The 144,179-nt window shown below is 37.2% G+C and overlaps 2 protein-coding genes across 2 annotated transcripts; one reads left to right on the top strand and one right to left on the bottom strand.

The window, feature by feature from the left end:
• Positions 1-4,483: 4,483 nt before the first annotated feature.
• Positions 4,484-4,879, bottom strand: LOC140235860 (uncharacterized). The gene has a single exon (XM_072315858.1). It carries the CDS (start codon positions 4,877-4,879, stop codon positions 4,484-4,486), a length of 396 nt encoding a protein of 131 aa, XP_072171959.1.
• Positions 4,880-28,520: 23,641 nt separating this feature from the next.
• On the top strand, positions 28,521-71,115 carry LOC140235859 (uncharacterized). Its single transcript, XM_072315857.1, is given in 11 exon segments — positions 28,521-28,653; positions 39,676-39,987; positions 41,654-41,995; positions 43,108-43,239; positions 43,745-44,014; positions 46,366-47,945; positions 48,810-48,971; positions 64,810-64,992; positions 67,009-67,197; positions 69,489-69,557; positions 71,008-71,115. Coding segments are annotated over 11 exon segments (3,480 nt in total).
• The last annotated feature ends 73,064 nt before the right edge of the window (positions 71,116-144,179 follow it).

Here is a 144,179-nt window from a genome sequence, read left to right as displayed (position 1 = left end):
TATTCATGGATATTATTGATTTTGAGGAACATAAAACAACAAGTAAATGGAAGAAAATTTTGATATACTTGTACATAAATTACCCTAAGTTGTGTAAAAACAAATTCTTAATTCTAAGAGCTTGAAAGAGGAAAACAATGTATTTGTACTAGAACGTAGAGGGGAATGACAGACGCGGAGAGCTTTCTTTTGCAAGAGGGACCGTGTTTCAAGTAAATTCTGATGCATGTTGCCCCAAACTGAAACTCCATAATTCGAATGAGGCAATATTAACGACGAATATAACATAAGTAATGATTTTTGTGGAGTATGAAATTTCCATCTATTTATAACGCCTATATTACGCGGTATTATGTTACAAACATTATCAACATGTGATTTCCAGGAAAGTTTATCATCCACAATGACCCCAAAGAATTTGATATTTGATACTCTTTGTAGATGGAATCATCTAAAAATATATTTGTGTTTAACCTATCAACATTATTACTAAAAATCAGATATTTCGGGGTTTTTCTAGCATTGAGTGATAACTTATTTGCTCTGACCCAGTTTGGCACTTTATTCAATTCAATATTGATCTTGTGAACGAGAAAATCAATATCATTATGGGTAAGAAATACATTTGTATCATCTGCAAAATGAATAAAAGAGAGGTCATCAGATACGCGACAAAAATCATTTGTATAAATAATGAACAATAACGGCCCTAAAAGCCACATTTAACTTCTCTGATAACTGACTAATTGTTTTTAATTGTAACAATTTTTTTTTCTATCTTCTAATGTAAATAACTTTTGAACCATTCCAAGGCCTTTCCATGTATTTCGTAATGCGATAACTTATGATGTAAAATGCTATGATTGACGGTGTCGAAGGCCTTGGAGAAGTTCAAGAAAATACTAACAAAATGCGAGTGATTATCAGTTGCATGAACTACTGTATCAACGAAATGTAAAAGAGCATGCAAAGTACTATGCTTCTCATTTTCATGCCAATGTTTATAAAATGATAGACTTGTGATGGCCCTATAAAAGCATCGGTTTGATACCTAACATTGTCATACTAAAAATCGTTGTCTCATCTCCATAACAAAATTAATGTGAGGATAAGCCAAATCTCCTTTAAAGGCTGTCCAGACAGTATTCGAACTAGGACATGTCATCAATATTGAGCACAAATCATTTCCTTTAAATAACAACGTTCAATACACTACATTACAATGTTCCCAGCGAGATTTTTTTCATAAAAACAATGAAAATTATACTAATCAAATGATTGAGAACAGCCAGAACAAGGGATATCTCCACATTTTCTACTGTTATGCGAGTGAGGTTAAACCGAAATTAACTTTAATTGGTAGATGATAACTAAATGCAATTGGTACTTTAAAAAAAATCATACCAAAGTGTCATCAGTACGTCATTTACTTATCAACAAAAACGCTACACATTTTTAAGGCAATAAATATTTCTGCTTACACCTGCACATACTCTAGGATGGAACTCGAACTTACGACCTCCTGGTCGCTAGAAAGGCGTCATATTCCATGCGTGGATAGTTTTGATGTGTGTTTTGGCTTAGAAAAAAAGGATGACATAGCCAAGTTACACTATCTATTTTGACTACTTTACTTCAATAAAAGGTGCATTTTAAAAGGCTTCATATTCGGTTTGTTTAAACAATAATGAATAAAAGGAAATCAGTAATATGATGAAAATTTCAGCAGTGTGTCGTTATTAAAGCGTCATCTGTGAAACAGAGATTAAAGAGTTGTGAGGTAAATGTTTTCATGAGAAGCAGACAGTCATGTTTAGCTACAACCTGGCATTATATACCGTGAAAATATATTTAGCCATTTCAATATCTATTCCAGCAGATTCTATTAGTTTGTGATAACTACCAATGACTGGTGTTTCCTATTCGATTAATCTTCCATGTTCGGATTACTTTCGTGGTTTGTTCACATCGCTGAATTCGTAAAGGGCGGTGACGACCACTTAGTCATCCTCGGCAAAGAAGTCGTAATCGTACAGGTGAAGATCGATGTCATCAAACTTTTTATCCTCATCTCCAAATGAAGAGTTTGTTCACAAAAACCGATAAGTTCATTTTTGCCAAACGGAGATATTTGCGATTAAAGGTCAAGAAAAATAAAGAGAATAATAAGAAAAAAAAATTGCTTCTTTCGACCATAACTTTAAAAATGTACCTTTATAATTATATAGTGACCAATATATCCTTTGAAAGTTATTATTTTGTACTTTATGACAGAGACCGTACTTGAAAATCTTCAAAAATGGACTTATCGGTTTTTTGTGAACAAACTCTTCAAATAATGTTTCCTTTGATTGATCTGGGATTGCCTCGTAGACCTGAGGGTGCTGCAGAGATGTACGATTCTCTGAGCAATCTGGGCGCGCAGCTGCTCCGGTTGAATGAGCAGAGATCGTTTGGTAGACGTCGTGAGAATACTGAAGAGATTTCCCCTTCCCTGCGTCATTCCGGAGTGCTGCTCCTGGTGAATGACCGGCGACCGTTTCGTAGAAGTGACCTTGCTGAAGAGATCCACTCGTCGCTCCACCACACTGTGAATCAGCTGAATCCCGCTGATTCCTTTCACGTTTCGTTTTGCAAGTGCGTTTTGGATCACTTATTTTCAGTCCTCACGCAAAATCAGTGTGTGCCACTTTTTGTTCATTAACGTTTTGTGATGCACGGTCATATATATATATAGATATATATATATATTTATATGTAATACTTTATCATTTCACATTATATTATATTATAATACCATATGATATGATATGATATTATATTATATTATATTTTATTATATCGTATTATATTATATTATATTATATTATATTATATTATATTATATTATATTACATAGTGTGTATTATAGTAAGTTGAAGCGAAAATATCATGAAAAATAATATAATTATATATACCAGTACATGTACATCGTCTTACAACAATGCCAAGTGATCTTCAATATTAAACAGGTAGCATGTTGGTAGTGTTGGAAGCGAGAAAATGCAAATGATTACTGGTGTCATTTCCATACAATACGTTTCCAAACAACTGTTCCTTGAGTACTTCAGGCTACCATATCCGAGGAATTCATTACCTAAATGTCCCTTCGTTGACAACACCGCTTAAAGCCCCCTCACACCTGAGCGAATGTAGGGGGACGAAGGGGGACGAATGGGCAAAACGCACGAAATGCGCGCGAATTCAACGATTTCAAATGAAATTGCCTTCAAATCATCCGATTATAAGCTAAAGTCAAATATGATTAACGAACGGTAAGCGAAGGATAAATATGACATGCGAAGGATAGCGATTTTTCGGTTCACTTCTTTGAGTAAATTGCGGCCGAAGGCGAGCGAAGGGTTGATATGACCCGATAACACGAACGAACAATGAGCAATGGTTTGATATGGCGTGCGATTGGAAACGAAGACAAAAGAATATAGATCAGGCGTTCTCGTACGTGTGTGTGCGCTCCTCGGGGAGTATAAAAGCGACCAGGTCAGTCCAGATTTCAGTGCGGCCAGAGAAATCATCTACGCAACATTTACATTTAAAGGACGTCAAAGATAAACAGTAAAATCAGCCGGAAGATTCCAGTATTTTTGGCATTGTAAACATTAATGTTTGTTTTTTTTTTCCGCAAAAGTTGTGCGAGTACGTGGAAGGTGATATTTATCACGATGACGAGTTGGGTAGATATGAAAAGAGTTATTTGTTATGAACATAAGTGGAAAAATATCAGGAAGCTCATCAATTGAAAATTTATACATAAAAATACCAACATTATAATGAAAAAATTTACATAGTTTTTGTATTTTTTTGCAAGAGATTTAAAAAAGTACAGATATGAATATCTTATGATAATCAGTGGCACATAAATCTGTAACGCTGGATGCATCTGGAAGGGATATAGGTTAGGGCGGTCCGCGGACTACAGTTATTTAGTTAACTTGCCCAACGCCTGGCAGCCCTGTCAGGTGCATTCAGTGTTACGGTATTTTTGTGTTATTGTATTGATTGATTGTTTTGAGCTTTTTAATTGATTATATATTACATGTTTTCTGCCAAATAAAATAATAATAATAATAATAATAATAATAATAATAATAATAAAATCAATCAATCAGTTTCAGATTTTTGCTTCTACACAAAAGATCATTTGTGTGAAATAAACATCCAATGTTATTAATTATTCTTAAAGCACGTTTTTGAAGAAGAAAAAGGGTATCAAGCAAAAACTGAAATGAATTGCCCCAATTGCTATCATTTTAGCAAAAAAAAATAGATAAATATTGAAACAGTAACAATGGAGGTGAGGTGATAACAAATCTGACGTACCCCTAAATTGACTCGACCTACCCCCTTTCCCCTATTGTATCATACCTACCACCAACATCGCACCAGATAAATTTGTAGTCACTGTCCACTATAGCCAACAGGATTATACTAAAAAGCCCTTGTAGTTGCAGCATAGCGAGCCGGACAGAGGAGGCTTTCTGATGGTCACATGCTTGCCATCAATAGCTGCCACACAGTGAGGAAAATTCCACCGCTTGTAGAATCCACCTCCAGCAAGTTGTTTCCATCCATCAGGGGTTGAAGGGGCTGTCATGACTTCATCTGCATACTCGTCACATATGGCCTGACACGCTTCCCTGGCCACTACAGATAGGGCGTTTTCAGGCACCCTCCACCCATACTGCATGTCGGAGTACTTGGTGCCAGACACAAGATGACGTAGATCGAGTAGCTGCCAACTTGAGACCTTCTTCCAGCGGCTCCCTGTACCAGGTGTACTGCCTCCTGATTCTTCCTCTGACCGTCTCCAGGATTTCATCGTAGAGTTCAGGGGGCATGCAGAGAAATTTCTTGAAAGTCGAAGGGTCTTCTCTTCTGAGCTCAACCAACAGCTGGTCGTAGATTCCAAAAGCCCTTCTTCTGGCAGGGTTCAGCCACGTCCTTCTCCAGATACGACGTCGTCTGAAGCCTCGTCTCCATCTGAAGCGGCCTCTGATGAACTGGTGTAGGTTCAGCTGCTGATGTATAATATCATTCTGAGCCATTGCCAGTAAATAATGGACTCTGAGGCGGGCTGCATCTTCCATTTTTCTGAAGATACTTTGAAACTTTCAGGTGGAATGTTTATAAAAATATATGAGTTGCGTGGTGAGTGGCTGGTCACATAGAGCAGCTCAGCATTCGCCAATTTTTTTTTCGTCAGGTCATTCGCTCGTATTCGTATCACTTCGCAATCCATAGTTTGCCATAGTATCTCTTCGACTTGCCTTCGTGTATGCATCGCCTTTCAAATTTAGTAAAAGTCAATCTTAGTTTCCCTTCGCATGGAAGATGGCAAGCGAAAATACGTTTGTCATAGTATCTTCGTTTCTATGCGCAAGTCATATTTAGTCATCGTGTTGCTTCGTTTAGAGTTCTTTCGAGATCGGTCCACCTTGGCAAAAGCGCGATGAGGGACTATGCGTGACAATAGCACACGAACGATCAACGAACGATTACCGCAGACTAAATAAGACATGCGAATGACAGACGATTTTTCAATTCGTCGGGAAATTTTAAACATGTTCAAAAATCCCGTGCGAATTTGAATAATCGCAACTGTTAGTTCAGAAGGTGTACGAACCCAAACACGAAGGGTAAATATGACTTACTATCAATTACCATTGAAAACGATTTTTCCAAAAATGCCTTTCGCAAGCCATCGCAAGTCATATTTCAGGCAATTCGCTCAGGTGTGAGGGGGCCTTACGTTAGCCACCGACGATAAAAGTCATGGTTATAGAAATGTCTGCAAGATCATGCGTTTACCTGTTTTCATCTTTATTATGCTTAAATTTCCCTCCCCCCCCCCCCAAAAAAAAAAAAAAAGAAGAAGAAATGAAATAAAATAAAAAATACCTGATACCTGGTGAGCTTGATGACATTGACATTCAAACAATACTAAAAATCGTACTTCCAGATTCATCTCGTTACCATGACAACAAAAACTGTAAGGATACTCTCTGCTTTCAACGCTTTCCAAATTTTATTCTAACTTAGACTTTAGTCATCAATATTGATCACAAACGAATTTGCTTGTATTTCAACGAAATAGATGTATACATACATAAAAACAAAATCAAAGAATAGCCAGAGTAGTGAAATCTGAACATTTTTTATGGTTATGCCAACGAATTAAAACTCAAATTTACTGTAATTAGTAGATGACAACTGATACATGTACATCGAAGTCCTCTCCAGGTACCAAAATTTCATTGCAAGTCATATCCAGGTACCAAAACTCCATCACTCATTTACTTTAAAACAAACTAAATATTTTTAAGGGTACGAACAATTATGCTGTCATCTGTACATATTAGGATGGGATTCGAACCCAGCATCTCCTGAATGCTAGAAAGTCCTTATAAGTCCACCAGATGGCCCGTCCATGCCTAGCTTTGATGGATTTGGTGAGTTGAGAATTTTGAAGATGGCACTCATGTGGCCCGATTACAATTAGTGTATTATTTTGACTATATACTTCATTTCAATAAAGGGCATACTCAGCATACTCTATACATCCTATGTTTCTTCACCAATTAGTACAATTGAGTAAAGAGTACTTATCTTAGCAGCATGTCACAGGATTTCTGCGTTGCCAACTTTGGGAGGGAAATTCGCTAGTAGTGAGTTTGAACGCTTTCCCTAAAATCGTACAAGCATGTTGGCCTATAACCGGCCTTTATGTCAGACTAAGGACAATCATTACATTTCGCCAATTTAAACAAGTTCTCGCGGATTCCCATATATCGTGTACATGCGTTGTGACGTTTGTATAATACTTTCAATGCGATTTATCTTCCTCATTGGCATCATTCCAATGGTTTGTTACATCGCTGAATTTATAGAGTTTGTTGACCACCACTTCGTCGTCCTCGGCGAAAAAAAAAAGAAATCGTAATGGTGTAGATGAAGATCGTTGTCATCCGGCTTTTTATTCCCGTCCCCAAATGCTGTTTCCATCTATTGATCAGGAGTAGTTTTAATAGACGTAACGATTCTGCACTGATGTACCTTTCCCTCCGTCATCTTCAACTCTTGTTCCTGCGGTGAATGATCAGAATTCATTTCAAAGACGTTGCCTTCCTGAAGGCCACCCCACCACCGACCGAATCCCGCTGATTTCAATCACGTTTGATTAGGCAAACGTGTTTCATTTCCTTGCGCCTGCTAATCAAGCAAACGAGAATCACTATAAAGATGTCGATCACGATCACGATACCGATGACGGCTACAGTTGAGATTTGTCCACCACTCCTCGGAAATACACAACGGATTGCAGTGGTATTCGAAAAGTGTTCAAGTGTAATGTCCAATGAGCGCTTTGTCACCAATTCACGTTTTGAAGGAAAGGTAAATGAGCCACCAGACAAATTCACCTTGAATTCTTGATGCAGGTTACGAGATCTAACTGTCCAGTCATACTCTATGCTACGAAGCCCCGTGATGTTACAGATTACGATGTTGACTTCCCCGTGTGTGTGGCTAGAGCTTACATCAAAGGAACAAGTGCATTCAAACACACGAACATGCAACGCTGTCGTCTTTGAATACCCAGTACCAATCCCTGATACTGAACATGTATAGATGCCTGAGTCGCTGTAAGAGATATTAGTGAAAGACAGGTACAGGGAACCAATTCCGTTAACATCTTCTACATATGTGCTGATGGTGTGGTCATTTATGATTTCACGTCTTTGAATGTTTTCATCTAATTTCGAGTAAAAGGCGAAGTAGTCGTCGTCCCTGGTACTATTTGTCAGGTAGCTTGCTTTGGAGAATCGAAAACTGTCAGTGCCTTCATAGCCATTGCATTCCAAAGTCAAATTATCACCTTCGTTGAGAGGTATATGAGGAAAGTCCTTTCCGTTATTAACACTCAGCATGCAGACGTGCAAGAACACCACAGTAAAGGGGATGAAAAAGCAAATATTCCATTGTAAATTGCAAATGACATAAAGAGTCCTCATCATGCCGCAACTGCTTTCTACGATTTATGCAAGCACGGTCACTTAAGATGTTAATTCATGTCGCGGTAAAGCTTGATCGTACAATCATTGCTAAAGAGACGCAAGTTTACCCCATTTCAACGGTCTCGCCAAATGATTAAACAGAGCTTTTTCCTTTCATTTCTGTCTGTGGCGAAATTTCGGAGAAACCACAAAATGAAGAATTTGATGTTCGATGAAGCTTGAGATAGGATGACAGCCTTCTTGATCGCGTCTTTTCAGAACTGCTTTGCGCAATGAATGGTTTGTTTGCTGAGAAACATGAGAAAAATAATAAGAAGAAACAGTCTTCTGTCTTGTACAGGACGTGTAGACTCTACTGTTATGTCTATAAAAATGTCTGTCTGCCAGGGGAATATCAAAGAAACTTTGCAACAAAATCAGTTAACGTGAAGTTTGAGATAAGATGTCGGCGAGTCTTGATCCTGATCACAGAAGTCCTTTCTTTCTCACTGCCGGTACTTAAAAATGATTTGTTCACAGAAAGAGGAAGCGACATTCTTCTGTGGCGAGTTGACAAATACTGTAAAATTACTCGCCTATGTGTAAGCCTGCGAATCATCGCCAACAATATGCGCGCAAAGAGAGGCAGTACAAGTCGTCAAGCCCTAGTTTCATGTCTTTCACGAATTTTGGTTGTATACTTCTATGATAGAAAGGCGGCTGAAGAGAATGTAAAAGGAATTATCTCCAGGTCCAGCCTTCTTGAACATGAGTGTCTTCCATAATGTTTGCGAGGACATATCAGTCGGTTTGGATATTGATGTTGTGTCTTACTTTTCAGTGTACGCCATGATATAAGTGGTGCTTGAAGTGGATGTAAAAAGGGATATTACCTTTGCATGTAGAGGATGCAACAAACGATACGCATATCCCCCTAAAGATTGTTGAAGGGACTTGCTCCCAACTGGGGTGCCGCAATAAGTGCTTCTATCGTCAATCAAAATACAATCATGAAGAAAAAACATGCAAAACAGTCGTGTGATACTTCGATAATAACATATATGTGTAGCATATTAATTGATAGTGTAGACAGATTCCTATAACCAACGGCAAAAATAACGCGAATGATTATGAATGAACTTTGATCTGAGTTTGATATTACAGCGGTCTCAACAAGATGTATATTAAATTTGCCTGTCGATGGCACGTACTGCGTACATGTTGATCAGCTTTGCCCGAAACCTGACATAACACTTATTGTTTCTTATTACTCAAAACACCCTTACCAGACAGGTTGTGTACTATTCCCCTTCATATTTCTCATCTATTGCAGCCTACATCTTTCACTGTCATATCGAGGGGTAGTGACATATTAGTTGAATTACCAAGACATTTGATATATTCTAATGTGGTACAGTGATATCAAATGTAATGTTCTTATATTTTCCCTTGTTTGTTTTTTTCTTAATAAAGAAAAAATTCCTCTGGTCACTTACACCACATGACGGAAACTAAGCGCTTGCATTCTAGTTTCATACAAGATGTTATGAATTGTTTATGAGATCAGATGTTCAAAACAGGACCAGTTTAGACAGTACAGACACAGGAAATTTGATGTTTACGTTTTGGGTTGAAATTCTAAGGTACAGAGAATTAGACGAACATGATAGACAGAAAGAGAGAGAGAGAGAGAGAGAGAGAGAGAGAGAGAGAGAGAAATATACACAATGTAAACATGATAGATTTACATACACTCACGTACCACATACGATATTGAAACGCAAACCGATATATCATTTAGTTAATACTTTCATCGAATTCATGGAGACAAATTAATTAAAGCCAATAATTCATACATCGGTTACAAATCAGATATTTTCGCAGAATAGAGTCATCTCTTTTTTTTATGTGATATGGGCCTACAGCCGGTTGGATGATATACATGTTTATCTTACGAGAATTTGACTTTGTACAATCATAGTCTCGCTGATTCAAATTTTAATCATTCGAGCGAAATTGAGTTGTTTGTCGTTCGATTCGAAGAATAGTATTTCTACATCAAGATAGCGAAATTTAGCAGCATTATTGTTCTTTAATACCATGAACGAATACGTGACTTACTAGTCAAGGACGGCTAGGACGTACAAGGATGGCAAATTATGCGGAGTTGGAGTTGGATATCAGAGCAGAGCACAGTGGTGTCATATTTCCATCGTTACCAACTTTTGGAAAGAAATGTGCGAGATGCAAGGTCCAAAGCTTTGTATAAATGACCTATTATCATGCTTTGCAACAACCGAATATTGTAGACTGCGGATAATAATTTTCTCCGTTTTAACATCTATCTTCGCGGGTTACCCAACTCTGTGTTTTACTTGCAATGAATGCTGCTTCTTTTTGAATCAATATTTCTTGTTCGAATCACATTTTGTGCTTGTTAAATCGCTGAATTCGTAGAGGGCGTTGACGACCACTTTGTCATCCTTGGCAAAGAAGTTGTAATTGTACAGGTGAAAATCGATGTCATCCAACTTTCTATCCTCATCTCCAAATGATGTTTCCTTTGATTGATCTGGGATTGCCTCGTAGACTTTAGGATGCTGCAGAGATGCACCCTTCTCTGTGAAATCTGGAAGTTCAGCTGCTCGTGGTGAATGAGCAAGGATCATTTGGTAGTCGTCGTGAGGATACTGAAGAGATGTCCCCTTCCCTGCGTCATCCCGGATTGCTGCTCTCGGTGAATGACCGGCGACCGTTTCGTAGAGGTGACCTTGCTGAAGAGTTCCACGCCGCGGCTCCACCACCCACTGATTCCGCTGAATCCCGTTGATTCCTCTCATGTTTCGATTTGCATGTGTGGCTCAGGATCCTGTGGCTGCTTACTAGACAAAGAACGATCACGAGAACGAATATCACGCTACCAATGATGATACCAGTTGCTAACGAAGTAGGAGGAGATGGCATAACATCGGTAAATGTAGAATGAGATGGAAACGGCGAAGTAGATGGAAATGGCTTTGTTAATGATGACGCAAGTATACCACACAAGATTGAAGTCACATTCGAAAAGGATTCAAGTGTTATGTCCATTGTACGAAATATCGAAAAGTGCTGATCCAAATGATTTGTAAATGAGCCACCAGACATTTTCACTTTGACTTCCTGATGCAGGCTACGAAGTTTAACTGTCCAGTCATACTCTTCACTACGTAGCCCAGTGATGTTACATCTTACGGTTGTGACTTCCGCGTTTTTGTGGCCTGATGGGCGTTCATCAAAGAAACAGGTGCATTCAAACACACGTACATGAAATATTGTCGTCATTGTATAATCCGTACCTTCTCCCGATATTGAACATGTACAATTGCTGGAGTCGTAAAAAGTGATATTCGTGAGAAAAAGGTGCAAGGAACCGGTTCTATTCACATCTTCATATGTGACCGTGCACCTCAAAACGAACATAAAGTCGCACACACTGATTTTGCGTGAGGACTGAAAATAAGTGAAATGGGTCAACCTAGCCGAACTTGACTTTTTTCATATTTTCTGAAAGAGCGGGTCTTCTTTTACATTATGCTAAAATTTGGTATCATAAAACGGGCAGCAAAGTGTGTTTTTTAGCAGTTTATCTTTGTTATTTTTGGTAGAATAGTGTGATCAGGTGTGTCTTTAGAATCCCTTTTTCATTTCTGAAAAACCTTGTCCACACTCTTCACTTTCAACTCTAATAACTTTTGAAAAGATAGTGCTACTGCTTTGAAAGTTGGCATTAATTATGGACAGAATGTGTTAATGAGGCATGCTTAATTTCAGTTCAATCTAATAATCCATTTATTGTTGTTATTGGTTACTCTGGTGGTTTACTTCCTGCGTTTTGTCCCATTCATGGCACAGCCAGCACGGTTTGGTAAAGATTAAGCGCTTGAATAGACACTGTACTTCAGAGCCTCTTCTCTCAGTTCACACTTTTCCTGAGTTTGTGCTTTCTTTCCAATATTTCACGTCGCGGACTGTTTCCTCCTAATTTGGAGTAAAAGGCGAAATAGTCGTCATCCTTTACATCATTAGTATGGTGTCCTTTCTTGGAGAACCGAAAACTGTCAGTTCCTGCATGACCATTGCATTCCAACGTCAAATTACTGCCTGCGTTGACAGGTATATTGACAACTTCTTCTCCATCACACAACATGCAGACTCGCGCGAACATCACAGAAAACAACACAAGAAGAAACATATTCCAACATGTCCAATGCATTTTGCGAATGACATCAAGGGACTTCATCGTGCCGTTTCATTTCTCTCCGACTGATATAACAAGATCAACATTGTGCAGTGATTTTGCGAGCTTAATGGCACATAGTATTCAAGAGACGTAAGTTCACTCCATATCAGCAGTCTCATCAAATAAATGTTGGGCCTACAGAGCATTTAGATAAACACGTCATCGCAAAGCTATACTTCTGAGTAAGAGAATATGATACAAACCGCTTCCCTTTCGTTTCCTTCTGAAGAGCAACTTCGAAGAAACGTAATAGGAAACGCATTAGCTAACGTGAAGTTTGGGCTAGGAAGTCGTAAGATACCGTTGCCAGTCTGTACTACGCTTCAACTCTGAAATTCTTCGCTCCCTGATGTAACTTGTGAATGACTTGGTTGCAGACAAGGAAAGAGGAAACACTATTTCACGCTGCTCTTGTGTGAAGAAAGAACAAAGTACTTTTATTCTATTGTCTTCAGTGTATACATCTGTCAATCACTTTGCACATTACGAAATAATGCTGTTCTACCCCTCGATTAATGTTTCATAGCCATGATAGCAAACTCGGTTATACTCCTAGGATAAAGAAGCGACTACAAAGAAAAGCATAAAATGTTTGTCAAGTCGAGTATTTATGAACGTGAGTGCTTACTGAAATATTATGCGTTTAAGGAGATAACAGCTGGTTTTGATATCGATGCTCCGTCATTCCCGGTGATTGTACTCAGTGTTCCTTCAGAAAGTATCATCTTTAAATAGAACGTATAGGTCCTTACCGTTTGGGAAAAAAAAAAGTCATTATTGAGAAATGTTCAAAATGTCACATTTGATGCATAGGTGTAGGTTTGTTATATCACAAAACATCCCATCATATAAAATTTTCGCAATAAATCCTAAAATATACGGAGATATCAATATTTTTTCTCGCATTGGAAACCATTATTGTACACGGTTTTGTCTGGAAACATTTTTATTATAACTATTGTTCACATTATGAAACAATACTTAACATTGATTATACGGAATCAATTTCTTACAGTAGTTGTTTCTATCCCTAACTCATATTTCAGAACTATCCTTAACCACTAATGCTGGATTTTGTTTCATCTGCAAATGGTAAACTATGCCTTTAATAAGAACGCACATAATGTCACGTTTGCATAAAGCTCGCTTTTCTCAATTTTAAGATTGCTTATATATGTAATTCGTAAAATACTATATTGAGTAAACGGTCAACGTGTTGATGTGAAAATATCATGAAAATAATGTTTCCATTTTGTATTGTTTCACGTGTTGATGGATTGAGCACAACAAAGATTGCAGTAGTACGCTATGGTCTAGTTTAATTGTTGCTATGTGTATACATACATTTACATAGGTATATGCATATTATTATGATGATGAAAATAAAATATGTGCATTTACTTTTTGGACGCATATCATAAAAATGGAGAAGAAAGCATGACTTGTTAATCTCTCATTACCATGACTGCAATCTGATTTCTTATTTCTTTATTTATACTCATTTATTTTCGAAAAAAAAAAACAATATGTGGAGAATGATGCACTTAGCATACACTCAACGCAATTTGCAAACATTCTGAGCATAATGATTCTTGGGTCGACTTGTTTTGAATTATAGCTGATTTCCTAATTTTCCCTTCGTTGACATGAGTGAACACCGCTTACTTCGTGTACTAATAGCCACCGACGATAAAAGTCATTGTTATAGAAATGTCTGTATAGGCCTTTTATGCGTATTCATGCTTTTCATCTTTATTTATGCTTAACTCCCCCCCCCCTGCCCTAAAAATGGTACCTGATACCTGATGAGCTTGATGACATTGACATTTAAACAATACTAAATATCATACTTCCAGTTTCATCCCATTACCATGACAAAAGAAATGTGATGATTCTCTCTATTTTCAACGCTTTCCAGGCTATATATAGCTTAGACATTAGTCATCAATATTGATCACCTACACTTTGCTTGCATAATAACAACATTCAATGAACTAGATTTATTTAAAAAAAAATAAATTAATCAAAGAATAGCCAGATCTGGGGAAATCTGAAAATTTTCTGTGGTTGTGCAAATGGAGTTAAACTCAAATTAACTGCAATTGGTAGATGACAACTGATATAGTGATTTTGTACCTAAAATTCATACCGAAGTGCGACTATTCTATCACTCACTAATTTGCTTGAAAATAAACTAAACACTTATTTTAAGGCTTCAAGGGTTTTACATTCAAGGGTACAACGATCAAATTCTTTCATCTGTACATACAGTACTAGGATGGGATACGAACTCAGCTCAGTATCTACATCCTGATCGTTAGAAAGGCCCTATTAGGTCTACCAGATGGTCCATGGCTATATTTGATGGGTTTGGTGAGTTGATAATTTTGAAAGGATATGCCTGTGGCCCGATTACCCTTAGTATACTATTTTGACTACTTCATTCCAATAAAGGGCATACTCTATAGATTCAATGCTTCTTCACCAATCAGTACATTGAGTAACAGCAGCGTGTCACAGGATTTCTGCGTTGCCAATTGTGGGAGAGAAATTTGCGAGTTGTGAGGTTAAAACAATCATGTTGTCCTATGACGGGACATAGCAAACTAAGGATAATCATTACATTTCGTCATTTCAAATCTACCCTGTCGGATTCCCTTACTTTGTGCTTTTCTACAAGTATAGACTTCCAATAAATGTGTTTTTTTTTTTTATTAATTGTCCTTGTTGGGATCAGTTTGGTGGTTTGTTATATCGCTGCATTTATAGAGTTCGTTGATAACCACCTCGTCGTCTTCGGCGAAAAAGTCGTAATGGTTCAGGACCTGAAGATCGATATCATCAGGCTTTCTGGCCTGCTCCTCAAATGTTGTTCCCGTCGATTGATCAGGGATTGTTTCATAGACGTGACGATTCTGCACAGATCTACCCATTCCTCCGTCATCGTCAATTGTTGTTACCGCCGGTGAAATAACAGAATTCATCATTTCGTAGACGTTGCCTTCCTGAAGAGATCCACTGGTCGCCCCACCACTCACTGAATCTCGCTCATTACGTTTGATTTGGCAAGTGCGAATTATATCCTTGCGCCTGCTGATCAAGCAAACAAGAATCACTATAAAGATGCCGATCACGATCACGATCACGATGCCGATGATGGCTCCAGTTGCGATTTCTCCACTGCTCCTCGGAAATACACAACGGATTGCAGTGGTATTCGAAAACTGGTCAAGTGTAATGTCCAATGAGCGCTCTGTCAAAAAATCGCGTTTTGAAGGATACGTAAATGAGCCACCAGACAAATTTACCTTGGCTTCCTGATGCAGGCTACGAAGTCTAACTGTCCAGTCATACTCTTCGCTACGAAGGCCCATGATGTTACAACTTAAGGTGTTGACTTCCCCGTGTGTTTGGCCTGAGCTTGCATCAAAAAAACAAATGCATCCGAGCACACGGACACGAAACGTTGTCGTCTTCATATAACCCGTACCATTACCAGATATTGAACATGTATAGTTACCTGAGTCGCTGTAGGAGATATTAGTGAAAGACAGGTGCAGGGAACCAATTCCATTCACATCTTTGACGTATGTGCTGCTGGTATGGTTATTCTTGATTTGATGAGTTGATATCTTTTCATCCAATTTCGAGTAAAAAGCAAAATAGTCGCCGTCCTTCCCATTATCCATTTGGTGGTCTGATTTGGAAAACCGAAAACTGTCAATTCCTTCATAACCGTTGCATTCAAAAGTCAAATTATCGCCTACAGTTGCAGGTTTATTGATAATGTCCTTTCCATTGCACAACATACAGACCTCAAAGAACACTGCAGAAAATAGCGCAAGAAGAAAAATATACCAATGACACTTGCAAATGACATTAAGCAACTTCATCATGCCGTTTTATCTTTCTCCGACTGATGCAAACAAGATCATTATTGTTTATTCTAGTGGCCAGTAGAGTTATTCACCGACGTATACAGTATTCAAGAGAAGTTAAGCTCACGCCATATCAGCAGTCTCATAATGAATGTACAGAGCATTAAGATGAGCATTAGTTCATCACAATGCTAGAATAGTATACAAATTACTTCCTTGTTCGGTTCCATCTGTACCGAATACCAAAGAAACGTAGCAGCAAAAATCCGTTAATATCAAGTTTGTGATAAAATGTCAGCTAGTCTTGATCGTGAGCGATTTTTCAAATGTCCAAATCGCACTGTTGTTATTCTGAGTGATCCGTTCGCAGAGAGAAATGAGGAAGCAACAGTCTAACAGTGTAACGAAGGCGTCAAAGTCGTATACTGTAGATCTATTGTCTTCATTTGGTAAATCTGCCAGTCGCCTTCCTCGTTTAAAATAAAAATGTTCAACCCCTGGATTACTGGATTAACCCAGCTACTTTTGGATCTTGAGACGACTGAAAAGAAACGTACTGGTACAGACTCTTTCCCAGGTCAAACACTATAATTTATGACCATGAGTACTTAGATTGAAGAAACAACACTTGGTTTTGATATGCTCGTTCATTAATGGTAATTGTACTCAGTTTGGCTTTCAGAAAGTACCCTCTTCAGATCGAGAGTGAAGAGGGATGCTTATCGTACACAATTTGTAGAGAGCACGTCTTCACAGTGAAGATTGCTAAGGAGAGAGTTCCAGATGATTTTTTTTTTCAGAATTTTGCATAAACGAATAAAAATTGGTTATACTGAATAGATTTCCAGAATTTATCGTGATTGGGATAAGGAATAAAAATATTTTCAAAATTTGTAACAAATCAAAATGAGCAAGGATGATGACATGTCAGCCTCACTATGAAAATGCATGAGTAATGGCCCAAGGAAGCAGAACAAAAGACAAAAGCATGCATAAACTATACACATGTGAACTTGTAAAGTATGTGGTATTGTAATGGAATTACACTGCTACATTTCTGAAATATGTGAGGCTCTTATGTCATCATCCTTGTTCAGTGTGATTTGTTTTGGGCTTTTCAGAGTATTAATTCTCTGCTCAAGGGCCAGTTTCAGGAAATTGGGGCCATTTTAAACGCCATCTTGGATTACTGAAAACGCTAAAAGAGGATTTATAATCAGTTTTAGTATATCATTCTAGACACATTTCTGAGGCTACCCAGAAAAAAAAAAAAAAAAAATCAGCTTGTTACCAGAAATGTAAAGGTTAATACTAATACCCTTGGCCTATATATATGAAGAGTTTGTTTGCAAAAACCGATAAGTCCATATTTGCCAAATGGAGATATTTGCGATTAAAGGTCAAGAAAAATAAAGAGAGTAATAAGAAAAAATTTGCTTCTTTTGACCATAACTTCAAAAATGTACCTTTATATGTAATGACAATATATTGTCATATCATTTCAAGGGTATTATTTTGCACTTTATGACAGAGACCGTAATTCAAAATCTTCAAAAATGGACTTATCGGTTTTTGCAAACAAACTCTTCATATATATATATATATATATATATATATATATATATATATATATATCCTATCTATCTATATATATATATATATATATATATATATATATATATATATGTATGTATGTATATGGTGAAAACTTTGTGCTATTTTTCTTAATTGTTTCTGGTCAGTTTTCCCTTCCTTTGTTTCAACGATGTTCAATGTGTATATATTATATATTGACCGTGCACCTCAAAACGAACATAACGTCGCACACATAAAATAAGTGAAATGGGTCAACCTAGCCGAACTTGACTTTTTCATATTTTCTTAAAGACCAGGTCTTCTTTTACATTATGCTAACATTTGGTATTATAAAACAGGCAGGAAAGTGTGTTTTTTTAGCAGTTTATCTCGAACATTTTTGGTAGAATAGTGTGATTAGGTGTGTCTTTAGAATCCCTTTTTCATTTCTGAAAAACCTTGTCCACACTCTTCACTTTCAACTCTAATAACTTTTGATAGGATAGTGCTACTGCTTTGAAAGTTGGCATTAATTATAGACAGAATGTGTTAATGAGGCATGCTTAATTTCAGTTTAATCTGATAATCCCTTCATTGTTGTTACTCTGGTGGTTTATTTCCTGTTTTTTGTCCCATTCATCGCACAGCCAGCACGGTTTGGTAAAGATTAAGCGCTTGAATAGACACTGTACTTCAGAGCCTCTTTTCTCAGTTCACATTTTTCCTGAGTTTGTGCTTTCTTTCCAATGTTTAGATAGGTTAGGAGAGTCAATTTGATTTGAGTTATACATCATTTTAAAGCTTAAAGTCTGCTCTTTCAGAGTATGGTCTTAACTAAAAATTCATGTCTTGCGATTTTTTGTTTGTTTTTGAGGTGCAGGTCACATACATATATATATATATATATATATATATATATATATATATATATATATATATATATAATTTTCTCCTGTCGCTCACATCACTAGACGTACAGACACATGCTAGTTTGATACATAAGTGACTTGTGAATATTAAAAACAATAATAATAATAGTAACGTGAAAAATTTGTATAGGTCCTCATACAAAGATAATTATTCTAAGCATGATAGTGGTAGATTGAGAAATAGTCAGAAAACGCCACACGTGATATCTTTATTATCATTATCATACTCCTTAGTCGCTTCATACAGAGCATAATGTTATTATGTACAATAAAACATTTCATAAAAACATGCAGATACACAAGTACAAATAAAATGTTTTCAACAAAAAAGAACACACATAAATTAAACGTTCAAAAAAAATGGAAATAAAATACATTTACAAAAGGGAAGCAAATTAGAAGGTCCCTTTAAAGAGGGAAGAGATAGATGCAGAAAACCGTGAAGGCTTCGGAACATAGATTCACTTTCAAGCACGTACCCAAAAAAAAAAAAAAAAGCAAATTTAAACGCACAACAAAACATGTATCGATTACTAAACTACATTTCAATCTCTAATGAAGGAAGAATAAACCAGGCGAACCTGATAACCAGCAACTGCGTAAATCCGTACTGAGGAGTGGGGGGATTGTCACCATCACCACAATCACAAGCCCATAACCGGACCGGCGCAGCCTTGGGGGGGGGGGGGGGAAGCTTTGTGCCCCCCCCCCCACAAACACGCACACTTTACAGGGATCGGATGTCCCACTCTTTTGCATGAAATATACAGTGAGAGGAGAGTGGCAGCAAAAATATGAAGACTTTCTGTTCTTGTTGTTGCTTTTTTTTTTTTTTTTTTTTTTTGCTTGCCAGATGACTTGCGGCGGAAAATCAGTTTGTTTTTGAAATATCTGTGAGAGCAGGGAGGTGAGACAACTTTCCTCTCACCTCCCTGGTGACAGGGAGCGGAGCGACCGAACGGGGGGAGGGTGTGTATGGGGGGGGGGGATCCCTCTCCCACACGAGGAAGATTTTGCTTTTTAAGACCTGAAATTCAGCGATCTGGTGCACACTTTTGGTGAAATTTTTGTTTTGTTTTTTTTTTTCTTTAAAAAACCCAATAGAAAATTAAATATGCACAATGTATTATTGAATGACTAAATTGTGGTATTTCAGCTCTTGCTCCGCCTGTGCGACATCACTGCGAAGGCCTACTAAATAGTGGGGCCTATCACCGGCGTAGACAGGATTTGATCTTAGGGGGAGTGGTTATGAGATCGTGAGGGAGCGAAGCAAGCGGGGGGGGGTATGGTAGGGGGGTTCCCCCTCTTACGGTGAAATCTTTTTTCATTGCAAATTTTGACATTTTACTGTCCAAACACTGCCGTTTGTAGCTATATATTCTTCGCTTTGGAAACTAAGGGGGGGGGGGCACACCGGCGCAACTGCTGTCAATCACTGGCAGCAACGTCAGTAGAATGGTGTAGCGATTAAATGCGAGCGAGCTTGAAAATTTTGGCATTTTACAGTCCAAAAACTGCCGTTTGTGGCTGTAATTTTTTGCTTTGGAAATTAAGGGGGGCGCATCGGGTGCAACTGCTGGCAATTACTGGCAGCAACATCAGGAGAATGGTATAACAATTGAATGCGAGCGATTGAAGCAAGCGAGCTTAAACATTTTGACATTTTTCAGTCCAAAAACTGCCGTTTTTTAGTGTATTTTTTCGCTTTGGAAATTAAGGGGGGCGCACCGGGCGCAACTGCTGGCAGTTACTGGCAGCAACATCAGGGGAATGGCATAACGATTAAATGCGAGCGGGTGAAGAGAGTGAGCTTGAAATTTTTGACTTTTTACAGTCCCAAAACTGTCGTTTGTAGCTATATTCTTCGCTTTGGAAATCAAGGGTGGGGGGGGGGGCGCACCGGGCACAACTGCTGGCAATTACTGGCAGCATGCAACATCAGGAGAATGGCATAACGATTGAATGCGAGCAAGCGAAGCGAGCGAGTTTGAAAATTTTGACATTTTACAGTCCCCAAAGTGCCGTTTTGGGCTGTATTTTTTCGCTTTGAAAATTAAGGGGGGGGGGCACACCGGGCCAACTGCCGGCAATTACTGGCAGCAACATCAGGGGAATGGCATAACGATTAAATGCGAGCGAGCGAAGCAAGTGAGCTTGAAAATTTTGACTTTTTACAGTCCCAAAACTGTCGTTTGTAGCTATATTTTTCGCTTTGGAAATTAAGGGGGGCGCATCGGACACAAGTACTGGCAATTACTGGCAGTATGCAACATCAGGAGAATGGCATAATGATTAAATCCGAGTGAGCGAAGCGAGTGAGCTTGAAAATTTTGACATTTTACAGTCCCCAAAACTGTCGTTTCTGGCTGTGATTTTTTCGCTTTGGAAATTAAGGAGGCGCACCGGGCGAAAACTATACTGGCAATTACTATCAGCAACATCAGGAGAATGGCATGATTAAATGCGAGCGAGCGAAGCGAGCGAGCTTCAAAATTGTGAAATTTTACAGTCCAAAAACTGCCGTTTGTAGCTATATTTTTCGCTTGGGAAATTAAGGGGCGCGCATCGGGCGAAAACTGCTGGCAATTACTGGCTGCAACATCAGGAGAATGGTATAATGATTAAATGCGAGCGAGCTTCAAAATTTTGACATTTTACAGTCCAAAAACTGTCGTTTGTAGCTATATTTTTTGATTTGGAAATTAAGGGGGGCGCACCAGGTGAAAACTGCTGTCAGTCACTAGCAGCAACATCAAGAGAATGGCAAAGCGATTAAATGCGAACGAGAGGAGCGAGCGAGCTTTAAAATTTTGACATTTTACACTCCAAAAACTGCCGTTTGTGGCTATATTTTTCGCTTTTGTTTGGCCCACTTTTATGGGGGAACCATTCCCCCCCCCCCTTGTATAGCGGAGCTTTTGCATGTTTAAGATTGCAATACAACGATCTGGTGCATAGTTCTGGCGATATTTGGACAATTTTCCATTAAGAAGGTTCGAGATTTGTCCTCATCTCGGGAATTGCTTGGGGGATAAATGATTTGTCTGCCTAAACACTTCCGTAGGGGCGGGGCAAATGCCCCTTTGCCCCCCCCCCCCCCCGAGATAGATTCGACGCCCCTGATCTTCCCTGGGTATGCCTATAGATGTATCCTGACTGAGTCACCAGTCACCGTCGTTTCTCAGGAATGATTCAGGAAATGGAGGGGGTTCAATTGTGGCGATATAGGTTTTGTTATTGTTTGTTTGTTTTCGTACATATTTTGCAGATGGTCCCAAGTTACTCGCGTCATAGCATGTTTACATGTAGGCCTATACTATGTGACGTTGCCAACGTCTGAGCCATACCTTACATTGTACAGTAAAATTCTCGTCGGCCTCATGCCAAAAGGGCACTAATAGTGTACAAAGTCTATGGTGTTAAGGCCCTTTTGGCATAAGACCGACGGTTATGTCGATGTTACTTTCTTCGCGAGCGAGCGCTTGAGAAAATTATGTAGACATTTTCCTACAAGAAAGATAGAATACTGTTCAACTCTCTTACCTGTCTGAGGGGGGGGGGGGATTGTACAGGCCATCCCCCCTCCTCCATTTCAGGGGGGGGGGGATATATCCCCCCCCCCATCCCCCCCCCCGGGATTTACGCCCATGCTACACAGTTGTTTGGATGATATGCTTATCTTAATGTGTATATGTATACTAATGACCAGTCAAACCTAACCTCGCTAATTCCAATAAACCTTCACGTAATCGGATTCGGGGACATTCAGAACTTACATATGGCAGAATGTTGCTCTTTGTGACGTAAGGTTTTGCTTTGTAGTTTTCATGATTGGTGAATCCATTAAAGGTATTTGAGAGACTTCATGTCGTAATACTGCATATGTGACCCTGCGCCTCAAAACAAACAAAAAGTCGCCAGACATGAATTTTTAGTTAAGACCATATTCTGAAAGAGCAGACTTTAAGCTTTAAAATGATGTATAACTCAAATCAAATGGACTCTCCTAACCTATCTAAATATTGGAAAGAAAGCACAAACTCAGGAAAAGTGTGAACTGAGAAAAGAGGCTCTGAAGTACAGTGTCTATTCAAGCGCTTAATCTTTACCAAACTGTGCTGGCTGTGCGATGAATGGGACAAATTTACAAATTAAGCATGCCTCATTAACACATTCTGTCTATAATTAATGCCAACTTTCAAAGCAGTAGCACTATCCTATCAAAAGTTATTAGAGTTGAAAGTGAAGAGTGTGGACAAGGTTTTTCAGAAATGAAAAAGGGATTCTAAAGACACACCTAATCACACTATTCTACCAAAAATGTTCGAGATAAACTGCTAAAAAAAAAAAAAAAAAAAAAAAAAAAGGTGCACGGTCACATAGTTATGATGGTGGATAATCATTGTTCTGTTGTTGTTGTTGTTGTTGCTGTTTGTCCATCTTCAATTTATTGTTTCTTGCTTTTCTGATAGGCCTAGAGCTGTCTATCTATATATATATATATACTTAATAGTATGTACAACAGGTGACTTAAAGTCAAGCTTGACATGGCTGAATCCAATAATTCTGTACGTGAGCCCTGCCTCAGATATTGAGTACTTTAGGAGAACATTATTTTTTTGTGACATAAGCTTTCTCTTAACTTTTCTTTTTACAATTACTGAAGCATTGGAGTTATTTAACGATCTTAATTGAGTATAATAAGACCTGTAAAAGGAAATATAATCTGGTTTTGTACCGTCACCCGTCACTGGTCTTCCAGCTGATTGTCTGTGATTCTAGGGACCTATATAATGATGCTAAAGAGACACCCAAGTTTCTCAAGTCTTTCTGATGTCTGAGTACTTGTATTCTAAAAGCATGTAGCTTTTTGCGTGACAGGAGGTTTTGTTTTATTGTTTTGCTAATTGTTTAATTCACTTAAGTTATTTGCCGATCTTTGTGTCATACCAGTGCTGATAGATATTCTCTGGTTTTTCTGTTGTCGTATAATAGACACTGATCTTCCAGCCGAATGATCTACGATTTCTGGGGTTCTGTTGACCAAAAGACGCTGGGAGATTCCCCTTCCTCAGCGCCATTCAATGTTTCCATCTCAAGGCTTCCTACTGTCTGATCTTGCATTGGTGTGTCATTCGAAAAGGGTTCAAGTGCAATCTTTAATGAACGATCCGTCGACAAGTCTTCATCCATTGCTTACGTAAACAAGCCACCAGACAATATTTAACTTTGACATCCTCAATAATATGCAGGCTACAAGGTCTAACTGTCCAGTCATACTCTTCCCTTTATACGAAGCCCCGTGACGTAACAGCCCTAGGTGTTGGTCCTAGGTGTTTGTGGCCTGAACATGGGTCAAAGAAACATGTGCATCCAAACACACAGACATGGTACGTGGTAGTCCTTGTATAAATCGTGCCATGACCTGCTACTGAACATGTATAGTTGCTCGAGTCGTTGTAGGAGATATTAGTGAAAGAAAGGTGCAGGGAACCAATGCCGTTCACGGGTCTAGGGCAATTACCCCCCGGGCAATTACCTCGGACCCTTATCCTTGCCCTAATCCTAATCTTAAACCTGAACATAATCTTAGTCCTAACCCAAACTTCTGACCCATAACCTAACCCTAACCCTAATCTTTACTCTAACCTTACCACTAACCAGTATTCAGCCGGGGGTAATTGCCCTCTGGGGGTAATTGCCCGGATACGCCGTTCACATCTTTTACCTAGGTGCTGACGGTGTGGTCATTTATGATTTTACGCCTTGGTAAGTTTTCATCTAATTTTGGAGTAAAAGGCAAAACAGTCGCCGTCCGTTCGATCATCTCTGTGATATAGTCTGACTTGGAACACCAAAAGCTGTCAGTTCCTTCCAAGCCATGGCATTCCAGTGTCAAATTATCTCCTTCATTAACAAGTATAGTGACAAACAAATGACAACATAAGAAAATCAAGGGTTATGGGACGACCACCGAACTAGGGCTTTCTGTAGCTCAGTCGGTAGAGCACCGGTCTAGCAATCCGGAGGTCTCGGGTTCGAATCCCGTTTCTTTGCTCAAAATTTTCACTATTTATCATGTTTCTCGTCAGTTTACCCTTCTTTGCTTATATATTATATACGTTTGTTTGCAAAAACCGATAAGTCCATATTTGCCGAATGGAGATATTTGCGATTAAAGGTCAGGAAAAATAAAGAGAATAATAAGAAAATTTTTGCTTCTTTTCACCATAACTTCAAAAATATACCTTTATATGTAGTGACCAATATATCATTGAAAAGGTAATATTTTGTACTTTATGACAGAGACCGTACTTCAAAATCTTCAAAAATGGACTTATCGGTTTTTGCAAACAAACTCTTCATTTGTTTCTGGTCAGTTTACCCTTTTTTTTTTGCTTACATGTATGTATATATATATATATATATATATATATATATATATATATATAATGGCCCTTCATTACTAGTCACTGTATTTTGCATTCCTTTCAGAACATAACCATTTGATAAACTCTTCGAATGGAATATAAGTATTTGATATACAATTTCATCTAAAGATTAAAACACACAACAGGCATTTCCCACTAAAAAGTGTTAAAGTGACTTCCCAGCGTTTTTGCTGTAATCAGTGTATTTATCGTCAGTTAAAGGCATAATTTACCATTTGCAGATGAAAACATTAGTGCTTTAAAATAGTTCTAAAATGTGAGTTAGGGATAGAAACAGCCACTGTCGAAATTTGAATCCGTATAATCGATGTTAAGTGTTGTTAAATACACAAAATGTGAACAATAGTTATAATAAAACTGTTTCCAGACTAAACCGTGTACAGTTACGGTTTATTGAGAAAAACCCTGATATCTCCTTATATTTTAGGTTTTATGGCAAATATTTCATATGGTAGGATGTTTTATGATACAACAGACCTACACATATGCATCAAATGTAATATCTTGAACATTTTTGAAATCACTGCTCCCAAAGGTAAACTGGACCTTTAAACAGAACACATTTCAGTGGGAAAATCAGTCATGTTATTCTTTAAACGTTTCAGGTGTAGCATATCTGTAGTGAGGCTCATTTTTTGAAACATTTGTCATCAGTGGAATAATACGAATGATTTCTATTAAATGCTATCAAATAATGCTACATTCATTTCTATCCAACTCCTTGATTGCTTCACGAGAAAGTCGAAGGATACCGAAATTAAACATTTTGAAATAAAGAAGTGAGACAGCTCTTCTAACTTCGACCCGAGTTTAACATATCAGTGGTTTCAAAATGATCTAAATAATCTTCTGTGGATTAAAGTCTCAAGACCCGTCACTGTCCAATTAACATTGTGTAACGCTGAATCCTAAGGCGTACATTTCTTCTTTTTTTTTTATTCAAAAAATCCTGTGAAACCAAACAGTTTATGTACTAATTGACATCATGGTACTAATTGACATCATGGCACTTATACAACAGATCATTTCCCTTCACCCTTCTCCTCTATTACAGCCAAATATCTTTCACTTTCATGTCAAAAGGTATATAATGACTATTATTAGTTCCGCATTAGTCAATATGATCATGACATCAAATAGCTACGAATGTGGTACGGCGATGTCAGATGAAAAAATTCCCTTTGATTTTTTTTTTTAAACAATCCCTCTTGTCACATATATCACGTGATGGAAAATGAGCACACGCTAGTTTGATACATTACAGGTTATGGATTGTAAATGCGATAATGTTGCAAACAGGATCAGTTAAGAAAGTACAGACATGAAATTCAATATCATTTACAACGTGTTGCGTGGTGATTGGAAAGTTCCTTAAGATATGAATACGTGAGAGAGAGAGAGAGAGAGAGAGAGAGAGAGAGAGAGGGGGAGGGAGACGTGGACAATGTGGATCATAATAGATTCACATACACACATGCACGTACATACATAATTATTCCGAAACGTATAACTATACAGTTAATTAGTTGGTTATATACACTTTGATCTAATTCAAGGAGACAAGGAACTACAAATAATAATACATACAATTATTAAAGTACTCTTTATGTGCCACGTTCGCACGTCCGACTCAGTCGACGGCGTGCCAACTTCGCATATCTTGCTCAACAAACAAAGCCGCCAAAACCGATCGATAAATCACTAATCACTGCTAATCCCGCGGCACAATGAAAGCGTCTCTCGTGCTTTTGTTCCTCTCATATACGGCTTGCATTCTATGTGGCCATTGACTTTCAAGCGGCGATCCCTACTAGATTTGCTCGTACATTCTAAGTTTTTGTCACGGTTTTATGTCATGCCTTTACAGTAATGTAGCAACTGGTCATTCAAAAGAAAAATTGAAAATAGATTCGTCATACAATTTATATCGAAACAAAGCTTGGCATTCCTCTTTAACTTTGCCTGCTAGTATGCCCGTTTTAACAAAAATTTGTAGAAGTTATATAGATTGGAAAACAACAGAATTCTTTCTCAGAGCATGACTGCCTTCGTGTCTCAGAATAACGTAGCACACAGGGGGTTGCCACCATGGCACATAAAGAGTTAACAATTAGATAGTTTCGCAGAAAAAGATCAACACGTCTTGCTGATGTGATATGGCCTAAAACTGCTGGAATGAAATCTTATCATGAACGTATCTTTTGAGATATTATCATGAATCAATATTAGCATCGCTGATTCAAATGTAATCAACTTGGCGGGAGGGGGGGGGGGGCTGGCATTAACGATGTCTGTCCTTTGACTCGACGGAAATTATTTCAACATCAAGATAGCGAAATTTTAGCAGCAATAATTGTTCATTGATAACTCGTACGTGGCTTTCAATCTCGACCACAAAGATGACAAATTATAGAAAGGTAAATCATTTCAAAGCCGAAACCGAACTTTGAATTCCTTATAGAATCGCATGCTTTTAAACATTTCATAAAGTAATTTTTAATCATCTCACAAAAAGTTACAATCTGAATCTCCTGCCCAACCAATGATATCCATCCTTTTAACAAGTCTGAAATGTGTTAAATGAAAACAACCAATTCATATCATTATTATGAGTATTACTGCAAACGTATTATTATATTGTTATTATTACTATTATTATTAGTAGTATTACTATTGCTATTACTATTACTATTATCATTAGAGTGAGCAACAAGATGTTATTTCAGCAGAGTGTCATAATTCCGTCGTTTTTGACATAGGGAGAGACAGTTGCGAAGGTGAAAGCTTTTCATGAAAAATGTACAACCACGCTTTGCTACAACCGAACGATATAGACTATGGAAAATCATTCCGCCGTTCAGTATCTATTCTCGCGGGTTACCTACTTATGGTTATACTTCTTTTCAATGTTACTTTATAGATTAATATCATTGTCGGGATCGCATTTATGGTTTGTTACATCGCTGAATTCATAGAGAACGTTGACGACCACTTTGTCGTCCTCGGCGAAAAAGTCGTGATCGTAAAGGTGAAGATCGATGTCATCTGGTTTTCTGGCCTCATCCCAAACTGCTGTTCCTGTTGATCGATCTTGGATTGTTTCGTAGACGCCGTGAGGATACTGAAGAGATAAACCCTTTCCTGCGTCATCCCAGAGTGCTGCTCGCGGCAACTGCTCAGGGATAGTTTCGTAGACGTCACCTTGGTGAAGTGATCCACTCGCCGCGCCTCCATCGCCCACTGGATCCCGCTGATTCCAACCACCTTTGACTGGGCACGCGTGTTTCATGATCTCGTGTCTGGTAATCAGGCAAGCAAGGACCACTGAGAAGAATATCACGCTGCCGATGATGATTCCAATTGAGGTAGCGGGAAATGATGAAGTACCCGGAAATGGCGAAGTACCCAGAAATTGCGAATTAGCGGGAAATGACGAAGTACCCGGATTTGGAAAAGTAGATATAAATGGCGATGGTGGTGATGGTAATGGAAGTAAATCACACCAGATTGAAGTGACGTTCGAGAATGGTTCAAGTGTAATTTCTAATGAATGATATGTCGAAAACTCATGTTTCATTGAAACCGTGAATGATCCACCAGACAAATTCATGTTAACCTCCTGATGCAGTCTAACTGTCCAGTCATATTCTTCACTTCGTAGTCCAGTAATGTTACAATTAACGGTGTTGACTCTCAGGTGTTGGTGGCCTGATGGGCGTGAATCACATACACAACTGCATCCAAACACCCGAACATGAAACGTTTTCGTCTTTGCATATCCCTTGCTATTCGCTGCTATTAAACACGTGTAGTTGCTGGAGTCACTGTAGGAGATATTAGTGAAAGACAGGTGCAGGGAACCAGTTCCGTTCACATCTTCTACATATGTGCTGATGGTATGGTCATTTATGATTTCACGTTTTGAAACGTTTTTCTGTAATTTGGAGTAAAATGCGAAGAGGTTGTAGTTGTTGTTGTTCTTTGAATCTCTAGTTTGGTCTCCATTCTTGGAAAACCGAAAAGTGTCTGTTTCTTCATTGCCATTGCACTCCAGCGTCAAGTTGTCGCCTGCGTTGACAGATAAATTGACAAAGTCCTCTCCTTTGCAAATCATGCAGAACTTAGAGAACACTAGCGAAAATACAAGTAGACAAATGATCAAATGCATAGTGCAAATGACATTACGGGACTGCATCATGACGTTCTGCTCATTTCAATTAAACCGGATCCAGTCCGGATCAACAGTGTTCAGTCAGGTCGCGATGTTTCTGACGTATATTTAGGAGACGTTATCTCACTCTATATCAGCCTCGTCAAATGAATGAAGAGAGCTGTAGGATGAACAATATTCATCACAATGTCACTATTCCGAGTATACGAGAAAGCAATTCAAATCATTTTCTCTCCGTTCCAATGTAATCACAGGTTCGAAGAAACGTATTAAAAAAATCACCTGGCATGTTCTTTGCGCACTGCTGCAACTTGTGAAATATTTGTCTCCAGAGAAGGAAAGGGAAGCGGCATTCCACGCTTCTGTTGTGCGACGAAGGCTGCAAGTATTGCATGTTTTAAATCTCCATTCTATGCGACTATCGGTCACTTTCAGCATGCTCGAAACAAAAAGCAATTGCAGATGTCAAGCAAAGCCCTAGTCTCATGTCCAATAGAAATATCAGTTGTATATTTCATTGGTCGAAAGGAGGCTGAAAAGGAAAGGAAAAGAAAAACTTCCCCATGTGGAGCATTCATAAACATGAGTCCTTACCAGAGTTAACTTTAGCGGAGATGATAGTAAATTGGTTTTGATTATTATGCTCCTTCCGTACTGGTCACTGTTCATACTATGCATTCTTTTCAGAATTTAACCTCTTGACTCGAACGTGAAAATGAAATACAAGATAATTATTACTATTAGATAGAGATACAATACGCAGCAAGGTTTTCCCCATCAGAGTTTGTTTCAGTAATTCGTTTCCGGGGTTATTGCATTAATAAGTATATTTTGTTGTCAATTAAATATAATAAATTCCACAGAAAAAAAGTCATATGAATTATGATTCTTCAAAAATAGTACCAGATGATGTAGCACATAAGTAGTGTGGACAAATTGTCATATCCATGTTTCAATAAGGAAAAATGCTAAGATAATATAGTGTCAATCCAGTCTAATTCTACATGTCACTTTTATTTATAAACAACTCTTCTTGACCATTCAGATTGCTCCACTTATGATGTTGGAAGGATGCCAAAATCAAACAGTTTTTAAAAAAAAAAAAAAAAAAAAAAAAAAAAACAAGTGAGATACCAGTGGCCAATCCAGAGGGGAAGCACCGGGTGCGCGCCCCTTTATCTTTTGTTAAAACAAAAGAAATAAACATAAAAAAATGAAGGGAGAGCATGCGCCCCCTTTACAGAATTCCTGGATCCGGGCCTGGACACTTTTTTACTTTCCATCCGAGATGACAACGGTTTTAAAAAGGATAATTTGCCCTGGATGCCAGCCTCAAGTAGGCCTACTTTCAATTTCAAATTAAGTAATTATTGTATAAACTTTGCCCGAAAGTTTTCACTATTGATTATCTATTACTCAAAACACCAAACTAAATAGAGGTAGTGTACTAATCACGCCATGACACTTACCACGTATTATTTCCTTCAAACGTCTCCTCTCCTTTTGCAAGTTCCCTCCATATTCCCATATAATCCTTACTAGGAGGGCTATATCAACGCAGTCAATTCATGATGATTAAATTATGTACATCACAATCCCCCATGTAATTCTACGTGCTTGTAGGTGCAGTTGTATAATTTTGCAATAGTATTTTTTTTTTTTTGCATTCGTATATGTTCCATGACATGTTACCTTATTGGACAAATCGTTTATGCAACTTTGTAATCTTGTACACGTGTAGGCCTACCTTCATATGCTCAGTCACGAGCAATAATTTACACTCTTTTTATGGACAAATACGTCTTTACAAAACTTTGTCGTTTGACTATAGACTCCTCGCGTACACACAGGCGTTTTTTGATATGAACACGTCTCTTTGAGTGCACCAGTCACACAGGACGTCGGGTTACATTTTCAGTGACTGGGGAAAAGCAAAATTATGGGGCTGGTGCATGGCCTGATTTTCGTGGTAAACTTCTCGTATTGTGAATGTTGTTGCGGAGCAAGAGGAGCGCAAGTGTGTTCAAATCCTTTCTGCCTATGCAATCGTGAGTGCAAGCTTCATGTGTAATGTTCGTTTAAATGTGGCAAGTCGGCACTGGTACATGTGTTTTTATGTTTAATCACTCCACCAATGATAAGTCTTCTTTGCAAATTAAGCAGAGAATGCGATTAGCCGAGGAAAATTTGACATTCGTGATTTCTTAAAGTGTTTTATCTGAGATAAAATGTAGGTAGAAATTAGATTAGAAGAAAATTATTTACCCATTTATGCGGAGAGGCTACCCGATTATCTAGTAATTTGAGTGTGCATTGGAACTGATTTTGACATTGATACCCAATTAAACGCCTGAGTACCCGTTTAAGCGATACCCGATTACGCGGAGAGTACTGTACATCGTTGTATTCTCTCTCATCGTGCCATTTAATGCAAACGGAAATTCAAATTTACTGTATTACCATGTTACACAAAGGTTACTGCTTGGACTCTTCTGCATTATATAGATACGGGACATATATACAAAAAGGTAGTTGGTGTTGCCTACCCACGCATGCTCAAAATTGATGCAAACAACGTTTTATAATAATTGTTTTATGTCAATGCCAGTTCGAAGAGCAAGTTGAAGTAACCATTGCGTTCCTATCCATTTTCTCGTTTTTTAAGATCTCGTCCATTTCCTCACTGATCATCCCCTTCCCGAGTGTGTGAGGAAAACAAGATAGGAGACGAGTGAAAGTTTTCCCCGAAGACGCTATCGCAAAATGTGCATATTAATGATAATGACACTGGGAATGGCACGAGCGATGAGTTATTATACCTGTGGAGATTCAGGAGTATTCATATTACTTGTTGATTACTTGTTGAGAAAACAACAACAACAACAACAACAACAACGACAACAACAACAACGACAACAGACCAAAATTAATGACATACCAGTGTACGCGCCATGGGCGTAAATCCCGGGGGGGGGGGATGGGGGGATATATCCCCCCCCCCCCTGAAATGGAGGAGGGGGGATGGCCTGTACAATCATCCCGCCCCCCCCCCCCCCTGAATTTTGAGGGGAAAAAATGGAGGAAGCAGAAATGTGATTGTATCAATTTTGGCATATTGCATGACGTTTGTACGCCGGCCTTCAGACAGGTAACAGAGCTGAACAGTATTCTATCTTGTAGGAAAATGTATAATTTTCTCAAGAGCTCGCTCGCTTCGCTCGCTCGCGAAGAAAGTAACATCGACATACACTGTAAGGTATGCCTCAGGCGTTGACAACGTCAAATAGTATAAGTCTACATGTAAACATGCTATGACGCGAGTAACTGGGGACCATCTGCAAAATATGTACGAAAACATACAAACAAACAATAACAACAACTTTATCGCCATAATTGAATCCCCTCCATTTCCTGAATCATTCCTGAGAAACGACAGTGACTGATGACTCAGTCAGGACACATCTATGGGCATACCAAGGGAAGATCAGGGACGTGGAATCTATGGGGGGGGGGGCAAAGGGGCATTTGCCCCGCCCCAAAGGAAGTGTTTAGACAGACAAATCATTTATCCCCCAAGCAATTCCCGAGATGAGGACAAATCTCGAACTTTCTTAATGGAAAATTGTCCAAATATCGCCAAAACTATGCACCAGATCGTTGTATTGCAATCATGAACATGCAAAAGGTCGGCTATACAGGATAAGGGATAAACTTTGTACACTTTTGACATAGACGTATATTCCCTAATTCATCAAAGAGTGTGCAGCAGATCTTTCACTTAACAAAAGCAATCTAATATGTATAGAGGCGTCGATGGGGGGGGGGGGGGATGGTTCTCAAATAAAAGTGGGACAAACAAAAACAAAAAATACAGCTACAAACGGCAGTTTTTGGAGTGTAAAATTTTGAAATTGTAAAGCTCGCTCGCTCCGCGCGCTCGCATTTAACCGCTATGCCATTCTCCTGATGTTGCTGCCAGTGATTGACAGCAGGTGCACCCGGTGCGCCCCCTTAATTTCCAAAGCGAAAATATAGCTACTAACGACAGTTTTTAGGACTGGAAAATGTCAAAATTTTCAAGCTCACTCGCTTCGCTCGCTAGCATTTAATCAGTATGCCATTCTCCTGATGTTGCTGCCAGTAATTGCCGGCAGTTGCGCCCGGTGTGCCCCCTTAATTTCCAAAGCGAAAAAATACAGCCACAAACGGCAGTCTTTGGACTGTAAAATGTCAAAATTTTCAAGCTCGCTCGCTCCGCTCGCTCGCATTTAACCGCTATGCAATTCTCCTGATGTTGCTGCCAGTAATTGCCGGCAGTTGCACTCGGTGTGCCCCCTAAATTTCCAGAGCGAAAAAGTATAGCTACAAACGGCAGTTTTTAGACTGTAAAATGTTAAATTTTTCAAGCTCGCTCGCATTTAATCGCTATGCCATTCTCCTGATGTTGCTGCCAGTGATTGTGAGCAGGTGCGCCCCCCTTAATTTCCAAAGCGAAAAATATAGCTACAAACGGCAGTTTGGGGACTGTAAAATGCCAAATTTTTGAAGCTCGCTCGCTTCGCTCGCTCGCATTTAATTATTATTCCATTCTCCTGATGTTGCTGCCAGTAATTGCCAGCAGTTTTCGCCCGGTGCGCCCCCTTAATTTCCAAAGCGAAAAATATAGCTACAAACGGCAGTTTTGGGACTGTCAAATGTCAAAATTTTGAAGCTCGCTCGCTTCGCTCGCTCGCATTTAATCATTTTACCATTCTCCTGATGTTGCTGCCAGTAATTGCCAACAGTTTTTGCCCGGTGCGTCCCCTTAATTTCCAAAGCGAAAAAATACAGCCACAAACGACAGTTTTTGGGACTGGAAAATGTCAAAATTTTCAAGCTCATTCGCTTCGCTCGCTCGCATTTAATCATTATGCCATTCTCCTGATGTTGCTGCCAGTAATTGCCAGCAATTTTCGCCCGGTGCGCCCCCACCCCTTACTTTCCAAAGCGAAAAAATACTAGTACAGCCACAAAGGACATGTGGGACTGTAAAATATCAAAATTTTCAAGCTCACTCGCTTCGCTCGCTCGCATTTAATCGTTATGCCATTCTGATGTTGCTGCCCGATTGCCGGCAGTTGCGCCCGGTGTGCCCCCATAATTTCCAAAGCGAAAAAATACAGCCACAAACGGCAGTCTTTGGACTGTAAAATGTCAAAATTTTCAAGCTCGCTCGCCCCGCTCGCTCGTATTTAACTGCTATGCCATTCTCCTGATGTTGCTGCCAGTAATTGCCAGCAGTTGCGCCTGGTGTGCCCCCTTAATTTCCAAAGCGAAGAATATAGCTACAAACGGCAGTTTTTGGACTGAAAAATGTCAAAATTTTCAACGCAAAGAGATTTCACCGTAGGAGGGGGAAACCCCCCTACCATACCCTCCCCCCTCGCTTGATTCGTTCCCTCACATAACCGCTCCTCCTAAGATCAAATCCCGTCTACGCCGATGATAGGCCCCATTATTTAGTAGGCCTTCACAGTGATGTCGCACAGCAAGAGCTGAAATACCACGATTTTGTCATTCAATGGTATATTGTGAATATTTCATTTTCTTATTTTTTTTAAAGAAAAGAAAACAAAATTTTCACCACAAGTGAGCACCAGATCGCTGAATTTCAGGTCTGAAAATGCAAAATCTTCCTCGTGTGGGAGAGGGATACCCCCCCCCCCATACACACCCTTCCCTCGTTCGGTCGTTCCGCTCCCTCTCACAGATATTTCCCAAAAAAAAAAAAAAATGTTTTCATACTTATAAGGTCTGATTTTCCGCCGAAAGTCGTCTGACAAGGAAAAAAAAAAGCAACGAGAACAAAAAGTCTTTATGTTGTTGCTGCCACTTTTCTCCCACTTTATATTTCATGCAAAAGAGTGGGGCATCCGATCCCTGTAAAGTGTGTGTGTGGGGGGGGGCAGGGGGGCACAAAGCTTCTCCCCACCCCCCCCCCCCCCAAAAAAAAAAAAAAAAAAAAAAAAAAAAAGGCTGCGCCGGTCCGGTTATGGGCTTGTAATCGTTGCGATGGTGACCATCCCCCCCCCCCCCCACTCCTCAGTATGGATTTACGCCGTTGCCAGGCTCATAATTTCATGACATGGCATATTTTTTTCGATTTCGTTAGGGTTTTATACGAGGACTAATCCTATGATACGTGTTATAAGACAACTTTTGTGAAATTTGTTTATAATGTCCCTAGCAATATCATATCAATTGACAATCAATCAAATCAAATCAAATCAAATCAAATGGCTTCAATTGACAATTGAAGCCATTTGATTTGTTTCAAGAACATCATGTCGGCCTAAACATTATTTCTACTTTCTTGAAAAGTTTAGCTTCAATCATTTGTATGAATGATGAAGTGTGTGGTAGAGTTACTGTCGTACACATAACATGTGAATATGATTTGTTATCAGATGAGCCACGGTTATGCTAGTGTTCTGTTGGGTATAACTGGTTCAGAAAAGGATCAGTAACTGTGTATGCATGATATTTCAGTTGTAAGCCACTGAACCTCTACTACTTTATTCATCATAACTATAATAATATGGATGCTGAAGTGCCCTGCGCTAAATTGACGACTCCACGCAATCCAATTGTACAGATAGCACTTGAACTGTATATTTAGATTGGAGGCCTGCCTTTGGATTTAGGAAAAGAATGTGTGTATTGTACGAAGTCATTCATGCATAATATGAACAAACAGCCATGTCTCTCACGAACTCAAATGTGCCAAAAGTATCAGCTGTAAAGGACATTATATGCGAGACATATACAGAATTCACGGACATGTTAGCGAGCAAACGGCTGCATCGAGCTAGGGTAGGGGCATTGCACTAACTCCCACGCACTCATTCAACAAAAGAGTTCGGTCCGTCTCGGATCGGTGCATGAATGCGTGTGTGTGTGCAATCGGCGCCATCTTTTTAGAGTGTGTTTACTTGACAGTCTGCTGAGACAGTACGATCATAACGTACATTCAATTAATTCTCGATTAATTATCTCAATCTTTGACTACCTGTAATGGATAGAAGATACCACCTCGTTCTCCTGTTAACATTGACTACTACTGTGTTCTCTGGCCACTATAATTGCGAAGGTAAGCGCTTGGACCTGCTGTATAATACACACTGCATATAAACACTAATCGCCCGTTAAGTAATTCGTCCACATGTCCTGTTTATGCAGTAGTACAAAAATATTATATAAAATATTATATAATGTCCAAATATGTCTTGATAAAAACATGTCGGCTATTCGAGAACTCTCATTTTCTACATTTGCAGAAGATCATAACTCACCGGCATAAACCATGAAAAACCTTTGGACAGCTACGATATATGTATCGAGAAATAAGCTTTCAGACAATTGCATTTCACAAGTGAATACGTTTAATTACGCAGGTCAAAAATTGTGATAGGTAATCTATTTTGTTATCACGTTTCGTTCATTGTTTAAAAAGCCCCGCGCCTTTAATTAAGACCACAATTGGGATATTATGATACTTTATGTACAGTTTTGATCAAACACTGATGGCTGATGTTTTTTTTTTTCTTTAATCCACGTGTCATCATAAACTGACACATTACACAAATCCAACTAGACCGTAAGAAAATCCAATATCATTAGCTAAGATTCGTGCTAGTTCAGCAGACATCTATCCATACAGGTCCATGTTTCTGCATCTTCGTTTGTATGGACATCAAATATACGCCTTCACTGAATTCGTTTAAAACAAGATCGAAACTTTTTTTTTTTTTTGTAAATGCTGCAATAGAAAAGACATAATCTCTTTGTTTAGTAATTTAGTAATCACGTCATTTTTGTTTCTACCCAGGCTGTCTCCGCTTTAATAAGACATCCCATATCACATTCTATCTCCATTTTACTTCTTACTCTAAATACCTGCTTTCACAAATAGATACATGTTATACTCAATTCCGCTTGCAGCAGTTCAGTATGTCATCTTTGCAGCTGCTTTATACAATATACTGTCCTGGTATGGCTAATCGTCTTGTAGGCTTTTAACACTGATTTATGCATTAATCTAGGGTATTTTGATCTCTGGTCTCTTTCTTCAATATTTTCTGTTTCTTCTCTTCTTTTTTTTTGGGGGGGGGGGGCGAAAAATGTCTCACAGAACTATTCGTATAAGTTATCACATTCAGAAAATGCATGTAAGCTGTGCAAACGTCTGAACCATTTAGTCTAGTAATATAGTCACCACATAATGTAAACTTTACTGCAATAAAAGGGTCACAAATAACTGTCACGTACTTTCCCGTCCCTGTTGTCCTGATACACATCATTATACGCTTACACGGTAGATTTAATTTTAATTATGCTTCTTCTCTACTTCTCTCTGTTTCTCTATCTTTCCGTATCCTTTTCACGCGTCCCATTTTTCTTTTCGAAATAGTTCTGTCGAGGTTCGCTGGCTCTGTTTTGCCTTTCTGTCCATTGTTTTGTCTTCTTGTTATGTTCTCATTCTCTCTTGTCTTTTAGTCTTTTTCTATTATTGTCATCGTCCCAGTCTCGTATAAAGAGTGTGTACAGTTCTGGTCGAGGTGAGGATTTAGCTTTTAACATTTTGCGAGATATTCAGAAACCACTCTATGAGATGTCAAAGAGCATGCAGTTCCAAGGGGTATCAAAAGTTTAATTGATGAAAATCGGATGTGAAATGGCTGAGATATCCAAAAACAAGGTGAAACAAAGAGATCCTAATATAGTTGTGGCATGTCGCCTTTTATTATAAGCACTTTTTTTGATATCTCAGCCATTTAAAAACTAATTTTCATCAAATAAACGTTGAATCCTTCTTAAAATCACATGCTCTTTCATATTTCATAAGAGGCTTTTCATTATCTCACTTGAGAATGCTCAAAACATGAATCCCCACCTCAACCAGTACTGTACATTTATTCGCGTGTGTATGTGTGTCTGTTTGTTTGTTATTTAACGATTTTCAAGTGAATATTCGTGGCGTTTCAACGGAGAATTATAACACTATTGACTCTAATTAGGATTTATCTGTTACTATTTACATTACTTTACATTTTTTTCGGACAATATTTTGACTTTTTATTCGGGCCACTGTTGGTTGATCTCAAAACGTGCAAGAGCAGAATGGTAACAAGACAGTATGCTTATGATGTCATTTGTGTCGTACTATCTTATCTTTACTATCACCTCAATTAAATCGAGAACAGAAAACAAGTTTTACATATGTTTATTAGGAAAACATCGATTATTCTGATTTATGTTTGGATAACCTATTATTGTCCATTCTTTTTGACAAAAATGTTTTAACTTCACCTTAAAAATAAGACTCAACTCATCCAAAGTTTTAAACCTTAAAGGGAAGGTAAACCCAAAGAGCAATGTGGATTGAGTGAAAGCAGCAACATTAGTAGAACACATCAGTGAAAATTTGAGAAAAATCGGACAATCGATGCAAAAGTTATGAATTTTTAAAGTTTTGGTGTTGGAACCGCTGGATGAGGAGACTACTAGAGGATATGACGTATGAGTGGACAACAATACAAAGACAATATAAATGATATTCAACAAAAATTCACTTTTCTAGAATTATGAAAGAGCAGTGGACCAACCGCTTTCAGAAAGCAGGGGGAATAATTGCTACCCTTAACATATGTCAATATCAAGTTGATGGAATTTGTAATTTTCATGAAAAATGGATTTTTGTAGTATTTTCTTTATATTTTCTTGATATTGTAGTCCACTCATACGTCATAACCTTTAGTAGTCTCCTCATCCAGCGGTTCCAACACCAAAACTTTAAAAATTCATAAGTTTTGCATCGAATGTCCGATTTTCTTCAAACTTTCACTGATGTGTTCTACTAATGTTGCTGCTTTCACTCAATCCACATTGTTCTTGGGGTTTATCTTCCCTTTAAGTTACGTATGGGGAAGAAATTCTTCATCTGCATAGCCTTTATATTTACATGATCGAAAGCGTAAGAACGACATTGACTGAACAACTTATCGCTAGTTATACCAGACAAACTGGGGTATCAAAATCAAAATCAAAATAATAACAACAATAAGAATAATTATTATGATAATTATAACAATGAAAATAGTAATAATAATGATAATAATAATGTTAATGATAATGATAATAAAAAATCACTCGGATCTCTTTGCTGCACCTCCCCGATTTTCGGCGGGGGGTATGATGACAGGTATCATGTATACAAGACATTCAGAGTAGAAAGCCATACACATGAAGCTCAATGCATTGATACAATCACTCGAACTCTAATTTCTGCCGTCTAGCGTCAGTGGTAGGCACTGCTCCCAACGATCAAGGATGGAAAGGAAAAGACATCGTATTGCGGTGTGATATCAAGGAGGAGCCTCAATCTATGTACTGGGAAAAGGAGGACTTCTTAAATCCCGAACAGAAGTCGCGTAAGGCTCAATATTTCGATGGAAATTTGAAGAGCTTGGAGGAACGGTTTGATATCGACAAGAATTTCAGCCTCGTCATCAGGAGCTTGGAGGTGGCAGATGAGGGACGTTACTATTGTCAGGTGCTGCTGAAGAACACCCAAAGTTTTGAAAATTCCACCATCATAACGATTAGCTGTAAGTAACATCTGTCTCTATTCATGTCATCATAAGTGAGAGGGTAAATATTGTTATGAATTAGGTTACCTGTAAATAGAAAACAAAGAAGCTTTAGACACTTAAGCTTGAAAGAACGACATGTTAGTGACATTTCGTCAAAATATTATAATATCACATTGACTTTTAAAACAATGTTAGCAGTTAAGCCAATTTCAAGAGTAATATGGTGATGGATAACTGAGACTAATTGCAATTAAACCTTCTGCTTGAAAGAAATACAACATGTCATATAGCGTATGTCAATGTTGTTCAGAGCATGCTTACATATTGTTCATTTTCGCACAAGCACGCTTAACCTTCCTTTTAACAAAGAGATAAATCACGAAAGTATAGGGACAACTTTGTAAAAAAAATATATGTGACCGTGCATCACAAACGAACAAAAAGTCGCACCCCTTGATTTTACGTGAGGACTCAAAAAAGGTGAGACGGGTCAACTAAGTCAATGTTGAGTTTTTTCATATTTTCTGAAAGAACTACCCTTCTTCTAAATTAGTCTTAAGTTTGGGATCATAAAATGAATGGGAAAGTATGTTTTTAGCAGTTTTGCTACAACTCTTTTTTGTAGAGTATTGAGATCAGGTATGTCTTAAACGCCTCCTTTCATTTCTTGATAACCCTTTGCACACTCTTCACTTTCAAGTCTGATAACTTTTGAAGGGATATAGCTACTGTTTTGATAGTTGGCATCAATCATAGGCAGAATGTGGTTATAGAGCATCCATTTCAACTTAATCTAATAATTTCTTCATTGCTGTTGCCCCAGTTGTTTACATCCTGTTTTTTGTCCCATTCGTCGCAGAGCTAGCACGGTGTGGTAAAGATTTAGCGCTTGAACAGACAATAGATCCTGTACTTCAGAGTCTCTTTTCTCTGTTCACACTTATACAGAGTGTGTGCTTTCTTTCCAATATTTAAACAGGCTATGAGAGTTCTTTTCAATTAAGCTATATATCATTTTAAAGCTTAGAGTCTGCTCTTTTAGGATCTGTGGACAGTTATTGTGTGAACTTTCTGTATAAAACAGTCATGAATAATGTTTATATACAAATTATATTAAGTTTTTTTTTTCCTAAAAAAATAGTTTCTACAAAGGCGTTACCATAGTAACCACTAAGTTTAAAACAAAGTTCGACTTTTGATAACTGAGATTTCTATGACGAACAAAATGTTCACTTGTAAAAGACATACTCAGACAGGTTCAGTCACTTGTCTTACATTTGCATTTCGCATAATTTGAAACTTGTTTATTTTTTACTAGGTTTATATCTGCACTATGAATAATGATTTTTTTCTTTTCGTTCCATTTTGTTACGCTGTTCCTTTTTATGTTTATCCTATTACTTGATAATCTTTAGGTATACTTTAGGTATATAAAGCTATATAAATGTAAAGAGGTGAGTTTTGTCTACTTTGTGTTATCATCCAATTGTCATGCTTGTGGTTCTCATGTGAGCATTTTTCAGGTTGTAGTCTCATTTGTAAAATGGCAAATCCAAAGAAAAAAAATACAAAAGCGGAAACAACTCTTTGTTACATCTTCGTATGTCAGTTATTTGCCAAGTAAAGATTAGGATACGTATAACATATACGTCCTTTCAAAATGATTTTCTTATTTTCCTAGCGATGGCATCAGGACATATGATTAAGGAGTGTGCTGACAGAAGTCAATCTCGTCAAAGCCGGTGTACATATCAATTTCCCTTCAACACCCCTTTTATAAATTTTACTTGTGCCGTGAGTGGATTCAAACCTAACATTTCCATGCTATGGACTGAGGAGTTGGGAAAGAGACTGAATTCTGTGGTTTCACAACAGAACACACTTTCTGACGGCACATACGAGAGGTTCGAGACAATTGCTGTTTCACCCAATCACGGGACAGAGCAAACCTTCATGTGCGTTGCTGCCGGTGACTCGCTGAATGGAACGTCGACTCGAGAAATCACAGTTCTGCCTTTATCAGGTTCTTGAATTGTTGCCAATTTTAAGTTTCTGAATGATAGTTGGCAAATATTACTTAAAACAATGTTCTTGTTAAAATTTGTAACGTGGAAGTATAATTCGCTCATTCATATTTTGAGCAAAGTAACCTTTCCGCACAAAAGTGTCTATTTTACTGGTCTCCAATTTACTATTAAAAAAAAGATGCATTCAAGAGAAATGTTTGCCAATTACCAAGAATACAAAGTAGGAGGACAAGAAGAGAACAAAGAAGAAGAAGAAACCTACTTTTTTGTTTTGTTTTGTTTTGTTTTGTTTTTGTTTTGTTCTTTTGCCTATGAAGTGTAGGCCTTGTTTGCCTAGTGCCGGTCTCTTGACCTTTTTTACCTGATGTTAAAGGGGAAGGCTAGTAACTGATCAGTGGGAATCAGTGGAAATGCTGGGAGATGATTGTTCCAATCCTTATGGGATTCATCCAAGAGTTCATTGTATATCTATTGTTGTGTGAAAATGATTTGCTTCAGAATGGTCTCATATTCAAGTAATGTGCAGTTTAATGCTTCCAGGTTAGCGTCCCTGGTCAGTGACGGAGCATTAATCTGCACATTACTTGAATATGAGACCGTTCTTAAGCAAATCATTTTCACACAACAATAGATATACAATGAACTCTTGAATAAATCCCATAAGGATTGGAACAATCATCTCCCAGCATTTCCACTGATTCCCACTGATCAATTACTAGCCTTCCCCTTTAAGCTGACAGGCTGTATGACAAGTCAGCTATGTGACTCATGGACCTGGACTTTTTATCAGTATCGAGCTCTTTGGCCATATATGACTCACAGGTGTCGGTCTGATAGGATCATTAAATTATAAGTGTGTCCTTTGAGTAATGTTGTCATCATAGTGATGATATATGTTCAGGCAATCAACCACTTTGTTTTCATTATCAAACATATTCTTTCACACACACACACACACACAGACACACACAGACACACACACACACTCAAACACTATAATAAAGTATTAACTTTGTATTGTGTATCTAAGTATTCATTATGTGCTTATTTTACTGTCTTCTAAATGAAGTAATGAATGAAAACGTGTTTGATTTGTGTCTTTACCAACTTTCAGGAAAACGTGTTAATTCTGGTCTCATCATTGGACCCACTATTGGTGTGCCTTTTGTCATAGTCATCCTATTTCTCTCTTTTGGGAAATATCTGCAAAGCAAACACCCGGACTACCTACCGCGAAAAGGTATTGGTTTAATTTCTTTAAGGTTAGATATTTGAATTTGTTGCGTTAATGATTAAGCGCGTTTGTGTCTGTGTGTGATATGAGTGTATATGTGTTTGTGCGTATAGGTGTGTATTTCTTTGGTTTTATAACATGGATTTTTCATAATTTTGATACAAACAATACAATTATTACTAATGTCTGTCAACATTACGGGGACCGAAAAGAAAATGTCCCATGTAAGCAGAACTTGCAAATCTATTATCAACGATGATTACTCTACGTTAAGTAGAAGAAATAATATCATTCATGAAGGGTCAATGCATCAGACCAAACATCGAAGCGTAATTTCTAAAAAAAAAAAAAAATGATGATGTTGGCCTGAGAATCTGGTATTGAAAAGAGAGGCAACAAAAAAGGTTTTGAAAATAAGTTGCGCCCCTGGTATACTGCATATATAAAAAAAAAAAAAAAATGCTCATTTATAGTGATGCTCTTGCTGTTATTGATGATGGTCATTTTTCAGTATGTGGCTGGAACCCCTGCTGGCGAAGACCAAACATACCACAGAGATTTCATGAGGAAAGTGAATGCTTGAGAGGACCAAACAGAAGTCCAGAGCATTGTCATGAGGAAAGTGAATGCTTGAGGGCATCAACCACACCAGAGCAATGTCATGAGGAAAGTGATGGCTTGAGAGCATCAAACATATCAGAGCAATGTCATGAGGAAAGAGAAGGCTTGATAGGACCAAACATACGGGAGAGATTTCACGAGGAAGAAGAATTAATGCTGAGTAAGAAAAAAATATGAGATAATCACAATTTTGCGTAGTTGTTTTTAAAAAAGTGCACTTTGCTATTATCCAAAGTGACTTTAATATTTTCAACATTATGACACCCCATCTCTTTTAACTACATTCTTTGTACAATGATGTAGCTGTACTATGTAATGTAGTTAGTAGAAAGAACGATAAACCGTATTCCAGCCCCCCCCCCCTCTCTCTCTCTCTCTCTCTCTCTCTCTCTCGCCATGTCTATGGGTGTTTATGTACACTCATATTGTAACGAAATTTTGGTATGGAGAGGGCGATCGGTATACTGAGGGTACTTACTTTCCGTTCCTCGTTTACTCTCCTCAAAATCCATTATGTGGTTGGAAAGCGTGCCTACTGGTAGCTAGTGTACTGGAAAATATGTAATATGTAATTAATTGTAAGTTATTGCGGAACAAGACATATTAGAGTCACAAGTCACAAAGACCACAGGAGGCATCATATGTAGTTTGTCCAATTTATTTGTGAAGAAAGTTACTTCCACCACGAAAATTACAACGAAAAACTTATTGATCTACATGATGAAACTCCTAAACGAAAAGCTCCTCAACTAGGCACAAACAAGTCTATTTATACTGAGGTCGCTTGTTAGCGGCCGCCAGAGTGGCCTTCCTGTGATAAAGCAATATGACATTACGGCCAGCTGTCGCCGTCCATCACTACGAGGACGAGTAGTCCATGGGCCAAGACCCGAAAAATGGGTTGTTGGTACCATCTGAGGTGGCACAACCTTTTTGGTGTCAGTTTGTTTGTCGGGCACAGATATGCTTATCAAGCTATGATAGCATTTCCAAATGAGTAGCTTAGTCATAATAAATGAATTGTTAACCAATTTGGTCTCGTTTTTATATCCCTATACTTCTGAATCGAAACTAAACCGCTATACAAAGAAGAGCACTGCCTTCTGTATGTCCACAGGTGTTCTGTTGTAAACGCGGTGCGATTAGTCTTTATCTAGACCAATGTACCGTTATCATATCTAAAGTTCCTCATAAAAGGGATTATCTATACTGTTTTTATACTAAACCTATCAACAAATACATCGATTTTAAACAAAAATCACTCTATTCATTTACAATATCATTCATTATAATGTATCGTAGTGTACCGGTACATTGTTTTTGCATTATCTTATATTGTTGGAGGGAAATAAAGCGACATTGGCGTGGTATCAGCGTTTTCACCGTAGCGTTTTCGCCGGAAAATGATAAATAATTGAAAGATACGGTAAAATTCAAGAAGAATTGCTTTTGTTGTTGTTGTTGTTTTTAGATAAAAAGGATATACACTGTATCATACGCTTTGGATATTCCCTTCGCCGTCTAGAATAAAGACTAAGCGCTGTGGACATCATAACCTTTGGATATTCCCTGTGATCGCTGCCTTGAATAAAGACTAAGCGCACCGCGTTTACAATAGAACACCTGTGAACATACCATAGAGCTGTATTTTACAGCTCTATGGAACATACAGAAGACAGTGCTCTTCTTTGTGTAGCGGTTAGTTTCGATTCACAAGTATAGGGATATAACAACAAGACCAAATTTGTTAAAAATTCATTTGCTATGACTAAGCTACTCATTTGGAAATGCTATCATAGCTTGATAAGCATATCTATGCCCGACAAACAAAATGACACCAAAAAGGTTTTGCCACCTCAGATGGTACCAATATCTGGCCTGGCCCATGGACTAGAGGGCGTGTCCTTACCCGTCCCTGTCCTCACGCGACCCTGTCCTTAGCTGGGGTCGCATACGGACGCGTCCTCTCGTTACGTAAGAGCGAGGTCGCATGCGGCGTCCTTGCTTTTTACGACACGAGGCCACTACTCGCGGACGCGGAAACTGCAGGGTCAGAGAAATCTCGAGGGAAGGTGAGGTGAAAGTGCAAGCGAGCAGAAATGAAAAGATATCGTGGGGGAGAAATAATAGCAGAAAACGAGAAGGAGGGCTACAGGCAGTTGAGACAAGTAAAATTCACGAGAGGACATTCTGAGGAGAAAGTTAAGTAGCAAGGATCGCACGATGACAGAGGCCGATCGTCGAGCAAGGACGAAAAGAACAAGGATAGAGCAGGGACGTGTATCACCTCCCTGGATAGAGCGAGGACGAGAAGCAGACATGATATAGAACCTCAGTTTACTTTAAACATTAATATAAATGTAAATCGATACAATACATAAAGATGAATGAATAAAAATGGAATATACAGAACTTATGATGTAAATGCTGTATCATGAATTGTGTCTTAACAGGATTCGTAAGAATATGTTAATAATATCCTCTTTTTAATCATTTTGGTTCTCTTCTTAGAACAATCGCTTACCAAGGCACAAGTACAACAATGCACAGACGATCTGAAGGCATATTACCGTGTGTCACGACGCAAGGTCACGGTGGATCCACTCAACTTTATAGAACGTGTTGAACTGGATGATATCTTTACGAATTTAAGTATAATACACCGAAATAGCAAAAGCAAAAAACTGATAACATACGACGATCTTCTGACAGACTCGGAAAATGGCAATCTTTCAAAGCGCCTCCTGATCCAGGGTGAGGGAGGTGTCGGTAAAACAACACTTTGCGCTAAGATTGCCTGGGACTGGTGCCAAGGAAGGATTCTCCAGGATCTGGACATGGTACTCCTAATACCTCTTCGAGATATCAAGAACGCAACAAGTATTGGTGGTTTTGTCAAAACGTACCTCTCCCATTCAAATACGGCAACAAAGCAAAATATAGATGACTATATTTCAACAAATCTGAGTAGGATTTTCATTATATTTGATGGTTTCGACGAGTTTAACGAAAAAATAAGTAAAACAAGCAGCAGTGAGGTCATTCGCATTCTAGGAACAGAGCAATACAATTCATGCCAAGTAATTGTGACAACACGACCTTGGAGGACAAATGAATTCATGATGGACAAAAGTCTTGCCGAAACTTACACTTTTCTAAACGTCGAAGGATTTAACAAGGAAAATTTATCAACTTATATTAGGAGGTACTTTCGGATTAGAGAGAAGGACAATCTTGCAGAAAGTTTAATCAGTTTTATGCAGGAAAATGATGTCATCCGGTCGAACATGGCCCCGTTTCCTATTTACTGTGCAATGCTTTGCCTCCTGTGGAACGACTTCAGTGAAGAAAGGCGAAGAGAAATGCAAAAATTGCGCACTTTCTCTCAGATCTTTGGAGAAATGATATTTTTCCTGAAAGAACACTACGCATCAAAAATTTGTGAAAATCTAGAGAATCAGAACATTGTTGAACATTTAAAGGAAGCTGGTAGGGCAATTCAAGAAATAAGTGAGGTAGCGTTAGAGGGTTTATTTGACAGGAATCTCTCATTTCCTGAAGAACAATTCAGAGAGTGTCATGATGCCATGGTCACATGCTGTAGAGTGGGTGTTTTGACTATAGAAAAAGACGTCATCCCAAGGGAACGTCGGCGCGATGTCAACATTTCATCCTTGGTTACATCAACTGTTTCCTTTCCCCACAAACTGTTTCAAGAATATATTGCAGGGGTATATATAGAATATTTATTCGACAATGACCGTGCTAAGTACGACGAGGTGAAAAACGAATTGCTTAGTCGACCTAAGGAGTTTCGCTACGTACTCTACTTCACCTCAGCTTCAGGGAATGAAGTCGGCCTTGATATCATCAAAGGCCTGTTAAACTGTAATATCGATAATCTTTTATCTCTTTCATCCCTTGTCGATGAGTATCAAAAACGTGATTTCTGTGTTGACGCTGCGTTTGAATGTCATACTGAGGAGGCAGCAAGGGCAGTGGGAGAACGATGGCATGAATACAGACTAACGTCCTATTCACCAGAACACTTAGTGTCAGGAGTGGTGTTCATGGTGCGCTATAACCAAGTGGTGAGTGATACAACTTGAATATTGGTATGAAATATTTCAGAAAATATTATGTCGAACGAAAATAACATTCCTTGTGTGTGTTTGTGTGTGTGTTTCCCCTGTGTGAATTTGAGTGCATAATCTACAACCTCAACAGCTTTATTAACATTCTTTTTAGACCTGGAACCGGCCCTATTATATAGGGAAATCGTTTTTATATACAATTTTCTGTGCAATTGTATTAACGTTTTAAGTATTATTGTTATGTAAAATAATTGCCCTCCTCGCATGATACATTATGATGACTTAATGTGTAAGTTTAATCTGGCTTGCCATGGCACTTATTTCATGTCTTGTTATTAATCAGAACGTTTGGTGGTAAATTGTATGAAACGTTTTTCGTCGTAGCTTTTAGAAAAAAATGTTATGAGGAGTCAAGCAAAATATTCTTATTGCAAAATAATTGGACTACACGGAGTTTCAACGTCTACTAAAATGAGACCCCTTTGAGAGAGTTGCAGTTGTCAAACTGCCCTTTATAGTAAACATCCAACTTTGGCTATAACGCCGTGCAGGGAGATGTCAAACTGAGTATCGTGTATAGTGTTTTGAACATACAGCTACGTAGGGCACCTAACACGAGTATTGATGTAATGCAATCATATTCATCGCCCCTCTACCTTTCTCATCAAACTGAAAATGCATTCTTTCCTTCCCGAGTTGTGATTAGTGAAATGACGATATGAGTAGAACCTGTATAGAATGATCCTCTTTTTTTTTTCTCTGTAAGTTTCAAACCTCCAGTCAACTGCGAGTACTTTATCAACCTTATTTTTCTGAGAATAATTTATTTCCTCTAGTGTCAATTCATGTTCGTTCTATCAGCAATCGCTAAATATGGACGAAATGAAGTGCGGAAGAACTGTGTCACGTGACTTGGCGGAGGGCATGTGCTCCAGCAGTGTACTCCGTAAAGTACGACTAATTGACTCACAATTTCACGTGGAATTCTACAAGATCCTCCGAGCAGAGGCTTCAAACTGTCTGGTAAGAAATTTCATGTATTATCATGATCTACAACACATGGCATTATGTACAGACTACAGATGAAGTGTTACTAAGATATTTCAAAGAGGAAATACATTAAATGGATGATAATAAGAAATGTAAAGAAAACAATCTTAGGTGTGAGCAATGTTTCTTTGCAGAAAAAAAAAAATCTTCTCGAACAAAGAATCCAAGTTACATCTGAAAACATATACTGATCATGTTATAGTAGGTGTTTCAAAATATATATCTGAAGAGTTTGTTTGCAAAAACCGATAAGTCCATTTTTGAAGATTTGGAAGGACGGTCTCTGTGATAAAGTATAATAAATAATACCTTTTAAATGATATATTGGTCACTACGGTACATTTTTGAAGTTATGGTCAAAAGAAGCAAAAATTTTCTTATTATTCTCTTTATTTTTCTTGACCTTTAATTGCAAATATCTCCATTTGGCAAATATGGACTTATCGGTTTTTGCGAACAAACCCTTCATATATATATATATATATATATATATATATATATATATTGTGACCATTAAGAGGGAAAATCCTTAACCACTCACGAAGAACATAATGCGATCTAAATTATAGTATGCAAGTTTGAGTGAAATCAAGGTCAACTTGTATAGAATAGAAACATCGTTAAAAATATATGGAATGTTTCTAGATATGCATTTCACCGCAAAAGTGATGTTGAGGGCATCATAAATCAACACAAATCGACATGCATTTAGATTTCAGGGGCCTTTAAGGTGAAGGATTGTCCCCATTTTTGGCTGCAGCTCTTCAACTCTCCCTCCCCCCCCCAAAAAAAAAAAAAAAAAAAAGAAATGCGCTCGAAGTATCCCGGTAAACTATGGCTATATATGTAGTCACTTCCTGTAGACGCAAAAGGCAACACAGAAACAAGGCTGCAATAATATATTATGGTCAATAGAAAGGCGCACCTGGCATCCTTTTCAATGCCATCGTCTTTATCGTCAACTAAGCTTGTTATTAGAATTAATTGAGTAATATGTTGTTTTCCCATCTTCTTTGTGACCAACATCAATAAGCCCTCAACATATTCTTGTCCTCGCTATTCTGCTGAATATCTTTGCAAAGACATACACGAAGTGGATACTATAAGATTAAATCTACTTTATTCATTTGCGTAACGAATGACAATCATCCAGCAAAGTCAATGCAAACCCGGTAATTGTTATGCAGGGTTCTAGAGGAGCCTTTACAGGGATTTTCACTCAGTATAAAGCTGCTACAAAGATGGGGAGGAAGGAAGGCTTTTGTTAGATCCGGCGTCCGGGGACATGTAGGTGAAGGTACCTCTCCATCTAAGAGTGCACACAAAGTTGACAATTACATTCGAAACGCCTGACATATATTCCGCCTTAAAGCATTACTTCAGGCATATTATTACATAGCGACGAATGAACCCCATCATGATTGTGCACATAATTTATAGGCGATTGTTTACTATCATGATTAGGACAATGGATGTTCTACTACAATGGGAAGTTATATCAGAAACCGAATGGATTATGACGTGCAGTGAGTATTTCTTGCGGCAATCATGCATGGGTAAATACCTCTTGTCGAAATGGAAACTAAATCCTAGCCTCGCCACAGTGTCCGTGTAGAAGTGAATGAGTGAAAAATAATTCCCCCACCCCCACTTACCCCAAATGAAAGGCAGAGTTCAAAGCCTGACGTTAATGGCGAACGATAAAGTCAATATTAAACCAATGGGCGTTTATAAGGCAATCCAGGGATAAGACAATAATATGCACGAAGTGTCCGTTTTGGAACTAAGTCATTTGGCAAATAGTAATAAAAATGACTTTCGTATGGGGGACTTTGATTAAAAAAAAAGAAATGTAAACGCAATCACCTTTTATCATTTTTTAGTATTTATTTTCCGTATAAAAACAACAACAAAACAATAATCGTACAGTCAACAGAATGATTTTTTTTTTTTTTAAATACGGCTGGATTGCCCTACTCAGCTGTGCCTACACGATACAGCTGTTCTACCGAGGGGTCCAGGAACAGAGTAAATTATAAATGCAGTAGAAAACATTGAATGAGAAAAACAAAAACCCCAAATCAAAAAAAAAAAATAAACATTAGTATAACTTTACAACAATTTCTAAAAAAAAAGGGAGCAAGAATTATGCCTAAGTACCTCCCCAACCTCCAACCCTATTTTGTAAGCTTGATATTTATCTTTATATGAACATTAAGAAAAGGGAATACAAATAACAGGTACAGTTTATTTTATGGCCACATTTAAATCAAAGGTATTTCAGAATAACATTAATAATTTTATTAAAACTGGTTACACTCAAACATCCCTTGGGCTCTGAAGGTAATTTATTGTAACTGAAAGCACCTCTGTACGAAGACATTCTCCGACAATATTCGGTCCTGGGTTTTGGCAGTGAGAGGGTACCATTTGAGCGGAGAGAGTGATTTCGAGACATAAAGTTAAATGATTCTTTAAGATATGGGGCACTGTACATGTAGTCATGGAGACATTTGGAAACCATGGAATTTAAATGCTTTTTGCGTCTTACGTTTAAAAAATCCCAGTTTAGAATTTGATGAATTTCATGGTTTGATACGTGCTTATATGGATTTATCCCAAGAATTATCCTACCCGCCCTATTTTGTAACTTTTCTATTTGCGAAGTATAATTTCAGCGAGGCCAAGTCATAAATGAAATCGGCATAATCAAACAGAGGGAGTATAAGAGAATTATAATGATAGTTTTAAGCATATTTCATTAACAATATGACGAAGTCGACTAAAATATTTTACAAGTTTACCAGCTTTACCAAGTAATGATGTGAACATCCCACTTTAATTGCTGGTCAAGTGTAACTCCAAGGTACTTAACTGTTTCTTTGTGTTTGGTCGCCTGCCCGCATAACTTTATGCGAAGGGCATTGCGGCGTGATAAAAAAGAGCGATAACCAGTGAAAAAAACCCCTCAGTCTTTTGGAGATTTAGACTAAGTTTGTTAATGCACGTCCAACCATGATATTCTTTTTAAGATCGTTGTTTAGAACGTTTTCAATATGGATAGGGTCATTATGTGACAAGTGAATGCGACAATTCTTTACTTGACTGATAATGTCATTAATATAAATCACAAAAAGAACTGGCCCTAGGATAGAGCACTGTGGGATACCATGGAGTATATCTGAAAAAAAAAAATTGACATAGAAGAATTTAAAAACCAAGCAAGACAAGCGTCAGAAAAACCCCATTCGCTTTAGCTTTTGCAACATAATGAAAGGATCCACCGTATCGAACGCTTTCTTCAAATCAATGAAGATGTGTAAAGACCTCTGTCGATGGCGACCAAAGAGCCATCCGTGACTTTTAGCAAAGCAGTGGTGGTAGAATGTTTCTCTCGAAAGCCTGACTGTGCTGTAGATAGCAGATCGTTTGTTTTTAAATAACTTGTAAGCTGCTTTTGTACTATTATGTTCAAGATCTTTTGAAACACAGGGTAAAATCGCAATGGGGCGATAATTTGTAGGACAAGATTTATCACCTGACTTGAATAAAGGAATGAGTTTGGTCATTTTCCACTGAATGGGGTTGATTGATTTATTTTATTTCTAAATTTCTTTGTCATATATAAATGAAATACAAAGTCAATTGAACAAACTAATTGAATACAGTGTAATTTGAATCTTGCAGTTAAAACAAATGACTACTTCAAATATTTTACTTTTTCCCCTTACACGATGCAAAATAGAACTAAACAAACTATTTGTGCATACATTTATGCAAACATACGTTACAGTATATTTATTGCTCAAAAACAAATTATGCAATTATTCTTGATGCACAGAATTCAGGAGACCATCATCATAAGCAAACGCTGACGAGGACAATAGCCTCAGAAATTATTGTCTATGTAGAATACAACATTAAGAATATAACATATAAATTACAACTTACTGAGTGGCGATAAAGAGAAAGAAAGAGAAGAATGAGGGGACAAATTGCAGTGATGCATTGTGCAAGATGTGAAGTGTTTGAAAAAAAAAACAATTTATATGCGTTCTTTTCTGATGCTTTAGGAACGATAGCTTGTGCGTTTACGACACGTGGTAGCGTTATCATTATAAGAAGTGTAATATCAGGAAAACAGAAATAACAACATATGTTCAGCGGATTCTCTGACTACAAAATCAAATTTGGAAAAATTGATGCTCTTGGGATACCAATGTGAAAAACTTCATTGTTAGAGAACAACCAACACTGTCAACAGCAACTCGATACCATAACACAACAGAAAGATGAGAGCGGGAAGAAACATTTTTCTTTTTATCTCATCGTAACATATATCGTCGATGTTCCACACGTTTTTCAATTATGCAAAAGAAGAGCAAGTTACAAGTAAGTAAGTGTGATATCTTTTATTCGTAGTATTTCTAATCTCTTGTTTTGATAGTCATTTGCAGGTTAAGTATCTCGCCATCAAGTAGAATGGTATTTTAATTTGTAATTAACTACAGTCAAACCTGTTTTAGCGGCCAACTATCTATGGCGAACACCTGCCTTATAGCGGTCACTGAAAATCCCCCGCACGAAATTTCTTTATGAGAGTCTTTATATAGCGGTCACCTGCCTAACGCGACCAGTGGCAAAAAAAAAAAAAAAAATATATATATATATATATATATATATATATATATATAGCTGAACCGTTGAATCAGCTGTGAGTATACTTTGGCTTTCTTTTTCATTGCGTACATTCTCCCGAGTCCTATCTCAGTCACAACCACACAGACATGATTGACAAAATTAATGCAGCTCTTTGCCGTGAAAAGCCGTCTTTTGAATACCGCTAATTTGACACGTTTGACTAGAACTAGGCTCTAGTAATGTCGCTCTAAATAAATGCTACAAAGACAAAGACAGCTCGTAATAACATCTTAGAATTTGAACAAGATTAAAATACCTTTGAATAAATAGGTCACTTGTCTGGGTATTGTGTGTTGCTTATGTCAGTTTCGCACATTATCAATCCCCTCACATTCATTCGTGAACCCCTTTCATGTAAACCGGCACGAACCAGTGCGGTTTCTCAGGCCCGAAATGTTGTTTTAGAAATCAAAAGAACAGAAATAGGAAAAAAAAAAAAACAACAACAACAACAACCAGAAAACAATAAAATGAAGCAAAGTGTGCACACACACACCAGGGGCGGATCCAGGAATTCCGTAAAGAGGGGGCGTGTTTACAAAATTAAAGGGGGGGCGCACGCACCCCTCCCCCATTTTTTTCTTTTTATTTCTTTTGTTTCAACAAAAAATAAATGGGGGGCGTGCGCCGGTTGAGGTCCTCCCTGGATCCGCCCCTGCACACACACACACACACACATTCCATATAATAGCTGCACATGCAAACTAATTTGCTTGTGGTTTTTGTTTGAATAACACGCGGTATTTTATGCTATAATACAATGCAAGTGTTGACATTAAAAATGGCCACAGACCTGTCTATAGCGGCCACTTTTGTTGTTTCCCTTGGATGGCCCCTGCAGACGGATTTGACTGTATCTGTAACAACATATCATATTCAGCAAGATAATTTATTTCGCCGTAACGACATATACTATCTCGTGAGGTCGAGTTGACTGTCATGTACCAGTACAGACGACATTCACATTTTGTGAAGGGTACTTGTTGAAAGAGTGTAAGTGCCTCCGCAGGTGTACACGTGTGAATGCATTTGGAAACAACTTTTGTACAGCAAGATAAATTTTACGTCACCATGACAATTTTTCTTTTTCAGGAAGCAGACTTGGAAGATGATTTGTATGTCATCACAACAGCATCAGTTTTCGGAAGTCACTTTTAGCAAGATACGTCAGGCAGCCATATCGACATAATATACTTTTTTAAAGAAGATGACCTGGCATGATGAACTGCTTGAATAACAATGATAGTTTATTAGATTTATATACCATGCACCCAGATCGAACCTTGCTAGGGAGCAGCGCACTGTACGAGTTTGACTGCAGTTACAGACAGACAGTTAAGTGATCAATGTACAGCGTGAGGGCGCTATTATGTGGGAGTTACTTCATATGGAGACAAACATTGTAGATGTAGTAGAAGGAAGGAAATTAGAAATGTTGCTTTATTGCTCTCTTCCTTTGATGCACTGGTTATCTGCTCGAAATTTTTTGTTTCTCTTGAAAAACAATTTTGATGTTCTCGTTCTATTGTATGCATCACACTTTTTTCAGTTAAAGTCGGGGATCCCGATTAATTCGGTATAATACGATGCTTCGAATGACGAAATGTAATAAATCAGGCAGTACGTTGTATCCTGTTTGCATTTCATAGCTACATTACAGTGTTAAATTGTCCACTAACAATATATTCCTCTTGATTAGGCAACAATAATGTTCAATAACAATGTTCAACAAATGTTATTTCCTTTGGAGAATGCCTTCATAAGATATGGCGCGACTTTACTCCTCTTACATGTCTTGTTACTGTTCAAGGACTTGTTACTGTAACTTTGCGACTATTTCGTCCAGTTTTGTCCCGCCTTTTTTAGTGCACACGGGTCATCTTATCTTTTTAACAATTTCACCCATTATTCATTATGTTTTATAATATCATTTTTACTTTGATTCACTCGGTGTACATGTGGATCGTTAGGGTGGCAATACATGCATTGGTCCGAACCTGACCAAGAACGGTAGAAAAGCAAGTGATGTTAACTGCCATTAAGTATGAGGATCACGGACTGTAGGGAATGACGAAGCCATCTTTCATCCACTGACTCCGCTGATAGGGTTTGTTCACTCCTAGGCCTATGTGTAAAAGGAGAGTACATTATACTGCTTCCAATAAATTTGTTATTTATTCTTATCGAAACATAATCATATGGCGTGTTGATTAAGTAGAAAAAAAATAATATGGCTTGATCTTACGTCCATAGCTTGAAAATGTCCGCACATTACATCATATGATGGTCTTCGATCCACCTCTACAATGGTCTCTTTCCTTCGTGTTCAATTATTCCTCCTTCCCATTTTCACGCCACTCCATTAATCTCTCTTTTTTAGTTTCACATTTCGAATCCGTTATTCTTTTCAGATTGAAGATCTGGAATTCGATCTTAGCAGCAGTGATGATGATATCCTAAATCAGTCCTCGGTGAGAGAAGATTTAGCCCAATGGGTGTGTGCTATGCCTCGTCTTTCCAAGTTCACCCTGGTGTACCCCTACTTGCCCGGTAGTTTCTTCTCAACAGCAGCCACCTTAGCATCATCATGTCAGGTAGGTAGTATTTGACTATAATTGATATGAGTCATGTAGTGTTGGGAGAGGACTGCATTTTTCTTTTTCGAGAAGTGAAATAAAGAACCTGCATTGTAGGGTAGTAAAGAGACTCCTTGAGGAAATCAATCCTATTTTACTTGATATTGACATAACATTATTTGTAACTTCAATCCTCCTCAGCATTATGACATTCAATTTATGAAGGAAAGCATAGGCATGAACACTTTTCATGCACTGACAAATGTATGGAAATCGAGTGCAATGCGTTTCTTCCGTTATCCGGTTGGGCTTTACACGTAAAGTATTTTCTTTACTGATGATAAAATGTTTCTCTCCGATAAGTGTGATTACAGTGCACTCCCGTTATAACGAAATGCTCGGGACCGGCAGTTTTCTTACCCAAGTTGTAAAACTCGCTATGCTATGTTGACTTCTTTGTTACAGTTAAAGGTACATTCGAATGGCAGGAAGGAACTTTAGCGGCATTGTCAACTTTTCATGATCCATAACTGAATTATTTCTGACTGCACCAGTCTTTTGACTAAGAACTCGTAACTAATTGTTATTGCATAAAGTTTTCATACAGTGAAAACTATCAAACAAAGCAACCAATTTATATGATGCAGTGATAAACTGTTGTTATACCGATGTCTTTTGCATATCATGTAATTAAGACATCAGTTATGGTTTTATAGTGTTTCTTACTAAAATCAAAATGTTTACCTCTGACATTCGTATGTATTTATTTTCCTTTATTGCATTGTGACTGCACTCTGATTTAAACAGTTGACTACTCTAACATGATAAACTGATACATAATGAAATATTTTCTTTCTCTTGAAGCAACATTTGATGTGGTGCAGTGATGAACGTATTTCCCTCTACATGTACATCCATGTTTATATCGATGCTCTTTGTATATTTCGGAGCTATAGCAATGTACATGAAATCCAAACGTTTGCTTTTAAAGTCAAAATGTTTGACTAATGCATTTAACGCATGTATTTATTCTATACCATCGCATTGTTACTGCTAGGAACAAGCTTAGTTTTAAAACAGATGGCTATCTAAAGAAGAAAAAAGAAAAAAAGAAAATAAATAAATTCAGCCCACTCACTGTATTGTTATTTCCGGAGACAAGCATCATATATTGTAAGATTATAATGTGCGTGCTACTTTATTTATGTATTTTACAACTTGTTCCATCTGTTGGTACAACGGCGAATAATGATCTCGAGGTCGACGCACGACCTGATATGCGGAAGGATCCATTTTAAAGACAAACCTTTCTGGAGAGGTATTTTTACCTCGTTCCGGACTTCTCGCCTTAACCTCTTTTTATCATTCAACCATTGTCAGCAAGATGAATGCAGAATTAGCACTGTGCGCACCAAGAGTATAAACCTAATTTTCTATAGGCATTCACGCTTCAACGAAACACCCATCCCTTTTGTAATTCAATCGGTTGAGCCCACTATTCGCGCCATTTTCCGTTGGCAGTAATCTTGCTTGCTCCGCTCCACTAAAACAACCCCACCCAAGTTGTAACTCGCTATGCTACGTTGATTTGATTTTTTTTTATTAGTACAATTAAAGGCACATTCGAATGGCAGGAAGGAACCTTAGCGGCATTGTCAACTTTTCATGATCCATAACTGAATTATGTCTGACTGCACCAGTCTTTTGACTAAGAACTCGTAACTAATTGCTATTGTATAAAGTTTTCGTACAGTAAAAATTATCAAACAAAGCAACCATTTTATATGATACAGTGATAAACTGTTGCTATACCGATGTCTTTTGCATATCATGTAATTAAGACATCAGTTATGGTTTTATAGTGTTTCTTACTAAAATCAAAATGTCTACCTCAGACATTAGAGTGTATTTATTTTCCTTTATTGCATTTTGACTGCACTCTGATTTAAACAGATGATTACTCTAACATGATAAACTGATACATAATGAAATATTTTTTTTTTCTCGTGAAGCAACATTGATGTGGTGCAGTGATGAATGCATTTCCTTCGACATGTACATCCGTGTTCATATCGATGCTCTTTGTATATTTTGAAGCTATAGCAATGTACATGAAATGGAAATGTTGGAGCTATAGCAATGTACATGAAATGGAATTGTTTGCTGTTAAAGTCCAAATGTTTGACTAATGCATTTAACGCGAGTATTTATTTCATACCACCGCATTGTTACTGCTAGGAACAAGCTTAGTTTTAAAACAGATGGCCACTTCAAAAAAAAAAAAAAAAAAAAAAAAATCAGCCCACTCACTGTACTGCTTTTCTTCCGGAGACAAGCATCATATATTGTAAGATTATGTAATGTGCGTGCTACTTTATTCATGTATTTTACAATTTGCTTCATCTGTTGGTACAACGGCGAACAATGATTTCGAGGTCGACGCACGACCTACAGTTTGTATTGTTGCAATTTCTGAGTTCACTATTCGCATCCAACAAAGTATTACGTTTCTGTTGATACAGAAACCAACAATGTAAGTGAAGTCGATGTATCACTTGTTTAATTGCTTGTTAGCAAGAATGTTTTTACTGTATAGCCGTCCTACGCTGCTGCGTTATTGTGTGATTACCTTGTCATTGCTTTTGTTATGAATGATTGTTAGTTAAAATAGTTGTTAAGGACTTCAAATTTGAATACCGTACCCTCCCGTTTTCAGTGACCACAGCAGCTATCAATCTGCTGTATCACAACCAGTTCTGCCCAGTTCTTCTCTTCTTTCATGCTTTGCCTTCACAGCTTAATGTCATATCTACCCGTATATCCTACCCTATATAGCTCTCAGATTCTCATCAAATTCTTCCCTCCGGTATCTGCCTTCATATCCTCCCTTTCTTCTCTACCCGCATTATATACACGGCTATACCGAAACCAGATTTCTCTTGTCCACCCCCCCCCCCCCCCTTCTGGAGTCTGTCTTTATTTCTTCCTCTTTTCTTTCGCCCGATTCCATCTCGACTGATTCTATAATGTCAGACAAGAATATTGTAAAAATGACAAATTCCTTTCAGAAAGGAGGTTGTATTGACATAATGATACTGTTTATTTTTCATTATGTGTAAGCCGCACTACTTGCTAGGTCACCCCTAAAGTGTAGCATATTATTTGAATTTTTGTTTTTGTGTGTCTATGCTCTGAAGTCCTCTAGATCATGTCAATAATTTCATTTCAAGCGCTCCTCTATTGTTTGTTACAGCACAACACGCACCGATGCACCTCATCGTATACACCCCGTGTATACGATGTGCACTACACTTCCCGTTGCACCATGATATGCTGCGATCACGTAATGTTACTCATTGCAAATGGATTCTGATTTTGGAATAGATGACCAACAGCTAGTCAACCACACAAGTCAGTATTTCACTATTAATGAATTTAACAGTCAATTTTTTGTCAATAAGGCAAATCAGATTTGTGCTAATTTTAGTTTAATTCATTTTAATTCAAGGAGTTTGAATAGAAACTTTGAATTGTTTGAATTATTTCTAAATTCTCTCAATGATTTTCCATTTTCCGTTATAGGAATTACCGAAACATGGTTGCACTCCAATTCCCCGGACCTGTTTGGCATTGACAATTACAATTTTATTCGCAATGACAGAAAGCATGGCATAGGAGGTGGGGTTGCCATGTATGTTAATAATCAAATTAAGTTCAGAATTCGAACTGATTTGCATATTCAAGGGGCAGAAAGCTTATTTATTGAAATTTTAAATGACAATGAGAAAAATATTATAGTTGGTACCATTTACCGTCCTCCGCAAAATGATATTCAATCTTTTTTTGACAATTTCGATCAATGTGCTAATGAAATTCTTGGAGAGAGAAAATCATTTTTTTTTTTTGATGGGAGATTACAATATAGATTTATTACAACCCACCCATTTCCATGACATATTACTTTCCAACTCACTGCATCCCCACATCAATAAACCCACCAGAATAAACAATAACACCCATAGTAAAACATTAATAGATAATATACTGTCTAATGTCATTACTGAAACCTGCACGAACGGCATTCTTTATTCAGACATATCTGATCATCTACCGATTTTTATGATTAAAGACAAATCTGTAACAACCCCAATACCCAAACAATACTTGAAAATGTATAGAAATGAAACACCAAAAAATGTTGATTCATTGAATCAAGATTTATTTGAAGAACAATGGGATGACGTCTTTGAACTCCAAGACGTTGATTCTTCTTATGAATTTTTTTTACAAAAATTATTAGATTATTATGACAAACATATTCCTTTAACTACCAAGAGAAATGGAAGGAAAAGAGCCCGGCAACCCTGGATTACTCAAGGTCTTATATATTCCATTCTTACTCGAAACCGTCTTTATAAGATATCTCTGAGAAAACCCACTCCTGAAAATGTGAAAAGGTATAAAATATATAGAAATAAATTAACTACTTTAATTCGAGTTTCACGTAAATCATATATTTCAAATAAACTCGAATCTAACAAGGATGATAAAAGTGCTCTTTGGCGGACTGTTAATGAAATACTCAAAAAGAAACCTATGGAATGTCCTGATAGTATTACTCATAATGATAATGTTATCACTAATCCTGACCAAATTGCAAATATTTTTAATAATTTTTTTTGTTAATGTTGGTCCTTCTTTAGCAGCATCGATTCCCATAAATGATACAAAACATTATAAAGAATATTTACCTAAAAATAATCAAAATTCTTTGTTTTTTACTCCAATTAATGAATCTGAAATTATTGATATTGTTCGACATTTGAAATGTAGTAAATCCTGTGTGCCCGATAATTTGAGGGTGAATTTATTGAAAAAGATAATTTACCCCCTAGCAGCCCCTCTCACCCATATATTCAATCTATCCCTACTTAATGGCAAGTTTCCAGACTCTTTTAAAATCGCCAAAGTTATCCCCATCTATAAAAGAGAAAATCCATTAATGGTGAAAAATTATAGACCCATCTCATTGTTGCCTGTTCTATCGAAAATCTTAGAAAAAGCAGTTTACAAGCGTCTTTACTCGTTTATGATTGGAAATGATATATTGAATACGAATCAGTTTGTTTTTAGGAAAGGATTTTCTACCGATTATGCTATAATCAAATCTGTCGATAATATTATTGATGCGCTTACTAAAAAAGAACATATAATTGGAGTTTTTATGGATCTTAGTAAGGCATTTGACACTATTGATCATGACATTTTACTTGGAAAATTACAGAATTATGGCGTGAGAGGGATTACTTTGTCATGGTTCAGAAGTTTTCTAAGTCATCGCAAACAATATGTTGCATTTAAATCTAGTCGCTCATTATATTCTAACGTGTCATGTGGTGTCCCTCAGGGATCTATCCTCGGATCCCTACTTTTTTTGATTTACATTAATGACATCACCAATTGCTCCCCTCGTTTGAACTTCATCTTATTTGCAGACGACACTAAAGTTTTTTATTCTCATAAGGATATTGCAACACTGATTGACACACTTAATATGGAATTAGGTAATATTTCGAAATGGTTTAGAAGTAACAAGCTTTCATTGAATATTGATAAAACATGTTTTATACATTTTCATACTCTTCAGTCCCAACCCACCCTTCCCAAAAGTATTTATATTGATGGTATAAACATTGCTGAGAAACACTCAACCAAGTTTCTAGGAGTGACCCTAGATAGCAATTTAACTTGGAATACTCATGTGCAGAATATTACTACAGCAATATCTAAAACAACTGGTGTTTTAAAGAGAATAAAGTATTTGATTAATGATCAAACTTTAATAATGTTATATAACACTTTATTTTTACCATATGTAATGTATTGCAATATTGTATGGGGCAACTGTAGCAAAAGTAAATTAAATACAATTTTTATTCTTCAGAAAAAGGCTCTTCGTATATGCACACACTCAAATTTTTTGGCTCACACCGATCCTATATTTCATCGCCTAAAAACTTTACAAGCCCATGACATACATATATATCTAACTGCTATATTTATGTATAAACACACTCGAAATTTATTACCATTTTTTCATAATGCCTTAGTAACCAATGACCATATTCATTTATACCCAACCCGTCGTTCCCATGATTTTCATTTAAGTAATCCAAAGCTTTTACTTGCTCAAAAATCGATTAGACACCACGGTCCGGATACATGGAACACTCTTCCTGAGGAGTTGAAACAGTGTGCCTCCTTGTTTTCATTTAAAGCAAACTTAAAAAAGCGCATTTTATTACAGTATACTTCAAATACAAATTAAAAACAAATAATTCATATGATTGATGTTGGTCTCCCAAATAGCAACATCGCATACCGTTCCCTCTTTCAGCAAACCAATTCGATTATTCTACATTCCAGCATATCTGCCCTTCTGCACTTTCTAGCACTTGCACGCACATCCACCACCATCACGTTTTTCCCCTGCTATCTTCGCAGCAGAATTTGTATTGTATTGTAGTATTACGAAACTAGTATACGTCCCTACCTTTTCCTCTGGCCGGCCATCCTTTCAAGCTATGCTTACAATGGCGGCCTTCTGCATTATCGCTCCATAATTATAATTGTTGTAATCCTCGCTGCATAGACATGCATACTGTATATTGTATCATTAATTACCTTTTATATCTTTGCTTACGCAAGTCAAACGACTCTGTTTTGAATCTATTTTGTATATTTCCCACATGTTCATGATCATGTGCCTTATGTATATTGATTTGCTGATTGATTTGTTGATTTGCAGAAAATAAAGTATCTATAAAACAAACAGCTTCACAGGCAAACTAATTTGCTTGTGGTTTTTGTTTGAATAGCACGCGGTATTTTATGCTATAATACAATGCAAGTGTTGACATTAAAAATGGCCACAGACCTGTCTATAGCGGCCACTTTTGTTGTTTCCATTGGATGGCCCCTGTAGACGGATTTGACTGTATCTGTAACTACATATCATATTCAGCAAGATAATTCATCTCGCCATAACGACATGACTATCTCGTGAGGTCGAGTTGACTGTATAATTCATGTACAGACGACATTCACATTTTGTGAAGGGTACTTGTTGAAAGAGTGTAAGTGCCTCTGCAGGTGTACACGTGTGCATGCATTTGGAAACGACCTTTGTACAGCAAGATAAATTCTATGTCACCATGACAATTATTCTTTTTCAGGAAGCAGACTTGTATGTCATCACAGCAGCATGAGTTTTCGGAAGTCACTTTTAGCAAGATACGTCAGGCAGCCATATCGACATAATATAATTTTTTAAAGAAGATGACCTGGCATGATGAACTGCTTGAATAACAATGATATTGATTAGATTTATATACCAGGCACCCAGATCGAAGCTTGCTAGGGAGCAGCGCACTGTACGAGTTTGACTGCAGTCACAGACAGACAGAAATGATCAATGTGCAGCGTGAGGGCGCTATTATGTGGGAGTTACTTCATGTGGAGACAAACATTGTAGATGAATTAGAAGGAAGGAAATTAGAAATGTTGCTTTATTGTTCTCTTCATTTAATTCACTGGCTATTTGCTCGAAAGTTTTGTGTCTCTTGAAAAACAATTTTGATGTTCTCATTCTATTGTATGCATCACACTTTTTTCAGTTAAAGTCGGGGAGCCTGGTTGATTCGGTATAATATGATGCTTCTAATAACGATATGTAATAAATCAGACAGTACGTTGTATCCTGCTTGCATTTTATAGCTACATTATTATGTTAAATTGTCCACTAACAATATATTCCTCTTGATTAGGCAGCAATGATTTTCAATAACAATGTTCAACAAATGTTCTTTGCCTTCATAAAATATGGCGCGACTTTACTCCTGTTACATGTCTTGTTACTGTTCAAGGAGACTTGGCGACTATTTCGTTCAGTTTTGTCCCACCTTTTTTGTGTGTGCACATCTTACCTTTTTAACCATTTCACCCATTAGTCATTATGTTTTATAATATCATTTTTACTTTGATTCACTCGGTGTACATGTGGATCGTTATGACTGGCAATACATGCATTGATCCGAACCTGACCAAGAACGGTAGAAAAGCAAGAGATGTTAACTGCCATTATTAAAGTATGAGGATCACGGACTGTAGGGAATGACGAAGCCATCTTTCATCCACTGACTCAACTGGTTGGTTCTGTACACTCCTATTTATAAAACACAAACAAAGAAACAAACGGGGGAGTACGTTATGCTGCTTCAAATAACGTCGTTATTAGTGTTATCGTAAAATAATCATATTACTGTGTTGATTAAGTAGAAAAAGATAATATAGCTTGATCTTCTGTCATATAGCTTTAAAATGTGCCACGTTACATCATAGCTATGGTAGTCTTGGATCCACGTCTACAATGGTTTCTTTTCTTCGTGTTCAACTATTCCTCTTTCCCATTTCCACACCTTTTCATTTATCTCTTTTTTTTAAGTTTCACATTTCAATTCTTTTATTTTCTTCAGATTGAAGATCTGGAATTCAATCTTAGCAGCATTGATGATGATATCCTAAGTCAGTCCTCGGTGGGAAAAGACTTGGCCCAATGGGTGTGTGCTATGCCACGTCTTTCGAAGCTCGTTCTGTGGTGCCCCTACTTGCCTGATAGTTTCTTCTCAACAGCCGCCTCCTTAGCATCATCATGTCAGGTATGTGCATGTAGTATTTGAATATAATTGATATGAGTGATGCAATCTTGGGAGAGGAATGATTTTTTTTTTCGATATAGATGAAAAAGAGTTTGTATTGTAGGGTAGTGTAGTGACACCTTTAGCGAATCAATCCTATTTTACTTGATGTTGACATAATTTTATTTGTAACTCCAGTCCTCCAAAGTCAGCATTATAAAATTCAATGTATAAACGAAAGAATAGACCATGAACGCTTTTCATGCAGTGACAAAAGTATGGAAATCAAGTGCAATGCGTTTTTTTTTCCGTTATCCGGTTCTGCTTTACACATTCTGTTCTTTACTAATGATAGAATGTTTCTCTCAGACAAGTTTAATTGTGGAATTTTTGCCATGAAACAAACATTGCACAAGCTGCGGGGGGGGGGGGAGAAAGGGAGGGAGGGAGAGGGAGATTGAAAGCGAGGTCAGTGAGGGCTCCCTTGATGCGGTAACGTTATGCAGGTGGCGCTGTACTATTCCCAGGATTTTTTTTTTCTTTTAATAGGAAGGGAGAAGCAAAATGATATCGTTACCAAAACACAGACACACAGACACACATACATGTGTCGGGTTAACAAACAAAGACTTAAGCAAATTCAATTCAATTTATTTCATTTCATTCTTAATAAATGAATGAACTAAAGAAAACTAATGATTTATATTAATTTTGGCTTCAAATAGAAAAGTAATCGCTTTCTTAAGTATAAATAAATGACATTATAATTTATATAATAGATAAATAGGTAGATATTTTTTGAGTTATTTAAATGTTTGCATGCAGTGGATGTACGAGAGTGCAAGGACCTCGGTTTTAATGTACCATTCGTTCACAAAATGTGTGTGTGTGTGTGTGTGTGTGTGTGTGTGTGTAAGTTCATTGTGCCCATATCATGCAAACACAATAGCTTATGTCAGGAGCTTTGATCCTTACAGCAAATTAGTTTTAAAAACAACCAACGACGTCACTGGCTGTAGCTATTTCACGTCTTAAAGGAGCGTACAAGGCCTAAATAATAATCATAATATAATATATTATGATTATTATTTAGGCCTTGTATCTTATTAAAAGGAGTTTTACCGGTCTATAATATTATCATAGACCGGTAAAACTCTTTTTAATAAGATGCTCGGGATCATGAGGTGTTTTTTTTTTCTCTCGTACAGTACACTATATATTGAAATCTTGGAATCCCAAACTACGTGTGCGACTTCACAATGCTAATGCGGCACAATGAATCCTTCATTTACAATAAAATGGAATAGAGTAAAGATACTAAAAAACATTGTAACCGACAATGACACTGGACGAAAATGTGATAGGTGTTTGTGATCACTTCCTCGCTGGCAAATACCGCAAAAAGCAGGGCGGCGGTGCAGTAATTTGCATTCGTAAGTCACAACTCATTATTTCAATCTAGACGGAAACAATATACCGTAACGTGAAGACTACTCATGTGTCTATGACTCTACGAGGACGTCGAGTCATACAGTATCAATGATACACCTTCGTATCATCTGTCAATTAGTTTATTCACTCCAGGCTTTACATTGTTTCATGTTGCTGTCATTGGCGATTAGTCATAGAGAATGTTATCTTTGCTACAAGAATCCCATGTCGCATAGCATCGCTCAATAATGTAACTCAATAATAGACGTTGTGATTTTGTTTGATTTTTTTTCTTGTAAGTGATGAATCCTTCTCATTTACGCTAGAAACTGTTTTTTTTTTTTTTTGCGATATGTTTCACCGCGAAGATCGTAACAAATACACAACTTACTGGATTCTATGTCGTTATCTTCTTCCACAGAATAATACATAATACGTAACTAATTTGAAACATAGTAACGTGTATTATACGTTACCAATGCTCAGAAAATTCAAAGAGAGAGAGAGAGAGAGAGAGAGAGAGGTTCAGAAATAGACAAAGGAAAATGGTTCGGTAGAGTTTAGAAATTTGTGACTGAGTTTTTTCGTTTTCTTTTTCTTTTACAGATAAGCCAATTGAACATAAATAAACTACTGTTTCACTTGTCAGGGGGAAAATTCATCTCAGAGTCAGCAGCAGCAAACTTGGCTGAATTTCTGTGTCGTCTGCCCAATCTTACACGTGCCGGTATCAGTGATCTAAACCTGCCAAGGACATTCATAACAACAATTGCCTCCCAAGCTTCATGCCATAGAGTAAGAATCAGTCATTGTCATCTGTCTAACACTGTCGTGTTCAAAATGAGGGGGGGGGGGGCATCAATTACATTGAGCGCGATATTCCGATTCATTTCACCATGCAGTTATGTCTTTCAGGTGGAATTGATTTGCGAAATCTGCCAATCCCATAGATAAAAACAGATCTCATACTTCCCCATTTCCAATGTAAGATGCTGTAAATTGTTTTTTTTTTTGTTTTTTTTTTTTAAGAAACGTCTTAAGCACTGTTATTTTATTCAAGTGTAATCTCGATCCGTACCGACGCTCGATAATTAATGAAATTGTTGCATCTATGAAAGTAAATTTATCAAAAGAAACACTTCTTTCTGCAACGAAGAAGGATGTGTCATTCCGTATTGGTAGGAACACGTTATTCAAATATTCAGAATGCTGCCATTAAACGATTTCCTTTAGAAAATATCAAAATCTGGCATACGAAGCGCTAAATCCATTGAAAAATGATGGGTTTAGATCCTTTTGGAAGTTCAAGCTCTCTCTCTCTCTCACACTCCCTTTCCCTTCTCTTTGTTTCTCTCTCTGTCTCTCTCTACATGTGTGTATATATGTATATATATATATATATATATATATATATATATATATATATGAAGAGTTTGTTTGCAAAAACCGATAAGTCCATTTTTGAAGATTTTGAAGTACGGTATCTGCCATAAAATACAAAATAATACCTTTTAAATGTGACCTTGCACCTCAAAACGAACATAAAGTCGCATACACTGATTTTGCGTGAGGACTAAAAATAAGTGAAATGGGTCAACCTAGCCGAACTTGACTTTTTCATATTTTCTGAAAGAGCGGGTCTTCTTTTACATTATGCTAAAATTTGGTATCATAAAACGGGCAGGAAAGTGTGTTTTTTAGCAGTTTATCTCGAACATTTTTGGTAGAATAGTGTGATTAGGTGTGTCTTTAGAATCCCTTTTTCATTTCTGAAAAACCTTGTCCACACTCTTCACTTTCAACTCTAATAACTTTTGAAAAGATAGTGCTACTGCTTTGAAAGTTGGCATTAATTATGGACAGACTGTGTTAATGAGGCATATTAATTTCAGTTTAATTTGATAATCCCTTCATTGTTGTTACTCTGGTGGTTTACTTCCTGTTTTTTGTCCCATTCATCGCACAGCCAGCACGGTTTGGTAAAGATTAAGCGCTTGAATAGACACCGTACTTCAGAGCCTCTTTTCTCAGTTCACACTTTTCCTGATTTTGTGCCTTCTTTCCAATATTTAGATAGGTTAGGAGAGTCCATTTGATTTGAGTTATACATCATTTTAAAGCTTAAAGTCTGCTCTTTCAGAAAATGGTCTTAAATAAAAATTCATGTCTGGCGACTTTTTGGTTGTTTTGAGGTGCACGGTCACAAATGATATATTGGTCACTACACTTAAAGGTACATTTTTGAAGTTATGGTCAAAAGAAGCAAAAATTTTCTTATTATTCTCTTTATTTTTCTCGACCTTTAATCGCAAATATCTCCATTTGACAAATATGGACTTATCGGTTTTTGCAAACAAACACTTCATATATACATATATATATATATATATATATATGTTATTATTACTATTATCATTATTATCATTATCATCGTTCTTATATATCACATAATACCTTTGGCAAGGTCTCTATGCGCTACATATATATATATATATATATATATATATATATATATATATATATATATATATATAATATATATATATATATATATATACTTATATAGATGATGACCGGCGGGGGAGGGAACATACCGAATGTTCCACCCGAAGGGTTTGAAATGCTTTTGAGGGAGGTTATAAGTCCCGAGACGAAGTCGAGGGACTTATAGCGTCCCGAAATAGCATTTCAAACCCTGAGGGTGGAACGTTTGGTACATGTGTTATATGTGTCATATGTTATATTATGTGGGTTAGTCAATTACGTCAACGTCAACCACCAAAGATCGAAAAGATTCAGTGTACGATCTTTGCTACCACCAGCATGCAGCATAGCTAGCACAACGCACTCGATCGCTCACTCGCGCAGAGCCAAATTCACTGTGCGCGCGCGGTCCTAGGCCTTCTGTCATTTGTTACGTGAAAATGTTTTCCCACGGGAGAACATGTATCTCCATCACGTGACTCTGTTTAGCCAATCACTAACCGGTATTTGACTAACCCATTTGATATATAATTATGTATCATATATAAGTTATATATTGATATAGAATATGTACCTTTTTCATACTGGTCATCATGCTATAGATGGAATGCATCTTCATCGATGGCGAGCCGTTAAGCGAGTTGCTGAGTGACTATCAAGGAGGCACAGAGGTACACATAATGTGTTTTTATATCATCAATTATTATAACTTGTTAATGATTAACTAGAACTTTTTTCTCTTTTTTTTTCTCAGTAAAGACTTTTTGCTGTGTCATGCTGTGATGACGACATCATGTTTGGCACTAGTATACGTCTTGAAGATCCCGTCCAATGAATTGATCTTGTATATTGCATTGTTGTCGATCATAAATTCCATTTTAATTCACAACCTAATTTTTGACATTGTTTGTATGCCAGATTGCACGAAGACAGCATCAAGATTTGGTCCGTGGCTTGGTATGCACCTTTGAGATTATCATGTCGGGGCACACTGGTCCTTGCATAAACTGTAGAGCCAACTTTGAAAATGCTTCATCCTTAAGTAATAATGGGTGCGAACATGGGTACGAAGTGAATAACTGCACATCGTTACCAAACACGTAATGAAGCGATAGTTGGCCATAGAAGATAATTATATTCAACTGCATACTAGTATAGTATGTTTTGGCAATCGATTCAGACAGTATAATAATATTCAGGAGAGTACTTTCCATTTTTATTTTGTTCATTATAATTTAAGAAATCCCATTTCGATTTATAGTCTTAGCGCTGCACAATTAATTGTTTCTATTTCATATATTATAATTATTAATAGCGTAATGGTAACAGTGAAGTGAAACTAGAGAAAGTAAATGTGAGAAAATATTGGGTAAAAGGTAGAAATACATTAGCGTTGCGTTTTATACCTACACATTAGATATATCCGTCTCATTAAAATATTAAAGTCTACTATGATACATAGGCCTACATTTTCTGTTAACGACGTAATGTCAGTAACTTCAGAAGAAAAAAAAGAACAGATTACATGAGGACATAATACACTTCAGTTAAGGAAATTTGTTCCATTCCAACAATACCGAGTACCAGTAAATTCTTAGTATGATTTGGAAGGGATGCATTTAACAGTTGTATAACATTATGGTTTAGAAACATTCAATTCTGGCAATTTCTAGTTTCGAAAATGACGTGGGTTACCGAAAAGCGATGACTACGTCGTTGCTGAAAACATTCACTTTTAGAGACGTGCGCTGCTGCCTGCGCAAAATGTAAATGGAATTAGTTTTCTTATATTGCTACTTTCACATTTGCGCAAAAGTAGATTGCTATAACTTCAGTTTCATATATCAAAGGCAGTGTAAACAGTGAAGGTTGACGTGTTGAGCGACGACATGCAACACCGCATATTAGCGTAAAATGTACGGTACGAAGTTCCATGGGCGAAAAATTGGCTGAACTTTAAAGATAATATCACATAAGTTGCAAATTAACACTAGCAATATTGACGATAAGAGTTCACGTAATCTAGGTACCTTATTTGGATCGGACGAAAATTTACAATTCATCTATAACTATCTGACAAAACTTGGTCATTCTATTCAATCTCTTTTCACTCTCCAATAGACACTCAGTGACGGAAACGACTCAGAAGGAGACAGCAGGTGCGAAGCTGACCAGGGTTCTTGGCAAGAAAACTAACACTCCCCGGATGAATCTGAAACAAACAGTTAATAAAGCATGTTACTATTCGCGGAGTTGGTTTCTTGAGAGAACCAGAAAAAACGATAGACACATGCAAGAGGAAAAAGAGAACAAACCCAAAGAGCGAATTCACTGCTGGAGAGGGAAACTAACAAGAATATTAAATATTAAACGTCATAAAGAAGAGTTACAGAGTTCTTAGATTTCGGTAGACAAGCTACCGAACGGGGGGAGGGGGGGGGGGGCAAAGAAGTAAAGAAAGCGGAGAGGGAATGGAGAGGATAAAAACATGGACCAGAACGAAAGGACGCTAGCAGAAAGACATTGAAGCAACATTCAAAGTGAGAAAGAAAGTGAAACATCGGGGGAAAAAATCATTCTAGTGAGGAATCCACGTGCTGGACAACGTCACAACCAAGATTCAGAGAGCCTCAGTGAGCTGACCCCGTTATAACGAAATCCTCAGGACAGGAAGTTTTCTCCCGTTTATCGAAATTTCTTTATAACCGAACAAATAAACGATAAAAAAATAGATCGGATACTGTCGGGGCCTGAATTCTATGCTACGTTAACTGGAGATTCGTTATTATCGTGTTTGTAGTAACGGGAATGCATTGTAGGAATAGTGGAAAGCTCTATCGATTTACTATAGAGGCATGTGCCTGTATAGTGACGAAAGCTGAAAAAAAAAACCACATTCAGAAAACGCTCACTAACTTCTATACGAAAAATACCATCTTAAGTTACTGCTCTAACATTGTGACATTCACTTGTGAAGATGCTCTTTTATGGCTGAATGATTTACCTTGTAGATTAGTCTTGTAGAGACATTTGTGTTGATGTTTTTCTTTAACAAAGTGTTTTTTATAAGTTTTCGGGTTTTTTTTTCAAGGACTTCGTACTACGCATAATGATCAATAATTGGTTTCCGAGGAGCAGCAATACGAACAGCATACTGATCCGTTATTTTTTGAAAATAAAATATTTAAAATTAAAGATTTGTATTTGTTTAATTTAGGACAATTTATGTATAATTACAATAAAAATAATCTTCCATATATATTTGAATCAATGTTTTCAAAAAATCAATCTGTTCATAATTATCCTACAAGGCAATCGAACGAATTTCATTTACCATTTTTTAGGACCTTGCTGGCTCAGCAAACCTTCATCTACGAGGGGCCTAAGTATTGGAACTCACTTCCCTACGACATAATAACAGCACAAACTTTGAATTCTTTTAAAAACAAATTAAAATTTTTCCTGTTGAAATCTTATGATATACAACCAAATTAGGTTCGGTTTCATTCTCTCAATCAAGTCGTTTGTTTGTTTGTTTGTTTGTTTGTTTGTTTGTTTGTTTTTACAAGTATTAAGTTATCACACAGAAATCATCTTTCAATGAAAGCAATCTGTCTAACATAAGTTTACCTCAGATATTTCTTTTATTGTACCAGTAACAGTGAGTCTATTCTCTTTCTCTTTTTTTTTATATCCGTTCCTATGCATTCATACCGGCATATGCACCCAATCAATCGTAATTTCAAACCAGGGAACGTTGTATTGTTTTGTTATTGCATTTTCATAATGAAGTACAGTATGCTTGTGTCCACGATGGCGCGTGTTGTACCATAGTCTCATTCCCCCCCCCCTTTTTTTTTTTGTTCTTTTTTTTTTCTTCTTCTTTTTTTCCCCCTTCCCAAGTTAATTTCATGTCAGTTGACATTGGTTTCTTTGACTTTGTGTACGTATTTTTAGAGGGTCCCATACCCTACAAGCTTTGCTTTTTAAGTGGGACCCTCCATTTCCATTCTAATCTTTGTTTTAGGTATATACCTTAGAAACGAAATTCTGTTGTTACTCGTGACCACTTGTACGTTTTCTTTGAAATTGTTATAAATTTGTTTTGTAAATGTATTGTATATATTTTTTTTCTGTTTATTCAATGGAAATGGAAATAAAATTGAATTGAATTGAATTGAATTGAATAGCAAGCAAGAGTTTGAGCTATTAGCTCCATGGCTATAAGTATACTGAGAAAAAAACAACAACAACAACACACACACGCACTCACGCACGCACCCATACACACCAGGCAACGTACTTAAAAATTACATTGTGCAAAAGAGCAATGTGTTTGAATGATGATCCCAATTTCACTACATGTATATTCGCACTTGTCCATCTGTGGATACAAGATCCATGGTAAAACTTTGGGCATTTACATAACAAGTTGCAAAAAAAGTAGAATTATAGTCATTTACTCATGCATTTGCGTTCTACATTTTGTGCAGTATTTTGATTGAATATTTAAAGCGATCTTCGAATTCTGATAAGACGAACATTGTATCAAAAAACAACGACCAAAAAGTGTAATAAGTCATAGACCCTAGAAGTTACAACAATATGACAAGGGCTGTCTTTTCAGTAGGTCCATCCATTTTTCATACAGTACGTATCTGTTCTCCTATGTAATTTATTGCAATGTTTTGTGATGTCAATGATGTGTCATAATTTCTCGCTATTGTTTTACTAAATTTCTTTATTAATTTGCCGCTTATTATAGGGAATTTATATGTTAAGTTTTGTCGAAAAATTTGAATAAATCTTCGCTTAATTAAATTAAATCTTAAAGAACTCGTTTCATTATATTCTACGTGTCTAAAAATTAGTAAAACTCACCCAATAATGTTGTAAAGAAATTAATATCGGTTACTTCGAGGCAGTATGGTTAAAACAACAATGAGTATGGCTAAAGTTTTGCACAGAGGTGATTTCTCAACTTATGCCAAAACTATGCCAATACTATTATATGCCAACACTGGTAATACCCCATTTACGGCGAATCAATGCCAGTCTGGTGAAACCTGAGCCTGCAGAATTCAGTCGTCGGAAGCTGTATCATTCTTACTGAAGGAAGTGGGGATAACTAGTGACCACACATGACCAATCAGAATGTAGGATTCATCGTATGACGTATTGATTATATATTATCAAAAGAAAAAGTAGGGAAACGGTGCAACATGTAAATTTACATAATTATTATCTATATCATGCCCAATGCCTCAAGCTCAGAACCTTTGTACTTGTTGGTCGTATTCCAATCCTTCTAACCAATCATTAAGCGACGAATCAGTAACAAGGCAAGGTGGCTCAGTAGGTACATGTAGTCACAGTGTTTCTCTCTACGGCTTCCAATGAAGAACTCGTGGAGCACGCATTTAACTCCCCTTGAATCTTTCTGAGTAATGACGTGTGTTATCCTATTCTTTTTAGTAAAGGCTCCCTCTGTATCACCCCTAAATGTAATATCAACGCTAAATGTAATATCGACCCTAAATGTAATACACCTTAACCCTAAATGTAATAACAACCCTAAATGTAATACATTTTACCGCTAAATGTAATAATCGAGTCAACCCTAAATGTAATACACGTTAACCCTAAATGTAATAACCGGAGACAACCCTAAATGTAATACGTGTCAACCCTAAATGTAATATCGACCCTAAATGTAATACTTTTTAACCCTAAATGTAATATCGACCCTAAATGTAATACATCTTAACCCTAAATGTAATATCGACCCTAAATGTTATACACCTCAACCCTAAATGTAATATCGACCCTAAATGTAATACATTTCAACCCTAAATGTAATATCGACCCTAAATGTAATACATCTTAACGCTAAATGTAATACCGACCCTAAATGTAATACATTTTAACGCTAAATGTAATAACAACCCTAAATGTAATACATTTTAACGTTAAATGTAATAACAATCCTTAATGTAAGTCATGTCAACCCTAACAAATATAATATATTCAACGCTTAATGTAATTACGACCTTAAATGTATACACCTGATTATAGAGAGGGTAATCAACGCAGAATATCGGGCAAAATGTCAGGGGGTATACGAAGGAGATATGACGCAACTTTCTCTCGCACTCTTGAAAGAACGATAATAGTTGGTTAGACTTGTTTTTGTCTTTTACCCAGGTAAAAATCACACAGTCTTATTAAATCTATCGTTTGCTGCAAAGTTAATTAGGTCCATGTGACATAGTTCTTCAATCTATTAGCTTTATCATGCTATCACATAAACATTTTGTATTCCAATCTTTATTCCGTGTTCATTATTGCTTAGATTTCTGTTGAAAAAGAAAAAAAAAATGGGCAAAAGTTAAGTCAGTTTGCATTACTCATACATTCATATATCATAGGAAAGTCAATATACATGTATAAACGGTGACTCAAAGATGATAAAAAAGACATCTATTTCTTTTTGCTTTACTGGCATTTTTAAATTTATTTCGTGTACCCTCCCCAAGACCAAATATTGTCCCAGTTTCGTGTAAGTATAGTCGTGATTACCAGGAGTCGTGAACAATGTCATGAGGCTAATATTTCGGACAGTGATTTGTTGCCATGTCAATGTGTGACAGATATTTCGTCATTGAAAACATTACATAGATAATGATGGTTCGTAAAAAAAAAATTGCGAAATCTTTCTAAATCTTTTCTAATTTTCTCAATCTACTCGCTTTATCATCCCGTTTCATCAGTAGGTATATGTTTATTTTTTCTTGCAATATTATTCATATTCAGAATTTCCTTGCAAAGAATTTTTGCCCATTTTTTTCTTTTTCATCAAAACTTTAAACAAACATGAACACTGAATGAAGATTGGAATACAAAGTGTTTATGTGATTGTATGATAAAGGTATAGATTAAAAAGAAAAACTATGTCGAATGTACCTAATTAACTTTGCAGGAATTAATACGACTGTGTGATCTTTACCTGAGTAAACAACAAAATCAAATCTAAGCAGCTATTGCTGCTCTTTCAAGAGTGCTATAAAAAGTTGCGTCATAGCCCCTTCATATACCCCCTGACCTCTTGCCCGATATTCTGCGTTGGTTACACTCTCTATAATGAGGTTTTTACATTCATATAGGGTGGTAATTACATTAAGCGTCAAGATGTATCACATTAAGAGTTGACATGAATTAGTTGATCCGAGTATCCTCTCGGATCACCTTCTGTATCTGTACGGATTCTTTGTTCTTCTTTTTCTTCTTCTTTATTAGGTGATCCGAGTATCCTCTCGGATCACCTTCTGTATCTGTACTGATTCTTTGTTCTTCTTCTTTTTCTTCTTCTTTCTCCGCAAAAGTTGTGTAACGCTAATCTCGGAAAGTCCTCTTCCTATCAATGTCAAAATTATACCATACATGTATCATGTCCCAAAGATGATCCTTATCATAAAATCATAGTGATTAGTCGACCGTGACAACACTATGACGTCATTATATGAAAACACATTCTCAATCATATCTCTTTAATGGAATGAAAATTTTCAATGAAATTTACATCACGTATATTTCAAGTCAAGCGCATTCTACTCATATAATCAAAATTCATATTTTCTCTTAAAAGTGCGCGTACGCGCGCGTTGAAATATTTGTATGCTCAAATCGAGCTCAATTTTTTTTTTGCACACGTTTCAGACCATTTGGAGCATTTTTTGAAAAATTGAAAAAATTGGACGGACGCGTACGCGCGCGAACATATACGCATGCACAGCTCATACGCAATAGAAATTTCCCGTTTTTTCACATTTATCGGATGCCTGAAATGTCAAGGAATATTTCTACCAAGTTTCAAGTCAATCCGACTCAATATGACGTCACACGGGCCAGTCAAAGTTGAAATTCCGCGCGCGCGTCAATGGCGATATACAGTGCAACAATGCGAAAAAAACCGCCAATTTTGAATCCAATTTTACTCGTCAGGATGGACGGTGACCCCCCATTTTCTTTACATATTCTGAAAGCTGATGAGTTGGACATGTCATTTCATGGGTCAGTGATGCTGCAAAAATGATTAAAAGATATCAAATTTCTTAATAAATTACAAAAAGTAAATTTTCAAAATGACGTCATCAAATTTCAAGTTCACTCGAGCGTATCTCATTTATCCTTTGCCAATTTTTACACAAATTTCAGTATTTTGTAGCTTATTAAATGCTTTTTCATTAATATAATAACAGCATTTTGATTGGATGACGGCATCACCTCGTAAAAATGGATTCAAAGTAATCTTGTCAAATTTGACCAGTTTACGTGTTATCTCTATGGGAGTGCAGTTTTTCTGGAAATGAAAATTGACATGACTATCTTTCTCGAGCACTAGCTCACTTATGCTTCGGTGAATTTCTCCCAAATTTTTAATATGTTGTAGCTGAGACTTTGGGCTATCGTAACGTGCCCTTAATTTTTTCATACGACGTCGGCATCACGTCAAAAAATTTGGTTGAAGTTAAAGCTTATCTTCGATGTATTGAGATATTTCTTCCTTTCTGCAACTTTCTTTGCAATAACTCAAGAAACACAGCCCCCATCAACCCCATATTTTGCACATGTTTAGTTCATGTTACGTACATGATTTCATAAAAAAACAACTACTTGATCGGACACCATCTTGGGTATGTAAATTAGGGTCAAAGGTCATAAATATTTCATCCTGTATCTTAGTAAATATATGTCCTATCTTTCCCATATTTTGCACACGTAAAGACCATGTTACAAGGATCATTTCACAAAATAACCACTTTTTGCTCAGATGCCATTTTGTCTGTGCAAAGTGGGGTCAAAGGTCATATGTACTTTTTTCTATATCTTCGTTATGACGTGTTATCTCTATGGGAGGGAATTTTTCTAGATGTGAAAGTTGACATGATTGTCTTTATCGAGCACTAGCTCACTTACCCTTCGGTGAATTTCTCCCAGATTTTAATATGTTGTAGCTGAGACTTTGCGCTATCAGAACGTGCCTTTTGTTTTTTTCATACGATGTCTGGATCATGCTAAAAAAACTTGGTTGAAATCAAACTTATCTTCGATGTATTGAGATATTTCTTTCTCTCTGCAACTTTCTTTGCAATAACTCAAGAAAAACAGCCCCTATTATCCCCATATTTTGCACATGTTTAGTTCATGTCACGTACATTATTTCATAAAATAACAACTACTTGATCAGACACCATCTTGGGTATGTAAATTAAGGTCAAAGGTCATAAATGTTTCAACCTGTATCTTGGTGAATACATGTCCTATCTTTCCCATATTTTGCACACGCAAAGACCATGTTGCAAGAATCATTTCGCAACATAACCACTTTTTGCTCAGATGCCATCTTGGCTGTGCAAAGTTGGGTCAATGGTCAAATATACTTCATTCTGTATCTTCGTTATAGTGTATACCGAATTTGGTACCAAAGATGGCAGACCTGACTCTCTTTTCTAAATGAGAATCCAAATATCACACGGCCAATGTCTCTAAACACAGATGAAACCTATATGGTCATGCCTATTGCGATCAGGACTCGAATCATTGATTAAAAAAAAATCGGATCACCTAATTTGTCAGTCTTGACAAATTCCGAGTCTAGTTTCTCCTCAAAAGTTGTGTTTCGATAAGCTCAGAAAGTGTTCCTCCTATCAATTTCAAAATTATACCATATATGTATCGTGTCCCAAAGTCGACAAATTTTGTAAAATCATAGTGATCAGTCAACTGTGACGTCACTATGACGTCATTATATGAAAACACATTTTCATGCATATCTCATTAATGAAAAGGAATTTTTCAATGAAATTTACGTCACACATATTTCAAGTCAAGCGCATTCTACTCATATTATCAAAATTCACATTTATTATTTGAAAATGCGCGTACGCGCGCGTTGAAATATTTGTATGCTCAAATCGAGCTCAAATTTTTTTGCGCACGTTTCAGACCATTTGGAGCATTTTTTGAAAAATTGAAAAAATTGGACGGACGCGTACGCGCGCGCGCATATACGCACGCACAGCTCATATGCAATAGAAATTTCCCGTTTTTTCACTTTGATCGGATACCTGAAAAATCAAGCAATATTTCTACCAAGTTTCAAGTCAATCCGACTCAATATGACGTCATACGGGTCCGTCAAAGTTGAAATTCCGCGCGCGCGTCAATGGTGATATACAGTGCAACTATGCCAAAAAACCGCCAATTTTAAATCCGATTTCACTCGTCAGGATGGACGGTGACCCCCCATTCTCTTGACATATTCTGAAAGCTGATGAGTTGTACATGTCATTTCATGGGTTGGCGATGCTGAAAAAATTATTAAAAGATATCAAATTTCTTAATAAAGTAAAAAAAGTAAATTTACAAAATGACGTCATCAAAATTCAAGTTTACTCGAGCGTATTTCACTTATCCTTTGCCGATTTTCACACAAATTTCAGTATGTTGTAGCTTATTAAATGCTCTTTCATGATCATTGTAACAGTATTTTGATTGGATGACGGCATCACCTCGTAAAAAAGGATTGAAAGTAATCTTGTCAAATTTGACCAGTTTACGTGTTATCTCTATGGGAGTGCAGTTGTTCTGGAAATGGAAATTGACATGACTATCTTTCTCGAGCACTAGCTCACTTATGCTTCGATGAATTTCTCCCAATTTTTAATATGTTGTAGCTGAGACTTTGGGCTATCGGAAATGCGCCCTATGTTTCTTCATACGACGTCAGCATCACGTCCAAAAATTTGGTTAGAATTAAAGCTTATCTTCGATGTATTGAGATATTTCTTTCTTTCTGCAACTTTCTTTGCAATAACTCAAGAAAAACAGCCCCTATCACCCCCATATTTTGCACATGTTTAGATCATGTTACGTACATTATTTCATAAAATAACAACTACTTGATCGGACACCATCTTGGGTATGTAAATTAGGGTCAAATGTCATAAATATTTCCTTCTTGTATCTTAGCAAATACATGTCCTATCTTTCCCATATTTTGCACACGTAAAGACCATGTTACAAGAATCATTTCACAAAATAACCACTTTTTGCTCAGATGCCATCTTGTCTGTGCAAATTGGGGTCAAAGGTCATATGTACTTTTTTCTATATCTTCGTTATGACGTGTTATCTCTATGGGAGGGAATTTTTCTAGATGTGAAAGTTGACATGATTGTCTTTATCGAGCACTAGCTCACTTACCCTTCGGTGAATTTCTCCCAGATTTTAATATGTTGTAGCTGAGACTTTGCGCTATCGTCAGTGTGCCCTTTGTCTTCAAATGTTGTCGGGATCACGTGATCACGTCCAAAAACGTGGTTGAAATTAAAGCTTATCTTCGATATATTTTCATATTTCTTTCTTTTTCCAACTTTCCTTGCAATAACTCAAGAAAAACAGCCCCTATGACCCCCATATTTTGTACATATTTAGTTCATGTTACGTACATTATTTCATAAAATACAACTACTTGATCAGATACCATCTTGTGTATGTAAATTAGGGTCAAAGGTCATAAATGTTTCATCCTGTATCTTGGTGAATACATGTCTTATCTTTCCCATATTTTGCACACGCAAAGACCATGTTACAAGAATCATTTCACAAAATAACTACTTTTTGCTCAGATGCCATCTTGGGGGTGCAAAGTGGGGTCAAAGGTCAAATATACTTCATTCTGTATCTTCAAAAGTGTATACGGAATTCGGTACCCAAGATGGCAGGTCTGACTCCCTTTTCTAAATGAGAATCCAAACATCACACGGCCAATGTCTCTAAACACAGATGAAACCTATATGGTCATGCCTATTGCGTATTGCGATCAGGACTCGAATCATTGATTTAAAAAAAATCGGATCACCTAATTTGTCAGTCTTGACAAATTCCGAGTCTAGTTACATTTAGGATTGTTATTACATTTAGCGTTAAACTGTATTACATTTAGGGTTGTTATTACATTTAGCGTTAAAATGTATTACATTTAAGGTTGATATTACATTTAGCATTAAGATGTATTACATTTAGGGTCGATATTACATTTAGGGTTGAAATGTATTACATTTAGGGTTGTTATTACATTTAGGGTTAAGGTGTATTACATTTAGGGTCGATATTACATTTAGAGTTAAGATGTATTACATTTAGGGTCGATATTACATTACGGTTGAAATGTATTACATTTAGGGTTGTTATTACATTTAGGGTTAAGGTGTATTACATTTAGGGTCGATATTACATTTAGGGTTAAAAAGTATTACATTTAGGGTCGATATTACATTTAGGGTTAAGATGTATTACATTTAGGGTCGATATTACATTTAGGGTTAAAAAGTATTACATTTAGGGTCGATATTACATTTAGGGTTGACATGTATTACATTTAGGGTCGATATTACATTTAGGGTTGACATGTATTACATTTAGGGTTGTCTCCGGTTATTACATTTAGGGTTAAAATGTATTACATTTAGGGTTGACTCGATTATTACATTTAGCGTTAAAATGTATTACATTTAGGGTTGTTATTACATTTAGGGTTAAGGTGTATTACATTTAGGGTCGATATTACATTTAGCGTTGATATTACATTTAGGGGTGATACACCCTCTGCTATGATATGAAATGGAGGTCTCGTATTTGAGAGAGTCACACGCCATGCCTGCTCGTAAAAGACCCAGCTTCAATACATAGCAAAGAGCAGGGTGCATACACTGGTGAAGTAATCCACCCTGTGTACTCAACCAGACTGTATAAAAGAACATATCATAATCAAATTATAATGCAGGTGAATGGGCTTTCCTACCATGAGGTACAGGTGACAAATGAATGAAACAAACAAATACAAGATAAATAATATTACTAGAAAGCACAGTAAAAGCATTAATCTTTATCTGTCTCTATCCAGTAATTCGATTTTGACATTAAGACATCAAACACACATACACATACATCAAACACACACACACAAACATACAAATTCAAGAGTTATGAAATTAAACACAAATTAAGTGTTTGTCTGATTTATAAACAAAAAAAAAAATATTTACATAAGCTAGCATCACCACGGTTTGCTTTGATTACGATACGTATAGTAACAAGAAATTGTACATTGAAAACGACGATTTCTATTTTCTATTGTCTCTTTTTTATCACGAAACAAGCAAATACACAGTTTCAAACCAAACAAACAACACAGCTTTATCCTCAAATTCTAAAGAGCCATGTGTCAATGCATAACAGGTGATTAGTCTGCCCTTACGACTATATAGGACCTACACCTCTGGGCCAGGGAAGGAATGTACAATCACATGAAAAGCAGTGTTGAGCGCATCGATAACCTTTTGTAATTATACCTCTAATACTTTCGTAATATTGTTTTGTAATCATTTTGTGTGTGTGTGTGTTTGTTTGGTTTGTTTGTTTGTTTTATTTTGTTTAACCGTCACTATCCCATGAGAGGGAGAGGAAAAAAAAAAGGCCAGGCTTTTATTTATTTGTATAGTCTTGCTTAGAATAATTTGTTTTGTAATGACAAAATGTATCCATGGTTTGTTTGTTTGTTTGTTTTATTTTGTTTAACCGTCACTATCCCATGAGAGGGAGAGGAAAAAAAGTAGGCCAGGCTTTTATTTATTTGTATAGTCTTGCGTAGAATAATTGGTTTTGTAATGACAAAATGTATCACACTATACGAATTGAGAAAACAAGAATGCTGCTGTATTGATCATTCAAGTCTTGTGAATAACAAACGCAATAATAATGATGAAAATGATAACAGCAATACGAAGAATATTTGTATATCGCCTATTTCAAAGAGAATCTAAGAACGATATGGTACATTGACTAATATTTAGAAAACGCCACAGTGATAATAATGTCAAATACATAAACAAAATGAATGCTAACTGGAAGGTCCCTTTACTGTAGAAATTTACTGTAGAAAGACACAAAGACCGTGGAGAAACTGGAACATAGATTCACATACAAACGCGCACACAAAAGGCAATATTAAACGCACAAACATGTATCGATTTACTAAACTTCATTTCGATCTTATCGCTTAAGAAGGAAGAGTAAAACAGGTGAACCTAACAACACAAACTCCGCAAATCCTTCATTTTCATAGAAGAAGTCAATTTCTTTTCTGACAAAAATACACCTGTTGGGATGATATTCTTATTTCAAGAGTGTTTATACTATGACTAGTCAAATTTAACTTCACTACTAAGTAACTCGAATAAGCCTTCACGTTACCTTTTCCGGGGACATTCAGTATTTTTTTTTTTTTTTATAGGAGAATGCAGCCTTTGTGACGTAAGCATTTTTTTCCCTTTTCCTGATTGATGGAATCCATTAACATATTCAAGGTGTCTCTGCTTACTGATATGTAACTACCAGCTGACTAGAATTACCAAGTACACGTATGTGACCTCGCTAGTCCAATACATTTTCACTTAAAGAGATAGTACAGTATTGGTGGAGATGAGAATTGGGCTCTTAAATTTTTTTCGAGATACCAAGAATACTCTTATGAGATAGTACAGAGCATACCATTTTAAGAGGAATTCAAAGTTTATTTGATGTAAATCAGGTTTGGAATAACTGAAACATCCAAAAAAAAAAAAAAGAAGTAACACAAAGCGATCGTAATAGAGTATGGGTCCATCCCTTATTAGAATCACTCTTTTTGCATATCTCGGACATTTCAGAACCAATTTTCATCAAATAAACGTTGAATTCCTCATAAAATTACATGCTCTTTCATATCTCAAAAGAGGTTTCTCATCTTCTTATAAAAAAAAAATGTTAGAAACCTGAAACTAGGTCTCAACCAAATCTGTACGATCTCTTTAAGTCTCTTAACAGGGACATCCCTTATGGAATAGTCAGAGTGTTGCCACATAGTAAAACACACAGTGCTCACAGAGTGAAAACACAGTGTGTTATGTCACACTATGGTTACTTGTGAAATTGGGACATGTGGTAATGCTGTGTTATAATCTCAATGTGGTAACGGGTGTCATTACCACATATCTGAAAATGTCACAGTGTGTCCCATTCACATAATCCACCACAGTACTGCCCACACAAATATCACACTGTGACAGACTGTGGTAGGAAACACAGTATGTCAAACTGAAGCATCCTATATTGTGCTTTCTATGTTACAGTCTCTAACACTGTTAATAACCACAGTCGAAAAAAAAAAAAATCTGGGACAATCAATATCAGATATCCCAGAATAAACCTGATAGGCGAGTGATAGATTTAAAAACAAACATGACCCTACCTAATAACCTGTCCTACTCCTAATTCGTAACGTCAAACGACAGTCTCATGTCATATTTACCTACAATACCATTCTATTCCTATGTAGTTATGATACTTTTATAGACATCCTATTCATTTATACAGTAGGCATCGGGTTTATCAATGCATATCTATCTATCTACATTGTATATATATGTATATATATATATATATATATATATATATATATATATGTATATATATATATCCTTTATATCATTTTTATATATACTGTGACTTACAACCGGGTTGGCTGTAATCAGTGCATTTATCGTCACTTAAACAGAACACATTCCAGTGGGATCATTCAGTAATGATAATTTTTAAACGTTTCAGGTGTAGCATGTTGTTAGTGAGGACCATTCTTTTAAACATCTTTCAATAGTGGAAGGATACGAATGTTGTGTTTGTTTTTTTTTTTCAAACACTATTATATACTGTTACATTCATTTCTGTGCAACTATTCCCTGATTGCTTCATGAAGAAGTCGAAGGATAACGAAATTAATCATTTTGAAATAAAGAAGTGATACATCTCTATATCTAAATAATCTTCTATAGTTTCAAGTCTCAAGTGCCATCACTGTCAAATTAATATTTTGTAAGGTGATTCCTAAGGCTTAAATTTCTATTCTGTTTAATTCAACACAACTTATGAAACCAAACAGATTGTGTACCAATCGACATCATTGGCACTTATACACCGGATTATTTTCCTTTACGTTTCTCCTCTATTACAGCCTATATCTTTCACGTTCTTGTCAAGAGGTATATAGTGACTAATATTAGTTCTGCATTACTTAATATGACTATGACACAAAAATATCTATATACTAATGTGATACAGCCATGTCAAATGAAAAATTTCCCTTTCATTTTTTTTTTTTTTAACAATCCCTCTTGTCACAAATATCACGTGAGGGAAAATGAACACATGTTAGTTTGATACATAACAGGTTATGGACTGTAAATGCGATAATGTTGCAAACAGGATCAGTTAGAAAGTACAGGCATGGAATTCGATATCACTTACAACGTGTTGGATGGTGATTGAAAAGTTCCTTAAGATATGAATACATGAGAGAGAGAGAGAGAGAGGGAGACGTGGACAATGTGGATCATAATAGATTCACATACGCACACGTACACACATAATTATTCTGAAACATATAACTATGCAATTAATAAGTTAGTTGTAAATTTTATACACTTTAATTTAATTCACTTAGACAAAGAAATAAAAAAATATTACATAAACTTATTAAAAAACAGAGAGTTTCACAGAAAAGATCAACATGTTTTTGTTTTGTTTTTTTATATGATATGGGCCTAAAGCTGCTTGGATAAAATCTTATCTTGAACATATCTTTTGAGATATTATAATGAATCAATCTTAGCATCGCTCATTCAAATGTAATCACCTTGGCGGAGGGGGTGGGGGCATTAAAGATATTTGTCCTTTGACTTGAAGAAAATTATTTCAACATCAAGACAGCGAAATTTTAGCAGCAATAATTGTTCATTAGTACGATGAACGCGTTCGTGGCTTTCAATCTCGACTACAAAGATGACAAATTATGGAAAGCTCATTCATTTCAAAACCGAAACCAAACTTTGAATTCCTCATAGAATCGTATGCTTTTAAACATCCCATATGTAATTTCTAATTATCTCGCAAGAAGTTAAAATCTGAATCTCCTGTTCAACCAATATTATCCATCCCTTTAACAAGTCTGAAATGTGTTAAATGAAAACAACCCATTCATATCATTGTTATCATTATTACTGCAACTATATTATTATCATTGTTATTATTATTGATACTATTGTTATTTTTTTCTTATTATTATCATTATCATCATCATCATCATTAGAGTGAAGAACAAGAGGTTATTTCAGCAGAGTGTCACAATTCCGTCGTTGTTTTTTTTTTTTTTTTTTTTTTACTTTGGGAGAGAGAGTTGCGAGGGTGAAAGATTTTCATGATACATCTACAACCATGCTTTGCTACAACGGAACTTAGATTACGGAAAATCATTCCGCGGTTCAATATCTATTCTCGTAGGTTACCTTACTTTGTGTTATACTTCCTTTCAATGCTGCTTTATAGATTAATATTCCTTGTTGGGATCACAATTAAGGTTTGTTACATCGCTGAATTCATAGAGGGCGTTGACGACCACTTTATCGTCCTCGACGAAAAAGTCGTGATCGTAAAGGTGAAGATCGATGTCATCTGGTTTTCTGGCCCCATCCCAAACTGCTCTTCCCGTTGATCGATCTGGGATTGTTTCGTAGACGCCGCGGGGATACTGAAGAGATGAACCCTTTCCTGCGTCATCCCAGAGTGCTTCTCTCGGCAAATGCTCGGATATCGTTTCGTAGAGGTCACCTTGCTAAAGAGATCCACTCACCGCGGCTCCATCGCCCACTGGATTCCGCTGATTCCTACCACCTTTACCGGACACGCGTGTTTTATTTTCTTGTTTCTGGTTATCATGCAAACAATAAACACTAAGATGAATATCACGCTGCCGATGATGACTCTTACTGAAGGAGCTGGAAATGGCGAAGTACCCGGAAAAGGCGAGGTACCCAGAAATTGCGAATTAGCGGGAAATGACGAAGTACCCGGAAAAGGCGAGGTACCCACAAATTGTAATATTGTTAATTAGCGGGAAATGATGAAGTACCCGGATTTGGGGAAGGAGATGGAAATGGCGATGGTGGTGGTGGTAATGGAAGTATATCACACCAGATTGGAGTGATGTTCGAAAAGATGTAATTTCTAATGAACGATATGTCGAAAATTCTTGTTTCATTAAAACTGTAAATGATCCAGCAGACAAATTCATGTTAACTTCCTGATGCAGTCTAACTGTCCAGTCATATTCTTCACTTCGTAGCCCAGTAATGTTACAATTTACGGTGTTGACTTCCAGGTGTTGGTGGCCGGATGGGGGTGCATCAAAGAAACAAGTGCATCCAAACACGCGAACACGAAACGTTTTCGCCTTTACATATCCCTTGCTATTCGCTACTATTAAACACGTTAAGTTACTGGAGTCACTGTAGGAGATATTTGTGAAAGACAGATGCAGGGAACCAGCTCCGTTCACATCTTCTACATATCATGTGCTAATGGTGTGGTCATTAATAGTTTTACGTTTTGACACGTTTCTCTAATTTGGAGTAAAATGCGAAGACGTTGTGGTTGTTGTCGTTCTTTGAATCTCTAGTTTGGTCTCCTTTCTTGGAAAACAAAAAAAAAATTGTCAGTTTCTTTATCGCACTCCAGCGTCAAGTTGTCGCCTGCGTTAACAGATAAATTGACAAATTTCTCTCCTTTGCATATCATGCAGAAATCAGAGAACACCAGCGAAAATACAAGAAGACAAATGATCCAATGAAAATTGCAAATGAAATTACGGGACTCCATCATGAAGTTCTGCCCATTGCGATTAATAAACTCTATCAACAATATTCAGTGAGGTCGCGATGGTTCTCACGTATATCAAGGAGACGTTAGCTCACTCTACAGCAGCCTCGTCAAATGAATGAAGAGAGTTGTAGGATGAAGAATATTCATCACAATGTTAACTTTCCGAGTACGAGAAAGCAATTCAAATCATTTTCTCTCCGTTCCTATGTAAGCACAAGTTCGAAGAAACGTAAGAGAAAAAAAAATTATCTGGCATGTTCTTTGCGCACTGCTGCAACTTGTGAAACATTTGTCTCCAGACGAGGGAAAGGGTAGAGGCATTCCACGCTTCTGTTATGCGACGAGGGCTGCGCGGCCGTAATAAGGCAAAACAACGTAACTCAGAATATCATGTTCTGAGAAAAACGAGTTTGAAAATTCAATTGGTTCCCATTTTTCCGTCATAAGAGTAAAACACTTTTGAAGCAGCGAAGTTTCTTAGGCATTAATAAAGAATATCTCGATAAAATTTCAGTAAAATAGGACTTCCCGTTTTAGAGTAATTGCCATGTTCAGAATAGATACAGCATTTTAGCGAATCACAGCACTGTGCTTATGAGTAATTCTAGTTTGCCAAAAGAGCGTATCCTTACTTACGTTGTGCGAGAATCCTCACGCGGCAACATATCAATTAGGCAAAAGAACGTATCCTGACTTACGGCGCGTAAGCATTCTCCCGCGAAGCCACTTTAGTATGCCAAAAGAACGTATCTCGACTTACAAATATCTGCGCCTTAACCCTTTCATCAATGTAATTAGGCAGAATGACGTATCCCGACTCAATGGCAACAATCGCTATCATTTGTTTATTTGACAATTTTGTTAACTGGATAATAAAAGTCCCGTTATATGTGTTTAAATATATATTAAGAATAGTAAAACACAGTAGCTTGCAAAATTATCGATGCAAGAGAACATTCATGTGTTTTTTTTTTTCTGAAAACTTACCGAGTATGTGCTAAAATGTAATTAGTTGTTATCTACCAATTACCTTTCATTTTTGTTTTACTTCATTTGCATATACAGTTTATAGTTTATTGAGATGTCCATTCTTTTTTATTATCTTTAAGTGTATTTTTTTATCCCCTGATGTAAGATTTTTCATTGGGAACATAATTATATTTGGTTTATCATTCATGTTGTTTTAACAAAAACATGGATTTGGATTAATATCGACAACTAAAGTACGAGTTTGGGTAAAGTCTGTAAAATGGACTGTTTGAGAACTGGCAAAAAAATAAAATAAAATGGGTATTTAAAAAAATTGTATAGACATCTGTACATACACTTCGTTTCAAAGAGACATACACGCATTTAATGTGTTAATATCGAGACTCCTTTTCTTTGATTTATTTATTTATACACGTTCCATTGAGATGAAAGGATTTGAACAGAAAGAATGATATTGTGTACTTTGTTTATCGTTATAAATTGTTTGGTTGATAGCATGAATTGTATCCGTAAGGTTAAAACTTCTAATGATAATATGCCTCAATTCTTTGAACAACAACAATAATAACAATGCATGAATCCAGGTTTTAATGTTTTTAGGTGTAACTTGACCACACACACACACACACAACCAAGCAAGTACAAAAACACACAAAACACACACACACACACACACACACACACCTCAGACTTGTCAGAGTTGCAAACATTCTCTCAGTAGAATAACTTTGAGAAAGACATGACAGAAATGTAGATGCAGAGACTGATTTACATCTTCTGAAAGGTTTATAGGGAAAAATGTGTGTACATCTGTTTCTCAAAGATAACAGCATTACATAAATCATTCGATTATTTGCAAGTTCTAGAAATATGACATAGATATCTACGCTTTCTTCTTAAAATTTAAGAGAGAGTTTGGTATGCCATTATGCTTTTATCACATTGAAAGCAAATCAGCAGTAACTAAACATTATCATGATGGTTAATTAGAAATAGAAAAAAAAATGTCATTTACTTCTCGAGTAAAGTTATTAGCTTACATACGTACCACAGTTGAACAAAACCCTGGGAACAAAATTTTCAACAGAACATAATTGTTGTTGTTGTTGTTGTTTTTTTCTGGAGATTAGTTATACTATTACCATATCAGACCTTCGCATCAATTTTTACCTTGGAAGATCAGAAGATCTACAAATTACAAATTGTAAATAGCACACTTAACATTTTTAATCCTTACTGTTGTTGAAGATCAAGTGTAGTAAGAAGTAAATACTTGGGTAAAGAACAATTTTTAGGCAGCTTAAACGAAGGGAAAATTTGCAACAGTATTCACTTTAAACACATTTCAATAAACGTCTCATCACAACAGCGATTTGCTGTGCTGCAATTTACATCTGCGTTGTCTGAGAGCTCCCGGAGGGATTAGGCTCAAAATAAGATATGACAATTTTGCAGGATATATGGTTACTATTTCCCTGGTTTTCTGAAATAAGTTGACATGTTTCAATCGACATGATATTGATTTTGAGGGCAAGCATTTACAACAATATTTGATATGAACAAGTGATAGTTTTATCTAAAGTTGATAGTCATCATTTCAAAGGGCAATAAGCCCTCATCATATTTTTTTTTTTTCGAAATAGAACCTTTAGTTTCATATCAATATAAAAAAAAATCTTTCTTGTGCCTTCATAACGTGAGAATAGTCATTAACACTTCACAGTTGAGTTTTGCGAGTTCTTAATCTAACTATGAAAGATTTACCTGATCCTATATAAACAATCCGAGTGTTATTATTTTTTTATATTTTGACTGATCTAGTGCACAATCCACTCCATCTTTCATGAGATTCTGACGGGCGCCCACAGCTGTTCTGAAATCTGCATAGTTGCTCTTTTCTCTGCTTTCGAACTGCTCGGTAGACCACTGCAGGAAAATGTAAAAGAAATGGAAGAGAATAATTAACACAAAATAAGGCACTCTTTCCGTAAAAGACAGTGAATTTCAACTCTGCTTTAGTTATATCATGTGATTAAATTCTTCATTAGACATGATTGTGTGTAACAAATCCTCTCTCACAGACCCCCTTCCCCTCCCCCCCCCCCAAAAAAAAAGCAAAGGAAATGAGAATGAGTATTTAATATCGAAATACACTCACAATATATATTATTCAACATCATACAAATACCCCTTGAGGATATACAAGGCTGTGTGTTTATTTTTGAGAGAGAATGGTGACTATTTCGTCAGTTTTCATTTCATATTACTTTTTTTTTTTCATTGCTAAGGAATGAACTGTGAAATGTGGTATTCTCAAATTATCAGAGAGTCATCATCATGGATTTTGCCGTCTTTTATTTTTTTCTTTTATGATTTTTCCAAATGCCGGCTTGTGTCGCCAGTGATAATGACAAAGGTGGTATTCATTTCTTCCCCCTTCTTCTACTTTTGTTGTATGAATTAATAGGTGATTATTCAACTTGTACCTTTTATTGTACTTGATACACTGCATTCCTTTTCTGTGCTGGTCTAGGCTGGCGGTTGGTGTGGACACTGAAAAGAGAGACATGCAAATATGTATTTCAACACGAATGTTTATATCATCTAAAGTAGACGATTGGGTCTGAATATTTGAACTTTCCATAATATTTAAAACGACGTAACTTAAGAATAGATATTTGAATTCCATGAGCTTTTGCCCTCAACATTGTTATGGGGAGGGGTGGAACGTATAACATGTATAGGATCTACCATGGCTACAATGCATTTTTTTTTTTAATCGAAATGAAAAAAAAAATAAATGTTTTAAAGAATATGTACACCTGACTAAAATTGCACCAAGAATACAAAGGAAAAAAGAAAAAAGATAAATCAGGCTTCCATAGTTAGCAGGTACAGAGTACCATTTAATATGACTTTATTTTTTAAGGCTTATTTTAAGTGGATAAATTCCTGTATGTATGAAAACACCACAATCACATTCTTCATTCTTTCAAGAAATAACAAACAAGATCTAAGACTACTTCAGTACTTGTGTTTAACCAAAGATGTAGCCCAAACATTATTAAATAATGTTTGGCTACATCTTTGGTTAAACGCAAGTACTGACAACAAATTTTGTTGTCCTTACTTTTCGTGCTAAAGTAATGATGTTAATGTCATTATTAGAACATATCGTCTTCCATCAGTTCATGTTGCCACTGAAGACTAAATGGAATTCATCAGTATCAAGCTTTATTGTCATTAGCTTGAAGTCGAAACAATTACTGTTTACTATAAAGCTGTTACTTTTTTAGACTTTTAGACGAAAACTGAATTTGAGGTAGAAGACGTCAAGTCGATGATCATAACATTATATTAGGGTCCACTCAATGTATTTGCGCATAGGTAAATTTCTTTTGAGAGTCACTACTTCTACTAGACCACTAGTTGTAGTACTACTACAAGTATCCTACATTTACATAGTCATTATTACATTAGTAGTACCACAACCACAACCACACCAATGAGCCACGTTTTGGCAAGCCCACCGAAAGGAAAGGCTGTCATACTCATAGCTCTAAGTTTGCTCTTTATTTTCATAGCTTGCTGTGTTTTTTGTTTATTTTTTTTTACTCATCGAGTTCTTAAATCTTAGTGAAAACTATTATCGAAGGTACTGGACCCTACTAGCAAAGCGTACTGTCGTCCAGTCTGTACAGCCCAATCGCCGTACTTCGCACGGCGTCTGGTCGGGCTAGATCAAACTTAGACCTGACAAAAAACCCATAAAACTTACCGGTGTTACCGCTGATTTTCTTTGTGGTAGCATTAGCTGTTCAGGAGAATATCCATTCCATGTCTGCAAAACAGAACAATGGGCATGACTTCATGGTTCACACTGCAGCAAAGCTTGCCTGCCAGTCAACCAGTCGGTGTAACTCTGCTTAAGCTGTTGTCGCAAGCAAGAAAGCGGTGCGGCAGCAGCCTGCGGCGGCACTACAATACACTCACTGCCGCGGCTGAAATGGATCTGCAGCTTGTAACCGTAGGTCTAACACATAGAGTTATGCAGTGCAGCGTGTGTTGTGATGGCCACGATGTTGATACGTTGTTTTGCCGTGCTGACTGTAGCGCGCATGGCCCTGATTTTACACAGCAAAGCGCTGTATGATGACATACGTTCTTTTGGCGTCGCAATTTCCTTCTTTATTCTTGAGAAACCACCATGAAAAAACAGTGTATGTAAAGATACGTTCATTTGCCGTAACAGCGAAAATGCTTTCTTTGTCATTTCTATACGTATCTCAGGTTACGTTGTTTTGCCTAGCTGGAAACGGCAAAGTTGTGAAAAAGGTGTGTAAGATACGCTTTTTATCTCTGAAATGGTAAACATTTGAGAATTGAGACTTTCACCATTTAAAAGAGCGCATTTTATTTAGGAGCCATATGCTCATAACTCAAAATGCCCAAATTTTGAGTTACGTTCCTTTGCCTTATCACGGCCGTGCGAGTATTGTATGTTCTATATCTCCATTCTGTACGTCCATCGGTCACCTTCAACATGCACGAAACAAAAGCGATTATAGCCGTCAAGTAAAGCCCTGGGATTTGCCCAACCTGAATTTTTTAAGGTTGCTAATCTAAGAATGTAAAATCCGTTGCATAAAAACTCTGGTTGGGAGCTTCCAACCGGAATTTTGTGATTTCAACCGGAAAAAAATCCGGTTGGAGTTTTATGCAACGGGCCCCTGGTGTCATGTCCAACAGAAATTTCAGTTGGGTTTCATTGATGGAAAGGCGGCTGAAAAAAAAAAGAAAAGAAAGGAAAATATTTCCCATGTGGAGCATTCATAAACAAAACATGAGACCTTACCAGAGTTTACGTTAGCGGAGATAATAGTTCATACAGAATTCCTGGATCCGCCCCTGGACACCTCTTCTACTTTCCATCCGATATGACAAAAAAGGACAATTTGTCCCTGGATGCCAGCCTCAAGTAGGCCTACTTTCAATATCAAATTAAGTCATTGTATAAAATTTGCCCGAACGTTTACACTATTGATTATCAAAAGCACCAAACGAGATACAGGTTGTGCACTAACCAACGCCATGGCACTTATCACGTATCATTTTCCTTCAAACGTCTCTTCTTTTTGCAAGTTCCCTCCACATTCCCCCATATTCCTTACTAGGAGGGCTATATCAACTCATAGTCAATTCATGATGATTGAATTATGTACATCACGTGTATCTATATGTGCTTATAGCATTGTGCAGCTGTATAATTTTGCAATAGCATTGTTTGCATTTGTGTATGCTTCATGACAATTTACCTTATTGTGCAAATCGTTTATGCAACTTTGCAATCTGATTCCTTTTATTTAATCACTATAATATAAATTGAGCTTATTCACCGCAAGCTTTTGATAATATTCGATAGCACAGAATGAGAGAAAAGGTGCGCTTTATTCAAATTTATGACACTTTCATTGGCTTGCTTTAGTTCACGAAATACTGTTGCTACTTTACATGCTCACAGGGCACTCTTTATGTTGATATGCCTCCAACTTCTTTGCCCTATATTGGCTGTCTTGGGTCTGACCGTTACTTTAGTAGGTCTTCCACCTAAAGTATAAGACATGTTTTAGATCATTGAAAAGCTAGACCCTGCAAAATCAGACAATCAAAACCATACATATTAATGTATAGCGTAACAATGGAGAAGATTGTGTCGTACTACTAAGTAACATTTCGCATAACCATCTGATATCTTTTCATTTCCATAAAACAATAATTGTTTCGTAACATTATGGAGGACGACACATCCAGCATGAGTTCAAACAGTTCACAATTTTTCAGAGTAATAAATCTTGCGTTGATTTGTTTTTATTGCAATTGATTGATACCTTTCTCTTTATCGACGTAAGTGAACACCGATTATTCCGTGTTTACCAGTTTATAGTAACAGGGACGCTAAAATCATGTGGCATACAAATGTCTGCAATATTATGAGTAAGCCTACCCCTATTTTAGTTTTCATTTTCATGCCAATGCTCGTAAAATGACAGATGTAGGATGGCACTATAAAGGCATCGGTTTGATATCTTACATTGTCATACTAAAAAAAAAAAATCACTGTCTCTGGTTTCATCTCATCACCATAGCAAAATAAATGTGAGGATAAAAGCCAAATGTTCCCAGAGAGAATTTTTCATAAAAACAGTGAAAATTATACAAATCAAATGATTAAGAATAGCCAGAACAAAGGATATCTACCCGTTTTCTACATTGTATTGTTATGCAAGTGAAGTTATACAGAAATTTACTTTAACTGGTTGAAGATAACTATTAAATGCAATTGGTACTTTGAAAAGTTATACCATAGTGTTAACATTACATCATTTACTTATCGGCAAAAACACTACACATTTTTAAGGCAATGAATATGTCTGCTTTCATCTGCACATATACCCGGATGGAGCTCTAACCCACGACCTCCTGGTCGATAGAAAGGCTTCATAGTCCATGCATGGATAGTTTTGATGCGTGTGTTGGCTTAGAAGGAAGATGACATTGCCAAGTTCCATAATCTATTTTGACTACTTTATTTCAATAAAAGGTGTATTTTATATTAAAAGGCTTCATATTCAGTTTGTTTAATCAGTAATGAATAAAAGGAAATCAGTAATATGATTTAATTTCAGCAGTGTGTCGTCATTCCATCGTTGTCATCTGTGAAACAGAAATTTGAGAGTTTTGAGGTAAACGTTTTCATGAGAAGCAGACGGTCGTGTTTAGCTACAACAAGGCATTATTTACAGTGAAAATAATTATATCCATTTCAATATCTATTCTAGCGGATTACATTAGTTTGTGCTAAACTACGAATGACCGGTGCTTCTTATTCGATTAATATTCCTTGTTCGAATCACGTTGTGTGTTTATAACATCGCTGAATTCGTAGAGTGCGTTGACCACCACTTTGTCGTCCTCGGCAAAGAAGTCGTGAAGATTGATGTCATCCAGCTTTTTATCCTTATCACCGAATGATGTTTGCTTTGATCTATCTGGGATTGTTTCGTAGACCTGAGGGTGCTGCTGAGATGTACCATTTACTGCACCATCTGGGAGTGCGGCTGCTCCAGGTGAATGAGCAGGGATCGTTTGGTAGACGTCGTGAGGATATTGAAGAGATGTCCCCTTCCCTTCGTCATCCCGGAGTGCTGCTTCCACGGAATGACCGGCGACCGTTTCGTAGAGGTGACCTTGCTGAAGAGATCCACCCGTCGCTCCACCGCCCACTGTTCTGCGGTATCCTGCTGATTCCTTTCACGATTCGTTTTGTATGTGTGCTTCAGGATCCTATGCCTGCTAATTAGACAAAGAACGATCACGAGAACGAATGTCACGCTGCCGATGATGATACCAGTTGCTGACGGAGCAGGAGGAGATGGCATAACATTCGTAAATGTAGAATGAGGTTGAAACGGCGAAATAGATGGAAATGGCTTTGCTGATGGTGACGGAAGTACACCACACCAGATTGGAGTGAAATTCGAAAAGGGTTCAAGTGTAATGTTTAATGAACGAAATATGGGCAAGGATTGTTTCAGCTGGTACGTAAATGAGCCACCAGACATTTTCACTTTGACTTTGTGATGCAGGCCAATAGGTTTAACTTCCCAATCATACTCGTCAATACGTAGCCCATTGATGTTGCAGCTTGCGGTGTTGACTTTCAGGTGTTGTTGGCCTGATGGGAATGCATCAAAGAAACAAGTGCATCCAAACACGCGAACATGAAACGTTGTCGTCTTTTTATAACTCTTGCCATGGCCTGCTATTGAACATGTATAGTTGCTAGAGTCGATAATGGAGATATTGGTGAATTAAAGGTACAGGGAACCAGTTCCGCCCACATCTTCTATATATAAGCTGCTGGTATGGTCATTTATGATTTGATGAGTTGACATCGTTTCATCTAATGTCGAGTAAAAAGCAAAATAGCCGTCGTCCTTATTATTACCAGTTTGGTAGTCTGTCTTGGAAAACCGAAAGCTGTTGGTACCTTCATAACCATTGCATTCCAACGTCAAATTATCTCCTGCGTTGACAGGTATATTGATAATGTCCTCCCCATTGCACAACGTGCAAACCTCCACGAACACCACAGAAAACAATACAGGAAGAAAAATAGTCCAATGTAATGTGCAAATAACATGAACGAACTTCATCGTGCCGTTTCATCTTTCTTCGACTGATACAACATGATCAGCATTGTTCAGCCTCTTCGCGACCATACAACATGTAATGATGTAGTATTCCAGAGACGTAAGCTCACTCCATATCAGCAGCCTCATCAAATAAATGCACAGAACATTTAGACAAACACGTCATCGGAATGCTATAAAATTTCGAGTACGAGAATATGACACAAATCATTTCCTTTTAGTTTCCTTCTGTAGAGCAACTTCGAAGAAACGTAACAGGAAACACATCAGCCTAACATGAATTTTGTGCTAGGAAGTCACAAGATACCGCAGCCAGTCTTAATTGCGCTTCAAGTCAGAACTTCTTCGCCCCCTGATGTAACTTGCAAATGACTTGTTTGCAGACAGGGAAAGAGGAAGCAGCATACCACGTTACTCTTGTGCGAAAAAAAGCAAAGTACTTTGTTTAATCTATTGTCTTCATTGTATATGTTCTGTCAATCAATTTGCACATTATGAAATGATGTCCTTCCCCTGGATTAATGCCCCATTGCCATGACAGCAAAATAGGTTATACTCCTAGGATAAAGAAGTGACCGAAAAGAAACGCATAAAATCTTTGCCAGGTCGAGTATTTATGAACGTGAGTGCAATAAGCATTTGCGGAGACAACAGCTGGTTTTGGTATCGATGCTCCGTCATTCCCGGTGATTGTACTCAGTATTCCTTTCAGAGAGTAGCCTCTTTAAATCGAACATTAAAGGTCCTTACCTTGGAGAAAAGTGATTTTAAAAATATGTTAAAGATATCACAATTCATTAACAAGTATAGTGACAAACAAATGACAACATAGCAACATAAAAGAATCAAGGGTTATTGGACGACCACCGAACTAGGGCTTTCTGTAGCTCAGTCGGTAGAGCACCGACTAGCAATTCGGAGGTCTCGGGTTCGAGTCCCGTTTCTTTGCTCAAAATTTTCACTATTTATCATGTGTTTCTCTTCAGTTTACCTTTTTTGCTTATATATTGCCCTTCATTACTAGTTACTGTATTTCGTATTCCTTTCAGAACATAACCATTTCATAAACTCTTCGAATGGAATATAAGTATTTGATATACAATTTCATCTAAAGATTAAAACACACAACAGGCATTTCCCACTAGAGAGTGTTAAAGTGACTTCCCAACGTTTTTGCTGTAATCAGTGTATTCATCGTCAGTTAAACAGAACACATTCCAGTGGGAAAAATCTGTCATGTTATTCTTTAAACGTTTCAGGTGTAGCATATCGCTAGTGAGACCCATTCTTTTAAATATCTTTCAACAGTGGAATAATACGAATGACTTCTATTAAATGCTATTAAATAATGTTACATTCATTTCTATCCAACTCCTTGATTGCTTCACGAGAAAGTCGAAGGATACCGAAATTAAACATTTTGAAATAAAGAAGTGAGACAGCTCTTCTAACTTCGACCCGAGTTTAACATATCAGTGGTTTCTAAATGATCTACACTGTACATAATCTTCTGTGGATTAAAATCTCAAGACCCGTCACTGTCAAATTAACATTGTGTAAGGTGATTCCATGGCGTGCATTTCTATTTTTTTTTTTTCAATTCAATACATCTTATGAAACCAATCTGGTTGTGTACTCATCGACATTATGGCACTTATATACAACAGATCATTTTCCTTCACGTTTCTCCTGTATTAGAGCCAAATATCAATCACTTTCATGTCAAGAGGTATATAATGACTATTATTAGTTCCGCATTAATTAATATGATCATGACATCAAATAGCTACTAATGTGGTACAGCGATGTCAGATGAAAAAATTCCCTTTTATTTTTTTTTTTCAAACAATCCCTCTTGTCACATATATCACGTGATGGAAAATGAGCACACGCTAGTTTGATACATTACAGGTTATGGATTATAAATGCGATAATATTGCAAACAGGATCAGCTAAGAAAGTACAGACATGACATTTGATATCGTTTACAACGTGTTGGATGGTGATTGGAAAGTTCCTTAAGATATGAATACATGAGAGAGAGAGAGAGAGAGAGAGAGACGTGGACAATGTGGATCATAATAGATTCATATACACACATGCACGTACATACATAATTATTCCGAAACGTATACTATACAATTAATAAGTTGGTTATATACACCTTGATCTAATTCAAGGAGACAAGGAACTAAGAATAATAATACATACAATTATAACAATCAGATAGTTTCGCAGAAAAAGATCAACACGTCTTTCTGATGTGATATGGCATAAAACTGCTGATATGAAATCTTATCATGAACGTTTCTTTTGAGATATTATTATGAATCAATATTAGCATCGCTGATTCAAATGTAATCACCTTGGCGGGGGGGGGGGGGTGGCATTAACGATGTTTGTCCTTTGACTCGACGGAAATTATTTCAACATCAAGATAGCGAAATTTTAGCAGCAATAATTGTTCATTAGTAACTCGTACGTGGCTTTCAATCTCGACCACAAAGATGACAAATTATAGAAAGGTAAATAATTTCAAAGCCGAAACCGAACTTTGAATTCCTTATAGAATCGCATGCTTTTAAACATTTCATAAGCAATTTCTAATCATCTCACAAAAAGTTACAATCTGAATCTCCTGCTCAACCAATGATATCCATCCTTTTAACATGTTTAACAAGTCTGAAATGTGTTAAATGAAAACAACCAATTCATATCATTATTATGAGTCATACTGCAAACGTATTATTATATTGTTATTATTACTATTATTATTATTAGTATTATTATTACTATAATTATTATTATTATTATTACTATTACTATTGTTATTATCATTAGAGTGAGCAACAAGATGTTATTTCAGCAGACTGTCATAATTCCGTCGTTTTTGACATAGGGAGAGACAGTTGCGAAGGTGAAAGCTTTTCATGAAAAATGTACAACCACGCTTTGCTACAACCAAACGATATAGACTATGGAAAATCATTCCGCCGTTCAATATCTATTCTCGCGGGTTACCTACTTATGGTTATACTTCCTTTCAATGTTACTTTATAGATTAATATCATTGTCGGGATCGCATTTATGGTTTGTTACATTGCTGAATTCATAGAGAACGTTGACGACCACTTTGTCGTCCTCGGCGAAAAAGTCGTGATCGTAAAGGTGAAGATCGATGTCATCTGGTTTTCTGGCCTCATCCCAAACTGCTGTTCCCGTTGATCGATCTGGGATTGTTTCGTAGACGCCGTGAGGATACTGAAGAGATAAACCCTTTCCTGCGTCGTCCCAGAGTGCTGCTCGCGGCAACTGCTCAAGGATAGTTTCGTAGACGTCACCTTGGTGAAGTGATCCACTCGCCGCGCCTCCATCGCCCACTGGATCCCGCTGATTCCAACCACCTTTGACTGGGCACGCGTGTTTCATGATCTCGTGTCTGGTAATCAGGCAAGCAAGGACCACTGAGAAGAATATCACGCTGCCGATGATGATTCCAATTGAGGTAGCGGGAAATGATGAAGTACCCGGAAATGGCGAAGTACCCAGAAATTGCGAATTAGCGGGATATGACGAAGTACCCGGATTTGGAAAAGTAGATATAAATGGCGATGGTGGTGATGGTAATGGAAGTAAATCACACCAGATTGAAGTGACGTTCGAGAATGGTTCAAGTGTAATTTCTAATGAATGATATGTCGAAAACTCATGTTTCATTGAAACCGTGAATGATCCACCAGACAAATTCATGTTAACCTCCTGATGCAGTCTAACTGTCCAGTCATATTCTTCACTTCGTAGTCCAGTAATGTTACAATTAACGGTGTTGACTTTCAGGTGTTGGTGGCCTGATGGGCGTGAATCACATACACAACTGCATCCAAACACCCGAACATGAAACGTTTTCGTCTTTGCATATCCCTTGCTATTCGCTGCTATTAAACACGTGTAGTTGCTGGAGTCACTGTAGGAGATATTAGTGAAAGACAGGTGCAGGGAACCAGTTCCGTTCACATCTTCTACATATGTGCTGATGGTATGGTCATTTATGATTTCACGTTTTGAAACGTTTTTCTGTAATTTGGAGTAAAATGCGAAGAGGTTGTAGTTGTTGTTGTTCTTTGAATCTCTAGTTTGGTCTCCATTCTTGGAAAACCGAAAGTTGTCTGTTTCTTCATTGCCATTGCACTCCAGCGTCAAGTTGTCGCCTGCGTTGACAGGTAAATTGACAAATTCCTCTCCTTTGCAAATCATGCAGAACTTAGAGAACACTAGCGAATATACAAGTAGACAAATGATTAAATGCAAACTGCAAATGGCATTACGGGACTGCATCATGACGTTCATGCCCATTTCAATTAAACCGGATCCAGTCCGGATCAACAGTGTTCAGTCAGGTCGCGATGTTTCTGACGTATATTTAGGAGACGTTAGCTCACTCTATATCAGCCTCGTCAAATGAATGAAGAGAGCTGTAGGATGAACAATATTCATCACAATGTCACTATTCCGAGTATACGGGAAAGCAATTCAAATCATTTTCTCTCCGTTCCAATGTAAGCACAAGTTCGAAGAAACGTATTAAAAAAAAAATCACCTGGCATGTTCTTTGCGCACTGCTGCAACTTGTGAAATATTTGTCTCCAGAGAAGGAAAGGGAAGCGCCATTCCACGCTTCTGTTGTGCGACGAAGGCTGCAAGTATTGCATGTTTTAAATCTCCATTCTGTACGACTATCGGTCACTTTCAACATGCTCGAAACAAAAAGCAATTGCAGATGTCAAGCAAAGCCCTAGTTTTATGTCCAATAGAAATATCAGTTGTATATTAATTTCATTGGTCGAAAGGAGGCTGAAAAGGAAAGGAAAAGAACAACTTCCCCATGTGGAGCATTCATAAACATGAGTCCTTACCAGAGTTTACTTTAGCGGAGATGATAGTTGGTTTTGATATGCTCCTTCCGTACTGGTCACTGTTCATACTATGCATTCTTTTCAGAATGTAACCTCTTGACTCGAACGTGAAAATGGAATACAAGATAATATTATTACTATTAGATAGAGATACAATACACAGCAAGGTTTTCCCAATCAGAGTTTGTTTCAGTAATTCGTTTCCGTGGTTATTGCATCAATAAGTGCATTTTGTTGTCAATTAAATGGAATAAATTTCACAAAAAAAAGTCATATGAATTATAATTCTCCAAAAATAGTACCAGATGATGTAGCACATTAGTAGTGTGGACAAATTGTCATATCCATGTTTCAATAAGCAAAAACGCTTATGATAATAAAGTGTCAATCCAGTCTAATTCTACATGTCACTTTTATTTCTAAACAACTCTTCTTGACCATTCAGATTGCTCCACTGATGTTGGAGGGATGCCACAATTAAAGAGCTTTTATAAAAAAACAAATGAGATACCAGTGGCCTATCCAGGGGGAAGCACCGGATGCGCGCCACTTTATATTTTGTTAAAACAAAAGAATAAAAATAGAAAAAAAAAATGGAGGGAGAGCATGCGCCCCCTGTACAGAATATTGGATCCGCCCCTGGACACTTCTTGTACTTGCCATCCGAGATGACGACGGTTTCAAAAAGGATAATTTGCCCTGGATGGCAGCCTCAAGTAGGCCTACTTTCAATATCAAATTAAAGTCATAGTTTACCATTTGCAGATGAAACAAAAACCCAGCAGTCGTGCTTCAAAACTAGTTTTAAAATGTGAGTGCGGGATAGAAACAACCACTGTAAAATTTGCAATCCTTATAATCAATGTTAGGTGTTGTTAAATGCGCAAAATGTGAATAACATGTTTCCAGACTTAATCGTCTACAGTTATGGTTTGTTGAGAAAAACATTGATATCTCCTCATATTTTAGGCTTTATTGCGAAAATGGTATATGGTAGGATGTTTTGTGATACAACAGACCTACCCATATGCAGTAAATGTCATATCTTGACATATTTTTTAAATCACTTTTTCCAAAGGTAAACAGGACCTTTAAGTCATTGTATAAACTTGGTCCGAAAGTTTACACAATTGATTATCTATTACTCAAAACACCAAACTAAATAGAGGTAGTGTACTAATCACGCCATGACATCTATACCACGTATCATTTTCCTTCAAACGTCTCCTCTCCTTATGCAAGTTCCCTCCACATTCCCCGATATTTCTTACTGGGACGCAGAGGGCGATATCAACTCATAGTAAATTCATGATGATTAATAAAATTAAGTACATCGCGTGTATCTATATAATCCACATAATGCTTGTAGAATTGTGCAGCTGTATAATTTTGCAATAGTATTGTTTGCATTCGTGTATGCTTCATGACAATCTACCTTATTGTGCAAATTGTTTTATGCAAATTTGCAATCTGATGCCTTTCATTTAATCACTATAGTATAAATTGAGCTTGTTCATGTCAAGTTTGTAGTGATATTCGATAGCACAGGATGAGAGAAAAGATGTGCTTTAGTTCAAGAAATATTTTTGCTGCCTTACATGCTTACGGGACACTTGTTCAATGTTGATATGCCTCCAACTCCTTTGCCCCCTGGCTGTCTTGGGTCTGACCGTTAGTAGGTCTTCCACTTAAAGTATGGCAAGACATGTTATACATCATTAATAAGCTAGACCTTGCAAAATCAAACAATCAGAACCTGCATACATATTAATGTGAAGTGTAAAATGGAGAAGAAGATTGTGAACTACTATTTGTCATTACCACCTGATATTTTCATTTCCATGAAACAATAATTACGGAGGACGACACATTCAACATACATTTAAACATTTCACAAATTTTCAGAGTAATAGATCTTGCGTCGATTTGTTGTTATGGGCAAAAACATTACACATTTTTAAGGCAATAAATATTTGTGCTTTCATCTGCACATATAGTCGGATGGAACTCGACCCCACGACCTCCTGATCGCTACAAAGGCGCCATAGTTCATGCGTGGATAGTTTTGATGTGCGTGTTAGCATAGAAGGAAGATGTCATTTGTGGCCGAGTTTCACTATCTATTTTGAATACTTTATTCCAATAAAATATGCATTTTATATCAAAAGGCTTCATATTCGATTGTTTAATCAGTAATCAATAAAAGGAAACCATTAATATGAGGTAATTTCAGCAGTGTGTCGCCATTCCATCGTTTTCATCTGTGAATTAGAAATTTGAGAGTTGTGAGGTAAAGGTTTTCATGACAAGCAGACAGTCGTGTTTAGCTACAACCAGGCATTATTTACAGTGAAAATATATCCATTTCAATATTATTCTAGCGGTTTCCATTAGTTTGTGCTAAACTACCAATGACTGGTGCTTCTTTTTCGATAAATATTCCTTGTTCGAATCACGTTCTGTGTTTGTTACATCGCTGAATTCGTAGAGTGCGTTGACCACCACTTTGTCGTCTTCGGCAAAGAAGTCGTCATCGTAAAGGTGAAGATTGATGTCATCCAGCTTTTTATCCTTATCACCGAATGATGTTTGCTTTGATCGATCTGGGATTGTTTCGTAGACCTGAGGGTGCTGCAGAGATGTACTCTTTATTGCACCATCCGGGAGTGCGGCTGCTCCGGGTGAATGAGCAGGGATCGTTTGGTATACGTCGTAAGGAAACTGTGCAGGAGATGTCCCCTTTCCTGCGTCATCCCGGAGTGTTGCTCCCGGTGAATGACTGGCGACCGTTTCGTAGAGGTGACCTTGCTGGAGAGATACACACGCCGCTCCACCGCCCACTGAATCAGCGGTATCCTGCTGATTCCTTTCACGTTTCGTTTTGCAAGTGTGTGTCACGATCTTACTCCTGCAAATTAGACAAAGAACGATCACGAGAACGAATATCACGCTGCCGATGATGATGCCAGTTGCTGACGAATTAGGGGGAGATGGTATAACATCCGTAAATGTAGAATGAGGTGGGAACGTCGAAGTAGATGGAAACGGCTTTACTGATGATGACGGAAGTATACCACATAAGATTGGAGTGACATTCGAAAAGGTTTCAAGTGTAATGTTCAATGAATGAAATGTCTGAAAGTGCTGTTCCAGTGGATAGGTAAATGAGCCACCAGACATTTTCACTTCGACTTCTTGAAGTAGGCTACGAAGTTTAACTGTCCAGTCATACTCGTCACTACGTAGACCAGTGATGTTACAGCTTACGGTGGTGTCTTCCGCGTTTTTGTGGCCTGATGGACATGAATCAAAGAAACAGGTGCATCCAAACACACGAACATGAAACGTTTTCGCCTTTGCATATCCCTTTCTATTCGCTGCTATTGAACATGTATAGTTACTAGAGTCGTTAATGGAGATATTTGTGAATGAAAGGTGCAGGGAACCAGTTCCGCTCACATTTTCTACAAATAAGCTGCTGGTATGGTCATTTATGATTTGATGAGTTGACATCGTTTCGTCTAATGTCGAGTAAAAAGCAAAATAGCCGTCGTCATTATTATGACCAATTTGGTAGTCTGTCTTGGAGAACCGAAAGCTGTCGGTACCGTCGTAACCATTGCATTCCAACGTCAAATCATCTCCTGCGTTGACAGGTATATTGACAACGTCCTCTCCATTGCACAACGTGTAGATTTCCGTGAACACCACAGAAAACAATACAAGAAGAAAAATAGTCCAATGTAGTTTCCAAATAGCACGAAGGAACTTCATCGTGCCGTTTCATCTCTCTCCGACTGATATAACAAGGTCAATATTATTCAGTCTTTTTGCGAGCTAAATGATGTAGTATTCAAGAGACGTAAGCTCACTCCATATCAGTAATCTCATTCAATAAATGCACAGAACATTTAGACATACACGTCATCGCAATGCTATTATTCCGAGTAAAGAGAATAATGATGCCAGAGTAACTTCGAAGAAACGGACCAGGAAAGACATCAGCTAACATGAAGTTTGTGGTAGGAAATCATAAGATACCACAGCCAGTCTTAATTGCGCTTCAACTCAGAACTCCTTCGCTCCGTGCTGTAACCTACGAATGACTTATTTGCAGAAAAGGGAAGAGAAAGTAGGATACCACGCTGCTCCTGTGCGAAAAAAAGAGCAAAGTACTTTTATTCTATTGTCTTCACTGCATACATCTGTCAATCACATTACGAAATGTCCTACCTCTGGATTAATGCCGCATAGCAAACTCGGTTATACTTCTAGGGTAAAGAAGTGACTTAAAAGAAACGCATAAAATCTTTGCCAGGTCGGGTATTCATGAACGTGAGTGCTTTCTGAAATATGCGTTTAAGGAGACAACAGCTAGTTTTGATATCGATGCTCCGTCATTCCCGGTGATTGTACTCAGTATTCCTTTCAGAAAGTAGCCTCTTTAAATCGAACGTTTAAGGTTCTTACCTTTGGGGAAAAGTGATTTAAAAATGTTCAAGATATCACATTTAATGCATATGTGCAGGTCTGTTGTATCGCAAAACATCTCCATATGAAATTTTCTCAATAAAGCCTAACATATAAGGAGATACCAGTATTTTTCTCATTAAACCATAACTCTAAACGATTTAGTGTGGAAAGAGTTTTATTATACATACTGTTCACATTTGAGTGTTTAATAATGCTTGAAATTAATTATACAGATTTAACTTTTTTAACAGTGGTTGTTTCTATTCCAAACTCATATTTCAGAATTATTCTAAAGCACTGGTTAATGCTTGGTTTTGCTTCATTTGCAAATGGTAAAAAGGATACACATCATCCACGTTTGCATAGAACACGCTTTTCCAAGTTCAAGATTTCTTAAGTGAATTGTCACTGCTTGTTGCGGAGGTTGCTGCAACAAGTGCATGATATATATATATATATATATATATATATATATATATATATATGAAGAGTTTGTTTGCAAAAACCGATAAGTCCATTTTTGAAGTTTTTGAAGTACGGTCTCTGTCATAAAGTACAAAATAATACCTTTTAAATGATATATTGGTCACTACATATAAAGGTATATTTTTGAAGTTATGGTGAAAAGAAGCAAAAATTTTCTTAGTATTCCCTTTTTTGCAAACAAACTCTTCATATATATATATATATATATATATATATATATGTATATATATATATATATATAGATATATATATATACATGTATGTATATGTATATATATATATATATATATATATATATATATATATATATATATTTATATATATATTATATATGGGCCGTGACGCGAGAAAAGGGCCCTTAGGGTATTAAATACGGAAAATGATTTTTCACCTCCACATTGTAGAAGGAACTCTGAGGAATTTAGATATGCAGACCTTTTTCTAAAATTCCAGTCCTAAATGCCCCAATTACGACATTGAAAAAACATGTTTTGTCTAAATCCTGTCACTTTTTGATGCGTCTATGCATGTGCGCACGGTTAGCTTGTTGATCTCTTTTTGCGCGTATTGCTTTGTCAAACTTCCGCGCCGTTTTGTGGCGTTTGCGCGCAGCGGCTCTAAGGGCCCTTTTCTCGCGTCACGGCCCATATATATGTGTGTGTGTGTGTGTGTGTGTGCGTGTGTGTGTGTGTGTGTATAAATGAAGAGTTTGTTCGCAAAAACTGATAAGTCCATTTTTGAAGATTTTGAAGTACGGTCTCTGTCATAAAGCACAAAATAACACCTTTTATTGGTCACTACATATAAAGGTACATTATTGAAGTTATTGTCAAAAGAAGCAACATTTTTCTAACTATTCTCTTCATTTTCTTGACATTTAATCTGAAATATCTCTATTTGGCAAATATGGACTTAACGGTTTTTGCGAACAAACTCTTTATATATATATATATATATATATATATATATATATATATATATATATAACATATTGAGTAACTTGTCCATGTGTTGATGTGAAAATATTAGGAAAAAATACATATAAACCGGTATGTATATTATCGTCTACATCAATGCCAAGTGATCTTCATTATTTAACAGGTGGTATGTTCAAAGTGTGAACAAAATAATCCCTTAACTATGTTTCAAAAAGCGAGAAAATTCAAATGATTACTGCTGTCATTTCCATACGTTACGTTTCCAAACAACCGTCCCTTGACTACTTCAGGCTACCATATTCGAGGAATTAATAAACTACTTATTCTAAACAAAATGTGAGAGACCTTTAAACTTGAATCCGAGTTGGACATTTCAACAGACTCAAAAGGTGGATGCAAATCAGACAATATGTGACCCTGCACCTCAAAACAAACAAAAAGTCGCCAGGCATGAATTGTTTAGTTAAGACCATATTCTAAAAGAGCAGACTTTAGCCTTTAAAATGATGCATAACTCAAATCAAATGGCCTCTCCTAACCTAGCTAAATATTGGAATGAAAGCACAAACTCAGGAAAAGTGTGAACTGAGAAAAGAGGCTCTGAAGTACAGTATCTATTCAAGCGCTTAATCTTTACCAAACCGTGCTGACTGTGCGATGAATGGGACAAAAAACAGGAAGTAAACCACCAGAGTAACAACAATGAAGAGATTATCAGATTAAACTGAAATTAAGCATGCCTCATTAACACATTCTGTCCATAATCAATGCCAACTTTCAAAGCAGTAGCACTATCCTTTCAAAAGTTATTAGAGTTGAAAGGGAAGAGTGTGGACAAGGTTTTTCAGAAATGAAAAAGGGATTCTAAAGACACACGTAATTACATTATTCTACCAAAAATGTTCGAGATAAACTGCTAAAAAAACACACTTTCCTGCCCGTTTTATGATACCAAATTTTAGCATACTGTAAAAGAAGACCCGCTCTTTCAGAAAATATGAAAAAGTCAAGTTCGGTTAGGTTGACCCATTTCATTATTTTCAGTCCTCAAGCAAAATTAGTATGTGCGAGTTTATGTTCGTTTTGAGGTGCACGGTCACATATAATCTCAAAAACAAGCTGGCATAGATAAAATTGGCCCGAAAGCCGACACACAGCACACAAAACACATTCACACACACAAACACACACACACACACACACACACACATACACAAACACATTATATACATATATATATATATATATATATATATATATTATGCATATCATTTTAATGGTTAAAATGAATTGTGTGTATTTATTTTATGGACGCATATCATACTAACGGAGAAGGAAGCATGATTCTTTAATCTCTCATTACCATGATGATTATAATCTGATTCCTTATTTCTTTAATTATCATCATTTATTTTCGAAAGCGTATACCATGGAAGATGACACACTTAGCATACACTCAAAACAATTTGCAAATATTCTGAGCACAATTATTCTTGCGTTCATTTGTTTTTAATTACAACTGATTTGCTAAATTTCCCTTCGTTGACATGAGTGAACACCGCTTACTTCATGTATTTATAGCCACCGACGATAAAAGTCATGGTTATAGAAATGTCTGCAAGATTATGCGTTCACCTGTTTTTCATCTTTATTCATGCTTAACACCCCCCCCCCCCCAAAAAAAAAAAAGAAAAAAAAAAAGATGAAGAAAATTTACCTGATTCCTGATGAGCTTGATGACATTGACATTTAAACAATACTAAAATCATACGTGTATAGTTTCATCTCATTACCATGACAAAAAAAAAAAAAAAAATGTGAGGATACTCTCTACTTTCAACGCTTTCCAGACTTTATTCTAACTTAAAGACATTAGTCATCAATATTGATCACAAGCACTTTGTTTGCATAGATTTATAATTTAGATAAAGTAGTTAAAGAATAGCCAGAACTGGGGAAATCTGAAAATTTCAATGGTTATGCGATTGGAGTTAAACTCAAATTTACTGTAATGGGTAGATGACAACTGATACATGTACATCAAAGTCCTACCCAAGTACCAAAATTCCATCACTCATTTTCTTCAAAATAAACTAAACATTTTCAAGGGTACAAACAATTATGCCGTCATCTGTACATTCTAGGATGGGATTTGAACCGAGTAACTCCTGATTTCTAGAAAGTCCGTATAGGTCCAGCAGATGGCCCGTCCATGGCTAACCACTAACTTTGATGGGTTTGGTGAGTTGAGAATTATGAAGATGACACGCCTGTGGCGCGATTACCCTTAGTGTACTATTTTGACTACTTCATTCCAACAAAAAGCATACTCTATTATAGATTCAATGCTTCTTCACCAATCAGTACATTGAGTAACGAGCACTTATCTTAGCAGCGTGTCACAGGATTTCTGCGTTGCCAATTTTTGGAGAGAAATTTGCGTGTTGTGAGGTTGAAACAACCATGTTGTCATACGACGGGACATGAATTATAGCTATACTGTATTACAGCAGACGAAGAAAAAATCATTACATTTCCCCCTTTCAAATCTACCCACGCGGATTCATTTATTTTGTGCCTTACTACAAGTATAGACTTCCAATGAATGTTTTGTTTTCCTTATTAGTTTTCCTTGTTCGGATCATTTTGGTAGTTTGTTATACTGCTGCATTTATAGAGTTCATTGACCACCACCTCGTCGTCCTCGGCGAAAAAGTCGTAATGGTTCAGGACCTGAGGATCGATATCATCAGGCTTTCTCGCCTGCTCCTCAAATGTTGTCCCCACCGATCGATCAGGGATCGTTTCAAAGACTCGACGATGCTGCACAGATCTACCCATCCCTCCATCACCTTCAGCTGTTGTTCCCGCCGGTAAATGATCAGAATTCATCATTTCCGTAGTCTTTGCTTTCTTGAACAGATCCAATAGCCGCCCCACCACTGACTGAACCCCGTTGATTTCCATCACATTTGATTGGGCAAATGTGTTTTATTTCCTTGCGCCTGCTAATCAAGCAAACAAGAATCACTATAATAAAGAAAGCGATCACAATAACGATGCCGATGATGGCTCCAGTTGCGATGTCGCAACTGCTCCTCGGAAGTACACAACGGATTGCAGTGGTATTCGAAAACTGGTAAATTGTAATGTCCAATGAGCGCGAATTTGTCACCAATTCACGTTTTAAAGGGTACGTAAATGAGCCACCAGACAAATTTACCTTGACTTCCTGATGCAGGCTACGAGATCTAACTGTCCAGTCATACTTTTCGCTATACTGCTGGTTATGAAGCCCCGTGATGTTGCAGATTACGGTGTTGACTTCCCCGTGTGCGTGGCTTGCGCTTACATCAAAGGAACAAATGCATCCAAACACATGAACATGAAACGCTGTCGTCTTTGCATACCCCGTGCCAACCCCTGATACTGAACACGTATAGATGCTCGAGTCCCCGTAAGAGATATTAGTGAAAGACAGGTGCAGGGAACCAATTCCGTTAACATCTTCTACATATGTGCTGATGGTGTGGTCATTTATGATTTCACGTCTTGGAATGTTTTCATCTAATTTCGAGTAAAAGGCGAAATAGTCGTCTTCCATGGTAGCATTTGCCAGGTAGCTTGTTTTAGAAAAGCGAAAACTGTCAGTGCCTTCATAACCACTGCATTCCAAAGTCAAATTATCACCTTCGTTGATAAGTATATGAGGGAAGTCCTTATCGTTATTAAGACGTAGCGTGCAGACATGCAAGAGCACCACAGTAAAGGGGATGAAAAAGCAAATATTCCAAATGACATAAAGACTCCTCATCATGCCACAACTGTTCTCTACGATTTATGCAAACAAGGTCACTTAAGATGTTCATTCATGTCGCGGTAAAGCTTGATCGTACAATCATACTCAAGAGACGCAAATTTACCAATTTCAGCAGTCTCGCCGAATACTTAAACAAAGCTTTTCCCTTTCACTTCTGTCTGTAGCGAAATTTCGGAGAAACCACAAAATGTAGAATTTGAGATTAGATGAAGCTTGCGATAAGATGACAGCCTTCTTGACCGCGTCTTTTCAGAGCTGTTTTGCGCAACGCCGTTTACTTCTGAATGGTTTGTTCGCTGAAAAACATGAAAAGAAAAATATTGAGAAGAAACAGCCTTCCGTCTTGTGCGACGAAGGTGCCGAATACTCTATACCGTATAGGACGTGTAGAATCTACTGTTAGGCTTATAAAGTGTCCGTCTGCCAGCGGAATATCAAAGAAATGTTGCAACAAAATCAGTTAACCTAAAGTTTGTGATAACATGTCTTGATCCTGATCTCAGAAGTCATTTATTTCGCACTGCCGGTACTTCTAAATGATTCGTTCTCAGAAAGAGGAAGCGACATTCTTCTGTGACGAGTTGACAAATGCTGTAAAATTTCTCTCCTATGTGAAAACTTGCGAGTCACCTCCCACAATATGCACGAAAAGAAAGGCAATAAAAGTCGCTAAGCCCTAGTTCCATGTCCTTCACGAATTTCGGTTATATACTTCTTTGATAGAAAGTCGGCTGAAGAGAATATAAAGAGAAATTTGATGTCCAGCCTTCTTGAACATGAGTTCCTTCTTTAATGTTTGCGAGGAGATATCAGTTGGTCTCGATATTGATAAGGTGGCTTACTTGTCGCGTACGCCATGATGTACATGGTGCTCCAATCGAACGTAAAAGGATATTACCTTTGCATGTCAGAGGATGCAACAAACAATACACATTTCCCACTGAAGATTGTTGAAGGGCTTTGCTCCCATCTGGTATGCCGCAATAAGTGATGTTGTCGTCTATCAAAATACAGTTCAATCCCAAATTCCAGGAAGAAGAAAAAAATGAAATAATAACATATTATGTGTAGCATATTAATTGATAGTGTGGACAGATTCCAATAACCATCTTTCAAACGGGAAAATTATGCCAATGATTCATAACTCTACCGCATTCCTAATCTATGTGTCACATTTATTTCTAAACAAATCTTCCTTCACTAAACTCATTCAAGGTTTTCATATTCGACAGATATCGAAATCAAATATTTTGCAACAAACAAGTGGTACATCTCTTTGAACTTAGATCTGAGTATATTATTACAGCGGCATCAGAAAGATGTATATTAAATTTGCCTGTCGATGGCACGTACTGCCAATATCAAATTGATATGTGTGACAAATTTGCCCGTAGCCTCACGTATCAATTATGGTTTCTTATTCATACTCAAAACACCCTTACCAGACAGGTTGTGTACTATAAACGACGCCATGGCACTTACAACGATCATTTTCCTTCATATTTCTCATCTCTTGCAGCCTACATCTTTCACTGTCATATCAAGGGGTAGTGACATATTAGTTGAATTATCAAGACATTTGATATAATCTACTTTGGTACAGCGATACCAAATGTAATGTTCTTATATTTCCCCTTGTTTTTTATTTCCCTGGAAAAATTCCTCTTGTCACTTACATCATATGACGAAAACTAAGCACTTGCATGCTAGTTTGATACAAGATGTTATGAATTGTTCATGAGATCAGATGTTAAAAACAGGACTAGTTTAGAGAGTACAGGCATGGAATTTGATATACATGTATTTCATTTCATTTAATTTCATTTCTTTATCGTCCAAATTATGTATAATTATGTAAAAACATGTCTAAAAACATGACATGATATTGGTTACGTTTTGGGTTGAATCTTTAAGGTACCCAAAGCTAGAAGAACATGATAGTCAGAAAGAGAAAGAGAGAGAGAGAGAGAGAGGCAAATATAGTTATATGAACAATGTAAAACATGATAGATTTACATACTCTCACGTACCACATGCGATATTGAAACGCATATATTATATCATTCAGTTAACACTTTCATCGATTTCAGGGAGACAAATTAATTAAAGCCAATAATTCATACATTTATTACAAATCAGATATTTTCGCAGAATAAGTTAAGATGTTTTTCTAATGTGATATGGGCCTACAGCCGGTTGGATGATATACATGTTTATCTTACGAGAATATGACTTTGTATAATCATGGTCTCGCTGATTCAAATTGTAATCATTTGAGTGAAATTGGGTTATTTGTCGTTCGATCTGAAGAAAAGTATTTCTACATCAAGATAGCGAAATTTAACAGCATTATTGTTCTTACGAATACGTGACTTACCAATCAAGGACTTCAAGGACGTACAAGAATGGCAAATTATACGGAGTTGGAATTGGATATCAGAGCAGACCAGAGTATCATAATTCCATCGTAACCAACTTTCGGAAAGAAAAGTGACAGTTCCAAGTTTCAGAGCTTTGTATAAATGATCTATAGTCATGCTTTGCTACAACCGAATATTGTAGACTTCGGATAATCATTTACTCCGTTTCAACATCTATCTTCGCGGGTTACCCAACTTTGTGTTTTACTTGCAATGAATGCTGCTTCTTTTTCAATTAATATTCCTTGTTCGAATCACGTTTTGTGCTTGTTACATCGCTGAATTCGTAAAGGGCGTTGACCACCACTTTGTCATCCTCGGCAAAGAAGTCGTCATCGTAAAGGTGAAGATTGATGTCATCCAGCTTTTTATCCTTATCACCGAATGATGTTTGCTTTGATCGATCTGGGATTGTTTCGTAGACTTCAGGGTGCTGCAGAGATGCATCCTTTTCTGCATCATCTGGAAGTGCAGCTGCTCCGGGTGAATGAGGAGGGATCGTTTGATAGACGTCGTAAGGATACTGAAGAGATGTACCCTTCCCTGCGCCATCTCGGAGTGCTGCTCCCGGTGAATGACCGGCAACCGTTTCGTAGAGGTGACCTCGCTGAAGAGATCCACTAGTCGCTCCACCACCCACGGAATCCGCTAAATCCCTCTGATTCCTCTCATGTTTCAATTTGCATTTGTGTGTCAGGATTTTGTGCCTGCTAATTAGACAAAGAACGATCACGAAAACGAATATCACGCTGCCGATGATGATGCCAGTTGCTGACGAAGTAGGGGAAGATGGCATAACATCCGTAAATGAAGAAAACGCTGGGAACGGGGAAGTAGATGAAAAAGGCTTTGCTGATGATGACGGAAGTACACCACACCAGATTGGAGTGACATTCGAAAAGGGTTCAAGTGTAATGTTCAATGAACGGAATATGGGCAAGTGTTCTTCCAGTTGGTACGTAAATGAGCCACCAGACATTTTCACTTTGATTTCTTGATGCAGGCTACGAAGTTTAACTGTCCAGTCATACTCGTCACTACGTAACCCAGTGATGTTGCAGCTTATGGTTGTGACTTCAAGGTTTCTGTGGCCTAATGGTCGTGCATCAAAGAAACAAGTGCATCCAAACACGCGAACATGAAACATTTTCGTCTTTGTATAACCCGTGCCTTTTCCTGATATTGAACATGTATAGTTGCTGGAGTCGTTTAAAGAGATATTCGTGAGAAAAAGGAACCGGTTCTATTCACATCTTCATATACGCTTATTGTGTGGTCATTTATGATTTCACGTCGCGGACTGTTTCCAAATTTGGAGTAAAAGGCGAAATAATCGTTTTCCGTTATATTAGAGGTATGGTGTCCTTCCTTGGAGAACCGAAAACTGTCAGTTCCTGCATGACCATTGCATTCCAACGTCAAATTACCGCCTGCGTTGACAGGTACATTGATAACGTCTTCACCATTGCACAGCATGCTAACCCGCGCGAACATCATAGAAATCGACATAAAAAGAAACATATTCCAATATGTCCAATGCATATTGCGAATGACATCAAGGGACTTCATTGTGTCGATTCATTTCTTTCAGACTGATAACAAGATCAACATTGTTCAGTCTTTTTGCGAGATTAATGACGTAGTATTCAAGAGACGTAAGTTCACGCCATATCAGCAGTCTCACCAAATAAATGTACAGAACATTGAGACAAATACGTTATCGCCATGCTACAATGCTCAGTAAGAGAATATGATACCAGAGTAATTTCGAAGAAACGTAACAGGAAACACATCAGCCAACATGAAGTTCGTGCTAGGAAGTCACACCGCAGCCAATCTTAGGTGCGCCTAAACTCAGAACTTCTTCGCTCCCAGCTGTAACTTGTGAATGACTTGTTTGCAGAAAAAGAAAGAGAAAGCAGTATACCACGCTGCTCTTGTGCGGAAAAAAGAGCAGAGCACTTTTATTCTCTTGTCTTCAGTGTATACGTGTGCCGATCACTTTGCACATTACGATACCCATGGATTAATGTCCCACAGCAAACTGAGTTATACTCCTAAGATAAAGAAGCGACTGCAACGAAACACATAAAATCTTTTCTAGGTCAAGTATTTATGAAGGTGAGTGCTTACTGAATTACTAGTATGCGTTTACGGAGACAATACCTGGTTTTGATGTCGATGCTCCGTCATTTCTGGTGATTGTCCTCAGTTTTCCTTTCAGAAAGTAGCCTCTTTAGATTTCTTGTTCAAAAGGGACACATATTATACACGTTTACATAGAACAAGCTTTTCCAAGTTTAAGATCGCCTAAGTGACTTGTTGCGCAGGTTGCTACAAAAAGTAATTAATGTATGTAATATATAGATTATATGTAAATATATATATGGAGAGTTTGTTCGCAAAAACCGATAAGTCCATTTTTGAAAATTTTGAAGTACGGTCTCTGTCTTAAAGTACAAAATGATACCTTTTAAATGATACATTAGTCACTACATATCAAGGTACATTTTTAGTTATGGTCAAAAGAAGCAAAAATGTTCTTATTATTCTCTTTATTTTTCTTGACCTTTAATCGCAATTATCTCCATTTGGCAAATATTGACTTATCGTTTTTTGCGAACGAACTCGTCATATATAGATATATATGTATATATATATATATATATATATATATATAAATACATAAATACATATATAACAATCTATTTGTATATATATATATATATTTATACATATATACACATCTATTTGTGATACATATATATATCTATATATATATATATATATATATATATATATATATCAAAGTGTAAAAGCGTCCATAAGGGAGATATACGTCTGAAAACGAGGTTTCGTAAGGGGAATTCTTTCTAAAGGGGACATTTTTTAATCCCCTTAAGGTTTTGACAATTTTTTCAAAGCCTTATCATTGATCTGGTACCTCAGGACTACTCCACAATAAGGCATAGATGGCATAGTGTGTATAGATTGAGGACTGTACCATCAATACAACTTCGATAGGGGAGATTGGCAGGGATGAAAAAAAGGTGTTTATGCTGGATGTGCATATCATAGAAAACGGGTCATGGGGGAATTTAGGTATATCTGCTTTTGCTAAAAAGAGCTGTATTTTCTCATTAACATTCAGAATTTAGAAGTGTGAGATGCATTGTGTCAGTTCAATTCTGCACTGAGCCCATATCAATGCATTGTTTGTTTGTTTTTTCAAAAAGGACAATATTTGCGTTTGTTCTGAATATTGTCATGCTTTTTATAAAATTCCTACAAACTATTATTTATTCCGCATTTCCCCTTATGGCTGGAAATAGCTTTACATACATGCATATATATATGTGACCCTGCACCACAAAACAAACAAAAAGTCGCCAGACATGAAATTTTAGTTAAGAGCATATTTTGCAAGAGCAGACATTTAGCTTTAAAATGATGTATAACTCAAACCAATTTGACTCTCCTAACCTATCTAAATATTGGGAAAAAGGCACACACTCAGGAAAAGTGTGAAATGAGAAAAGAGGCTCTGAAGTACAGTGTCTATTCAAGCTCTTAATCTTTACCAAGCCGCGGCGTGCTGGCTGTGCAATGAATGGGGAAAAAACAGGATGTAAACCACCGGAGTAACAACAATGAAGGGAGTATCAGATTAAATTGAAATTGATCATGCCTTATTAACCTATCCTGTCCTTAATTATTGCCAACTTTCAAAGCAGTAGCGTTATCCCTTCAAACGTTTTAGGACTTGAAAGTGAAGAGTGTGTATAAGGTTTTTAAGAAATGAAAACTGGACTCTAAAGACACACTTTTCTGCAAAATAATGTTCCAGAAAAATGGCTAAAAAGCACACTTTCCTGCCCGTTTTATGATCCCGAATTTTATCATAATGTAGAAGAAGACTTGCTCTTTCAGAAAACATGAAAAAGTCAACATCGGCTCGGTTGACCCTTTTCACCTATATTCAGTCCTCACACAAAATCAGTGTTTGCGACTTTTTGTTCGTTTTGTGGTGCACGGTCACATTATACTATATATATATATATATATATATGAAGGGTTTGTTTGCAAAAACCGATAAGTCCATTTTTGAAGATTTTGAAGTACGATCTCTGTCATAAAGTACAAAATAATATCTTTTAAATGATATATTGGTCACTACATATAAAGGTATATTTTTGAAGTTATGGTCAAAAGAAGCAAAAATTTTCTTATTATTCTCTTTATTTTTCTTGACCTTTAATTGCAAATATCTCCATTTGGCAATTATGGACTTATCGGTTTTTGCAAACAAACTCTTCATATATATATATATATATATATATATATATAAAATCGTCTACAACAATTCCAGTGGGCCAAAAATCAAGTTACAAGATCTTCAATATTTAACAAGTGCAGCATGATGACAGTGTGAACAAATTCTCCGAAACTATGTTTCAAAAAGAGAGAAGATGCAAATGATTGTTGATGTCTTTTCCACAGTACGTTTCGTTTATAAACAACTCTTTCTTGACTACTTCAGGCTACCATATCCGAGGAATAGACAAATTACAGTATATGTTCTAAACAAAAACGTGAGAGACCTTTAAACTTCCATCCCAATGGGACATTTCAACGGACTAATAGGATTGATGCAAAGCTCACATACCATATTGCATACCCTCAAAACCAAACTGGCATATATAGAGTTTGCCCGAAAGCCTGCACGTTATCTCTGAACCCTTTCTGTATACCAGAAACTTCAGACAGTGTATAAACGATATGGGATTGTCTGTGCCGATCGGGGCTCGAGGCATATGCCCCAAAGAGCCTATTAAACCAGACAGGCTGTGTACAAAATATTCTCCATTTGGAGAGAACTTTTTTTTTTTTGAACTTCTGGTCTATTTCAGCCTGCAGCTTTCACTTTTACGTCAAGCGGTCGTGACGCATTTGTTAAATGACCAAGATATTTTATGGTGTAGTGCCGCAATATTTAACGAAATATCCTATATTTCTATGTATGTATAATAGTAACTTTATATACAGTGTATACATATATATATATATATACATATGTATATGTATGTATATTCTATCTTGAGGGTATTTCATGCGTTTTTGACGTTGATATGCTCCTATTAAAACTCTTCGTCATCTTATCGGCTTTCTTTTTTTTAAACAATATTTCCATCTAATATGTGACACATACTTATGCCATGTTAAACATTATTGGAAAGTTTGGACCATGCAAACTTAATCAAAACCTAGCTATATATATATATATATATATATATATATATACATATATATATATATATATATATATATACAGGCACGTGCCTATTTTCCAACACAATATGTAATATATGAATATATATATTTATATATATATATATATATATTCATTTATTTATTTATCTATTTATGATGATTAAAGAATAATTTGAGTGCATTTATTTTAAAAATGCACATCATAAAAATGGAAAAATGAAAAAAGAAAGCATGATACTTTAATCTCTCATCGTATTTCTCTGATTATTATAGTTTCGAAAGATTCTATAAAAGATGACATACTTAGCATACACTAAAGATAATTCGCAAATATTCGTAGTATATTGATTCTTGCGTCGAGTTGTTTTTCATACTTTTATAGCTGACTGGTAAATTTCCTTTCGTTAACATGAGTGACCACCGCTTATGTCGTGTATTACTAATAGGCACTGACGATAAACGTCATGGTTATAGAAATGTCTGCAAAATTAATTCCTGTTTTTCATTTTCAATGCTTTACGCCCCCACCTCCCCCCCCCCCCAAAAAAAAAAATATATATATATATATACCTGATGACGCTTGATAACATACAATCAAACAATATTCCAGTTTCATCTCATTACCATAACAAAAGGAGTGTAAGGATAGGCCATATAGAAATGTCTGCAAAATCATGCATATTCCTGTTTTTCATTTTCAATGATTTACGCACCCCCCCCCCCAAAAAAAAATAAAGATAAAGATATATATATATATATATTTATATATATATATATATATACATATATATGTATATTTATATTACTGATGATGCTTGATGACATTGACAATCAAACAATACTTAAAATCGTTATACTTCAAGTTTCATTTCATTGCCATAACAAAAGGCATTTATGGATAGGCCCTAGTTTTAACGCTTCCCAGACTTTACTCGAACTTACAAATTAGTCATCAATATTGATCACAAGTACTTTACTTGTATGATAACAACTTTACATTCGATGAACTAGATTTATGAATTTAAATAGAATAATCAAAGAATAGCCAGAACTGGGGAAATCTGACAATTTTCTATGGTTATGCAAATGGAGTAAAACTCGAATTTACTTTAATTGGTAGATGGCAACTGATTATGTGCATCAAAGTCATACAGAATTGCACCCATTTCATCACTCGCATACTTGAAAATGAAATAAACATTCAAGGGTTCAAAGTTTCAAGGTAATGGGTACAAACAATTGAAGGGGTCGGTGCAATATAGTGCTAACCCACACAATAGTCATTTTGAGATAATCGCTGTTGAATGTTTGGAAAGTCCATACATTGTACATTGATAAAACATGAATGCATGCATTTTTACAATCTTATTGATTGAATTCTAATATGATATTTTCACGGATGTTAGAGTGAAGGATAAGGATATTGAAAATGCATGTAACTCAATTTTTACAAAAGTGTGGGTTAGCACTATTTTGCACCGACCCCTTCAATTATGCTGCTATCTGCACATACTAGGATAGGATTCGAACTCAGTATCTAGATCCTGGTCGCTAGAAAGACCTTAAAGGCCCACCAGATGGTCCATGGCCAGCTTTGATGGGTTTGGCGAGTTGATATGCTTACTGGCCCGATTACCCTTTTATAGTATACTATTTTGACTTCTTCATTCCAATAAAGGGTATACTCTTTAGATTCAACGCTTCTTCACCAATCAGTACATTGAGAACTTATCTTAGCAGGATTTCTGCGTTGCCAATTTTTGGAGAGAAATTTGCGTGTTGTTAGGTTGAAACAACCATGTTGTCCTGCGACGAGACTTATAGCAGAATAAGGATAATGTTACATTTCGCTATTTCAAATCTACCCTCTCGGAATCACTTATTTTGTGCTTTACTACAAGTATAGACTTCCCATAAATATATTTTTTTAAAATCAATTTTCCTTGTTCGGATCATTTTGGTGGTTTGTTATATCGCTGCATTTATAGAGTTCATTGACCACCACCTCGTCGTCCTCGGCGAAAAAGTCGTAATGGTTCAGTACCTGAAGATCGATATCATCAGGCTTTCTGGCCTGCTCCTCAAATGTTGTCCCCACCGATTGATCAGGGATCGTTTCATAGACGTGAAGATGTTGCACAGATCTACCCATCCCTCCGTCACCTTCAGCTGTTATTCCCGCCGGTAAATGATTAGAATTCATCATTTCGTAGTCTTTGCCTTCCTGAAGAGATCCACTGGTCGCCCCAACAACGACTGAACCCCGCTGATTTCCATGACGTTTGATTAGGCAAGCGTGTTTTATTTCCTTGCGCCTGCTAATCAAGCAAACAAGAATCACTATAAAGATAGCGATCACAATCACGATGCCGATGATGGCTCCGGTTGCGATATCGCCACTGATCCTTGGAAGTACACAACTGATTGCAGTGGTATTCGAAAACTGGTCTAGTGTAATGTCCAATGAGCGCTTTTTCAACCAGTCATGTTTTGAAGGATACGTAAATGAGCCACCAGACAAATTTACCTTGACTTCCTGATGCAGGCTACGCGGCCTAACTGTCCAGTCATACTCTTCAATACGAAGCCCCGTTATGTTACAGATTACGTTGTTGACTTCCCCGTGTGTGTGGCTTGAGCTTACATCAAAGGAACAAATGCATCCGAACACACGAACATAAAATGTTGTCACCTTTGCATATCCCGTGCGATTCGCTGATATCGAACATGTATAGTTGCTCGAGTCGCTGTAGGAGATATTAGTGAAAGACAGGTGCAGGGAACCAATTCCGTTCACATCTTCTACATACGTGCTGATAGTGTGGTTATCTATAATTTCAAGTTTTGGCAATTTTTCATCTAATCTTGAGTAAAAAGCGAAATAGTCGTCGTCCTTGCCACTATTTATCTGGTAGCTTGTTTTAGAAAAGCGAAAACTGTCAGTGCCTTTATAACCATTGCATTCCAGAGTCAAATCATCACCTACGTTGATAGCTATGTTGGAAAAGTCTTCTCCGTTATCAACACTTAGCGTGCAGACCTCCAAGAACACCACAGAAAAGAAGATGAAAAAGCAAATATTCCAATGTAAATTGCAAATGATATAAAGAGACATCATCATGCAGTGGCTGCTCTCTACGATTTTTGCAAACAAGGCCCATTAAGATGTTCATTCATGTCGCGGTAAAGCTTGTTCGTACAATCGTCCTAAATGAATAAACAGAATTTTAGGATGAAAAATTAAACATATCCCTTTCATTTCTGTCTGGGGCGAAATTTCGTAGAAACCGCAAAATGATGAAGTTGATGTTAGATGAAGTTTGATATAATATAAGATGAGAGTCTCCTTGATCACGTCTTTTCAGAACTGCTATGCGTTCTTTTCAGATCTTCTTTGCTGAGAAACCGGAGTCAAATAGGAAGAAACAGCCTTCTGCCTTGTGCGACGAAGGTGCCGAATACTGTACCGTATTAGAAGTGTAGGCTTTACTGTTGTGTCTATAAGGTGTCCGTTCACCAGTCACTCTCCATATTATGTATATAAGAACGCCAATATATACATAGGCAACGCAGCCTGCAAGAGCGAGATTTATGCCTCAAATATGACACTTGTGCTTACCAGGATGCACGTTTGAGGAAACAGTTGGTTTTGATATCGACGGTGATATACGTCATTTCTGGTGTCTGTACCCAGTAGGCCTATTCCTTTCCGATGTAACCCGTTTGAATCGAAAGTACCTGTATACATGGATATTATAGCATTATACGTACACTTATACAAGGATTTAACCAACATTCTGTAATTATAGCTGTTACTGCCGGGGGTCCAATGGCATTGAACAAATTCCAGGAAAAAAATCTTAAATAAGTACAGGTGTGTCCTATTGGTATAGTGTGGACATGCAAATGCAAATAAGAAATACAAGTGATTACAATGTCAAGTAATCTCTACATGTCATATTTTCTTATTCTTTGTTAATCAACTGATTCAAGGCTACCATATCAAAGGATACAAAAACTAAACACTGTAGAATAGATTATTTAAAATCAAAGTAACATGGGTAAACATTTTCCTGAATCTCACACCGTGAAACCATCACGTTATTAAGCAGAGGGGTGAACATGTGGTAGGAGTTTTCTGCAATTTCTCTCCGTCTGTACAAATGAAATTTGTAAGTTTGCACATGCTGATGTACTAGTATATCTTAAAAAACATAATCCAACTGGGGGGGGGGGGGGAATCATTGTATATAGAGAGATAATTGTAGAGAAATCATTATACCCCACAGCTAATACCATGTTTTTATCATTCAAAACACATGAACTAAATATGGGTTGTGTACATAATCGTCATCACCAGATAAACGCGGCACTGAGACGGGATCATCTCCTTCAAACTGTCTACAGGGTACAGTTTCACTTTCGAGTCTATAAGGGGTCATGACACATCAAGTCGAACGGCCATAAAAAAACCCAACAAATTATGTGGTGTAGCGACGTCAGACTGATCATTCTAATGTAATCCTTTGACTTTCTTTTATCTGAGACGCAAAATGTGTTAACAATTTCTAGTTGATAAATAGCAGGTAAGAAATTGTAAATGCGATAATTTTGCAAAGAGAGTAAATCGAGAGAGCATCGGACATGAACTAAACTTAACAATCGAACATGAACCAAACAGAGACCTATACATTACAAGCTTTGTTTTTTAGTAGGTCCCCACATTTCATGTTTGTTAAATTGTCTTCTCTTGTATTCTTTGTAATTACGACGCTATGTTCAATCTTATGTTCAATCGATCGTATTATGTTTGATGTTTTGAGATGTGGAACAATAAAATCAAATCAAATCAAATCAAATCAAATTAAACCAGTATAGGCCCTATTATTGTTAAACATAACGGTCATGCATGCAGATTGGAAGGTCATTATAAATATATAGAAAGACATGCCAGATACAGATAGATAAAATTATGGATAATTCTGGACATTGATTCAGATTTATATACGTGCAACCACGTGACAGCATTAACCCTATTAAGCCCAAGCTATTTTGACTCCTCGTAGGACCAAGGGATGGGGGGGGGGGCACATTGTGCCCCCCCCCCCATATAGCTTTTTTATTATTTGATGTATCATCGTCATATTTGGCACATAGGTTGAGTAACTCGTACTCTACATGACCGTACATTTGAATTTTCACAAGGTCACCCATGGAGGGTGCTATTTACCAAAATATAAAGAAATACATAGGAAAAATGCTAAAAACATAATTTTTCTGTATAATTTCTTTATTCCCATTATATATGTCTTATTATAGACCAATCATTTTCATGTTTGCCACAAATGATAAGCAAGTGGAATTTTATTATTTGTTATGGTTGAAATTTCTCAAGGTCACCACACGGGGGCGCTTGGCTATTCATATCAACATAGTGATACATTATGAGACCTGAGATGAAGTGTTTGGGATGGGTACATGAATAGTTATGACATTTCATATTTGCATATTCCTGGAATTTTGAGATTGCACATTGATAATATGACAAACTAATGATATTAGAGGCATAACTTGGGCGAAGGAATCAAAATAACTCAAAATAGAAGGGCAATCTTTAGAAAATATTATTGTTTTCAATTATCTCTATTATATCTATTGTGTTATGCCTTTGTCACATAAAAACAAAGGAAATAATAACAAAAACTTTCCAGGACCATAATTACTTCAATTTTTGCTCCTTCAACAAAGTTCAGCCAAGAAACACCCATTTCATACACTATAATGCTGTTAAATGAAATGGAAACAGAAAAAAGATGCAAAATCTGACTGACATTGTTGTCAGTTTATGGTTTGCCTGGCAACCAGCAACATCAAATATAGCTAAATTATATATCAAAATGTTCGCAAAACGATTTTAGGAAAAGTCACCCCCCCCCCCCCCCCTTGGGCTTTATAGGGTTAAACGCAGAGACTCCAACTCTCCCGTTTTCGACGGGAGATCTCCCGCCGAAAACCCATTTTTGCAAAATCTCCCGTTCTCCCGTTTGAGATTTAATTTCTCCCGCCCTGGCTCTTTGTCTCCCGTTGGAAAGGATTTCTTACATATTTCTATTGTACGTTGAAAAAAATAAGCCTTAGATAGCACCAGAGAGCATCTAGAACCCTGGGAATTTCGCGCTTCGCACATCAACTTTGAGTCTCCCGTTTGCTAGGGGTTTCAGGCGGGAGAATCTCCCGATCAGAAGGTACTTTGGGTTGGAGTCTCTGTAAACGGACAGAACGGGGGTGGTATTCTGACACCGTTTTATATCTCTTGTAAGTCTGTTGTACGAAATCGGTATTCTAAATACCGTTTTATCTCTGTTGTAACATCAGTTGTAACTTCTGTTGTAACTTCTTTTGTAACTTGTGTTTTATATCGCGCTCTCTATACCTGCGCATACCACTGTCTAGCTATTGCGCACCCGATCATATTCTACACGGATATTCGATGTTAAACGAGGAGAGTGACATAAGCGAAACCAGCAACACAAAATCCGATATTTCCGTAGAACAACTCAATTCGCTTTCCCGATGTCTAGTAGGACCGCAACTGTTTGAATATGCTTAACTTGTGGGTATGATATTACAAGTCAGTCTTCAGCTTGTTGAGACGAACTTCATCATATTCGGGGACATGAATACATTGGCCTTACTCCTCATGGTCATGGCCGGCGGTTGCACTTTTTCAAAAGTGTGTGTGTGTGGGGTGGGGGGGGGGGCACTACCGAATTTCATGAGCTAACAAGCAAACAACAAAACAAAACCAAACAAAGGGCCTGCACCGCAACTTCCGGGGGCTCTGTCGGGATTCTTCAGCTGACAAGCAAGCAAAATAAAAAGCCAAAAAAAAAAAGAAAAAAAGAAAGGCCTCATCCGCAACTTCTGGCCACTTCCGGGTATTTTTGTTTTTAACTGACAAGCATGTAGTGCCACTTCTGGGTTTACAAAAAAAAAAAAAAAAAATTGGGGGAGGGGGACCAAAGTGGTGACGCCCCACCCCCCCCCCCCCCGTTTCACCGGCCCTGTTACTTCAGACATTCTTTTCCAAAGGCAGCTCGCAATGTCTTTTTAGGTAGATACATATCATCTTGTTTTCTTGCGTCAACCGTTTACGGCACTACAAAAAGTTGGCGTTAGATTTAATCCAGCACAAACCAGTGTCAATACAGGACCACACCGACAGGTGTAGAAAGTGTGTTGTAATGGTGTTGAAAGGTGTTCACATGTCACTTCGTGGTGGTCATATCAGCCATTACATTAAAGAATCAAGTTATCGCCTTGATAGGAACATTGACAAAGTCCACTCCGTTACACAGCTTGCAGACCTAGCAGAACACGAGAGAAGCACACGTAAATAAAAATACCAATGCAAAGTGCAAGTGGCATTATGGGACTTCGTCATAGCATGGACCCTAAGATTGTGGTAGGATCCATGGTCAGAGCTTTAATTGCTGCTCTCTGCGTGGTTTATACAAAACATGACAATAAATCATTATGGTGTTCAGTCTTGTCGTGACTAAGATTAGTAAAGTGACACAGTGATGAACAGACGTCAGCTCAGTATAATCGAATAAGTAAACAGAAGTCTATTGTACAGTAATCAATTGATCATAATCCTGTTATTCTGAGTTCGAGACTACAAGTTCAATTAATTTCCTCTCCCTTGCCATATGTGAAATAATTTCAGCTAAAAGTAGCAACAGATGTCATGTAAGAATGATAAAGTTCATGATAAATCGTCGGCCAGTCTATTTTTAAGTCTTGGCAAACAGCTGTTACTTTAATATGTCTTGTTATTTTACAGAGAGGTCATTTATTTCCTACCAGGCAGTGTCTTCACGGCGCCTACACGATTAACATCAGTCACATGAGTGGTGATTAAGGTGAAAGCTGCTATAGAAAGTACAGTACCCATAACTACTGTCCGTATAAAGGGGACATCCGGATGATTTTCAGACTTTTACATTTGAACAACTATAAATTAGTTAAACTGAGTACATAGTTTCAGATTTTTTTTGTGTGTGTGATTGGGATGAGGAATGAGAACGTTTTCAAAATCTATAACATATTGCAATGAACAAGGATGATGACATAGCAGCCTCACCATAAGAATGCATGCAGGAGTTGGGGTTCAAGGAAGCAGAACAAAAGAAGAAGGCATGCATAGATTTTTCACAGGTGAACTTGTTGAACAAGCGGTATTGTAATGGAATTACACTGCTACATTTCTGAAATAGATGAGGCTCTGATGTCATCAACACTTGATGTTCAGTGTAATTTGTTTAAGATTTTCAATTTATTGGTTTCTCAGCTCAAGGACCACAGTAAATTCCACGAATCTATACATGGAGCTGTCGATTTATGTACTACATGATGTGAAATTATGAAAATCGTCCGGAATGCCCCTTTAAGAACAACATTGATAATTATATCCAGGCACGTATACAGCTCTTAACTGTGCATGGGATAATGACTCTGAAATACAATGGGGATCTTCATCATGGTTTCAGGTTGACGGACCTGGTACTCCATCCATCAACTCTGAAAGTGAAAACGGGCATCGTCATCAAAAGGTCCAAAGGTTTGGCATACATCACGGGAACTCAGCATGCCAGTTTACGTCTGTTATGTATGAAATACCATGAGAAACCTCTTGAAAACATACAGCTACCTATAAAAAAAAAATGTTATTTTTATACCCTCTATGCTATAGTTAATTATCATTCATCGTGGTTTGTTTTTTAGTGTGTGTATGTGTGTGTGTGTGTGTGTGTGTGTGTAAACGCTATGATATAGTTTTTACCCTGAAGAGCGTACCAAATACTTATCATTATTGCTATCATACTGATAATGATGATTGTAATTATCATTCTTATTATTACTAGTAGTAGCAGTAGTCTAGCATTTCTATATTTTATTTGCGTATCACACATGAAAGACCATACCTTTGAATTTGTTGGGCATTATCTCGTGCATGAAAACATGACAATTCTATTGACTCAGTGGTAAGACACATTTCTAGCTGCAGCAGTTGGGTATTGCGCAGTGTAAAATTGAAATGATGTAAATCATTGAACTCTGATTAAGATTTTGTTTGAATAATTTCACATTGTATGTTGTATTGTTTCATTGTAAGAATGTACAGCGACAGCGATAAGCTGTAGAAATAAACTTCTTTATACTGCCCTGCGTTTTCTGTGTCGATCCTTTACTATGTTTTCAGTGATGATATTATAATGATATGAACATGTTTTTCATATAAAGATAAAAATAATTCCAGGGATACCGGTCCTTGGCCAGCGGAACCGCGGGGCCAGTCCCTCCCCCCCCCCCCCCCACACACACACACTTTTCGTGCACCATACAAAGGAATACAGGAGGTGTCATCACTTTGGGACCCCCCCCCCCACACTTTTTTTTGTTAACACGGAAGTACGTAACTGGCACTAAAAAGAAAAAGATAGAGATCTTGTAGTGGGTGAGAGGTGATGTTATGCTTTTCCGCTGAAGATCCCCCTCCTTTTTTATTCTGTTTATTTTTTTTTTTTTTTTGCTTGTCAGCTGAAGAAACCTGGAAATGAAAGGAGAAACATGAGCAGAAGACATTTTTTTTTCTGATTTTTCTTTTTTTTTTTGTTTGTTTTTGTTTTTGTGTGTCAGCTGAAAAAAAAAAAACCCGGAAGTGGCAGAAGGAACATGAGATGGAGACCTGTTTTTTCTGTTTCTTTTTTTTATTTGTTTTTTGCTTGTCACCTGAAAAAAAAAGAACTTGGAGTGGAAGGAGACACATAAACTGAAGATCTTTTTTTTTCTTTTTTTTTTTTTTTTTTTTTGGGGGGGGGGATCTTTCTTGCTTGTCAGCTGAAGAAACCCTGAAGTGGAAGCGGAGAGAGAGGACCTTTTTTTTTTTTTTTTTTGGCTTGTTAGCTGAAGGAACCAGGAAATGGAAGGAGGAGAAACATGAGCTGAGGACCTTTTTCTGTTTGTTATTGTTTTTGTTTTTGTTTTTGTTTGGGGGTTTTTTGTTTGGGGGTTTGTCAGCTGAAGAAACTCAGAAGTGGAAGGGGAGAGATGAGCTGAAGAATTTTTTCTTTTTTCTTGGCTTGTCAGCTGAAGTAACCCGGAAGTGGAAGGAAATACATGAGCCGAAGACCTTTTTTTTCAGCTCATGAAACTCAGAAAGGCTCCCCCACCCCCACCCCCCACCCCACACACACACACACACACACACACACACACACACACACACACACACACACACAGTTTTGAAAACGCTCCGCCGGCCCTGCCGTTCGAACCACATCTGAGATCATTGTAACTGACTAACAATAACGTTGATAGCAAAGTGTAAAGGATAACTCATGTATCTTATTACATGCATACGGGGTCGCTGTGGGGTAGTGGATAAGAGTCCTGAGTCTCAATCGGAGGACCCGAGTTCGATTCCCGCGCAATGCCTAGATATATATATACTCATCTGGACAAGATTACCCACCATCCCTCTCGACCCAGGTGCATAAATGAAGACCTGCTAACGCGGTAGCAGAGCCCTCTGGTCGAGCATTGGCAACAGTGACGAGGTTCCCTTGGTATAATAATGATGATGATGGTGATGATGATGATGATGATAATGATAATAACAATAATAATAATAATGATAGTAATGATTATGATGAGAATGATAGAAATATATATAATATGTGTGTGTGTGTGTGTGTGTGTGTGTGTGTGTGTGCGTGTGTGTGCGCGTGTGTTTTATGTGTGTGTAATCAGCAAGGCCACAAGCCTTCAAAAAGGTATCTACAGTGCCGGATTGAGGAAAGATAGATTGATAACGATTGATAACAAGAGAGTGTCAGTTACTTTATATTATGTGTTCAATAAATAACTGTCCGGTAGTCTGCATTTTAATTTATAATATCAACAAACATCTGTTCATCTTTGTTTTTTAAACACCCACACATTGGAGTATTAAGTTGCCATTTGAGCTGAATCAAAAAACAACGTTCATAAAGCTTTAAGATTGCACTTAACCGGAACTGTTAATGGATAACTTTCCTCAGTTATTCTTTGCATGTACTTCTCTCCCCTCTCTCCCATTCTTTCGACCTCTGTCTCACTTCTCTCTCTCTCTCTCTCTCTCTCTCTTTCTCTCTTTTCTGTTGAACTTGTGGCAAAATGTCAGTAGTTATAAGGTTTGCAGATATGTAGAAAAAAGTCTTTGAATTTTATTGTATCTAATTCCCAGTGCTTCAATAATTTTGCTGTATTAATAGATCTTAACTCAGATGAATTATTTTCAACGTGAAGGCTTACAAAACTTATTCGTCCTGAGAAAAGTGTGCGTGTATGGTGAGCAAGGAGTCATAGGTTCGAACCCTGCTTGAATACCAGTGTAGGCCAATGTCCATGATTTTAATCACGGCTTGTACATGTGTCTTGCACTAAAACACTGATTTATAATGTTGCGGTTATTTTCATTGATGTAGGCCAATTCAGTTGTAATAAAAACAACTCATCAAAATAATTTCATGAATTTGACAAATCCCTATATTTAAAACGCTGATTAATTCAGTACAAAATCTCCCCAAAAAGAGTGAAATATTCCTCTCAATTTGTTTCGTGAATGCTTACTTTATCGTATCGTATATTTGTTACGCTATAATCTCGCTCTGTCATTGGCTGTTAAGTGCATCATTTAAATTCGAGCCCTCACGGCTCCCTATTTACATACTGTATTTATGTAGAAATAAAAATGAGAGTGAAAGCAACACAGATTATCTTATCAAAAGCGTCGCAGCATAAACTGTAGCAAATAACAGTTGACAGAGTTACAACGGGGGCATTAAAAGGGATCTTACATCTGTCCATCCGCGCCAAAGAACAGGTTACAATATTCGAGCATAGTTGTTAATGATAAAGTGCAGATACTTTTGTTTAGCTCAGTAGCTCAGTTTAAATTGGTAGAAGGGGAAAAAGAGAGTAAAATTGCGGTTTCGCCGCACAATGTAATCTGCTAAGGCGCCTAGTTCGTTGTTTATTTTATTTTTCTTCTGATTACTGCGTTCTTTAAAAAAATGAAGTGAAAGCTGGATGCACTGAAGTCAATCACAAACAATTCTCGATTCTGTACTGTTGTGACTTCAAATGGATATTGTCTGTTTTTGCGATGACATTAATTGCTCGCATCACGTCTGGATTTGCTACATCGCTGGACTCAAACAGGGCATTGACGACCACGTTGTCATCCCCGGGTACCGGTAATCGTACAGGTGATGACGGACGTCATCTGGCTTTCTGACTTCCTTCCAAACTGCTGTCCCCGGTAATTGGTCAGGGATCGTTTCGTAGAAGTGACGGTGCAGAGATCTACCTTTCCATCCTTCACATCCACGGGGAGCTCCGGGTGAATGGTCGGGAATCGTTTCGTCGACGCGACCGTGCTGTCGAGATCCACCCGTCGCCAGATCAAGTGTATCCCGCCGGCTCCTTCCACATTTCAGTTCACAAATGTTTCTCAGGTCCCTGTGCTTGCTTACGAGGCAAACGAGTATTACTAAACAGACGACAATCAAGCTGCCAATAATGATGGCCCCAGCTATTTTTTTGTCGACATTGGTCTTTTGTGTTGGTCTCTGTGGTGTTGTAGGAGAAGGAAGGACACACCGGATTGGAGTGACCTTCGAAGATTGATGAAATCTAATGTCTATTGAACAATGATAAGTCGGGAAGTCTTGTTCCATTAAATACGTAAATGATCCCCCAGACTTATTCACTTTGATATCCTGATGCAGGCTACAAGGTTTGACTGCCCAAGAATGCTCATCACTTTTTATCCCCATTACGTTGCAACTCAAAGTGGTGTTTGCTTTCAGGTTCGTTTGGTCTGAGCGTGCATCAAAGAAACATGAGCATCCAAACACACGTACAAGAAACGTTGTCGTCTTTGTATAACCCGTGCCATGACCTGCTATTGAGCATGTATAATTGCTGGAGTCACTGTAGGAAATGTTCGTGAAAGACAGCTGCAGGACACCAGTTCCGTTCTCATATTCTACAAATAAGCTGCTAGTATGATTATTTAACATTTCATGTCTTGGGAAGTTTTCATCTAATTTTGAGTAAAATGCGAAATAATCGTCGTTCTCATCGATGTATTTTGCATTATTCATTTGTCGTCCTTTTCTGGAAAACCGAAAACTGTCAGTTCCCTCAATGCCATCGCAGGTTAGAGTCAAATCATCGCCTAAGTTTACAGGCATATTGACAAAGTCCTCACCATTGCACAGCACGCAGACTTCTGAAAGCAGTAGAGAAAATAACACAAGAAGAGGACATAGATTCCAACGCAAATTGCAACTGACATTAGTGGACTTCATCATGAAGATGCCTTACCTCTCTGTGATTAATGCAAACCAGGTCACTGATATTAAATCTTATTGCGTAGAATCACGCAATTTCCTACGTATAAAAAGTGGAATCCATATCAGCTTTCTCATAAATAATGAATGAGCAGAGCTTTCGGATGTAATATTCCTCGTAGTGGTATCGTACCGAGTCCGAGAAACCAAGTCAAAATCGTTTCCTTTGCTTTTCCTCCCGTAGCGTTAATTTCGATGGAAAGTAGCAACATAAATCATTTGAGATGAAATTCATAATAAGTCGCTTGCGAGTTGAGATCGCGTCTCTTTCAGAACTTCCTGGTTTAACGGTATCTTGTAATTCGGTAGTTCCTATTACAGGGTGGGTTTTTCCGTCTTACCACGGTGATGTTGTATGACCTTACAGCCTTGAGCTGAAAGACATTTAAGGACTCTACCCAATTAACATGACATTAAGTGGTTATAGATTCAGGCAACAAATAAACGTTTACGTACCTTTGTATAATCAAGTGCCTGCCACTACACATACCGCAATTAATGCACAATGATCTATTATACGCATCATTGAAGATGTTATGCATGGCATAGTTTTGGTTTAGACAGAGCTTTTGGTTTCTAACTATTTCGTGAGATAAAGAGAAACCTCTATTGAAATTTAAAAGAGCATAAGGTTCTGAAAGTACAAAGTCAAAGATTATAAGCTTAGTTGGTATGTATTTACGCTTGGGAAAGCAGGATGCAATGTTTGCGAAAGTGCAAAAGGGAAATTTTGTATTTTCAGAATTGAAATTCAGTCATATTTTGGTGAAATATTTAGGCAGTTTTCTATCAAAAAAGCAAAATTTTCACATCTCGGGAATTACTTTTGGAGGAGCAAAATGATATGTTTGCCCCAAATATTCATTGGGGAACCATCCTTCCCCCACCCCCATCGACGCCTCTGCATATGAGGGATCTTTTGTATTAAAGGGAAGGTAAACCCAAAAAGCAATGTGGATTGAGTGAAAGCAGCAACATTAGTAGAACACATCAGTGAAAGTTTGAGGAAAATCGGACGATCGATGCAAAAGTTATGAATTTTTAAAGTTTTAGTGTTGGAACCGCTGGATGAGGAGACTACTAGAGGATATGACGTATGAGTGGACAACAATACAAAGAAAATATAAAGGAAATTCAACAAAAATTCACTTTTCTAGAATTATGAAAGAGGAATGGACCAACCTCTTTCAGAAAGCAGGGGGAATAATTGCTACCCTTAACATATGTCAATATCAAGCTGATGGAATTTGTAATTTTCATGAAAAATTGATTTTTGTAGAATTTTCTTTATATTTTCTTGGTATTGTTGTCCACTCATACGTCATAACCTCTAGTAGTCTCCTCGTCCAGCGGTTCAAACACCAAAACTTTAAAAATTCATAACTTTTGCATCGATTGTCCGATTTTCTTCAAACTTTCACTGATGTGTTCTACTAATGTTGCTGCTTTCACTCAATCCACATTGCTCTTGGGGTTTATCTTCCCTTTAAAGTGAAAGATCTGCTGCACACTCTTTCATAAAATATTTGGAAATACGTCAATCTCAAAAGTGTACAAAGTCTATCGAAAGGAACCCAGGAGTGAAGCTTTTGCATGTTTGTGATTGCAATTCAACGATCTGGTGCATAATTCTTGCGGGATTTGGACAATTTTCCATCAAGAAAGTTCGAGATTTGTCCTCATCTCTGGAATTGCTTGGGGGAACAATTAAGGTTTGCCCAAACGTTTCCATGGGGAAAATGCCCCTTTGCACCCTCCCCTTCCCCCGCAGGATCGACGCCCCTGATCATCCCTGTGTATGCCCATAGATGTTTCCTGACTGAGTCATCATCATTAGTTCAATGATGCAGGAAATGGAGGGGGTTCAGTTATGGTGGCAGTTTGTTTGTTTGCTTGTTTGTTGTGAAAATAATTTATACATATCCTAAAATATAGAATACTCCGTTAACTCTCTGAAGACGAAGGTAAGAACGTCATGCAATATGCCAAATTTTGTACAGTCACATTTCTGTTTCTTCCACTATTTTTCTTTTAAATTTCAGAGGGGAATGATTGTACAGGCCATCCCCCGCCTCCATTTTCGGGGAGGGGGATGGATCCCAACCCCCACCCCCGGGATTTACACCAATGATATCAGTGGTTACAATCCACACACGTGATTGCACGTGGTGAGTCAATCATTCTCTGTGTACAATATTGCGCATGCGGGTTGAGTGTATCAAAGAAATGTTGCCGCAGTTGCGTTCTAATAGAAAGGTTGCCAGGGTTGTGTCGAGATAATGTCCGGGTATATAGTATTTGACAGAAATTACAGCGATAATGTCTGAGCAATATTTTGCTGGAACCGTTTTAGCGGGGACCGTTTCAACAAGCAGGGTGGAACAAAAAAATAACCCTAACGTTACCTGGAAGTTGCAGCGGTAACTCTAGTTTGAAAAGCTCTGTAAGAACGAGGCTTTAGTTAAACCCTGTTTTAACAAAGCCTTTAAAACCAGAATTACGACAACGTTGGTATTGATTGTATAGTGAAATCTGATTCGATTATTTGTCAAACGTATTGTCAGAATTATGTAACAGAGTTTGGATTTCATCTCGTTAAACTTGATGTAGAAAAGCGTGTGGAATTCAGCTTACACTGCAAAAGTACGTAAATGCTGAGGTGTTAATTTTCTTAAATTTGTCTCCCTATATAAATTGAAATTTGACATAACATTATCTTGCTTTTGTGTCAAGGCTGTTAGTGCAACACTGTGCAAATTTCTATGCTAATGAGAAGATAGATGAATATTATTGAATATATTTTACCTTTTTGTTTTAGGGCTCCAGCCCCAAGCACATAATTGCTTCTTATGAGTCCTGGCACGTATTTGTTTCTTTGTAATGATGTGCAAGTTATACATTGTTTTATATTTTGCAAAAATAAATTAATGAATGAATAAAAGTTTTGTTTTTAATCTTCGGCTTGTGTAGTTATTAACAGGGGATCATTCCACTAGCCCGACACCAAAGAGTCATACGGTCCATAAGCTTGACACTGTATATGCAAATACGTTCTACAGGTCCGATAGGAGCTAGCAATTCCCACGAGTCCGACACTAGGCAAAACGGCCCATCAACCCGACACTAGGCAAACATGGTCCACGAGCAACAAACGAGGAAAAAAAAAAGGCCCACGAGACCGACACTGTGTACATAAAACCCCGTGACGTTGGTGCCCCTATGGACTGTCAGACTCGAGAGCCTTGTTTGCCTATAATATAGGCAGACACCATACTAATGTCTAACTCATGGGCCTTTATTCATTTTTTTTTTTTTTTTTTTTGTCCAGTGTCGGACTCGATGTCTTTCTTGCCTATTGCCGAGCTCGTGGTTTGTATGAATCATGGCTGTCGGGCTCGAGACATGCACCCGTGAATATAGAATTTTCAGGAAAGCCAGCCTCGAGACCGTACATGCAAACGATCAAAAAGCTTAGCGATATATTGACAGCGGGGGGACAAATTACCCGTCTCCGATGCAGCGTTTGTACGTCATTACAAATCATTGTGAAAATGTACAGTTGGCTGTGGAAGTAGAGACATTTTCTATTTACAAAAATTCAGGATATGAAAACATGTCAGTTCACATGAACACAATTATCACAGAAATATGAAAAGCTGAGGAGTTTACACATAATTAACACTGTACTGTAATGAATACTTCATGTGATCTGAAGACTGAAAAAAAGAATGGAACCATCTCAAGTTTCAGTTTATCTCACACTTTCAAAAAATGCAAAAAATACAATATTTATTTACATTCAAATGTGAGAGAAAAATATGCCATAACATTATAGAATAGTCATTAGTACATTTAAAACTGTCGTATGTGATACATAGTAATTACATATTATAGATGGAAACATGGTCGAATGACACATCATCAGACAAAAAAGCGTATCAGATGTGGAGATAACAGCAAAAGCCATTGACGTATCAAGGCTTAACTTCTCGTTTACAACTCGTTACAAATGCTACAAACACTAACAAATCCAAATAAAAGTTAAGCTTACATCAACAAAAAGAATAAAAATATATGCATGAACGAACAAGAAAGAACAGCAGCCGTCAAGTTTCTTGTAGACCTATATACTTTTAAATGGCTTTTGTGTTTGTGGACATCACGTTAGCATTTTTTTTTTTTTATTCGTGTCAGAAATCCTTAATAAGAACAACAAAAAATGGAGGAGACAACACTTAACTTCGATCAGAGTTGGATAAGAAGTAATTGGTACAATTCCGAGTACTCTTAGAAAGGAAATTCAGTCCAAATGTGACCCTGCACCACAAAACAAACAAAAAGTCGCCAGTCATGGAATTTTAGTTAAGAGCATTATTCTGAAAGAGGAAGCTTCAAGCTTTAAAATGATGTAAAATAACTCAAATCAAATGGACTTTCCTAACCTATCTAAATATTGGAAAGAAAGCACACACTCAGGAAAAATGTGAACTGAGAAAAAGGCTCTGAAGTACAGTGTCTACTCAAGTGATTAATCTTTACTAAGTCGTGCTGGCTGTGCGATGAATGGACCAAAAAACAGGATGTAAACCGTCGGATTTAAAACAATGAAGGAATTATCAGATTAAAGATTAAACTGAAATTGAGCCTGCCTTATTAACGCATTCTGCCCTAAACTTTCAAAGCAGTAGCATCATCTTTTCAAAAGTTATAGGATTTGAAAATGAAGATTGCATACAATGTTTTAAGAAATGAAAAGGGGACTCTAAAGACACGCTTGCACTATTCTGCCCCCCCCAAAAAAAAAGATAATAAAGATAAACTGAAAAAAAAAAACTTTCCTGCCCGTTTTATGATCCCAAATTTTAGCATAATGTAGAAGAAGACTTGCTCTTCCATGAAATATGAAAAAGTCGTTATGGCCTCGGTTGACCTATTTAAGCTATTTCGAGTCCTCACACAAAATCAGTGTGTGCGACTTTTTGTTCGTTTTGCGATGCACGGTCACAAATATAAGTTAGTATGATAAAATTGAGTGAAATTTTCAAGTTCAACGTGAACAAAAATTTAACTGAAATCGGATGAAATTTTTGGAAGTTATGACATTTTAAATTTTCATAATTTCTCCCAAACAGTTCTTGTACATGTACAGTGGGTATGAATATACAATGAGTGAGCTAACAATGTCATACCCTCACATTTTTTCATTGATCGTGTGTATAAAAACACAAACAAAACAAAACAAAACAAAACAGGACGAAAATTCAATGTTTCTGTCATTGAAGTCTGAAACATGACGTTTTTCCTGGGTTGATTAACTTCAGAATAGTGATTGTTAGATGTAAATGGTGATTTGTTCCTCGGGCGTAATTGCGTTTGAATGAAAAACTTGAACAAAAATGGCAAAGTTTTACGTAGAAACTTTGTGGAAAGTTGTGACGGAATGACATGCTCACTTTACCATTTGCATTATCATTATTGACTGCTCTAGAACTGTTTTCCCCAAAATAGCGAAACTTCCAGATGTCATTACCTCCTTCTTTTTCATCCGATTTCAATCAAATTTATACCGTTGAACTCGTTATATTTTACTCATTCTGTCAGACAAACTTATATTTGGACTGGATTTCCCCTTTAAAATCAAACTAACATGGGTAAAACCTTTACCCAAAAGTCACACCTTATCTTCTATCAGTTGACACAAGTAGCTTAAAAAGGCTCTGTATACTAATTGTCAACAACTACAAAGGATTGTTCTCACCCACTTTCCCTTCTTTCTTAGCCTATATCTTTCACTTTCACGTCAAGTGGTCGTGATGCATGCGTTCAATGGTCAAGATATACTATGGTGCATTGCAGAAATATCAGATGAAATGTCCTTGAGATATACTTCGTGACATACATTGCACTTGTATATCATTTTCATTTACAATGTTCTTCCTCATATAGACCGATTCGGGTCCGTTGAGGGCAGCAGACATTTCATGGCACTGGCGCAGCCATAGTGGGTGTCTGAGCCGACACCCCCCCCCCCCCCCCCCCGCCGCTCTCCCCCACCCCGGGCAACATGTTTATTCACGCACTTGTAACAAAGGTTCGCGCACTAAGCAAGCATTCTCGCACTCAGTACGAGACGCCCATTGGCTAAAGCAGTTTTTCATTCTGCGCGCGTGCTAATGTAGGGAGAGGGGTGGGGAGTGGAAAGGGTGGGGGGGTCGGCTGAGACACCTCGTTAATTATGGCGCTGCCCATGCCAAAAATCACATAGCGCGTCACAGAATCGGTCTATATTACGTGAGGCATAATAACTAGCACGTTATATACTTGAAACAAAACAGTTATCAATTGTAAATGCGATAATGTTGCAAAGAGAATCAATCTAGACAGCCCAAGGTATGAAGAATATTCAGCATATGCAACGCACTGGATTCAAATTGGAAGGTCTCTGTTACGGAAAGACATGATTGATATAGTCACAGAGAACCCTCAGGAATTTTGAACATGGTCGTGGATCAACATGCACGAGTTCTCACGTATCAAAATATGAAACGCACAGTCAAACGTAATGTGTCATACTCTTTATGAAACCCAGTTTCAATTCATGCCGGGAGACTAAACAGGCAGAACTATAGGAATATAAAATCTGTAAGGCTATGAGATGAAATTGATAGTAGACCAAATGATTTTAGCCGTAGTTTTGTTGCACGAACTGGGAAGTAGATCATCTGATATAAGACCAAATGGATATAAACCGAAGATCTTAAGCCCCTTTTACACTTTTACGGATAGCATCAACATACATAATCACGGATCGTCGCTCCGGATCGTCCATGCTTTCTCCGACATTATCCTTTAAAAACCGCGAAGTCATCCGGCGTGATCTCTGGTCTATACCGGAATGTCCGGTATAGACCAAAGACCAGCCTGGAGTTCACGGATAAAGATTAGTCCGTGCTCTTCTTTGAAGGCACCTTGTACCCCGTGCAGCTCGGTATTCATTTCGGAAGACTCCGTAAAGGCATGAACATTGGTTCTGTCCGGGATTGAAAATGTAATGCATTTTGCCAATACGCAAAAAAAAAAAAAAAAAACAATCAGGGAAATTGCCATGTGACCAACACAGACACTCATATAAGCTTCAAGCAATGATTTCATGAAAAGTGTCAGAGTCCACCTTCATAACGTTTTTTTTTTAATTGCTCACATTTAAGTTTTGAGGTTTTTTAAGGTTTGATTCACACATTCCGTCTACTCTCTGTTTTCTTTTGTTGTTTTTTTCTGTGTGTATGTGTTTTATGTCATGATGTTGCTGCAAAATAAGAGCATGAACGTGCAAGGTGAGAGTTCTACTATCTATCATGGTGAAGTATGTGCTATAGATGTCAAGGTGTCTTTGCCATACTTGACTCTGAAGACATGTTTCCCAACAAGGTTTAATTATCAATATGAGAGCCATAAAGTAGAAGTCACCTGTTAACATTTCGGGGATATCCCTGTAGACAAGTTAGAGCCGTGAAGAGACACAGTTGCATCCGCGATTTTTTTTTTTTTTTTTTCCGTGTGCTGGTCCGTGCTGCTACCTTGTCTGCTGTACACCGGGACACTACAGATCCGTGATGATTCGTAACGCGATCCGTGGAAGTGTAAATGGGCCATTCTCCGATAAAGCGTGCAATTACCGTTGTAGAAATGACAAAAAATCAACATCAGAGATTTCATTTATTTGTCATCATTTCAGAAACTTTAATCCCTTAGGAATACAAAACAATCAATGGGTGATTTTTGAGAGCCCACACTTTTCCTAGAAACATTTCCAAACGTAGAGTCCTTTTTTTGCATAATCACTATTATTAAGACCAAATATCAGATACGTTACCAGAGATAGCATCACAAAACTGTTGATTGTCTGCTTATTTCTTGCTTTAAAATGGCAATGATAATGTAAAACTAAAAGCTTAAACATCTACAAGCATCGTGGAAACATTTTGGAGTCAGCTTTGATCTAATCTGTAATAAGAATGATCGTAATCTATAAAATGAAGGCTAAATAAAAATCAAGAACATGTACATATTTTGGCTTGAAATATGTTTCCCTAATCTAACTTTTTACCTGCATTTGAATTGCAACAATAATCTCATTGATTATGTATGCAACTTTATGAACAAGTATTATACCTCTCATAAATAGCAAATGCCAGGTAACATCTCTGTCAGATTAAATACATTTCGGATCGAAAGAAGAACGGTGTGTGGTAACGTATCTGACGCGTCAGACGTTCCGTTAGTATACAATTTTAAACCCAACACCAATCATGCCAATATATTCATTTTAACTTGTAAGAACATCACAATATGATTATTTTCGTTAAAACACCGCATTTCTAAACGTAAAAAAAAAAAATGTTCTCGTCATCGATAGAAGATTAGATCATTCTTCAATAAAACTTTGAGATGTACGTAAAATACGAGTCAAGCAGGCACATTTCCACAATGCTTCTTTTCTAATATAGTTCCGAAATTTCGTTATTATGATACACGGAAGACGGTAAGAATGAAATTGGAAAAGATGTAAGCAAGTGATAAATATACATTCAAATTCCATTGTTCCTGTCTGTAATAAATTAGGTCTGAAGAACCAATAAGCGATGGTAACGTATCTGACAAAGTATTTATGTTTATTGACATAATAAACTACCAATTTACATCAAACCCCGATCACTCAAACATATGGTTCAAAAACCTGATGCAAAACGTTAGAAATTGTTAGACATCAAATCCTATCGATATTTTCGGAACATAAACCAGCAACGAAGGGAATGATCTTGACTTTAACCATAATATTAACCCCATTTTATGTAAATAAGATGCAACATTATGATGAAAGGTAATAATGAAATGTAGACCGTTCATGTAGTTGCGATTGCTGTGAAGTTGAAAAAGAAAAGGTGGGTACCTTTCTGTGTTACTGTGGAACATAACACGCACATATGCACACACACAAATACAACAAAGCAGGAAAAAAAATGAATTTGTAACATGTCTGACGGCACTTTTTGTAAATGCTACAATAAGTGATAGTACATTTCTGGTTTAGATGAGTATAGGTTTTAACCTTTTGCAAGATAATCGAAATCCACTTACACGAAATACTTTACAGCATATAACTCTATGAAGAATTAAGTATTTACTTCATGAAAACGGCCCCGAAGTGACTGAGATGTCCAAAATAAAGTACAAGAAAGATGTCCAAATAAAAGGAGATGAGCCACCACATTTTGTTTGAAACTTATTCTTTTACTTTATATTGGACATATCGGCCACTTCAAAACCGATTTTCTTCAAATAAACTCCTAATTCCTCTTAGAACTATCCTTTCAGCAAGTCATAACAAGAGAGCCCGTTGTAAACCGGTTAAATCCGCGCGCAAAAGCGCGGCGCGGATAACCTTTATTTTGTTTGTAACGTATCTGACACTTTTGGTGGTAACGTATCTGACGTGCCGTTACCGTTCTCATACTATTATCTACTAAAATATTCATATTCTCAAAAAAAAATTTGTTGTGTGATTAATCATTGCCTTAAGTATTCAAAAGTATCTGAGTTTCGTTTTTATTTACAGCATACTTTTTTCTACATGAATCAAAGTTTAAGTAACGTATCTGATGTCAGCTTATCGTAACATGAGGCTTCCGCGTCTTCGGATCAGTATATTTATTTTGTAACAAGAGATTCAATGAATAAATCATGGTTCCATGTATGCGTTAGGTTGACTTTGTTTAACTCATGAAATTACACTGCCATGCGGCATTTCTTTGATCTTCTCTCAAGAGTCTGAAAAAAGGATAACGTATCTGACTGCGATTTGGCGACATGATATAAATTATCTCTTAGAAAAATATCAAAACATCATATTGTTATGTAATATTATTTTTCATTCAGGCACTCGAGGGGCAATGTAATGAGGTACAAAAGATTTGATCTGAATGATATGTTAACAAGTAACAACTTGTTATATGAACACTTCCTGTACTGGCGACATGGGGTTTTTAGGGTTACATCAAACTTCGGATCGTATTTCTAATATTATCCCGGACGTCCCAATAGCTTTATTGGTATTTATTTTACAGGTCCAACCTCTCAGATGAATTTAAGCAAAAAAAAAAAAAAAAAAAAAAAAAAAAAAAAAAAAAAAAATTCTGCGGGACAAAATATCGATTTCAACTGTATAAACATGCTGGCGACACGAAAATCGCAGTTTTGCACGCTTTATCGGAGAATGGCCAAAATAGCGCTTTTATGCATTTTCGTACAAATGCAATCCAATTTTATCTGATTCTCGATCATCATCATTCGCTGCTCTCCTTGTCGAAAGATATGTGATGTATATACCTTGGTAGGCCCAAATGTGCTGGATAGACTCACTATCCTCTGAGTCGTGTGGTGAATCTATCTGATTCCGTTCTGATCTGATTTTGCAAGTGCAAAATACATAAGCAAAAATCGTCATGAAGAAGAATATAACGATGGAGATTCCAGCAGAGATAATTGTGGTCAAAGAGGCTGATTTATCTTCCTCTTTGGATTTTATATACGGAAGTGCACACTGAATTGAAGTGACATTCGAAAAGTGGTCGAGTTTAATATCCAGTGAGCGATACGTCAAAATTTCATGTTCCACAGAATAGGTAAATGAGCCACCAGACATATTGACGTTGACTTCTTGATGCAGGCTACGAGGTCGTAATGTCCAGCCATACTCTTCGCGACGGAGCCCCGTGATGTTACAACTTACGGACAGGGTGTTGACTTTCAGGTGTTGTTTGCCTGAACCTGCATCAAAGAAACAAGTGCATCCAAACACACGAACATGAAACGCTGTCGTCTTTGCATACCCCGTGCCAATCCCTGAAACTGAACATGTATAGATGCTTGAGTCGCTGTAAGAGATATGAGTGAAAGACAGGTGCAGAGAACCAATTCCGTTCATATTTTCTACATATGTGTTGATGATCTTATCACTTATGATTTCACGCCTTGGAATGTTTTCATCTAATTTGGAGTAAAAGCCGAAATAGTCGTCTTCCTTGGTAGCATTTACCAGGTAGCGTGTTTTAGAAAAGCATAAACTGTCAGTGCCTTCATAACCATTGCATTCCAAAGACAAATTATCACCTACGTTGACAGCTATATTGGGAAAGTCCTCTACGTTATCAACACGTAGCGTGCAGACCTCCAAGAACACCAGAGAAAACAAGATAAACAGACAAATATTCCAATTCAAATTGCGAATGGCATTACGGGACCTCATCTTACCGTTGCTGCTGTCTGTGACATTTTGTGCAAGGTCTATGCAATGTTCAGTCATGTCGCGATTAGAATATTGTATAACAATTCAGTGACAAAGCCCTCAATCAGCATCACCAGCTTCCTCATCAAACGAGTGTACAGAGAGCTTGAGCATCAGCACTTAAACTTTTTCTTTCTGTTGTCTGTAGA

The sequence above is a fragment of the Diadema setosum genome, chromosome 12 (assembly GCF_964275005.1).
Source record: "Diadema setosum chromosome 12, eeDiaSeto1, whole genome shotgun sequence".
Lineage (NCBI taxonomy): Eukaryota > Metazoa > Echinodermata > Echinoidea > Diadematoida > Diadematidae > Diadema > Diadema setosum.
This window is presented reverse-complemented; position numbering and strand designations above follow the sequence as displayed.

What these genes read in the sequence shown, in the direction of transcription:
- LOC140235860 (XM_072315858.1), bottom strand. Translation starts at nt 4,879, where the DNA reads ATGAAATCCTGGAGACGGTCAGAGGAAGAATCAGGAGGCAGTACACCT.